Source organism: Esox lucius, chromosome 18 (assembly GCF_011004845.1).
Source record: "Esox lucius isolate fEsoLuc1 chromosome 18, fEsoLuc1.pri, whole genome shotgun sequence".
NCBI lineage: Eukaryota > Metazoa > Chordata > Actinopteri > Esociformes > Esocidae > Esox > Esox lucius.
The window spans coordinates 18,790,201-18,912,096 of record NC_047586.1 but is presented as its reverse complement, the minus strand read 5'-3'; the positions used below and the strand labels follow the sequence as shown (position 1 = coordinate 18,912,096).

Here is a 121,896-nt window from a genome sequence, read left to right as displayed (position 1 = left end):
CAGTCATTTAAGTCAATAAAACACTTCTAAATACAAAACATCCATTAATAAATACAATAGTGGAGCAAATTAACCTACTGTACACTCTTCATAAAATAATACACACGTGTGCTAACTTGCTCATCAGAAATAGGGCAAGAAATAATATCTCACTCAATAACATTAATAGATAGCACTGAGTTGTAGTCAAATCTAGAAATATAATAAACACCTGCTCACCTGTACAAATCATGTTTGAATAAAATACAATGACGCAATGTCCTGCATAAAAACATTAAGTGATCACTTGGAGTAGGGATGAAGTTGTTTAGTCCTAACCTTCTTGGAGAGTCCAACCCTGATGGGACGTGTGCATGTTCTTAGAGGCTCCAACCTCTTGTTCTGCTGCTCCTCAAGCTGTCCTGAAGGCAAGGAGACAAGAATACCAATCTAATACAGTATTGCAGACGTGTATGAACCTGCTGCATACAGAGTAGTGTGCAATATCTAGGGCCAACAGGAATTACTGGGCAGGATATGTTAGATAGCCTGCTTTGGGTAGCCTGATGAAGAGAAGCAACAGGATAGTTAGGTTAAACAAAAAATTCAATTACTGAAACTGTTGTTGTAACAAGTTTTCTATTTGAGTTTAACCAAAAGACTCAAATTATTATTAACTCCTGTGTGTTTGCAAAGGTATAACTATCTTAGTGGGGACTTAAAAACCAATGCTTAGGTAGTGAAACCAGAAAAATGTGATTTAGAAATTTTTTTATGGTACTATTGATATAAAGGCTTATCATTAGTTTAAGCGTTAGGTTTAGGGTAAACATTACAATTGGTGTTAAGTTTTATTTCAGGTTAAAGCTTTTCTTACGTTAGGTTTTTAGAGTTAATGTTAGGGTTAGGTTTAGATGTAGGATTAGGGAAAACCCATTTTGTATGTAAATGTTTGGGGTCCTCAAAAGGATAGTCAAACGTAAAATGTGTGACAAAGTTGATACTTACTGTGATTTAAATGATCCAAGCATGGGAGAAATGTGAAGGCAGGAGACCACATATTGGATCTGTCATCCGCTCCCTGCTCTCTGGAGTCTGTAGACACAAACACTGCGATCCAATAATAATGTTCAGGCAAGACAGTCTTGTTCATTATAAAAGGACTGTCCCAACAAAACATATGCCTGCTGTGTTGTAATACCGTACGAGTAAGTTGTTTTGGAAGATCTATCAAATGTCTGAAATTGACAACATAAAATGAAAAGTCTGATTGGTGCAATACAAATTAGAATAATCATTATTGTTTTGGTTTTTAAGGTCACATCAATAAACTTATTTTCTAAAATGTTTTTGGGAAAGACAGCTAAACAGTGATCAGACCAAGGCCTTTTGCTAAATGACAAACCCCACCAACCATTACGCTTAAACAAAGAGTACATAGACTCCTCTTCCTCTGTGTTGTGATGGTTGCATTCAAGAGGCACCTCCTGCTCACAGTCAAGGCCCTCAGTTTTACATGTTTCTGGCTCTGCTTGATATGTTTTCAGACTGTGGTCATCATCTGAAAGTGATAAGCCTCTGCAGGGTTCTTCCATTGCATTCCGGCTGCTTGGGTGGCCACTACTGCTTTGCCTAGAAAATGATAAATGAGATATTACTTTATTAATTGCCAGGGCAAAATCTGTCACACAGAAACCTAAATAAAAACAATAGACACACTCACGTCATTAAAGCAGAGTTGTCCTCCTTAGCTCCAGGATCCATAACGCAGCACAGTACAGATGTTGCTGATTCAAGTGAATGATTACCCGGGTCGCCACTGATCTCAAAATACAAGCTCAGCTCCTCCATGACCATGTCAAACCTCTCTTTCATTTCAAACTCTGGGAAGCTGTGGGTTTCAGAGACTGGATGGATGTTGTTCATTGCGCTGAGTGTGAGTTTTGCCTGAGGGGGAGGCTCAAACTGGGAAGTTCCATAGTGAAGGGAAGTCTGGGTAGGCTTTCTCGGGCTCGCTGATGGAATGGAGATTTGGCATGAGAAAGCGTCATGGGCAGCGACTTCATGGAAAAAGACAGTAGCTTCCTCTTGGCACTGGTCCCCTTCTTCCTCTGATATGTCCTTATTATCACTCTCTCCCGGGGGCACAGTGCCATCAGCACTGTGAAGTTGGAACTCAGTTTTAAACACTTGACTGGCCAAGCTGCAGTGGAGAGGGCTGAACTCCAAGCCATTGGTGTCAAGGGGAGAAAGCTGGAACTTTTCAAATGTGTCAAACCCAACGGGCACACAGTCAAAGAGAATGTGTGTTGCAGATTGCATGGCTGTGGCTGATCGGTCCTCCTCTTTGTCTAATACTGTGTCATTCTCTGGGCTTGAATCTGATCCTGGGACGACGGCATCATTGGGTACTAAGCTGAAAGGGCCTAAATGACTGGTTTCAATTTTGAGGAGTTTTGCGGTAATGTCTGTGGGGTCAGTGGTTGAACCCTCTTTGGCAGCCTGCAAGAGAAATGTTCCAGGTGTGGCTTCCAAAGGAAAGTGATATGTTGGGTTCTCATCGATTTTGCTGAGCTCCGCTTCGGGCAAGTTGTTGATCCACTCAGAAGTCATCGTTTCTATGACACCTCTCTTTAGCATGTCACTTTGAGATATCATTCCCAGTTCCCCCTTTCCTAAATCAACATGAAGGATACATTCTGTAACACTGTCACAGTTTTTGTCCATTATCCCATTCAGAATGGCACACTTAGAAAGGTAATTAACGGTGTCATGGTTCTTTAGATTATCTTCATTAGTAGGAAATTTGCCTGCTTTGTCCCATTTCTCACTAAGATGTTTTGCTGTCTTAGAAGAACATGCTTCACTTCTCTCTTCTGGACCATTGCTCTCTTCGGGGATAGAAGTGCTGCTGAGAACTGGCTCCCAATGATCTATCCTCTTGCTGCTCTTGATATGTTCCTCTGTTGTGCAACTACACTGCTCCAGTGGTACCTGACATGTGTCCTCCTTTTCAACTTTCAATTGGGGTTCATTTTGATCATCAGAATTACAGGACAGCATCAAAGTACCATTCCTGAAATATTCAGCTGGCCTCAGGGGTAAATCTTCAGGTTGTGGTGGGTGAAAAGGAGTCGTGTATTCCAGTGGTTGAGATAATCCAAATGCTGTAGTCCTATTACAGTTTTCTAGAACCACTACGTCAATGTCGCAGTAAAGTGCATGTTCAGTTTGACTTACTATACTGTTGCAATCAACATCTGCTGTGTCTGGACTCAGTCCTGTTGATGGTGGCACTGCCAGTTTCTTGTTTGTTTCGTAATCATCACCCAGTTCACACAAAGCTTTAGCAGTCACCGTGCCAACAGTGTCCCCCCAGGTTGCTTCATGGAGATCATTGTGCTTGATCTTAGCCTCGTCACTCAGTATAGACCTGTCTAATACTGCATAATAACTGACAACAGGGTCATTATCTACATTTTTACCTGCTGTCTTCACAGCAGCAGAGCTGTCAATGTGCATGAGATCTTCCTTGTTAACTAGGTCTGTAGCTTTTTTTTCACAGACATTAGAATTTTCTCTCCCATCATTCTGCAATATGGATACATTTACTTTGTTTTTTCCCATTACTGTTAAGTTCCCAAAGGGGTTTGTTTCAGCATGAGAGCCAGATGACCCACAGACATCACTGCAAACAACAAGTAATGGGCAATTCCTGGCCTCTTTCTCATTGCAGTCACTTTGATTAAATCCTTGTTCATCCTTGTTCTGAATCTGATGGTTGTTTTCTTCTTCAGCAGATCTCATGCTGAAGCCCATGTTGTAAATGGTTGAATTCAGAACAAGCCGTTCACGGGTGTAATCAAGTTCTTCCGTGCCATGACTCACACTTGAGCTGTGGTTGGTTACAGGGATCTGGCTGTCTACATTTTGTTCAGTTATTTTTGTTTTGTCTAACAAGGGACTAGAACTGGTGAGAGTGGATTTGAGTGATTTCCTAGGCTGATTGAAACCATGGCTTGAGGACGTATCACTTGTTGTGTCATCAGCAGTGTGAGACTGTGCTGACGCACACCCTGCTTCATCTCTAGGGTGAAAGCTGTAAAAAGATGTGCCTGTTTGACTTAGTAGATGTTGCTCATCTATCCCTTGATGTAGACCTTGTGGGTCTACCTCTGTACTATGACTGATGACACATGACCCTGTGCTTATCTGACTATTTCTGACAGCTGAACAATCATCTGTTTCCACTTCTTTAAAAGAAAATCCTGTCCCTGTGTATTTTGAATACTCATGGTCAGAATCAATTCTGTGCGTTTTATCCTCATGAAGAAAAGGTATATTCTTTAGTGGCATGAAACTGTCAATGTTCTGGTAACTCAACATTTCTTTTAACTCTAAAAGGGTTTCATCACAGTGTTTGTTTGTTAATGTGCAATCTGTCCGTGGTCGTTTAGAAGGCAATGGAACAGCATCTTTCCTATTAGGAAAACAGATATCCGTTGTGTGTTTATCCATGCTTTTCTTCATCCATTAAACCTAAAACCTAAAATGACAGATTTACCAAAACATGGGTTAAACTGAGAATACACTGTTTTCCCAATTTTAATTAGCTGTTGCAGGCTACTGCTGTATAATTGTGAAAGCCACTACCCCAAATTATTCTTGAAAAAGTATGAATATATACTGTGATATATACTGTGACTGGCCCATCCTATAAGCGTATTGTTGTAAGAGGAAATGGTTCAGGGCCCTGGAAGATGTCTGCCCAGGACAGAGCAGAAATGTTCCAGGAAGTGGGAGAGCTCCCACTAGGGGAGTGTAAGAACATTCCAGAACATTCTGGAGGCTGTTGTGAGGGCCAGCCCCACTGCTCCACACCAGACTCTCGTGAGGGATAATCAGGGTGCCCATAAAGAAGCGAGGAGCCACCTTGGGAAAAGCTTTTCACCAAGGAGACTACCAGCCTCTTTTTCTTGTCGCCCATACAGACTGCTACAGCAAACAAATAGGAGATACTGCTTAAGAAGCCTAAAGGCGAGACCCATGGGAGAAGATGTCTGAGTACCTTTTCTGAGATCCTGAGTTACTTTTTGTGTTTTTCTGTAAAACTTTGCCTTTGGGCATCTTAACCATTCCATGTCACTCTGTCCTTGCTCTGTTTTCTGAGCTATTATACATCCAATTTATATATTATATTTTGGGAAAATATTTTTTTACAATGGTAAAAATCAAAAAGGTTAGAGCTGGTCTCCCCAGGGGAGACACGCGTGAGAGTCTGTCAAGAACTAAACAAAATTTGCCAACACAAACGGGCCAAAATCATTCAGTGATCGCAGAGAAGCTAGATTTTCAATTATTATTTCTATTCTGTCATGACCGTCTGACCAGGAAATCAAATTGCTTTCAATATGATCTGCCAAATCCAAGATCACTCAGACTAGCCCTGCAGTTGCCATTGTACCCATACATCTATGATTGTAACCAACCTATTTCCGGTTGGCATGTTAAACAGTATCCTGCCTTCAGAGAATGGGCCGTAGAACATGAAAATGCATTCGCATTGCAATGTCATTTTCATTAATTTATGAAAACAGCGATAAAACATGGCAATTCAATTGCAAATGTTGGCACTGTTTCTCCCTTTTCACATTCGAATTAACATTTGAATTTTGTCAACCACAAAGCGGGGCATGACAGGCAAAAGTGGAAATGAATATGTGGGATTGCATTAACATTTGTATTAAGTTAACTATAAGCTTCCATACCTTTCAAAGAAACAACTTGCAAACTGAATAACTGAAGACCTACTAAAACTCTAAGCATAAACCTTTAAATAAATAAAAAACGTACGTATATAACAGATTTAATAATGTAACAGTGAGTCAACAGACGGTTCATATATACACGTTACTGACACTTTGTAAAGCATTTGGATTTTGTACAACCGATATAGTATGTAACGATGTACTTGTAGCGACTTGTAGCCTCAAAGAGTAAGTAAAGGCACACTACATTATTTTCTGTGTCTCACCATTTGAACAGCAGACGACTTTGGGGACTGTTTTTTTAGCAAGGTCACTTTTGACTTTCTGACAACTCAACAAAAGATAAATAAATACTTTGTTTATCTAGAATAGATAGCTACTGTAGATAGCTAGTGAAACATTAATACTAGCAAGTAATTTAGCTAGCATCAGTAAGGGACAGCTCGTTGTTAGCTAACTAACTGTATTTGTCAAATACTGTACAACTAGACTATTAGTTATTACAATTTGACACGTATTTGACGACTTACCAGATATTGTTCTAGATGGTAAATACGGCAAACGATGTAGTAAGTAACAAGCTAGACCAACAAATAAGACGTTTCGGACGCCATGTTATAGATGCAGTTGCCTCCAGCTATTTGGCGCCGAAGTTAATGTTGGTTCGCGCGCGAGGCGGGGTGGGTTAAGGAAGGCAACTGATAGGCCTTTATTCATACAGATAACTAATGGTATGTTTAAAATTAAAACATAACTACATAAACAATTGTTATAAATGCAGTTTAGTTTAAAATGACTGGATTTTTGCGAATTAAAATGTAACACTCCAGTAGATTGATTGAACATCATAACTTGGCCGTAAGCCAAACCTGTGCCATGCCTACGACTTTATATTCATAGCATAGCCTGGGTGTTGTCTGTTGACAGTGACCCTGGTAAGACTGCAAATTCAATCCACATGAAAATCACCGTACGTGTACATCTTCTACTTCACAGCTCTGCAAGAAGCTGCAGCAGGACGCTTATTCCTTTCCTCATTTTGCGCAAACTCAAAAAGCACCCTACCAAAACAGTGAAGTATCCTTGATCATGCATCAATCAATCTGAGGGAGAGTCGTGATGCACACGGTCTGACGCTGCGCTTTCCTCAGCGAGTTTGTATCTGTGTGGACGGTCCTACTTGCTTGCAGCATCCTCGGAACTGCACCAGTGAATTTCAACGAGGCTAATTTCAGCCCCAAAAAACCTCACCTCAGGGGTCGAAAGAATAGTAAACGCTTGACTATCATCTCTGTCCACACGTAACCTACTTCAGAAGAGCGCAAAGCCCCATAAACTTCGCACTCTTTGCAAGGTAAATATGATTTTTTGTGTGCATGATAATACAATTATAGGAATCCCTTACTCTTCAATACTTATTTGTATAGATAATACGGATAAGTAATTCATTCCTAGGAACATTACTGTATACTAATGCAGTTGTATGATATAAGTATACGATTAGTTGTCTTTTAAACAAAGTTTTCACTAAATTGAAATAAAGACGTTTGCAGCATGAAATATCCCATCTTCTGAGGATAATTTATGGATTATTAAAGACCGCCATATAGGTGACCGAAAATAATAACAAAAGCGATGATTCTTTTTGTCAAGCAAATAGCCTGATACTTTTAAGCTAACAATGTATGGAGAGGGAGTGGGTTAAGCCTACTCTTACTGGTGGATACAAAAAGTATCTGGAGTCCACCTAGAATAAGCCTGACACTAGTAAACAGTCCTGTTTAGTGTGTATGTGAGGTTGTTTTCTGTGGCTTTTTAATGACTTTTTAAAAGGCAGACATGTTATAGAATAATCCTCCGAGTTTTTGGTGTGATGTGATTAGGCGATGCTGCCTCGCGTCATGCACATCGGTATGCGCTCTCCCTATCTGGACTGCATGAATTGAGTGGACCGTTTGATGGATGATGCTAATTTCGAAACAAATGCGCTTTTTGGCTGGTTGAAAACGATGCAAACAATCCAAACAATGAAAACATTTTTTTTTTAAATTGGGATTTATTTCGTACAACGTTTTAACAGTATATTTTATTATAGTATGTTATTCAAATATGAACTGATATATTTTTAATACCTTCTTTAGGTGGTGCTAAGAAATCCTCTTTGAAGGACCTGCAGTGCATGAAACATGTCATGTCATCGACGATAGGGCTTTCTTTGTATATTACTTCTAATCACTTATTAATGTATAGGCAGAGGAATCAGTGTTGTACTTGGCTTGGTTTTGACTCTCAAGGTCATTCCCTATTGGAAAATAATAGGAAAGGGAAATGTTACATAATGCGCCTGGCCAATGTACAGAGAGGTCTGCTATTTCATGTAGGTGAATCAGCCAATGACTGCTGTCATAGAAACATGTAGGCTATTGTATCTATTATATGCAACTGAGTCTGCTTCTGTCCACTGTTCCAACAACAAAGGTTTTTTTTGTCAACATGTTTCTCTCTGCAATGCAATGAAGACAGACCTCCTTGGACTGAGAGACACCATCTGGGTCTCACTAACTCTCATTCTACAGTGATGGATTCATATGATCTGAGGGAATTGTGTGATAAGCCAGAACCAGTCATGGTCAAGAGAAAGCATGGGCTAATACACTTTGTTAGCAGGGCTGGGAATTGCCAGCCAGCTCATCATACTATATTATACCAATGCTTAGGTGCTGATACAATTTTTATTTTTATTCTAACAACTTTCACTAGTTTATATGTATTGCAATTTTATTCTGTGATTTTATTCTAAAATGCTCACCATATGTCTCCTGGAGCAGGACAAGGGAGCTATTAGAAAAATATTTTAGCTAAGTCATGGAAATAAAAGCGCTGAAAACTAACTGATTTACTCTTTAAACAGATTACATTTTGAAGAGAAACATTTTTTTTGGTGCTCGTAGAGCAAACTAGCGCAAAATAATACTGCCATATTGCCATGTTTTCCCCATGACTGCTTTTTTAGATGCCTTTCCGATTTTTGTTATTTTTCTTTCAAGCCATCTCTTCCTTTTTTTTTTTCATTTAGCTTTGCACGTCTTTACATTGTATTTCACATCAGTCGAAGTCTGCTGATGTTCTGAAATGGACTTGCAAGCTAGCAATATGTATTGTAACTATCAGTGTATAGCATAGTTCCCCGCCTACGGCTCTTGGTGACGGTGCCGTGTTTGAGAGCTTTGCAAAGCATGTATCCATTATCACGCGTGCTGCACTCTCAGGAGAGGAGCCGGGGGCATACAGGTGCCCCTTCTTCGAGCTGTGCACAGTATGCACTTTGCCCTCCTGCCATTGTGTGAATGGAGGAGCTTTTAAAGTGTCACACCTCTCTAAGTGGATGGGTAGCATGGATGATGCATATTCATCACAGCTCGCATGGGACAGATCTGTTTACTGCTGCTGTCTTGAGGCCTACTTCACTGGGTGTGACAGCACGTATTGTGACAAGGAAAATGTCAGCAACTTACACTGTAAGTGTCAGAACACAGGCTACTGCTGGCTTCGACAAAACATTGTCTGATACAGCTTTTTCTGTAGTAGCTTTGACTGGCAATATCAAAGTATTCCCTGGCTGCGGTATTAGAAGAATATTAATCTTTTGATGTTTTCATAAGCTGCTTGGCTTCTAGCTTTGTGGGTTCATAGCATGGTCCTGCTCTGTGTTGGGTCTTCTTTCCTTGAGAGAATAACAATTCTTCATGTGTCCTATTCCGTGGCCAGGTTTTTTAGCCCACTGAGCTAAAGTGTTCCATGGTTACTCATCATGTGAGTACAGTTTTCCAAAATCCATCCATGACTTTGTCTACTCAGATGCCTAGTGTAAAAAGCTGTCTCTTTTAATTATTTGCATTTCATGTGCAATGTAATTCTTTTTTTATACCATATCATGAAAATATTTAAAATAGTTGAATTAGTGTCCTCCAGTTTTTTTAAGAACCACAAGAGAAACACGATAGAGTTGCTTTGTGAGTAATATGGGTTTGTCAAAACTGCAAATCTTGCCTAGTCTAAAAAGGCAACAGTGGACTTCATCCAAGCCTTGTCCATTGAGAATAAATCACTTGGTTCATAATTAAATGTAATATATTAACGTAATTATTTCACATTATATAAGCAACTGTCTCATTCTGAGATATAAATAAGCAGCCAATAATCTTCTAAATGTCAAGATGATTGGCTGATGCAGCTACCTCAACCCCTTTGAAACGTATGGGAAGTAGGCTATTTTGCCATTGCTACAATATTCTCTGGAATTCCAGCAACAGGGCTACGTCTAGAATTAATGACAGATTCTTTTAGCATCTTCACAGAGAGGGAAAAAAGAGAGGGCCCATTTCAGAAAGGCAACTCTAACAAATTCTGAGCCAGACATGCTAGAACATTGTGAATGTTATGTTTTGGTGGAGCTAGTTAAAAAAATGTCAAGGTGACACAGCAGTCTAAGGTGCTCTTTTGTAGCACCAAGCTGCCCACTACAGTCTCGATTTTGAGCCCTGACTGTGCTGCCGGCTGACGTGTGGCTAGGAGTCGCATTGGGCAATGCACATTGGCCAAGCATTGCCTTGGGTGTGGAGTGGCCTCATCAGAAGGGATTTCCTTGCCTTGTCGCACTGCTAGCGACTCCCTCTGGCAGGTTTGAGTTCCTAAGAAAAGCTTTCTCAGGTTGTCGGTTGAGTGAGTGTGTCTGTGTGTGCAAAATGACTTCAGTGCTGGACGTGCTGTGTGGAAAAAAGAACACTTATATGAGGTGGACAGATGGTGTAGAAGGAGAATTGAACTGCAGGTCAAAATCACAGTTTTTCAGGGGAACGACCTCAGTACATAAATAATAGATATCTTATGAAGTCATAAAAGACTGAAATCACTGGAAATATACTGCTATGTCCGTTTAATTTAGCTAACTATTCTCACAAGTAAAAATAGGAAACGTAATTGTGTGTCAATGTCATCAAGATATTATGTTATTGCAATTTTCAAGTACAGTCAAGTTTTAGGCTTTGCTGTTGTCCATTTGCAGTGTACAATGCCTTTTTAAAATAATTTTAAATTATGCTGTGGCCACCTGACAATCTGCTTTGACCAAAGTTGTCGGGCAGCTGAATCTAGTGTCCTACCCCTGGTCTGGAGGGAAAAGCTATTTCACTCAGTAGATTTGAAGGGTCATGGGACTTGACGTCAGGGTTGTTTTTCACCAGCCTGCTGTCCAAGGCACAGCTGATAGTATACACTCTATATCCCAGGGGAATAGGCCAATCTAAGCTCTGGTGATCTCCAAGGACACACAGCATCTACCTATCTGCTGCGCTCCACAGACCAGTTCAGGTGTCTGGCAATCTGAGGCCTTAACTTGCTAGTACAGTGGTTCTCAAACCTCTCCTGGGGATCCCATTAATGCTGTGTTTCCCAATCCTGGTCCTCCTGCCCTAGCACTCACACACCTGATTGAATAGGCTCTGTGCACAAGTGTATGGACGAACTTCCGCTTTAGCCAGATGTCGGCATATAATTTTCCGGTTTACTTAAGGCGATCAGTTTTTAGTAGATGTCTCCAAGACCTGCCTAAAATAAGCATTAGTGATGTCCATCGAATTGTTGATGCCTGGTCCCCTGCTCCAACAAGCAAGCGGAACAAGGGATTCAAACTCTACGTATCGAGTTAGCTGCACAACTACGAGGGTAAGTAGTTTACTGTGGCGTGCCGGCCGACGCTAGCGCGTCCCCATAGCAAGTGAATTGAAACAAACCTTCGTTCAGCCTCTTCAACCTGAATGAAGCTTAAAATTCCATAGCCTCAAAAAAGCACCAAAACAGGTCTCCTCTTTTATTTTACTACTGTAACCTCATTTCACAACGAAACTGAAAAATAACAACAGGCATAGGAAGTAAACATCTGGTCCTATATGGTATTAATTGCGCTTAAACCTGCGTTACGTGGAAGTATATAAAAAAATTGCCTTTTCTGACTATTTCAGTCTAGCGTTTGAAGTAATTGAATGGCGCAAGCCATATTTTTTTTAAAAGAGGATGCTCCACTTGTACCTTGAAACTTAGATGAGTCACGTACATTATATTTCTTTTTTTTCCGTACAACAGCATCACTCATCTTGCTGTGAGTTTAGGTGTTTACTAATGCATATGAGTATTATAAGTAAACCGGAAACTGCAACACCGACTTCTAGACAAAAGCAGAAGTTCCTCACTACGCTGGTGCACAGAGTCTGTTGTTGCCCTACCACTAATACACTTGATTGACGTAATCAACCTATCATTAAGTCTTTCATTTGAATCTGGTGTGTGAGTGCTAGGGCAAAAACATACACCCCCTGGTGTCCACAGAACCACGATTGGGAAACGCTGCATTAATGTATTAGATGTATCCCTGATCCAGCACACCTGAATAAACTTGTAATCAGCTAATTATCAAGCCCTTTGCTGCTTGATTCAAGTGAGCTGATTCAGGGTGAGATGGCTGGAGGACCCCAGGAGAGGTTTGACAATCACTGCTCCAGTGCTTGGGATGTCATGCCATTGTTATTCAATTATGTTATGTGGCTTGCTTGCAATTTCATTGATTTTGGTCATAGCGTTAAGCTAGTGATTATAAGTCCCGCTTTTCATGCTTTAGGGTTTCAGCTCTAAGCCATGAAATTAAATGATATTTTTTTTTATTATTTATGTTGTTATTATTGGATCTGTGTTGGATGAATAATCAATTTTTTTGCTGTTTACCCCTTGGCATTTAATTTGCAATTAAATAATAATTCCCAATGTATTATCTTTTAAACAATGCTTTTTGATAGCTGTGTTAATTCAATCAGAAAAAAATAATGAATAGTTTGATGAGCTGCTTGTTTGTTTACTACAGGAGGCACGTAATTAATTGATATAGCCTTTCGGATGGTATCTTATAATTCTTGATTGTTTCTTACATGCACAACTTCAAGTGCTTTTTGGCTTTTACATGAATCTAACGAACAAACAATTACACAACCATTAGGTTATGCAACAATAACTCCAGAATTCAGATAGATGCTCTCCACTCAGGCCAATTTGTGATTCATTGAGCCTTGGTGACATGTGAGAGGAGACAGATTTTCTAAATGGTAAAAGTCACATTGTAACCTTATCTGTTGGCATTTTGCTAATTATGCTAATAACAGGGTTCCTAATGAAGTAATTGGGCTGAATTAGAAGCAGTGTGAAATGCTGTGTGTGTGTTCGTGTGTGAAGCATTGGGAGCTGTCAATACAAAGACTCGGATGCAAACAGCTGCAGGCAAAGGCTAAGCAACGTGGACCGATGGGGAAATTAGTCACAACAAAAGGATTCACAGTAACAATTATGGCATCACATTAAAATGTGCGACTAGGGTCACTCCGACTAACAATCTCAGGGGACTTCTTTTGGATACAGACTAATTTGCTAATTGACTCTCAAGTGGTCTGACCTGGTGCATGTGTGTTGTTGAGGGATTGTAGATACTTAAACAGAGCAGAAGTGATGGATTGTCTCTAATTCATCACTAGACAACCATGGTTTTATAGTTTTTTGTATGTACCAGGCTCTGAAAACTTGGTTGGCCACTCCGTATTGGGATTAGGTCTAACCTTTACCAATGTAGAACATGTGTTGAGTTAAAAATAAGACACACATCAAACCCACATCCAGGAATATTTTGGGGTCTACTGATCTTTTCTGGATCATGGATTAAGCTTGGTGCATAAAGATTTATATTGAGCTTGATTTCATTGTCCTGGACTACTCCTAATCTGTGCCTGCAAAACCAGCCCATAGTGTTGAGGAATCACTACGTTGCCACAAGTATTACATCATTCATTGGACTGGGTGATATTTTTACGGATGTTGTTAATAAATTACAGCAATATTTTTCCACAGCTGTATTGAGTAATTATATTGTTAGCCACTCTACAAAATTGTCCCATATTTAATATACAGTAGGCCTGATAAATGACAATGCCAAACAGACTGGCCAAGGTATTTAACTTGTTTTAATATATTAAATGGATATGCTATTCTTTTCTTGGAGACTCCTTTCCATTCAGGCATTGAAAAAGAACACAATCCGATTCCTTTTGTTCAAATGACATTCTAAAATAGTTCTTCTGAAAATAATTTCAGGACAATATGGGAGCGAAAAACAGCAAGCTGACCCCGGAGGTGATGGAGGATCTGGTGAAGAGCACAGAATTTAACGAGCATGAGCTGAAACAGTGGTACAAAGGCTTCCTGAAAGACTGCCCCAGCGGACGACTCAATCTGGACGAGTTCCAACAACTCTATGTGAAGGTAGCTATAGAACACTGCCGCTCTGCCAACATTTGATTGCACGCTATTCCTGATCAAGTGCACTACTTTTTAACCAGACACTATCTGGCCGTGTTCAACACAATCAAAAGTAGTGCACAATATAGGGAATAGGGTATCCTTTGGGATGTAACTTGTCACTGTCTCTTTGCCAAAATCTGTACTGACACTTTTATCAGCAATGCCCCCAAATAGTTGAGTGGACTAGAGAACAGTATATAAGAGAAGCCTTGCATACTCTTGATTGGTACCACAGGCCAATAGGTTCAGCAGTGGATTGAAATACATATACAAGAACAAACATAAACCCCCCAAAGCATGGGAGTTGGAGAAGGCATGTCATACCGCATTTCAAGGCCATTGGTTTAAAAACCCTACAGTTCAACATTATATCGACATTTTGAGAACTAGCTGAAATGCCCAGGTTTTTGTATCATACTCCTCTCCTGTTCTTTCCCTCCTTAATGTCTGCAGTGTTATTCATTCCCTCTTGTTATTAATTCCCTCTTCATTCCCGGGGTAGGGTATGAACTGACTATGGAGCAGATGTCATGATTCAAATCTCCTCAAATATTTATCTCATCATCTTTAGGGGACGTGGGGAAATTATCTAGTGGCCGTTGACCTTGAATGATGTACGTTTTTGTCCTAAATACATTAAATAGGTTAGATAAAACTTTAAGTAAATGTAATATAGATAAGTTCCAGCTTCATGACCTTGAATTTAAATCTTTATCCAGAGATTTGAAATAAGAGCATTACGGTCATTAGGCCTCTTTGGATGCTGCTATGCTGTGTGAATATTGACCACTAGTGCATTGCACTGCACAGCAGATTTATGCTTAGAGAATAAAAAGCCACATACATCATTACACTGGTCGGTCCACTGAGGAAATGCCTTAATGAAATCCCATTACATAAGTCATGGTAAAGAGTACAAAGGTCAAAAGGCACTGCTCAAAATGTAAATACCAGTTTCAGTGCTTCCTAAATGTCACTCAATTCCCTATATATAGTGCCCTAGTTATACACAGAGCATTATAAGTCCTGATCTGAAGTAGTGTACTATAAAGGGATTAGGGTGCCATATTGCTAGAGGCTTTAGGAAAACACTGCAATCCATATCACATGTACATATCTGTGCTGTAGGCCTAAATGTACATCCGCTTCGGGGTTCTGTGTGAAGGGCTGAGAAGGTTTTATGCACCTGCACTACGGACCGTCAGTCTAATACACCAGTGCACAGAGTCAATGAACTGTGGGTTAAAATAATGTTCGGTGCAGACGACAGAGCACAGTTCACCAGAGATCTTAGAAGAGTGGTTTCCAATCGGTGGGTCAGAAACTAACGCCAGCTAATATTCCACAAATCAATCAGATGTATTTTATAAAGGCCTTTTTACCTCAGCTGTTGTCCCAAAGTCCTTTTACTGACATCCATCCCCAAACTCCAAAGATCAAGCAACAAAAATAATCAAGGCACAGTATATTATAATAACAATAAGGCATCTTAAAGCTTTGCTGTAAATTGCCAGTATACCAATGGCAAAGCGCCTTCTCCCGGCAATGTGGTTTAGGGCCACAGTCCCCTAAACCACATTGCCTTGTGCCTTATTGTTTATTTATTATTTTTTTATCATATCTAAAACAATTCTGTTCCACTGTAATTATTGAGAGACTCATAACACTCAGTTTATTGGGTCTGTATGCATAATTGCTTGTTTAATGGTGGGAAAAAAAGTAGAGAACAATTAAAATATAATTGGGAGAATATCAAATACAATTTGGGGGTAAAAAATATTTTATAGTGCCTCTCTTCAAGTTGTCTTACCACTTCTAATAAAAGAAAATAAAGTGTAGTACTTCCTTTTGTACACTAATGATTTGAAGCAGGGTAGTAGGGTAGAGAGGAGTAACCTGAAAAAGAGTCTCTCAGAACAGATTTTCTGTTATGTAGCACTTATGCTCACCCGTGTCTTAGAGACTAATGGGTGGTGGCGAGTAAACCTTTCATTGTGGAATCCTTTTATGTTTCCAGGCAACAGGAAATCAGTAACAGGGTTTTATTTTGGGCTGCAATATCTAATTGAAACCAAACCTTGACTCAAATTCTTTAATATAACTATTGATGCAGAGACAAAAATATCCAGTATATCTATACACTTAAGCCTGCTTTAAGGCAATTTGCAGTAAAAACAAAGCATATATTTGGGTCTTTGATGGGATACGACAGTTGACGTATGCTCATGAGGCATTTATAAGTTACAGTATATTTTTCAAGGTTTAATGGGAATATATACAGTGCATTCGGAAAATTATTCAGACCACTTCAGGTGTATTATCATAAATTAACCCTTTAAATACAAAGGCTCAGATAGTTAGAAATTGGAGAACCTCGCCATGCTACAACAGACTGTGGTGAAAAGGGAGTGTGCACACTCACATCTGGGTCCCAATGGTGTATGTATGAGTGTGTGAAGATATGTTCAGTGACCGCAAGAGTGAGGGCGGGGGGTGCTTTGAAACCTCCATGTTCCATCCACCTGAGCCAACTCACTCTCCAGATGCCATCTCTTTCATTTGTCAAATCTCTGGAGCCCCAGTTTTCTCAAACAGGCAAGGTTGAAACAGGATTCAGTATCTTCTTTCAATCTCTGCTTTGTCATTTCACATGCATTTGAAGTGGAAATCCATTTGTGGATATCAAGAGAATAAACAATAATTTGGGTGAACACAACATCAGTTCATATTGAGGGCAACGTTTTGTCATTGAAATTTTTTCGCCTGGTGGTAGATTCTATTTGGATACTCTCTGCGTGCGTAGCTGCGAACCAATGATTTCTATTGATTGTTTTCCAGACGGACCACAGAAATCGATCAGCCATATGGATGGAGCTGCGTCATTGTGAGCACAATGAACTGCTAGCGTGTTTGTTTTCTACTTATGCAAATTACTGCTGAATTCAGGTAGTGGCTGGACTTTAATGGGATTGATAGAAGTGTACAATCTTCCATGCTTTAGTGGTTTAACAGTGGACAAATGGCAGTGATTAGTATAGGACTAAAAGGTGGATTATTATGTTTGGTGAATATTGGACTTTTCATGTATAACATACCTGAAAACACAGGGAAAATAGTTTAAACTGTGATTCATTTTAGTCATAAAGGAGCTGAATAGAATGTATTTCTTGCTTGGCTACACATCCACATTGCTCCAGCCAATCAACATTTATTTTCAACGATGAATGTATCTGGCGATCAATAGAGAATCAGAATTAAACTTAAGGTAAGTCATCAGGCAATACAATCCAGTGTGTATAAAATAAAATGCTACATTTACTCTGACAACTTACCTTAGTGTGACATATTTTTTCTTGTACAACTAGCTAAGAGCACACAGAGAATGCAGTAATCAGCAATGTTTTATATGGTTGTCATCTGTACATGATGGTGGCATGGACAATTTACACATGTTGTGGTAGACGGGATTTCAGAGGGGAGAAGTCGGGATGACATGAAAGGATGCGCCAGATGGACATCACCTTCCGGCGCAACGTTTTCTGCAGAGATGGAGGACGAGGACCAAGCTTGGTTTTTATGTACTAAGATTGTGCCTCTGTTCAAGTTATTTCTTGCCAATAGGTCAAATTTGTATATGGCAAAAAATAAAGAGCAATTAACAGGCTTTGATTGAGAATCAACGAAGGTTTGAGGCAGAACGTCTCTCCAAAACAATGTGATTGGTCTGTCAGTACCCTAAAGTCCCACCGTGAAAAATGTAGCGTGTGAGAAAACCCCCATTGCCCCCATATTTGGTTCATAATACGCTGAGACCGAAATAAATCAGTAAAATGGACTGCCTCGGTAGACGGGTTTCCCTTTGCTCACCTCTCCTATCTAAAAATAAAGACACCAAATAATTCATGGCAATGTCAAATTGGTGGCATTTTAGGCTCTGCGTAAAAGGGGCAAAACAGGCATACTGTGGCAGGCATGTACAGTGCTACCCGACAGGCATCACTCATGGACTTTTCAACACAAAAAAGTCCATAATGTCAAAGTGAAAAAATTTATTACACAAATTGTTCTAAATTAATTTCAATTACAAAACAGAACATAATTGACACATAAGGTTTGTTCACACTGTACATAATGAAGATTTTAGCCCAAGGTTAAGCAATTGCTTACAATTGCACATTTTGAAGTAGGCTAGCACCAACCTTAACCCAGGGCTAGCTGGCCTTGTTCTGGAGCAGGGCTAGCACCAACCTTGGCCCAGGGCTAGCTGGCCTTGTTCTGGAGCAGGGTTAGCACCAACTTTTAAGGGCTAGCCCCAGAAAAATGGTGACAAACTTTTGTTGTTTTTGTGTTATCTGTTGTCTAAAATGAATGTATTTTTTAAAACAAGAAATTAGATTAAATCATTTTTAGATTTAGATAATTGCTCATATTATACAGTATTTTTAACTGCTTGGTTAATGGGAGACACAAACACGCGCGCGCACACACACACACACATATATATATATATATATATATATATATATATATATATATATATATATATATATATATATACACACACATATATACATACACACGTACACATACACAAACACACGCATAAGCCCTCTGCATCAAACACCCTGGAGCTATGGAAGTGCAAAGAACTGAACCAAAATCTATCTCTCCATCCCATCAGTCCAGGTCAGCCTAATCCTCTGTGAGGTTCAGTGTGAGGGCTAGCTTTCCACTAGTGTGTGTGTGTGTGTGTGTGTGTGATATGCCCCCTATCCAAGACAGTTATATTTTTACAATCAGAAGTTGAGTTTAGAGGGGATGCCCGCATGCAGCTGCTTGTGAGCTTGTGGGTTAGGTTGGGTATGACTCTATATCTTCTAAACAAGACCAAACTCACACAAATACCTGGTTGTTTACCCGAAACAAATGTCCTCACCCCTGATCTAGGCTAGTGTAGAGTGTGTGTGAATAGGTGTGTGTGTTTTTATGTGTGTATAGGTGTGAGTGTTTATGTGTGTGTATAAGTGTGTGTGTTTATTTATGCATGCGTGCACACAGTGGCTCTCAAAAGTATTCACCCTCCCTTCCCACATATTACTGTGTTACAACATGAAATAATAATTTTAATTGAACCAATCGCCCACTGATTTCTCTCTTTCTCTCTGTCCCTCTCTTTCTCTCTTTTGTTCCCTCTTTCTCTCTTGGGTTGTTCCCTCATTTGTTCTTTTCCTCTCACTTTTTTCTCTTGTTCCCTCTCCAACACCCCCACTCTCTCTCTCATTAGCTCCCTGCTCAAGTATAGCTGTAGTGGCAGTAGTCTAAAAATAGTGTCTGTAATTTGGGGCCTCACACGGCACCCTCAGTCACTGTCACAACAGAGGGGAATTGAAAACACTTGATTCTGACTGACCTGAGTCATTGCTTCGTGTGTCTGTGGTTCAGTGGGACTATTTGTGTGAAAAGAGCCAACATTAGGCTATTGAATGCTCCAGTTGTTCAGTTATGATTAGATCAAATTGAAATCAATGATACTGGCTTGCTTGTGTGTGTACATATATATGTGTGGATTGATAAGTAACCTTCACTACAGGCGTTTGAAGTTTGAGATGAAATAGACCCAAAACCTCTGTAATGCATTGTTAATAAGGAAATTGATATAACTCAGAGTAGAAGTAGTTTTAAGTGAAAAATAAATAAAGAATATATGGTGTTTATTAATTTTCATTTGATTTTTATTGTGGTATGTATTCTTTCCCATATCTCAGAGGGCTTGGTATTGTACAAGTCTAAATATGAATTACATGGAAACCAACAAATTACCCAGCTTGTGCTAAGGAATGAATCTGGAATTGGTACATTCATGTTAAAATATTAATTTAATAATATATAGCAAATTATTTTGGAAGAAATTAACTACATCTATTCTACCATTTTAGCACAGAAAGAAACACCTCCTCTTTAGCAATTGCAATACAAATTAGACACATTTTGTCTTTCCAAACAAACTATTTTTGTTTCTTTTTTACCCATTCAATTAAAAACAAAACATGTGATTTGCAAAAAAAAATGTTGTATTGTACCTTCAATGACCAATGGTTAAAGCAAACTTCCTCACTGACTTCTGAGATGCTAGTGGAATAACTAACGATCCTTAGCTGTGCTTTTTAATTCTTTAAACCTATTTGCTGGACGAGGAACCCCCTCCTTGACTTCTGAGATGCTAGTGGAATAACTAACGATCCTTAGCTGAGCTTTTTAATTCTTTAAACCTATTGGCTGGACGAGGAACCTCCTCCTTGACCTCTGAGATGCTAGTGGAATAACTAACAACCCTTAGCTGAGCATCTTAATTCTTGAACCTATTGGTTGAACTAGGAACCTCCTCCTTGATCTTTGCGGTGCTAGTGGAATAACTTACAACCCTTAGCTGAGCTTCTTAATTCTTTAAACATATTGGCTGGACGAGGAACCTACTTCTTGATCTCTGCGATGCTAGTGGAATAAATAACAACCCTTAGCTGAGCGCCTTAATTGAGTTGAAGTATCTGTTGGTTACATGATAGTCAAAGTCACACAAGGTTGTCTTGTTTTTTCCTACATGACATAAATCACCCTTGCCTCCATAATCAATAGGAAACCCATTTTAATTCCCAGGCCCATAGTGCTTCAGAGCTAACTTTACATTAGATTACCGCTGTGTTTCAAATATCTAGTCCTTATATAGTGTCACTTTAGACTTCTCACATGTAGATAATGATTACTGGGACGGATTGCTGTTCAGGCTTCTCTCACAGTCCTTAACTACAGCCAGCTCCTTTTCAGGTGACAGTTGTGGTTAAGGCCGCATTACCAAAAGAAAATGCATCTGAAGAATGCACTCTGGATAGCTGATGTGTCATTAACAATGCTTATCAAAATGGTTGAATTTTTAAATGAAACTGTTGGACAATGGATACCTTCAACTTTTATGATATTTTTTATCCATTAGATATTTAATTTATCATAGTACTTAAAAAGTTTAAATTGCAACAAAAGAAAAGAATGAAGTTGGGTAGGTATTCAGCATTTAATGTTTCTTACAAATAAATTAAATTAAATGTGCCTAATTTCCATTTACACACTGAATATTTGGATATATTGTTAAATAATATTAATAGTTGGAACAGGGATGAAACCCCACAAATGTGTTCTGCTAGATCTACTGTACCTGGACTCCTTTACCTGGGTTCAGCAGTCTAGACTCTGCCTCGTGAATTATTCATTACAGTTTTTTTGTCACATTCTATTGCATAATTTAGCAAGTGTGTCAAAAGAAAGTTAATACTAAATTCTTGGCTCTAATTTACACTTATACATTCAACTGTATGCAAGATCAGACATGAAATCACAAATCCGAGTGTTGATTTTCAATTCAACTCTTCTAATCTGGTATTAAGATTTGCCCTTTTTATTTTACTTACCAAACAAAGGAAATGGCTAAAGAGGAGAGATACTCAGGTTGGATGGATGTTGATGGTGCCACAATCTTGTGTAAATATTGGTTGCTGCTGTGAACAGCATCCTCTCTGAATTACACTCAATAGATTGAGTTGAAGAGACAATAAGGTTGTCATAGCTAGCTCTGTAGGGATGCAACAATATGTTGGTCAGTGTTCAGTATCGGATGATTACTGGCAAAACATTTCATAACCGGCTATCAGCCGATTAGATTAAAATGGCCAGCGTTTGGTATCGGATGATTACTGGCAAAACATTTCATAACCGGCTATCAGCCGATTAGATTAAAATGGCTAGCGTTTGGTATCGGATGATTATAGGCAAACATTTCAAAATCGTCTATCAGCCAATTAGTTTAAAATTGCTGATGTTCCTGGCTGATTGTTTTCATCTGAATGAGCATTTAATATGCTCTGTCATGGTTCAATGACGTGTATAGACCTCACGTGACAATGAAGTGCCTTACTGCTTTGTTGTTGATGTGCTTTCCTGCATGGTCAATCGAAAGCGTTGAGTGGGTGGACGTATTTAAAAGTGTCAGGAAGGCAGGATAGCCATTTATAATGTATGTTCCACTCAAATATCAAGAGGAGGCAGTTTAGCCAAGCATTTTAACACATCAAACCTGACACAGCATCCGATAACATGACACACCAAAAAGGCATCCAGAGTTTCTCAAAACTACAGCGGCTGCTAAATACATACCGACGCGTCCTGTCTTGCGCTCACTCGGCTGCAGAAGTCTGATCCAGTCAATGTCAACCCAAGGTCTCCCACCACAAGTCAGTCCAGCCCACCCCAGTGTCAGGGGCCTGGGTTCTGCTGCAGCTGAGGATGGAGGATGGGGATTGGAGAGAGGGATGGGAGTTGGGAGGAGGAATGAACATGGATGATGGGAGTTGGGGCTAGGGATGAGATCTGCATCAAAACATCACGTGCTGGTAGGGATAGAACCCCCCCCAAACAGCGTTATGACTGCTTCACTGCATGGTTCTATTGGCTTTGTAATTCTCATGATAAGATTTGAGTTAGGAAAATACATTACTGTAATTATTTTTCAATTGTGTAAATTAATTTGTGGTTATGGTTATGTTGTTAATCACATAGTCATCCCCTACAGCGGGAATTATGTGATTATTAGACTGCATGGTGACTGGCGGCATTCATTCTAAAACACATCAAACATCCGTCCAGTTTGAAACAGTAACAATCCATTAACTACTTAAGCACACCGTTTATCCTTAATCACTGGCACTTGATTGGTCTGGGAGTGCAGCAGAGCAGTAGAACAGAGGGAGCTTGGGTAATATATATTGTTGTGTTCTGTTGAGTTGTATTGTCTTGGATTCTGTTGTCTTGTTGTAGGTCTGTTGTTTAGTTGAGTTGTGTTTTGTAGGGTAGTGTTGTTGTGTTCTTTTGTTATTTGGTGTTTTGTAGGGTTGTGTTGATTTCTTCTGTTGTTCTGTTGTGTTGTATTCTGTTGTCTTGTTGTGTTGTGTAGTGTTGTTCTGTTGTTGAGTTGTGATGTGTTGGGTAGTGTTGCGTTGTCGTGTTTGGTTATGGAGTTGTGTTGTGTAGGGTAGTGTTTTTATGTTCTGTTGTGTAGGTTAGTGTTTTGTATCTTTGTGTTCAGTTGTTGTGTTCTCTTCTGTTGTATTATGTAGGGTAGTGTTGTATTGTATTCTGTTTTTGAGTTGTGTTGTCTGAGGCAGTGTTGTGTTGTTGGGTTCTGATGTAGATTTTGTTGTCTTTGGTAGTGTTGTGCGGTTGTCTTCTGTAGTTGTGTTGTGTCAGGTAGTGTTGTTATGTTGTCCAGTGTTGTGTTGGGTAGTGTTACATTGTTGTGTTTGGTTATGGAGTTGTGTTGTGTAGGGTGGTGTTATGTTCTGTTGTGTTGTGTAGGGTTGTGTTTTGTGCTGTTTTGTTCTGTTTTTGTGTTGTGTAGTGTAGTGGTATGTTGTTGTGTTCCATTCTGTTGTATTGTGACGGGTCGTGTTGTGTTGTATTCTGTTTTTGAGTTGTGTAGGGTAGTGTTGTGTTGTTGTGTTCTGATGTTGATTTGTGTTGTCTAGGGTAGTGTTGTGCTGTTGTATTCTATTGTGTTATGTCGGTAGTGTTGTTATGTTGTTGAGTGTTATGGTGTTTTGTTTGTTTACAGAGTTGTGTTGTGTAGGGTAGTGTTATGTTCTGTTGTGTAGGGTAGTGTTTTGTATTGTGGTGTTCTGTTGTTTAGTTGTCTAGAGTAGTATTCTGTTGTTGTGTTGTGTAAGCTTGTGTTGTGTTGTTTTGTTCTGTTGTTGTGTTGTGCTGGCTAGTGTTATGTTGTTGTGTTTTATTCTGTTGTATTGTGTAGGGTGGTGTTGTGTTCTGTTGTTAAGTTGTGTTGTGTAGGGTAGTGTTGTGTTGTTGTGTTCTGTTGTGTTGTGTAGGGTAGTGTTGTTTTGTTTTGTTGTGAGAGAGATGTTACACTAAATACGAAGATGATGGTATGAACTAAACTTTTGTTTTAATTCACAAGGTAAATGCTCTCGTTAATTACTTCTCCCTGTCACCAAGTATGACTAGGGGGTTTTTGCCACGACAGGACAAAGTGTTATAACCTTGTGGCAATGAAGTCAACATATCCACTTGAAGCAGCATCTGTGAAAATCACTCCTCAACCTGAAGGCCTTTTTCAGTTCATTTGTTTGCACTTGACATTCATGTTATGTCGTGGAAACTGTTATCCCGAGGGACATGCAGTGCCTTGTTAGTGGGTGCATACATTTTCATGTTTTAAGTTTGTGTACACTATTTTTAGTGTGCATAGGAATTGAACCCACAGCCCCTGCACAAACCTCAATCTCAATGCCGGAATTTGAGCCCCGGAATGAGCAGGGTGATGTGCACACATGCCACTGATGTTGAGTTCCCTGTTGGCTCCATTCTGTAGGATACCGTAGAAGGGCTGGACTGTGTGGAGTGGTACAGTAAAGGCTGGGACACAGAAGATGGAGAATCCTTAGCAATCATCTCAGATTAGGAGTGCTGACCTTTAATCATGAACAGATCATGGAGACCAGGGAGGTTCCTGGGTCAACATGGCAGCCGCTGAACGCTGCGTCAGGGGGAGGGAGGTGTTTTAGCCGACCGTCTGCCTCTTGTTCTCTCATTGGCTCCCTCTGCTGGCTAATAAACAGACAGACGGTATGGTGCCAAGATCAAAGTCCCCAGTTGAAGTTCCCACCTATGCGTTTATACAGGCAGACCAATTTAGATTTGGCGATTGTTTTCTTTGGATTTTTAAAGATTACTTCCCCCCACTAATTGATCTTTTTAACAGTAAGATCAGTTGTGAAAATGACCAGAAGTAATGGGCTGTCTGTGTTAATTAATGCCCCCCTAGGTTCAGATCTAGGATCAGCATTCCCTGATGATGAACAAAAATGTTTTTAGTGTTTTTAGTCAAAAAAAGGAAAGTCTTTATTAAAAATATGAATAGTACAATTGCGTGATGAAATAATTTGTTAATGGAGCCAGCTGTCTGATCTTAAAATGAATGGATGTTTTGTGTTTCCCAGTTTGTTCTATCACACTATTGGCTGGTAGATATGATTGTCCTATCGGCCATGACATTGAAGGATAGCCAGGATGACACATTTTTTTCTGGCTTTGTAAAGACGACAGCTTGACAGGAGCCCTGTTGCCACCCTTGAAGATAGGCTTTTTGAAACAGGGGCTGTGCTAGTTTTTACAGATTCTCTGGAGCTCCCAGATTGCCAAGCAATGACTGCTCCTAATGATTCCTCATTACAAGAAGGGCTGGACCTGCAAAGAATTCTGAATACTGTGGTTTGCTTACTACCAGTGAAATGCAGAAACAGTCGAATTTGCATTTCATGAGAAACTTCACACTTTTGGTAGCACATTATGATATTTGAATACCATATTAATGGACATATATAGATTAATAGAACATCAGTGAAATTTCCCTTTAAATGACTTAAACATTATCTCAAAACACACCAGATTGAAGAAATGAGTGCGGCCCTCTGCTGTGTGGTTTGATATCCTGATTTTGCATCAGTGGAAATTGGCCACTCAAAGCTACCCCCTTCCCCAATCCTAACCAGAGCCATGGTCAAAAGTAGTCAACTTTACAGGGAGTAGTGTGCCATTTGGGCTGCCAGCTCTGTCAGCTAATCTGCTTGCGATTCCAACTTTTCCTCACCAATCCCCCCTGCTGTCTTAGAGGATTTAGAGGCACTCTAGTGCAGCTTACCGCTTTGTGTATAATCATTGTCAATTCATAATAAGCCTGGTATTTTTTTCTCATGTTTCCGTCTTGGTCGTTAATTGCGTACAGCCTTGTATCTTTCCATCTTCTCGTCTCTCTCTCTAAAATCAACAAAGCGGGGGTCATTAGGACTAGGGGCTTTCCTGAAAGACTACTGGCAATTTATACACAAGCTGCCAGTTGATGGACAACTGACCACTAGGATAAAACGTTGGGTTATTGACGCGCCTGGATTCTAGTGCTTGAGGGAGGTGCCTATTTTCTCCAAGTCCAAGGCTCATCCTTTCATACAGCGTCCAAGATTGCTAGGGCTGTTTGTGCTGTTAACCAGCCGGATCTCTGCCTTATGGGTGGGTTTCTCTAACCAGCTGTTTTTAACAAAGGTATTGCTTTAGTCTCTGGGGCTCGTAGTCCTTCTGAACTTAGATATTAGGAGTAGACAAGCTAGCTACCTGGAAGGATAGAAAATATTTCATTCAGGGTCAGGGGGTCTTTGGACATGGTGGGCAGGCTGGAGGGGATGCTAGGTGGATGACGAAGGCTGAGTATGGCTATTACAAACCGGTGGGAAACCTGAGGTTATTTATCAGTACGTGGGGTCTTTGGGGGTGTTGGCTCATTCGAAGAGGAGGGAATTGCGTTTCTTAATCCCATTCGCCGTGTTTTCTTTTGAGCGTGAAGCCTGGAGGGCTGAATAGTCAAGTGTTTACAGTAGATTGGGGTACTAACCCATTCAATTCAGTGAGTGAGAGAGAGACAAAAAAAAAGTAATCTATCCTTCCCTGTCTTTTATTCTCTCTCATACCTGTGTCTTGCAGAGAGAGCGCTAATGTGACATCACCGTGTGGTATAAACATGCTTTTAACCCTTTCCCAGGGTAATGAATAAATGATTCAAAATGCAATTCATGGAGCTGACCAGCCGGGGAGGGACATGTTACGACCGCTTCCTGTGTCTGTGTGTGTTTCATAACTGAGACCTCGGCCCCGGGAGGGTGCAGTGTTGCCTAAACTTGGCTCAGTCCTCTCTCTCTCTCCCTCCGTCTCGCTTATCACCAAGGTTTTACATAAGAGTTCAAAAAGCATCTTGCAGCCTAAGTCGGTCGGCCGGCACAAACTTGAAATCCTGCTGGATTATGCATCCACTCTGTGGCCCATCTCACTCTGCTGACTGATCAGGCGTCTCTCTGCGTGAATGATGCCCTGGCAGCACAAGGTTATGTGTCCGAAGTGACACCCTTTTGCTCATGTAGCGCAGAACTTCTCACCCAGGCCTGTAAGACTCCACTCAGATGTAGTGCAGTATGTGGAGAGTAGGCTCTTAGTGGTCATCTCTGCCGGTGTTTCTTCTGACCAAGCTCAGTTTCCGGTGCAGTTTGGGTTCTACAATAGGCTAACTACATCTGTTGTTATAGAACTTGCATTAAACATAAAGCCGTATTCATGCATAATTCATGTCCGGATTAAAACGGTGAGTTAATGTAATGGTCCTCATCATGGCGCAGTGAAAAGAGATGTTACTTGAGCTCACATCAATGCCTTGCTGTGCTGTCTTAGTTTGGCAGCGGGCTTATAGCAAAGGGTCAAGGCTTCCGGCGATGACTGATTACTTTCGCTGCAGGATAAGTTTAATGACAAGCCTGACTTGGTGACTTTTCCCCACAGTCTCAATGTCAGGCAGTTACGGATCAATACAGGATTAACACGCGGCGACCATAATAGCTTCTTCTCATTTAAGACGCAGGTCCTGACTACCATATACACTCACCTAAAGGATTATTAGGAACACCATACTAATACTGTGTTTGAACCCCTTTCGCCTTCAGAACTGCCTTAATTCTACGTGGCAATGATTCAACAAAGTGCTGAAAGCATTCTTTAGAAATGCTGGCCCATATTGATAGGATAGCATCTTGCAGTTGATGGAGATTTGTGGGATGCACATCCAGGCCACGAAGCTCCCGTTCCACCACATCCCAAAGACGCTATATCATGCTTCTTTAAAAGCATGTGGGTGTATATCGCTATATCATGCTTCTTTATAAGTATGTGGGTGTATATCGATATCATGCTTCTTTAAAAGTAAGTGGGGGTATATCGCTATATCACGCTTCTTTATAAGTATGTGGGTGTATATCGATATCATGCTTCTTTAAAAGTAAGTGGGGGTATATCGCTATATCACGCTTCTTTAAAAGTATGTGGGTGTATATCGCTATATCATGCTCCTTTAAAAGTAAGTGGGTGTATATCGCTATATCATGCTTCTTTAAAAGCATGTGGGTGTATATCGCTATATCATGCTTCTTTATAAGTATGTGGGTGTATATCGATATCATGCTTCTTTAAAAGCAAGTGGGTGTATATCGCTATATCATGCTTTTTTTTAAGTATGTGGGTGTATATCGCATTCATGCTTCTTTAAAAGTCCTGAGTAGAAACCAGCCATGCCTAATATGACACACTGTTCACGTAATATTTTGTGTCTAAATCGGGATTATGAAGTTTCCAGTGTGTTTATAACTCGGCACACCTACCCCATCTGTTTTGACCCACCAGGATTGGGCCAAAACAGAAGCCTGTAGAAAGTCTCAGAAGATAACGTCTGTTGTTAAGTCTGCTCCCCGTTAGCGTGTCACTTTAGCATGCATAATACGATGATATAATTCAAATAACGTTTGAGTTATATCATCGTATTATGCATGCTACAGTGAAAGCTTTTAATGTGAGGTTGTTCTCTTGTTGTGTCCTGTCGTCGTGGAGTATAATGGTCTGCCTCACACACGGTGGTTGTCATCGTTCTTGCTGTAAGTCTGATTACGGCCTGTTGTCGTGGGTGAAATGGCCTCCGCTAGGAGTGGCCATGCATAGTTAATGTCGCCAGAGAGCAAGTCCCAGCACCTCTTCCTCTCTCTCTGCTCTTTCCTTTATTCTCCGCAACTGTCACTCTGTTTTCGACGGAGAGAGGACTGAGCAGAGTGGAGGTGGCAGCTTGTGCTCTGATTATGAGGGCTTTTATGTACCACTTAGTGCTGGCTGATTTGGATTGTGTCTGGAGGGGTCTTGGCCGAGCTTGGCTTATCAGTCGCCACTGCTCTGTTCCTCTCTCTACCCAACAGACATTAGTATTTATTAAGCCAGCAGTGGCACCCTTAGACCACACACACACACACACATTATTACAACCTTGCTAGTACGAGGCTGCCTGACTGACTGGCTGACTGGCACACTGACTGATGGGGACGTTTCTGGATCTCTTAAACGGACATATTTAAATGCAAATTCAAGTTTCAGGGGAAAATAAAGAGGTTGGAGCGGCACGTCAGTTCTGGTTGTTTTCTAATTCTCTGACAGTTATCAGGGGAAATTATCTGCTAATTTAAGGGCACTGTGTGACTTGCATTTTATTTTTGTTCATAAGGGACATTTTCATATTCATGAACTGCTGTGATGAGTGTAGCCCGTGACCCAAACCCAACCGCCCAACGGCACCATTCAAATTAGTGAAACAGTACCACTGCTAAATCTCAATGTATGACTTTTAACCAATGCCTAGCCTCCACGCCAGATCAGGGCATGAACGGTCAAGCTTACAATGAGACCATTCACAGTCGGTTCTTCAGGCCATCCCATCGTCCTGGACCAATTCTCTCTCCTTTACATAATTGAATGTTTCGTAACTGGACAGATTCTTACAGTGGAACACGCTGAGGAACACTCGTAGCAGAGTCTCCTGTGGTCTGTCCCTCTGCATGTCTTTTTTCCCCTCTCCCTAGTCTCTCCTCCCTGAACAGGGCCAGCCAGACAGTGCCAGGCCATATGGACCAACTGGGCCGGCCCTGTGAGGGAGTCGATTTGGATTTGGGCTTGCGGCATCACGGTGTACCTTACATCCTGGCAGGGTCACAGGGCCTGGGCCCAAGGCTCTGGTAAACCCACAACACTCAGAGAACATCCAGGCTCTCTGTGAATAGAAGGAATAGAAATAGGGCTGACAACCTCTCTTTACCCCTCCATCTCCCTCGCTTACTTCCTCTTTCTCCCCTGGCGTATCTCTCTTTTTAACTTGAGCGTGATCCTTTTTCCACTGGGTATAGACAGACTGGACTACCCCCGCTCCTTTGTTATTGCTGCTATTAAAATTCATAGCCTTCCTCGGTACTCTGGGCTGCCTGGACTTCAAACAGGCCTTGGGTTCTGGAAGTGTTATTATGCAAAGATAGACACTGGGTCTTTTATTTTATGGGTAACTTTGTAACCACTTCATAACATATTCATAACCTATATATAAATAATGAATGAGCATAAGTACTGGTAGTTTGAGCATTTCATGAACTAATCATTTTACTAGGCTACTGGACAGGTTTAGCGTACAGCTAGATATTTAGTGGTTTCTTCATTAGTGGCACATCCCATTATGTTTTTTATGCCCCAACACCTTGTCCCTTGCTATCAGAGGGGGCAAGTGGAGGGGCAGCTGTAATGAATTAGCCTGGTCTTCTGGAGACCACAAGCAGACCACAGCCTCCACAGATGACAGCAATAGAAGCTTATATCTTCCATGGTGTTTATTTACAGCCTAATGGGCCTCTTCATGTGAATTGTCTGTGGAGGCACTGTCAGAACCATAGTCTAATGCAGATCCAGCACAGGAAAACTACTGCTGTAACTGCAGGATCATCATTATGTCAGTTAAAAGGCACACTTTCTGACCTTGACAATGACTGTACTTGCTATTCATTTTGCTATATTTCCTATTCAAACTCATTTCATGAATCTTTTCATGGAAAACAAGGACATTTCTAAGTGACCCCTAAGTGTACATTTAATGGGATAAAGGCTAAATGTTGTGGAACATTTCGGCAGAGTTCTCCCAAAAATATGGTTGACCCTTTGGCGTTTGTACTACACAGGCTGTCGTATTTCCTCAGACTTCCTTTGGTGCGGATGTAATGGTTTTTTGGGGTACCCTCATCTCCATTTCGTGCATTACTCCTGACCAGATCGTACACACGCGGTTACCGCCAGTGACTGGACATGTCTGCGGTTGGACAGCTTGAATGGAGGAATCTCTCCTCTCTCTCCCCCCTCATCTCCTCTCTTTCATTCCACTCTTCTTTCAATCCTGTCCTCTATTTTTTCTGTCCTCCTCTCTAACTACATAGCTTAGGCCCACATGCAGCCCAGTGTTGGATCTCAACTAAAGCCCCGGGGCGTATGTGACACACACTGACTGTCGGAGAGACACCGCAGGATGGAGATAAGGCTGGACACTGTAATATCAGAGGCCTATAACCAGCAGCCTGCGATATCGTCTTAAATGATTGAGCGTGTTCGTGAAGCCACGGGTTACCTTTCTATGCAACACCATTGGGATCTCTTCTCTTTCAGTTTTTCCCCTACGGAGATGCTTCAAAGTTTGCCCAGCATGCTTTCAGGACCTTTGATAAGAATGGGGACGGCACCATTGACTTCAGAGAGTTCATCTGTGCCCTGTCCATCACGTCTCGTGGCAGCTTCGAGCAGAAACTCAACTGGGCCTTCAACATGTACGACCTGGATGGGGATGGAAAGATCACGCGAGTGGAGATGCTGGAGATCATCGAGGTAGGGTTCAGAAATCACTTTGAGTCCCAAATTGCACACTATTCTACCTGTAGCGCACTACTCATAATCTGGTTTTCCATCTGTAAAGGCAATCTACAAGATGGTGGGGACCGTGATCATGATGAAGATGAACGAGGACGGCCTGACGCCCGAGCAACGTGTGGACAAGATCTTCAGCAAGATGGACAAGAACAACGACGACCAGATATCACTGGAAGAGTTCAAAGAGGCAGCAAAGAGCGACCCCTCCATTGTATTACTTCTGCAGTGTGACCTTCAGAAATAGAGGGGAGCCGGGGAATGGTCACGGACTGCACAGAAGATTCATGTTCCATTCAGTTTGCAGCTATTTCCACTGAAAAAAATATGCTTGGACTACCTTTCAATGGATCCGCTTCTTGTGTTTGAAACACTTGTGTGCATGAGAATGTTATTTGCTAGAAAATTATTCACACACACATGCACACACATACCCACACACACCCCATGATGAAACAAACACTACATGCATTACATAATTACACAGTGCACAAATATATACATATATATTATATTTAAATTATTTAAAATCAACTGCCAAAATGTGAAGTGTGCAAAGTATTTTCCACACAGTCTCATTCCACTGGAGCTTAAGCATCAGTGACGTGCTTTGTTGAATTATGCTACTATTTATCGTTCCCGAGTTTACTGACGCTAGCTACGTGTTTCATATACCGAGTAATGTCAACCAAACCAAAGTCCTATGGTAACGTAATTGTTTCTGACAAACCATGTATCCATTCTTATGAAAGATTAGATTTGGATAGACGAAGAGATGGATTAGTAGCCTATTCAGAAAATATTCCTTCCAAACGTGCTTGTACTGTTGGTGAATATAAATGTAGTTCATTTGCATGCCTTTAGGTTTTGCCTTTCGAAGAATCTCCTCATCCGCATCCCATAAGAATAACGAAGATAAAGTCTTATCAGTGACATGCAGTTAAACAGAAAATATTATGGTAATTGAATATGAAAATCCTATTACATTATAGGTCAATCTACAAATGTTGATGTGTGATGATATTTTGTGACTCGTCAAGACTTTCTTTTTGACTGCCGTATCTGTGGGAGCATGTTTCTTGTAGATAATAATGATAGTATATGTTGCTATATCCTTGTCGCTCCCCTATTTAAAATCAACCATCCCAAGCGCCCATTTTGAATGAGATATTGAATGTACCATATTCATCAATGAGAAAAATCAACACTGGAGAAATATAAGAAAAATATTAGGTTTAATTTGACTAAAAGAACATTTCTATAAAATGGAAATAAAACCAATTAATCAGTATTGTTTGTGGACATAGAGGCAAAACTAATAAGAGGCCATATGAAATGAGCCCAAATTATAATGGAGAGGTTTTAAGTAGTATTTATTCCCATCTATTTTTTCTCCACATAGTTTTAGTTCTATCATCACACCATTATTCAGTGAAGATACAGGTTGCATATCAATGAGCTGAATTCAATGAAGTTCCTTTCATGAGTTTACCAGTCATCAGTGTAAAGTGGCAAATGAACAAAGGCCAGTGCAACACTGTTAGATATTATCATCTCATATGATTTGTCTCTCTCATTTTAAAGATACATGTAAAAAGGACAGAAAAATATCACTGTGTTGGAAGAACTAGTAAATGCCATTCCTTATGAACAAAAACCCTGTGTTTTGGTAGGCTTTACAGTTTGCCTATTATACCAAATGGCGCTCCTCTTTATTGATCAACTTTTTGTACTTTTTTATTCCCCTCTCTCACATACAAACTGTATAGCAGCACCTCTTATGTTCAGGTGCCGTGTATCTTATCCTCCACTAAAGACAACAGCCTGGTAAGATCCTGATAACCCTGGCCTGGCCCAAGACCTGTGAGTGTAGTCTTTACTCCTCTGGATCACTGTTGAAGCAATAGCACAGGAGCTGACAAAACAGCACAAACAGATCTGGAGCCAAGCTATGAGACCCCTGACCAGATAATGTTAAGTAATCCACACATTTCTTAACCCTGCTTGTATAAATCCGTATTGCAACTGGGATATTTAACTACCAGTTTTGTTTCACACGCCCTCTGCACATTTGGAAGGAGTCGAGTCATAGTCATGCTCAAATTGCCTGAAACGCCAAGAATGAATCAATCACTATTCCCACGGGATTATATTGACGGTTTGTTATATGAGACTTTGCATTTACATCTTTGCCCAAAAATGTTTGTACTTAAAAGTAAAATATTATAAATATCAGATACCAAATGTAAGCAATGGCAACTGTGTAAACTAAAGGATTATTTTGTACATGTAGCATGTGTTGTGACCCTGATGACATGGCTGCACTCCTCGTATTGTTATTTATTTCAACTAATAAAATTACTCCGTGGGCTGTTTTCTCAAGCTGTGAATTGGAATCAGATCGCACTGACTGAGGATTCGGTTCATTTCAACCAGCATGCAGCAACTTGGTTTTTTCTCCTTTTCAGCGATCCAAGACAACAATGCAATTACAAATAGTAAACATTGCAATGGAGGTGGGAGGTTTTTTCTTTTTGCCCGTTATGGATATCACACTGATGCTTAGTTAGTACCTCTTTCTACCACACAAGTCTGCCTCACACAGGGCTCCAACCACTTGTCCTATGCATTGCAACACAAGTGCCCTCTTTGATAACATGCCTATAGGTGAAGCCAACCAAACAGTACCTCTTGGTTGGCCTTAACATGTTTATGTATATCTGTTTATTATTAAATTACAGCACTTTGTCATCACCCAATATAGGGAATAAAAAAGTATTCAGAGAAATGTAATAAAATATAGCTGAACAAATATAGTACACAAAGGAAGCTGTGAAGCTACAAATGTATTGTGTTTGCAGTATAAAAAAGAATGGTAATTATGTACTGCCCTATTGGTTTAAACTGTACTGAAAATACAATGTTTCTATACATTTAATGCCTGCCCCAGTCCACATTGGTGTGCAGAAACATTCGGCTTTAACTGCAACAGCGATAAAAATAATAAAACACACATCCAGGAGCTTGATGTAAGTCATTATGTGCAAGGTACATGGAACCAAATACACCCTTTTGACTACATTAATAGAAAAAGTGCATTCATGAAGAATATATATATATTTTTTTTTATAAAAGGACAGTTTATTTTACAGAAATAAATTTATTTCAAATAATGTGAAACTATTCTGGGATGCATTTACATTACAAAAACGTTTCCTAAAACACCACCACGAAAAAAAACAAGCCTGTCAAAAGGCATCCCTAATTTTCAAATAAACACTTACATCAACAAATTATAAAAGTATATGCGTGACAGCACAATATTGTTCCATAATTTGTTTTTAACACAAGCATTACAGGAGTCCAACAATCTGGCATCCACAAGCAACAAGTGAATTTGTACAGTTGTTAAAAGCCCATTCTGTGCTAAATAAAAACAACGGCCAAGAAAAAAAAAGAGGCGAGTCTATTTCGGGGGGTCTGTGTTGATTCCATATTTCTCCTTCAGAAGTTTCAGCTGCTCCTCTTTCTTCTTTGTGTCCATCTTCTGGAAAGCCTTTGTGAGACAGAAGTAATGGAAAACCATTAATGTACACATGAACAAGTGCAAAACTATAAAGTGTTTAACATGTAACAAATCAAGACAGGTTGACCTGTCACACACTTTTTTAGATATTTTGTTTAAATAACAAGAGGGTATATTAATGGACCATGTGATTAATATACTATATAACTCACAATGTAGAATGTCATCCATCACACACTACCTGAACCAATAATATCTTGCAGTATACCATCTCAAACACATAGTGATTCAACAAGAGCACAAACATGTGGCTACGGCAGGAAAAAGTGACTGATGAAGACAGGCATCAGTTTAGGCACCTAGTATAACTGGCATCACTTGTTATTACACAATTATGAAAAAAAAAATGAAAAAAAATAGAGAAATTGACAAATTTCAGGTGCACAGTGCAAATATACATTCCCAACTGTCATCGATAGAATTATCATAGAACTCTTTCCCAGGAGAACATTTTAAGTGTAATGCACAGGTTTAGAAATGACGAACTCAGTGTCGTCATTTAGCAAAATTATGAACATTATAATTCCCAGCAAGAAATCCCTCTTATCTACAATGGCAAGACTTTGTCAGACCTTGAAAGATCATACATACCCTGTTGGCATTGTAGTACAAAACAACAAGATATCTGTTGCAGACATTGAATCCAGACAGGTGATCACAAGCGTTCTTGGCATCAAAGATGTCCTCGTAGACCACGTAAGCGGTCCCTCTTGATTCAGGTGTGTTTCCACTGAAAAACAAGGAGACGTACATTTAAGCAAAAAAGAAAAGTGGATTAATACCTACCACAGGTATGACAATTACACACAATGGGATTATATGTACTTTATTATGTGTTTAAAATAAAAATAACTAGATCTGACATTGTCTGGGTGGGCATTCCTTCTATATCCACAATCTTCAACTTACGTTCGAATCTGCCGTATTGGTCCATATTTCCCAAAGATGTCGTACATTTCTTCAGCTGTGATCTTGTATGGTAGGTTTCTAATGTAGAGTATTCTGTTGACTTCTGGTGGTAATCGAATCTGCGAAAGAAACAATTCACAGCAAATAAGATCAATTTATATTATTAAATAACAATAAGTAAACAATTTATGTTTGCCAGCTAGACTAACTAACCTTTTATAACGAATTAGTTAGTCAATGCGCAATGAAACCACCAGTAAAACCTTGTGGTTAGCTAAACTAGCTAACCAAAGCGATAATTAAGGTTATCTAGCTAACATTTCCCAACAAGACGATGTTTTAGTTTAATCTGAATATGCAGTGATGTCTTCATTCAAATGCAAAAGACAAAACAACCTTTAACTAGCTAAATCGATAGCTAAAAGCCATCTGCTCCGTATGTAGCGTTACAGCTAAAGATATCGGTTTAATTGCTAACTAAGCTACATTACTTAGCGAGTTAGCTAAAGTTCGTTAGCAATCCAGATCGCTAACGTTACCACACTATCGATTCTAGATACTGTTTATATTAAATGATAATTAAACTAAACGATAATTGTGAACTTACATTAGCTCGTTTAGCTGCTTGCATAGCCATGATTGTATATTTAGTATAACAAATGTGCTATCAACAACCGCTAACTGTTTTGGAGTCGTCGTCAACACCGAAGATGGTATCAGCGTTTTGTGGGCAACATTAAAGAAACACTTCCGGGTCAGGAAAATTAGGTATTTTTCAAAATAAAAGAGACCAACGTATTACTTCAAAACTGAGATAAATTATATTTAAGAGTAATTTAGATTAAAAGTGGGTATTAAAACAAGTTCCACGGGCAAAATTCAGACAATGCCAATGACTGAATATGGTATACATATTGCCTCATAGCTCATAAACTATTGAATAGTCCACAGAGAAAACAATGTAGGAAATGTTCAGGAGAATGTGTAGAGTAAGACAAACCTGTCTAATCATGAGGAATGGTGTGCTACATCTAGCAACACAATATTTCCACACCCTGTTTTCCCACAATGTAACTCAATGGATATGAAATACATATCGACTCATACAGAAAAAAACTATTCTATATGCCGCAGTGAATGTATTGTAGGAAATGTCAAGGAAGGTGGATAGAGTGATTATATGCAAAGAAATCAAGGGGCACTGTGTATTTGTAATTGTTGTTAGCGTTTTACTCCGCCAATACCATTGGCAACAATGTAACTCAATGGATATGAAATATATATTGACTCATACAAAACAAACTAGGGTTAGGGTTAATCACCCTAATCACTCTATAGAGTCTCCTGAACATTTAAAACGCCAGCAACAATTGCAAATACACAGTGCTCCTGAAAATGTCCTACAATACATTCACTGCGGTGAATAGAATAGTTTTTTCTATATGAGTCAATATGTAATTCATATCCATTGAGTTACATTGTGGCCAATAGGATCTAGGATGGGTGGAGTAAAATGCCAGCAACAATTGCAAATACACAGTGCCCCTTGATTTCTTTGCATATAATTATTCTATCGACTCGCCTGAACATTTCCTACAATACATTTTTACAATATACACTAAGCAAAGTGTCAAAATCGATACATTTAATATTATTAAAATCGCGTTTAACCGCGGACTTCTATTTTGAAGGAAAAATCCGAAAACCGGAAGTCTTATTGTTGCTACGGAATCTCTAATGTTGCCAGCTTACAGTCTATGGTTGCCAGCATGAAGCTACTAAAGATGGTGGGGCAACATTGAAAAAGCATTTCCGGGTCACGAAAGTTAGGAACATTTCAAAGTAAATGTGACCAGTGCTAGTTCAAACCTGACCTAAATTGAAGGGTATCCCTCTGTAAGCATTAACAGTAAGGAATATTTATCAATATTTAAGAAACCTTTCGAATGGCTGAATATGGACAACATAGCTCAAAAAACCTTCCCTGCGCCACAGTAAATTTGCCGTTGGAAAGGCTCAGGTATAGTCAGAATATGGTGGCCCTCAGTTTCTGCTCCTTTCTGACAAAACACGGCCAACTAAACGTTTTCTGTTTCCACTAGTGACGTGATGTTTGGCAAATTATGTTCTTTTTGTACAACAGTTTTTACTGACTTTTAGAGTAACGACTCCTGTTTCAGTGACTAGGTCAACTGTATCGATCATAGTGATTTGCAGTTCGTAAACGATTTATTCTTTTTGAACGACTCCTTTTTTCGTGACTCGTTCCAGACAGGCAGATTTATAAAAATGTTCAGAACTGATAGTTTGACGCAGCTTGCAATAATGCAGTTAATTTACTGTGGTGATGAACACACCTACACTGAGGTTTTGTTTAAAAAAGACTTCGTCTCACGTGTACAGAAAAAAATGACCAATAGGGAGCAACTGAGAAGAAAACGACACGGTTGCACAATCCAATCTGCAGACCGCCAGTCGGTGGCGTTACTTAATATGGGGATTCCTGAATATTAAGTTACGCCCACTGATGTTCGCCATTGGTCAGTTTGGGGACATCCTGGTATGACACACGGTTCGACGCTAGGTGTCATTTATGGATAAGACGTCATTACGTTGAGTGTGCTAATGGTGGAAGAAGACTTAACTGACGTAAGGACTTTATCTCAGAGTCCATGTGATTTCATTCAATATATTTTGTCAAGATATAACACTAGGTTCAAGCGGTTCAAGCATTGATATAGAAAACAAAAGAGTATTTGCTTTGACAACATGTTGAAAAAGCACTCTAGTCTGATTATGCTTGTACCCATAATGTACAATTAATTGGTATTTTCTAATACCATTTAAATGTATTTTGTTTCAGGATTAAAATTGTTTGATAACATACAACTGAAATATCTTAATTTGAAGACTGACGTGCCTCTAAAAATAGTTTTAAATGTTTTGGTTACAGTCAAGAAAGACACTGGTGGTTTAGAAACCTGGTGAGTGCAGTTAGAATACAGACACATGTATACATACACATGCACAGTCATATTCACTATGCCTGCCATTGCTTGGTTATATGTGATACAGTAGAGGGCCATCATGAGGAGGTTGATGGTTGAGAATGCTGCTTATTGCACTTACAATATAGTTGATCAGAGCTCTACATGTTACAAAGTGAAACAGGACACCCTTCTGCACCATTTATGCATTTTCCATAGAATCAACATATTACACAAATGTGAACATTCTATTTAACAGCATTGTTCTAGAAAGTTGAAGTTGGTAACTGGAAGTGTTAAATTTTCTATAGCCTGTTGCAGAAAGGTGGCAAGTTTTAACATCTGTTTACAGACATATACATTTTTCCGGGGGTGCCCGGAACAAGCAATTTTTTTTATTCTAGAGTAATGATGTGGTTATGGACTTAAAACATTGTTGGGAGGAATAAAAGTGTTACATGTCTTGGATTGATTATCTGAGGTCTAAGTAGGTCTGCATATTCAAGTAGAACAAGTCCAAAAGAGTAAAAAAGACATTACTGAAAGTCAATTCATGTAGTTCAAAAGCATTTTAATGGCATAGCCTAAAAATACAAAATTAAATTATATGCCAATTAGACAATTAAACATTTAATCACCTGATCAAATATTCAAAACAACACATTCCAACACCAAAACTAAACTGTTTCTTTGTGTACTGTGTATTCAGCTTTGCCTAGATTCTGTAGGCTTTGGTTTCATCCTAACATGTTGTATGGCCAGGTGAACACTTCCAAAACACTGTCCAGTTTACTCTTGCTAAGCAACTGATGTTTCTTGTCTCTTTGTCTTGTCAAACTGTATTGGGTTTTCTGGATCTTGTAATTTTTGTTGTGGGGAAACCAGCATTAGCTGATGGTTTAAGGACAGCTAATAAGTATCCTCATCAACAAAAAATAATTAATAGAGAATCTCAAAATAATCACTAAGTCCTCTTTTGTCTATTTCATCCATGAATGTTTCAGTGTCTTCAAAATTATTCAACAAAAACATGAATGGGGAGACAAGGTCTTGTTCTTCTTCTAGAGTTGAGGCCTTTTTTGAGCATCTGCACAGCACCCTGTATTTCCTCATCATTCCGGGATGAGGACTCAGAAGAGGCCCGTGTTGGCATTTGCCCAGGCAAACAGCATCCCCCAGGTCAAGAACGCATCTTGGCAACTGAAATGAAAGATCACAACAATCACATAGAAACCTCCCCCAACTGGTGAACACAGACAAATACTTTTACTTTTTACACCACAGCATAGAAGATGGCCATAACAAATTATTATTTTGTTTACATTTCTAAATAATGACAACATAGTGTATATGAAGCTAAAAAATAAATGGATCTTGTCTGCTTGCATATAGTGACAGGTGTATCATGCATCTTTAGCTAGTTATAACGTAACCTAATCGGCTAGAGCTGGCCTACCTCATCACATAGCTAGCTATCTTTAAACGTAGCTATAAGGGTTGTCGTGTTTTCTGTGTTCTGTCACTGACAAGCTATTAGAATCTCAGATTCAAAGAATTTAGTAGAATTTAGTAGCAATCTTAGTGAACAAGTGAAATATCCCTAAATATATAGCTAATAGTGGTCAAATAAGGAGGGTATATTGGGGGCATAACTTAATAACAAGTCGGGGACATTACTTAATATTCCTTAATATTAAGTTACGCTCACTGACGGTTTCCATTGGTATGGTGTTTATGATTTAGTGCATGGGTTTATGAAGATAGAATTACAGGGTCAATGACGAAGATTTCGGTAAGTGCTTCCATTTGACAACCTCTAGTTATATATTTAGGGATAGTTCAGAGTGCTCTTTCAACATGATGTCAAAGCAAATACACTTTTGTTTTCTATATCAATGCTTGAACCGCTTTGACCTAGTGTTATATCTTGACAAAAGATATTGAGTGAAATCACATGGACTCTGAGATAAAGTCGTAACGTTAGTTAACTCTCCTTCCTCTATTAGCACACTCAACGTAATGACGTCATATCCATACATGACACCTAGCGTTGAACCGTGTCTCATGCCAGGATGTCCCCAAACTGACCAATGGCAAACATCAGTGGGCATAACTTAATATTCAGTGGGCGTAACTTAATATTCAGGAACCCCCATATTAAGTAACGCCCCCGACTTGCGGTCTGCAGATATACCTTATTGTGTCAAATGGAAGCACTTACCGAAATCTTGGTAATTGACCCTGTAATTTTATCTTCATAAACGCATGCACTAAATCAAAAACACCATACCAATGGAAACCGTCAATGGGCGTAACTTCATATTAAGGAACCCCCATATTAAGTTATGCCCCCGACTTGCGGTCTGCAGATATACCCTCCTCCACGGTTGGGACTCGTGATGGACATACGGGGCTTCATTATCATTCTTCTAGCAGCGGGATATTATGCTAGCAGCGCTAACTGAGAATTTATTTTTCGAAATAAATGCGATCATTGAAATATATAAAGGCAATAGTTAGCAAACTAGTCTGTACATTTTATGTTTAAAGTCCGTTCCAAGATTGTTTGTGGCTGTTCTTTTTTCAGACTATATTGTTTACTATAATGACTTATACATTTCATTGATGGCTTTTATTGTGATAAAGAAAATCTGAATGCTGCCAGCATAACATCCTGCTAGTAAAATAACGCTAATGAAGCCTCGTTTTGGCCATCACATGTTGGGACTGATAATTAGATTTTGGACGCGGTAACCAATCCCATGTATTAATTATTGAAATACATGACAGACACAGCTTTATACAACCTATAGCTGAGTCCCAGTTTAAGTTAAACACACTCGCAGACATCCCAACCTGCAGAAACAAATTTTCTGACGATATAGTATGTCTCATTCAGTCTCCAATACTGGCATACTAGCCTACTATACACTGAAGTAGAGTTGAGATGTCTGTACTTGTGAAAGACTGAGGGCCGGTTTCGCAGACAGAGATTAAGTTTAGTAGTCTAGGACTAAAAAAACAAGCTCAGTTGAGTTTTCTTTTGAACTTTTTAGTCCTAGACTAGGCCTAGTACTTGTTTACAAAACCGGCCCTGAATCGTAAAATTGTATTGTTTATTTAAATGATGTGAAATTTATTGTTTGCGGTAGGGGGGTCTGGCATGCTCTGGGAGTTACTAAAACTAATTAACAAAATCATTCTAAAGATTCGTTCTTTATACTGTATGCATTGGCATAACTATCGGGGGTACAGGAGGTGCGGTTGCACCCGGTTGTTTGGCCTTTCTCATAAAATTATTTTGTATATTTATTTTTTATCCTATCCCTATGATACACCAGTGACTGAACGACTTGAAGAGATCAGAGTCATTACTTCCCATCGCTAACCGTTCATTTGAACATCCCTACACAGGTTGTTGGGCATGAACTGGAGATTCGTCCTCTGCAAATATACCAGTTTCACCCCATACTAGTCCCTACTCAGCAGGCAGCTTCCTCAGTTCTGAGAGTGAGCCCGAAGAGTCTAGTCCCTGAACATTGTTGTGACGATTTGGGCTGCTGGGACTCCCTCTACAAGTTCCCATTGTTGTGACGATGTATGAGTGGCAGGCCTTTGACATTTGGTGTTGGGGTGTTTGTTTAACACCATTGCTATTGTCTGGCAACCAATCTCACCTTGCCTTCTTGGAATTTTAGCAATGTCTGGTCATGCTCAATGTACTGTGCATCTGTTGGAGCCTTTCATGTTCAGATAAAGCCTGATGGTTATATATTGTAGACTGTTTTTGACTCTTGCTTTGGCTTAGAGTGCCGATATTCCACACACTTTTGGTCCATCCCTCCTGCACTTTGTTTGCTTGACACCAAGGTTGCACTGCGCTCTATACAGCTCTTGGGCCTATAGTGCCATGGACCTATTGGGTCTGAAGTTCGTCCTCCACTTCCGCATCTATATATCCATCCATCTATCCATCAATCTATTTATGTTGTAGCCTAATCTAATATTAATGGCATAACACCGTAACTCAGTAACTTAACTTCAGTGATGCACAGTGAAACTAAGGCAGAGTACCTTATTAACTCAATTTAAGCATTCTGGAGAACTGCAAAACAAAGACAAAGACCCGTGAGAGATGTTATGGGATTCTGCCTTGGCTTCTCTAGGGCTTTTGGAAGTTACGGCAAAGACAACACACTATTTTCTCAACAAAAAAAATCTTTGTCCACATGATAAAGCAGATCTTTAATGTTCCAAAAATTACATTAACTCATTTTAGATCCAAAACTGAAGTTATGGCCTTTTGCCTTTGCATGGCAGTGTAGTCCCTATATTAGCACCTACTGAAAGAGAACCTTTGAATCCTGAGGTAGGGAATGAGGCGCCACTCTTCTTGGGCCTGTCATGACAAACAGTGTGTCCCCCTGCATCACAACGGGATGTGAGTATGTCTGGCGTCAGTTGTCTTATCAGGCATGATTGTATGCTTGAACACCTGTTACCAGTGGTGCCCCCCAAGTTTCCCATTTGGAGATCACTGACCTAATGATTTCACCTGATTATTTTCAGTTCCCAGTTTTCATGAATGCACCATGGTTAATGACAATTTAATCATATATCATTATAATCACATGGTTATCAATTATAATCACGTCCCTTAAAAAATGTATCATTATACATTTTTTCATTATATGATGGAGTTATTGATATTGATGGTATTGATGTTACTGATGTATATTTCTCAATTTGCAGGCAGGTGAAGTAGCTAAAAATACCTGGCCAAGTTTTTAAATTTTCTATGAAGGTTTTCTGAAGTGCTGTGTCCAAGGAATCTGCAAGTCATCTGTACCCTTAAACGGGCATTTGCAACCCAGCACTGCATTGTTTAAATAATTTAAATAAATTGTGTCTGATCTATAATGAGTCCTTGTTAAGAATGCAAGCTGATTAGAAGTCAGTCTGCAATCTCCTATATTCTTTTGACCCAGTCTAGTCTACACAACAGAACACGTGTTTTCACGACGTCGCTACTCCCCCTTGTGGGGCATGGTGGTCACGTGAAATACGCGGATTCTTTTTTTCCCCCTTGTTGCGGTGTCTCAATTGACACACCACTTTCTGCTAGGTGCACTGAAGGTTGTTGCGCGCCACCGCGTCATATATATGGCACACGATTGACTCCCCTGCTTTTACCACACATTTCGTTTCAAATGTGTACTGATAAATCAATTTTATTCACACAATACTTACACAACGTTGATAAGGTGAGTATTCCTTCCAAGAACGTAGTCTCCCGCCAGGTCACGACTGCTAGTTAGTCAACTGTACTAGCTACAATAATAGTAGTGCGTTTTTCTGCCCTTTTTTAAGGGTTGTCGTGGATCAGCGCTGGATGGCTAACTAACTTCTTGAGTACAGCAGGTAATGGTAGTTACTAGTAATTATTTTGACATGGAGAATAAAACATCCTACGTCAAAGTACTTTCAACTAACAGTTAACGCCAGCTAGTTCTTTGGCTGGCTCGATTTTTTGGCTAGCAAAACCTCGCATTTTTGGACGTTGTTTAGCAGACTGTTCCAATCATTAACTGTACTCTAGCTGGTAAATTTACATAGGGCGGGTTTTGCAGACAGATTAAGCCTAGTCTAGTAGTTGGACTAAATAAAATAAAATAAAAAAAAACAAGCTCAGTGGAGTTTTCTTATAGTCCTAGTCATTTTAATAGTCCTAGAGTAGACTAGGCTTAATCCGTGTCCGCGAAACCGGCCCATGGCGTAGCTTGCCTAGTTAATGTTACTCTATCTGGGTATATACGGGTTTGGCAACTAACGCATGGAGGTAACAATGAGATTATCTAACTCGTTAGCAGATGATTACTGAATTTGATTAATTCAGGATTATTGAGATTTCTGTCAAAGTATCCCACCTACTGTGGTTGACAGCCTTGTTGCATTACATAGCCATCTTCTACATTATTGTGCTACTGGTTGTACAAGTTAATTACACTTAAATTGATGGTGAAAAACTGCTTCTCTAGGCCTAAATATTGTTTTGACCTCTGGCCAGTTTAAAAAAAATATTGTGTGTCTGATGAGAGTTGGGACAAAACATTGTGAATTTTAAATACTTGTTTGTATTTAGAGTGATGTCTCAGCTATCAAGCCATGTAAAATATATTTTTTATTTTGTTTCAAAACCGAAACATTAATTTGATTCATGTCAACTCTGTTAGCAATAGTAAAAATATTATTTTATTTATGTCCTAAATTATATGCTATTCTAAAAAAGTTTCATAATAATTTGTAGTTTTTTTCATATTAAACCACAAGTGTAATTCTTCAGCAAAGATATACTTAGTTGTAGATAATCTGATGCTTAATAGATAAATGATATCAGTTTAATAAGCAGTGAGCCATTTTCTTTGATAATTTACCAAAATCCCATTTTATGGTGTTGACAAGGTGACAACAGATTAGGAAAGAGGCAAACATTAAAAAACTCAATGTTATTCCACTATTTGGGACACATGGAAGATTTTTAACATTTCATAACAAAAATCATTCAGAATTTAAATACATTTTAACAGATTTAACAAATGCTATTTCCCTCCTAATTGGCTGATGGCTTCTGTGTCTGTTTTTTGATGACTACTCATTTTTGTTCACAGGTCTCTTCTTTCCTGGTCATTGTAACGTGGCGGGTAAAAAGAGCGCACAAGGTAATGACAGTACAATAAATATTTAGTTATATAGTTGTTTATGCTTCATTGAAATGTACCGGACCCCTTTGTAAAATCCTGATGTGCATTTTATATTTACATTTAATGGGAATAAGAGAATAATCTCCACGCAATCAGGATCAATGCAGATTTCATTGGTTTTATTTCGCTTTTGGGTAACCGACTGTCATCAGAAGGTTGGTTAACTGAAAGCTCAATAAATTGATCCTGAGTGTGCAGAGATCCATCTCTAACTTTTCTGTTTGCTCTTTAATGGCTTCTGCTCCTTTTCTATAGACAGTTGCGTGACAGATCCTTTAGTCTATATTTACATCTAATGAAAGTATCATTAAGTCTAATGTCAAATAAATGTTTAGTACTTTTCACAGCTTTGAATATTGGCCCATTGTGGGCTTATTAGTCAAACTCCACTAGTCAGTCAATTACACTGTTTCTCTAATTAATTTTTTTATTTACTAGTTAATAGCATACTCAACCTTGCTTTAGGAATTTCTAATGCAATTACACATGCTCAGGGTCGTCTAAACAACTAAACTGTTATCAGTGGCAAACATAGTATTTCATTATATTTACAGTTGTAATTATGTTTACAATTATGTATTTCAATTTTATTTTCTTAGACCCGTTGGACCTTGACATGTAGGATTGTCAAGGTTCTGTTGGATGGACAAAATGTGTTCGATACCTGGGCTCCCAACACCAGGTTCAAACATTTCAGTTTTCATAACAAGGGTGAACTTGGATCCCCAATGTGAACTTGTGGAGCTATGGGGCAGATTTGCTCAAGATAGGAAAGTTGAGTATCAACACCTCCGAAAAGAAATTCAGTTTCCCAGAGAAACATTTCGTGAGTTAGAGGGAGATCCTGGAGACATGTGCTTGGTTCAGGTATATGAAACTTGGTATAGGGCACGCATTGTCTCAAAACGTGGCTCAAGTTACACTGTGTTCCTCATTGATGAAGGAAGAATGCTTGGTGCCACCTCTAGTGTACTGGCTTGGGGTCAGAAAGAGTTTTTCCACTTACCCCCTGAGCTGGAATTCTGTGTTCTCTCCAATGTGTTGCCACTATCAACTGAGAACAGGTGGTCTCCAATGGCCTTGGAATTTCTGAAATCCCTTTGTGGAAAGACAGTTGACGCTTTTGTTCAGGATGTCTTGGTGCCCCATAGAACATTCCTCCTGGATATTCCATTCATAACTAGACAGATGCACGAAATGGGGTTTGCCAAGAAATTAAATACAGAAAAGTTCAAGTTCCATGTTTTACACACATTGCAGAGGGGGGCATCCAACTCAACAGAATCTCTGCAGACAACCTCCATTAGAAATGTGCATGAGCAAATCGAGAAGCAGCAGCACTACTTGTATCCGGAGCTGCAAACGGAAACCGTTGAAACAGTCATTGTCACAGAGGTAACCAACCCACTGCGTATTTTTTGTCAGTTGAAGGTGTTTTCTCAAGAGTTAAAGAAACTAACAGAACAAATTACGCAACACTACGAAGGTCGACTTGCAGCATGCATCGCCAGGCCCCAAACTTTGGGTTCCCCATGTGCCTCAAGAGGAAGTGATGGAAGGTGGTATCGATCCGTTTTACAGCAGGTCTTTCCAGCCAAGAATGTGGTTGAAGTGCTGCATGTCGATTATGGAAAGAAACAATTTGTTCAAGTGGAAAACATCCGACCGCTAGCCACAGACTTCTTCAGGATGCCTGTCGTCACTTATGTCTGTTCTCTACATGGCATCCTCGATAAAGGAGTTGGATGGACTGCTGCCCAGATTGAATATCTGAAATCCCTCCTGCTGAACAGGACTGTGATCGCTAAGTTTGAATACCAGAGTCTGTCAGAGGGAGTCCACTATGTAACACTCTACGGGGATGAAAATACCAACATCAACAACCTGTTTGGCAAGAAGGAAAAATGTTTGTTGGACTCTGCAAGTGCTTCAAATCCAGATGGAAAAGTAAATCAGAAGACTGCACCACCTTGCTCTGGTGATCCCAAAAAAGTTCAGACAAAGTATCCGGCCGAAGATCTCCTTGTCAATTCTTCACATGTGGCAGTTGTACAGCATGTAGAAAATCCTTCAGAATTTTGGATTCAGACAAATACGTATGCAGACGAGTTTGATGAAATGATGAATGATCTTGCTGATTTGTACAGTAACTCAGTCGGCGCAGGAGTTGTTGAATGCCCACAAGTTGGCCTTTATTGTGCAGGCAGATCACAGGACAACTCTTTTTACCGGGCAACTGTGTCCGAAATCAATGGGAACAAGGTCAAAGTATTTTTTGTTGACTATGGGAACACTGAAATAATTGACAGGTTCAACCTTAGAGTACTTCCTGACGAGTTTAAAGTGTTACCAGGACTTGCGTGTAAGTGTAGACTGGCTGGTATAGAACCAAAAGATGGTACATGGAGTCGAAATGCTACAGACTTCTTCATAAAAACAATTGCAGACAAGATCCTGGACTTGCATGTAACTGCCAGGTCTCACGGTAGTTATATTGTTCAACTGACAGACTTGTCTGCACAAGGAGAGAGAGATGCCGGTAAGCTGCTTTGCAGTGCTGGCTTTGCAGAGAAGTTTGATTCAAGTATCCCACCTCGCAAGGCTTTTACAGGGCCTGTCATTGCACCCACAACACAGAACCCACATGCCATTTCTTATGTGTTCAGGTCAAGTGGCAGCCCTCAAGATTTGTCTACCAGTAATTGTACTGTGAAAGAATCCAGAACTCCCTTCAAGGAATACTTGTTTCCCATAGGAAGTTCATTTGAAGTCACTGTGTCTTACATTGAGAGTCCAAATGACTTTTGGTGCCAACTAGCACAAAATTCTAATCATCTTAAATGGCTCATGCAAGACATACAAAAGCACTATGCTGTCACCCAGTTTGGGCAACCTTTGGAAGCAGCTTGTGTTGCTCGCCACCCAGACAATGGAATGTGGTACAGAGCCCTAGTCATTCAGAAGCATGCAACAATGCATGTTGATGTGCTGTTCATAGACTATGGTCAGACAAAGAGAGTCTCCGTGCGTGACTTGCGCGCCATAGATCCAAAGTTCCTCCAACTAAAAGGTCAAGCTTTTCGTTGCAGTTTGTACAACCTTATCCACCCTGCTTCCCACACAACTGAGTGGACTGAAGAGGCAGTTGCACAATTCCAGAACTTTGTGGACAACGCCACAACCGAACATGGGATGTTAAAGTGCACAATATATGCCGTTATGTACGATGCACAGAAAGTAGTATTCAACGTGGTGGATCTGCAGACACCCTTCCAGAGTGTCTGCGGCTTGATGGTTCATAAAGGCTTTGCAAACCGTGCACCTGCAAAGAACGCCCCTTCCTCCCTTTTCCGATTGGAAACCTACTACTACTCCACTCACAACATCAAAACCGGAAGTGAAGAAGAGGTAATTGTGACAAGTGTAAATAGTGTCAATCACTTTTACTGCCAATTGAAAAGGAATTCAGATACAATTAAAGGACTTTCAGAGAGTGTGAATACATTGTGTCACCAGCTGGAGATGACCAACTGCCCCCAAACTTTTGGAACAGTGTGCTTTGCAAAATACATGGACGGAGAGTGGTACAGAGCACAGATCAAGTGTACAAATCCAACAATCCTGGTTCACTTTGTGGATTATGGCGACACATTGGAAGTCCAAAAATCTGATCTGCTTCCCATTCCTATTGAGGCCAGTGAGATCATGTCTGTGCCTGTGCAAGCTGTCCAGTGTGGGCTTTCTGACATCCCAGGAGAGGTTCCAAGTGTGGTGAACAGCTGGTTTGAGACCAGTATGACTGATCGGAACTTCAGGGCTCTTGTGGTGGCAAAAGAGCCTGGGGGCAAGTTGCTGGTGGAGCTATACGATGACAAAATGCAAGTGAATGCCAAGATAAAGGAAAAATTCAACCTTGAGATGCACAGTAAAGAGCAGGTGATAATCCAGAGCTGCAGACCACAAGCTCTCGAGCCCAAACCTCGATTTACACCCAAAAAAGTGCTACGAACAGATGAAGATTCCCTTAAGTGTGAGAAACTCCCGCGAGTACACAACAGGATACCATATGAAACTCAGGCAGCTTTGAGGAGACCCAATGAAAAAGTTAATTTAAAATCCGTAGAGACCACAAATCAAGGGGAACTGAATGTTCAAACAGAAACAAAATACTCACATGATGCAAATTCATCTCCCAGTGAAAATCGAAAGAAGATTGTTGTTCCCAAAGCAAATGCAAATTGTCTTCCAAAACTCATTGACCTGCCTTCAAAATCTGTAAAACCAGGATTGGTAGCAGATGTATTCATTTCTCATTGTAATAGCCCACAAAGTTTCTTTGTACAGTTGATCGAAGAGGAAGCTGAAATATTTTCCCTTGTGGAAAAACTTAATGATGGGCAGTCAACTGCTGCATCCATTCAAACCAAGGACTTGTGTCAAGGTGACTTGGTCAATGCAGTATTTCCTGAGGATTACTCATGGTACCGTGCAGTAGTTAGAGAAATACTGGAAAACCAAATGGCTCTTGTTGAGTTTGTAGACTTTGGAAATACAGCAACAGTCTCTGTCTCTGAGATGTGTAGACTCGACAAAAACTTCCTTGAAATCCCCAGGTTCAGCATTCATTGTTGTTTATGTGGAGTGCTAACTGTTGAAAGTAAATTAAAACTAGATCCAAAAGTTGTGTCAAACTTCAAAGAGAGTGTTGGTATAATTGGCAGCAAACGGTTAGGATGCATGTTTGTAAAACAGTCTGGATCTGTTTGGGAGGTTAGCCTTGTGGATGGTGACAAAGCAATCACATGCAATTTTTCTCCCAGCGTCCCAACAGACACCCTAGACCTGTTGCCAGAAAACACAGACCAAGAGGCAGAAGAGTGCAATCAAAAATCCACTTTAACAAATTTGCCGCCCAAGTGCAACCTTTTGGTCAATGTCATGACTGCCTGTTACAGTGAGCCGGAAATTTCCGAAGGACAGTCCTTAGAAGTATATGCCTCTACTATAAATGGGCCTGAGTCATTTTGGTGTCAATCTGCTGACTCAGACAAACTTGATAAGATCACTGAAGTTGTTGTAGAAGCTGAGAAAGCTGTGGCATCTACGTTTATTGACACCGAAACGTTGTGCACTGGAAGTCCATGCATTGCTCAATTTGAGGACGATGAACAGTGGTACCGTGCTAAAGTCCTCAGGAAAGATGGAGATACCTTATACATTCTTTTTGTGGACTATGGAAATGAGTCTGCAGTTAATATGAAAGACGTGAGGCCAGTACCAGCTCTGCTCATTGACATTCCTCCACAGGCTTTCTGGTGTCAGCTAGAAGGATTTGATTTGTCACAGGGCTCCTGGGATGACACTGCTTCTGACCAGTTATCACAACTCATAATGGACAAGCTACTGCACTTGACTGTTCTAAGAGTTTCCAGTCAAGAGGAAGTTGGGATTACATGTTTTGTCAAAGTAAAATGTGAGGAAGAAGTGATAAATTACACTATGAAACAGTACTGGAAGAGCTCTATTGGCAACCGAGACAAAACGTCAGAAGACAAATTAAATCCCACAGAAGAGGCATTGTCATATGACATGTCCTCATTGGCAGATGAATTGCAGTTAGTCGAGAAAAAGGCAGCAGTGCTTGACTCGCCTCTCAAAAAGCAAAATGAAAACTTCAAAGACCATGACACAGATGATCCTCAAGCCTGTAATGAAACTCATGAGGAGGTTGTTGACGGGGACAGTTTCTATGAGCAACAGGTCTCCGTAATCACCCAAGTAACAGATAATGTTGAGGAGGATGTGGATCTGATAAATTTCCAAGAGAAATACTGTTTGGATTATGGTAACACCGCATCAGTTGTTAATGAATTAGTGGAAGAAAAACAGTCCAAGACAACTGAGATCCATGAACAGAAGACTGTCACACGGAGTACAAATTCAGCTGTAAAGGCACCCAAAGAAGGCATAGAGACCATGTCCACCATTATCTGTGAAGGACCCAGTGATGCAGGACTTGAATGTGTGTCAGATAGTGGAGATTCAAGTGAGATTCGAGTGGCAACCTCCCAAATGTACACTGATAGAAGTGGGAGTGCATCAGTTGTGAAAAAGTCAATCAGTCTAGATGACTTTGAATCACAACTGTACATTGATGAGGACTTTGAGATTTCACTTTCAAACATTGATGAAAGTCAAGACGACATCTATGAGGAAGTCTTCAAAATATGTGCTGAACCTGTAGTAGAGAGTGAAAAGTCAAAAAAGGCTGTTCTGGAGGAGATAGAGACCAAAGATAAAGAACTGTTCACCTTGATTGAAGATTTTGAGAATATAAAAGAGGAATCTGGAATCCAAGATGAAGCTGAAGGCCACTGCGCTATTTTACCAGAACCTGGTGGGTTTTCAAACTTTGTACACAGACTCATTATTTTACACTGTATTTAAATTTCTAATATTTACATTTTCTTCAATTGTTTTGGTCAGTTTTAGAGTTCAGTAAACTCTACAGTGTTGAGCAGACTTTTCCACTTGGTTCATCCTGTTTTGTTTGGTCTTCTGCTAAGAAGAGTTGGTGTAATGCTAAAATTGTGAAGATATTTGAGGACTCAATTAAGGTAAGCAAGCACCCACTGTTTTAAACACAACAACTGATTTGTGAGACTTAAAGGCCTAATTAGCATGGGTTTGTATCTGAGATAAACCTATTCTGAAAGCATCTTTTGGTTTAACACATCAAACACCAGGTTCTTCTTTTGGACGATGATACTGAAATGGTAGTGGACCCACACAGTATATTTCAGCTGCCTACAGAACCAGAACAGGTTTGTAGCATAGATTCCGCCCCCCCCCCCGTCTCCATCTCCATATGACAATGATTTTGTAAAGATAATGGACTTTATATAGTTTAATGTTGATGTTTGTTACTCTAAATCTTGTGAACAGATTGGAGATGTCGATGTATCATCATGGAATCCTGGGTCAGAGCGTGATAAGCATGTTTCAGGTGACACAAAGAAAATATTTTGTGATTAAATGAAATGTTGATCTTTTGAATAATCTTTACACTGGTATTTAGTTTAACCTCAGTGGTTTGGTAACATTTACATGAAATTGTGTGTAGATCCCATAGAAACAGATGGCTGTGAAGATGCTATTACTGGAGATCACCACAGTAATGCATTCTCAGAGGTATGTGTGATTATCATGTTTTGGATTGTTATATAAAAAATTCTGAGGATTTGTAACAATCAATCAATCAAATGTATTATTAACACATTTTCTTTAATAGGGTCTTCTGGTGGAAGTGGATCATGAGATCATAGATTCATGCAAAACCTTTGTTGCGATGTCCACAAAACCAGAGAAGGTTTGTGTCACAATGTTGATACATTGGTTTTCCCCTTTATCTGCATTTTACGTTTACAATCCAGCATGCTCTGTTCTTTGCAGATACATCAGCTGGAAAACAGTCATCCTGTATGTGCACCATTGGAAGAATTTAGTGGTGAGTGGTATATTATTCTAAACGTGATGTTAAAATGTTATGGAGTAAGCAAAAAGTGTGATGTTTGAAAGGTGTAATTCCCCTGCGACAAACATAGAACACCTATCATTAGTTTTCACATTTCACCATGATTCACACAAGCTACAAAGAGAAATACATGAATCCATATCTTTGCAAGTCAACTTAACAGGTTTAGCCAAATGCAAACTACAAAACATTTACTGTGTTCAAGTAAAATGTAAATGCTGTTGCAGATGTGCCTAAAAAGCAGCTAATTGACATTGGTCAAGCGAATGATGCAGTGTTAAGTGTGTCCACACAGGAAAAGGTAAGAGTTTGGTATTAAAGAATGACATTTACATTGTCTTCATGTAAGTGAACTATCACTGCTCATACATTTTGTTGAATTTTAGGATGATGTTATGCTTGAGGAAGATATGTCATGTCATGGGGATTTGACTTCAGATCTCATTAAAGATTGCACAGGTATCTGATTTGATTGTAAGGCAAATCACCACAGGGATGAGTGCATTTTTCAAATTGAAATTATCATTGTAAACATCCTTCAAAGTTGTATCTACAGATCACAGAGCTGAGAGTGAGAAAAACATATTTGCAGAGGTGGTATCAAGTGCTCCCCCACAGGAAAAGGTGAGAATATTTAGTTGTACAGTAGGTTGCATAGTTTTCTTAATGTACTTTCATTCGGACGCTTATGATATTCTCTTAATTTTTAGGAGGATCCAGGGGAATCAACATGTCCTAATAAAGACTGTTTAGGTATGCAATAACACCTTGTGGATTGATAGAATAGCTGCATGTGTTTATATTGTTTATTTTAGTAATTTAGCCAGTGTTTTTTAGTGGCAAAGGAGAGGATATGATGGGGAAAATTAGGTGATTGTGATCATAGGGCCATTGGAAATGTCAGAATACTGGTGTTAGCACCCGTACTCTTACAATGAATGCCAAGGGATTCTTAGTGATTCAGCAACTCATGGCGTGTGTATAGTATGCAGAATAAAATTTAGAACTGTGTGCAATACATGCTAAAATCACATTTTGCGTGCCCACAGTATGCAGTGTGTACTTATCATGAACAGGACTATCAAATTTGTTTTTGTGGAATCGACAAAAATTCTGATATATGCACATAGAAGCTCTTATTACAAACAGTAGTTATGGATTGCTAATACACCAGTGTGGTCAGAGGTAAGGTTAAACAACAAAAACGGTTAGGGTTTGGAAACACTCCAGTGTGTTTAAGGATAAAAAGCACGGAATCGAACTCTCAAGCATTGGGGACCGAGTTTGTGGCGAAAACACTATTCCCGGCCCTACTCCCTAGCAGAACTTGATTTAAAGCTAAACGTGCTTACTACTGTACCTATCTGCACTTAAACATGCCATGATGGGATATGGTAACAAAAGGAATTATACCGCCTACACACACTGGAATGATATGGTAATGGAAATGCATATCACAGACATGCAGATTGTGATGTTAGTCTGTTTTGCAGTCTCTAGGCCATTGGGACATGGATCTTTAGACAAGAGGAAAGGGCGCCTTCAAATGACTCTCTAACACCCCTTCAGTGCTCAAAAGTTTGCATTTTCTTAGAGAATTAGTAATATATGTACCATGTGTAAAGAAAACATGAGTGAACAGGCAAAACGTCTTTATTTCTTATGGGATTCACATTCAACTGTAGGTCAACAGAATGGCACAATCATAAAACAGAAAATGGTAAAAGAAAAAAAAAAGAATTGAACCTGTTCAAATGTCTGCATACCCTTAGTTATTAATACTGTATATTGCACCCTTGAGCATCAATGACAGCGTGCATGTGGTGTACCTGCTTGCATGTGGTGTACCTGCCCATTCGTCTTGGAAAAATGCCTCTAGGTCATGCAAAGTCTTTGGTCGTCTTGCATGAACCGCACGTTTGAAATCTCCCCAGAGTGGCTCGATGATGTTATGGCCAGGAGACTATGATGGCCGCTACAGAACCTTCACCTTTTTCTGCTGTAACCACTGGAGGGTCAACTTGGCCTTGTGCTTTGGGTCATTGTCGTGCTGGGAAGTCCAGGAGTGTCCCATGCGCAACTTTCGTGCAGAATGCAAATTGTCTGCCGGTATTTTCCGATAACATGCTGCATTCATCTTGCCATCCATTTTCACCAGATTTCCTGTGCCTTTAGCGTTCACAAAAAACGTCAGTGAGTCACCACCATGCTTCACAGTGGGGATGGTATTCTGTTACTCAATAGACCTTGTTGACCCCTCTCCAAACATAGCGCTTATGATTGTGACCATAGAAACTCTATTTTTGTCTCATTGTTCCAGATTCCAGTGTGCCAGAAGCTGTGAGGCGTGTTAAGGTGTTGTCGGGCATATTGTACTTTTTTTATGTGTGTGGCATTGGCACAGTAAAGGCTTCTTTCTGGCAACTTGACCATGCAGCTCATTTTTGTTCAAGTATCGTTGTATTGTGCTCCTTGAAACAACCACACCGTCATTTTCCAGAGCAGCCTGTATTTCTCCTGAGGTTACCTGTGGGTTATTCTTCGTATCCCGAACAATTCTGGCAGTTTTACTGAAATCTTTCTTGGTCTGCCTGACCGTGGCTTGGTATCAAGAAATCCCAGAATTTTCCACTTCTTAATAAGTGATTGAACTGTACTGACTGGCATTTGCCAGTTTAAAAAATATATATTTTTATATCCTTTTCCATCTTTATAACATTCCATAACCTTGTTACACTGGTCCTTTGATAGTTATTTTCTGCTCCCCATGGCTCAGTATCTAGGGTGCTCAGTGCATCCACGTGAGAGCTAACCAACTCATTGGCTATTTATACACTGACACTATTTGCAATTTAAAAAGCCTTAGGTGTGGGAAATTCACCTTTAATTGCCATTTTCACTTGTGTGTGTCACCTTGTGTGTCTGTAAAAAGGCCAAACATTCAAGGGTACAGTGGGGAGAACAAGTATGTAATTTTTATCATAGGTACTCTTCAACTGTGAGTGACGGAATCTAAAACAAAAATCCAGAAAATCACATTGTATGATTTTTAAGTACTTTATTTGCATTTTATTGCATGACATAAGTATTTGATACATCAGAAAAGCCAACCTTAATATTTGGTACAGAAACCTTTGTTTGCAATTACAGAGATCATATGTTTCCTATAGTTCTTGACCAGGTTTGCAAACACTGCAGCAGGGATTTTGGCCCACTCCTCCATACAGACCTTCTCCAGATCCTTCAGGTTTCGGGGCTGTCGCTGGGGAATGCAGACTTTCTGCTCCCTTCAAAGATTTTCTATTGGGTTCAGGTCTGGAGACTGGCTAGGCCACTCCAGGACCTTGAGATGCTAATTACGGAGCCACTCCTTAATTGCCCTGGCTGTGTGTTTCGAGTCGTTGTCATGCTGGAAGACCCATCTTAAATGCTCTTACGGAGGGAAGGAGGTTGTTGGCCAAGATCCCGCGATACATGGCCCCATCCATCCTCCCCTCAATACGGTGCAGTCGTCCTGTCCCCTTTGCAGAAAAGCATCCCCTAAGAATGATGTTTCCACCTCCATGCTTCACGGTTGGGATTGTGTTCTTGGGGTTGTACTCATTCTTCTTCTTCCTCCAAACACGGCGAGTGGTGTTTAGACCAAAAAGCTCTATTTTTGTCTCATCAGACCACATGACCTTCTCCCATTCCTCCTCTGGATCATCCAGATGGTCATTGGCAAACTTCAGACGGGCCTGGACCTGCACTGGCTTGAGCAGGGGGATCTTGTGTGCGCTGCAGGATTTTAATCCATGACGGCGTAGTATGTTACTAATGGTTTTCTTTGAGACTGTGGTCCCAGCTCTCTTCAGGTCATTGACCAGGTCCTGCTGTGTAGTTCTGGGCTGAACCCTCACCTTCCTCATGATCATTGATGCCCCACGAGGTGAGATCTTGCATGGAGCCCCAGACCAAGGGAGATTGACCATCATCTTGAACTTCTTCCATTTTCTAATAATTGCGCCAACAGTTGTTGCCTTCTCACCAAGCTGCTTGCCTATTGTCCTGTAGCTTACACAGCTCTCTGGTCTTGGCCATTGTGGAGAGGTTGGAGTCTGTTTGATTGTGTGGACTGGTGTCTTTTATACAGGTAATGAGTGGAGAACAGAAGAGCTTCTTAAAGAAAAACTATCAGGTCTGTGAGAGATGGAATTCTTACTGGTTGGTAGGTGATCAAATACTTATGTCATGCAATAAAATGCAAATTAATTATTTAAAAATCATACAATGTGATTTTCTTGATTTTAGTTTTAGATTCCGTCTCTCACAGTTGAAGTGTACCTATGATAAAAATTACAGACCTCTACATGTTTTGTAAATAGGAAAACCTGCATAATCGGCAGTGTATCAAGTACTTATTCTCCCCACTGTATGTGAACTTCTTTATCAGGGCCATTTGGGTGATTTTTGTTATCATTATGATTTAAAAAGGAGCCAACCAACTATGTGATAATGAATGGCTTCATATGATCACTATCCTTCAAGAAAAGACAGTTTTTTTGCATGATTAGTCATATTTTCAAAATCAGTGCCAGAATTTCACAATTTCTGCCAGGGTATGCAAACTTATGAGCACCACTGTAGTTGTTTATCTTGATGGCTGTAATATTTATTTGTACTAATTTATGGCACTAGTCAATATAAATGTTGTAGAGTTCACAGAGCATGGTGCCCTGACTCTGGAGGACATCAAGTTGGAGTTTACACCCAGTGCTCCCACACAGGATATGGTAACAGAACTGAGTTGCATAAATTTTTTTTTAAGAAATCAAACTTTGAATAATGCAAATAATCAATTACATTATAGAACAATCTACTCGGTCCTGAAGAAGTCTGTTTAGGTATGCGATGATAACACTACGTAAGACTTCCAACACAGCCATTTGCAGATATTGCATTAGACCTGTATGTTACTGTATTGTTTATTTACTTGAATAATTGGAATTGTCTGTGGTAGAGTCCGAACATCCGTTTGAGATTGAAGAGGTGACCGATATGATTGTGTCTATTGATCCTAAACCAGACATGGTACCCAATCTGTTGTGTTACAAACCTCATCTTTAATGATCTGAATCAGGCTTTGAATTACCATGACAATATTCTCTTCAGTTGAAGGATGATGTGCTGCTTGAGGATGAGACGTATTCTCCTATCAAAAACAGCGCAGGTGTGTAATCGTATACCAATGTCATTCAGTGTTTTTTTTGCAGGGACCCCATTGTTCTCCAGATCTTTGGGCGACACAATGTGGTGGATTGACAAAATCCCAGCTGCCAGAAGTATTTGGACAGGGAAACATTCAGTTTTCTGTTCTCAACCTCAGGGTGGTGGGATATTTTCATCTTCAGTTCCTATTTGTTTCGTGGGCTCTTGTGTCTTCAATCTTGTGTTCAGCATTTGAGAGGCATGCTTACTTTGATTCAGATCAGACTCAGAGCTTGGCACTCATTTTCCCTTGGTAGCCAAGACCGTTTCCTTCACTGAGCACCATCCAAATAATGTTAGTGTGCGTGCGTGTGCACTTCAGAAGTCATCCTTCTGCTTTTGTCAGCAGTCACATCAATGAAAACAAGTGAGCCAGTTAGTTACAACACTACCTCCACCATGTTACTCGGAGGTGGTGTTATTTTTTTTGATCAGGAAAACCTGCATTTCTGATGTGCTTCCCTGTTCAGCAGTCACATCAATGAAAACAAGTGAGCCAGTCAGTTACAACACTACCTCCACCATGTTACTCGAGGTGTTTTTTTTACTTTTTTCCATCACCTTTTTACAGGTTAATATGTCTAATCGGTCCAGAAGACTTTGTTCTTAACCTTGACCGGCTCATTTAGATACTTTTTAGCTAACTGAAACTGTTCTTCAGGCTTGCTTGTAGTTTGCATCTTGTTGTGTACCCTTTGAAGTTCAGCTTGTGTACTCTTCCTGTAAATTTTGACGTCTAGTCCTGTTCTGTTGTACTGTTTTTTTCTTCCTTGGTCTACCAAGATGCTTGCTATTATCAAGAATAGCAATCTAGTGAATACAGTAAGTGCAAGCAAACATGCCTGTGTAATAACAAATAGCTGTGAAACAAATTGTCCAAAAACCTTGGATAGTGTAGAATGGGTGGGACTATGTACATAAAACAAGCTGTAATTTGTAACGTTTATCAGACAAGGTGGAACATGCGCTGAAAATCAATCTTACACAGGGTTGGATAAGAGAACTGCACTTTAAGACTGTTATCATTGTGTAATTTAAATCCAAAGTGCTGAAATGTACAGCTGAAGGTGAGTTCATTGTATATAAAGTAGTGCTGTCTGATGGCAAAGGCCATTGAAGTGGTGATATAATTATTGTTGATCAGGAAAACCAGCATTTCTGATTCCCTGTTCATACATCCTCCCTGCCCTTGCATTTTTCCCCACAGAAGTAGTGATGTCACATGTGATGCATCTCACCCTGAGAGTGGAGGAGAAATCCGACGATGACATCATCTTTGTGTCAGAGACTCTGTCCACCCAGGAACTTCAGTAACCAAAGATGTCACTAGTGTGTTTGTGCAGGCATGAATTCTAAGTTTGATTTCATATTTTTATCTGGAACATTTATCAATTCATGTGTTCAGTGACAATTTGTTGCCAGTTCAGTGGCATTTTTTTTCTCCATTTGTATCGTGTCCTGCATTTTTCAGTTTTGCCATTTGCTTAGCCTTTCTTCTGTTAGCTTAAATGTCGTAAACCTCATCTTCACCAAATTTGGCTCAGAGTAGCCATTCACCTGCAGAGTATTAATGCCTCTTGGCTTGTTCATTTTCAAACAATTTGGTCATGTGGTCAATCTGTAAACTAACATGACCTCACCTTGGGGATGGTTGTAGAGTTATTTGTTTCCTCTGTGGTTCCAAACAGAACTCCTACATCCAGTGTTTGTACCAGCATAGTGCATTTATGGAACACTGTGGATGGATCTATGTTAAATGTTTTTTTGTAATGTATTTTGCCAATGTTTCAAAAACAAAGCACTATATTGTTGTTCTGTAAAATTTGGAAATACACAGTGCAACCTGAAAAGGATTCTGTTTACACAATATGATAATCTTGCACTTCAGTTTTCTGTCTTTGCATATTTTTTCCAGTGCTCTAGTGTTAGACATCTTCAGGCCTGTGTATACATTGTTCAAAAATGCATTCTTTGTCCTGATCTTGTTCTGATGGTCTTAAATGTGAGCACAAAGATCATGCTGGAATGATTATTAGAGCACGGTATAAACATGGGATTTGAATATTACTAGTAATTTTGAGAATCTTGACATATTTCACACCACAATTGTCTTTAAGGACACACAAAAACAAATGGATACAGAAAATCATTTATAATTGTACATAATCAAATGCATTGAATTACAGTAGTGTAGACATTTCAGACTGAATAATAGATTCAAAAACAAAGTATAGAAAATGTGTTACATGAATGATTAATTGTTGCACTCCTTAGGGCACAAGCTCATTTCAGCTTTCTGTTGATAATATTTTGCAATTCTCTTTGGACAGGTTCAATGGGTTTTCACACTTGGTCCCTTTAGAATATATATTTTTTTATAACCTAGTGCTAAGTGGCCAGACACTTACCCAGAGCGATGTGCATTTTGTCCATTCTTATAACAGCTAGGTGGGATCGTACAACCAGTTGAAAACAGTACACTACTAAATTAACTAGCTATCAGCAAAGTGAGTGCTAGGAAAATATTTTTTGCAAGCAATACTTAAAAGACAACACCTGGACTGAGTGGGAGATGCCCTATTTAGAGGTTGGCCGGTGAAGAGACCAGTGGTGGCAGGAGCAAGGTGCTCAAATATTGAGTTTGATCATTGCATGAAACCCTTCGAATGTTGCTTTTCCTCTTACTACTCTAGAACACAATGGTCTTTTAGTTCAACACACAGCTCACCAGGTTAGCTCATCAATATTCCAACACTAGGTTACTAGTGTCTTAGTCCCCCTCACTAGCAAGGTTGTGGTTGAGGGTCACATTGGAATTTTGAAATTCAAAGGGGCAACACTGATTCTGATTTGTCGGCCAGAAAAGATCAGCAACATGTAGAAATGTATAGTTTATGATCATCTACATATTTTCAATTTAGTTTTAGATTTAGAGTGGCTTGGTGCAAGTTGATGGTACAACTGCTGTGCAAAATATTCTGTGTATTTGACTGGTACTACATGTGCTATTAGCACAGCATGTGCTAACTAGAGGCAAACCATTAGCTTCCAAAATGTAAATAGTTTCATCCCTAGCTCATGGCTTGCCTTGCATTGCATTTTCCCATAGTGGAATGAGTGAATGTAGGAAAATAATACTGGTTATTTCTCAATGACAGCAACATAAAGGAAAAGAGGGCTGACTACAACAGTTTCAAAACAAAATGGCAAAAAAGCATTGTCCTCATTCAAGGGCAAGAGCAGTGTGAATACAATGACTCTTTTTTCTATGTTTACTTCAAATGAGTAATGAGATCTAATATAGAGAACTCGATGAGAAAACGCCTTCAGTGAATTAATCACTCAGTACCTTACATAATCCACTCAGAAGAATGGACAAAACAGCTAGGCTACTGTAGGTTGCAATAGCATATTAATAAATCGGGTTGAAAGGAATCAAGAAACTAAAGGATCTTTCCTTTACTTGGGTGTTAGTGTTATTAATTTCATTATTTATGCAATTTTGCAAAATAATGTTACAAAATTATGTAAATTTGTATTATGTGAAATCAACCTAAACTGAATAACAATCAGTAATCAAGTTAACAATGACATTGGAAGATATTTCCAAAGATTGGTAATCAAAATGTAAAACCTGTAATTTCCTCAGGTAAAATCATTATTTAGCTTTTCTATATCCATACAAATACCTGTTAATCCTGAATAACTTCAAATATAAACATCTACACAATCCTATCTTTGTACTGCTGGTTAGGACTGAAAAATTCCAAGAACTTTCAATATATTTCCTGGTAATTCAGAAATTGTAAGACTTGTAGAAGTCCATGATTAAACAACATTTAAGGCTCTGTGCCAGATACATGGGCACCCTGAGTTGACCTAGTGAAATTTACTAGAAATCCTACAACCTTCTGAGTAAGGTCCATATTTCGTACAAAACTCAACTAAGATATTTCTTTAACATTAGTGCCTGGAATGAGGTTGACATCCTTGCCCTCTATTAGATGGTCCCATTGATTGAAGTCTTTTTCAATGCCTGAAAAAAAGAAGCAAACTAATTTCATACATTCCCCAAGCGAGGACATTTTACTGCCACTGTTAGCAAATAAAGACTATTGAAAAGCTAGCTAGCTGTTGACACCCTAGTTCACAAATCAAATGAACATACAGATCCTTACCAAGATGCCGCTGCAAGAATGCAAGCGATGCTTTATTGCAGAGATCAATGCCAACCTGAGGATCAATCTCCCCTTTCAGTTTCAGGATTTTCCCAATCCAGCTGCCAGTCAGGAAGGTGAAATCAGGGAAGCTCTGGTGAACAGTTCCCCTGTGTGGGGAGGGAACAATTAAATAATACTTGAGAGTCTGTTATTGTTGTGTCTACAAAAATGTTTCAAGGTAAGCCACACAACAAAATAAGTCAAGAATTGTCATGATGTACTTGACACAGAGCAGCTTTGTGTGCTGGTTGTGAACTGTAAATGTACTGGTAAAAGCACTCCTATAACCAACTCTCACATTTAGCACTCTTCAAATCAGGAAGTGGTTTTAAGTACCAGACAGTGCACCACAGTTGATTGAGAGATTTTTGTCATTTATGCAGAAACAAACTAAAACATGGGTGAAGAAAAAAGAGAACACACTATACCTACTCTATGGCCTTTCACGTTATGTAATCTTAGTATCATTAAATGTATACCCGTTCCGTACATGATGGTGATCATTTTCCTATGCATTGAGGTGGAAGAGGATTCCAGTTTCCTCATGCGCATGATGTTCCCAGCCCACTGGAACTTCTCAGAGTTAATGAAGAAGACGGGCTGCTTTACCCGGACATAGATCTCATCATCCAGTGGGAACATCCATGCGTCCAGGGCAATGCCACACCTGAGGAGAACAGTATATGCTAATAACATTTTGCTAATTCATGGGGCTAGCCAAAAAAAGACAAAACATTGTAAACAGAATTAAAGGTTGCTTTAACAGCATAATTGTGGTCATTTTGCTACAGAGCTAGCCATATGATTTCTAGCTGTTCCATGAATTAGATGTATTCCAGTTGAGATTGCTGGGGGTCCTCTGGAATAGCTGATTAAATGGCTTCAAAGGAATTGGTTACATAACAATAATATTTTTCCTCTCTTTTATATGCAACCTCGAGTCCAGTGGTTCTCAATGTAGGTGGTTAGGAGTATTAAACTGAATGAGAAAGAAAACGTAATGTTTGTTTGAAAAATCTATACATAGCTACCATTGTAGCTTTATACAAGTAAATGTATATCTTGTTTGATCTGGTTTCTACAATATGCTTATGATATTGCAAAAAAATTTTCAGCCACATCTTGTACTTAAAAAGATGTGTGTCTTGATTAATCAGTGATCAGCATTAGCATGTAAACGTGGCCACACAATCTAACCAGGAAGATGACGAGAAAGCAGTTGCAGGCCTATGTTAAAACTTTCCATGTAAGACAGTTTAGCAATCCTCACCTGTTGACAGTGTAGGATTTCAACTCCTAGACCCAATGATGCAACAACTTAGATGTGCCAATTGGGGGCCCGACTTTATATGCCATCTTATTACATTTGTCTAGAAAGGAAAATGTCTACAGTAGATCTTAAGACGTAAATACATTTTAAAACGTGTTACGACTGAATTGAGATAGGTAGCTCTTACTTGAATTTCACCTCTTTGCAGAGTGCTTCGATCACAGTTGCTCCACCAAAAGAATGGCCCATCACTGCTATCCGGCACAAGTCCATAGAGTTCTGGCAAAAAGGGGGCGGTATAGGGTAATGACACTCATTATCAACAACACCAGGATATGATTGAAAAGCCAGGATCACAGCAAAAAAGTGATCGTAGTACAAGTTGGAAGACTAGTAGACTTAATTAGAATTTACTCTTAATCCATCATGTACATCTAGGTCCTGTATGTTATGCAGTGTGCAGAAATAACTTTAAACAGTTATTGAAAGTTTGTCACGGTAAGGTTTAAATATGTGTGTTGTGAAGAGGTTTTAAGCATTGCCAGGTTCAATAGTGGCTGGTCAATGTTTATTTACAGATATAAAAAAGTCACCTCCAAAGTAGTCCAGTCAAACTTTGTCTGAAGCACATTCTCCATTTTTTTTCCTGAGTTAATTTCAATGAGTCTTTCCAATGCCGCTATGCATTCATCCGCCCGCTTTTTCACCTAAAAACAGATAATTCAAAAGAACATTTTGCTTTTGAACAAATGTGAAGTATTGCCAAATATTATGCTAGTTGTTTTACAATCGTAAGTTAAATGTATTATTCAAAAGAAGGGTCTTGAGGAATGTATCAGACAAGCTGAAGAAGATAAACAAATATTTCTATGTGATTTGCACCTGTGAATTCCTAAGAGGGAATTCAGCCTCGCCTGGTTTTAGAGCTCTATAGTACATCCATTTTTCTGCCAAGTGGTCTGGAGCTGTAGGATTGGGTTTAGGTGTCGATGTAGATGCTTTCTTTTTCTCGCCCATCTCTTCAGTCTTTTCATAGAAGAATGTTGCAGAAGCCGATTCATCCCTACAGTAAAAGAACAATCAAGAAATACAGCTGCCATCCAAAATACAGTGCTCAAAAAAATTAAGGGGACATGTAATCATCACAGTTTAATACCAAGTCAATTAAAGGTCAGGGATATCAATCTGTATTTTGGTGGCCTATTCTGGTGGCACAGGAAGTCCAGGTCCTCCTGGACGGCACATCCATACATACTGTCGCTAGAAGGTTTGCTGTGTCTCCCGGTAGTCTCAAGAGCATGGAGGAGAAACCAGGAGATGGGCCGTTGCACGAGGACAGTTTGACAGGGATGTAAAAGGGGGCGTTAACCCAGCAGCAGGACCAGTATCTGCTCCTTTGTGCGAGGAGGAACAGGAGGAGCACTACAAGAGCCCTAAAAAATGACCTAACTGCCAGAAACAGACTCCATGAGGGTGGCCCGACATCCTCTAGTGGGACCTGTACTCACAGCTCAGCACTGTGCAGTTCGATTGGCATTCACCAGAGAAGACCAAAATTAGCAGGTCCGCCATTGGTGCCCCGTTCTCTTCACAATCGAGAGCAGGTTCACACTGAGCACGTGACAAAGAGTCTGGAGACGCCGTGGTGAACGTTATGCTGCCTGGAACATCATCCAGCATGACCGGTTTGGAGGTGGGTCAGTGATGGTATATCCTTGGAGGGTCGCATAGAGCTCCACATGCTAGCCAATGGTACCCTGACTGCTGTTAGGTACCGGGATGAAATCCTCAGCCCCATCACCAGACCTTACGCTGGTGCAGTGGATCCTAGATTCCTCCTGGTGCTGGACAATGCCTGGCTTCATGTGGCCAGAGTGTGTAGGCAGTTCCTGGATGACAAAGGCATTGATGCCATCGACTTGCCCTCACATTCCCCAGACCTAAAACCAATTGAGAATCTCTGGGACATTAGGTATTGGTGCATCCGACACCGCCAAGTAGTACCACAGACTGTCCAGGAGCTCACTGATGCCCTGATCCAGGTCTGGGAGGGGATCCCCCAGAACACCATCTGCCATCTCATCAGGAGCTTGCCCTGACATTGTTGGGCGTGCATACTGGCACGTGGGGGCCCATATATACTACTTGAGTCACATTATGAGCTGCCGTAATGAAATTCACACAAGTTGGAACAGCCTGTGATTTCAATTGTTTAGTTATTTTCGGTGTGAGTTTGACTACAGCCCTCAATCGGTTGGTGATTTTGGTTTCCATTGAACATTGTTATGTCATTTTGTTCTCAACAAATTACACAATGTACAGTAACGATCCTGAACATCAATATATTTTGTGTTCCCTTAATGTTTTTGAGCAGTGTAAAAACTGTGCCTAGCCAGAGATCCTTCAAATGTCTGAAACTTGATTCAGTTAAGACAATCCCATTCTCACATGAGAAAATATATATTTTGTTTGCAAGCCCATTAAACCATTTAGTTACCACTCCCTGTGGAAGGTGGCATGATCACCCTGGAAGAGACCATTCCAATGTGGATATAAATGTGAAAGGTGAGGCGCTCTCAGTATGGCTATGTACAGCTTGCCCTTTAAGGGGCTGAGTGGGCCAAAACCATACAAGGAAAATGCACCTGACACTCCAACAGCCATCAGATCCCTTCACTTTTCAGTGTTGCCTTTACACTGGCAATTTTTAGTAGCTTTTTTTCTGAGATGCCAAAAAATTTGTTTTAACAATACAAATGTGTGCTTTTGTGAGTAGTATAGTGAAATGTACAGTAATACAACTCAGAAATTGTCAGTCTAGGCCAATATATCATTTATAATAGGTGAATCGGTCAACTGATTAATAATTAACATTCACTGACACATCGAGAATACCAAACAAAGATCAAGTGAGCCGATCACGCATGTTGAACTTTGTAGCAGAACTCAGAAGCCAGTCCTTATGGGGCTTGACCCTACAGTGCAACTGAATTACATCGATGTCCAAAGCAGCCAGCTAAACGTGTGCAGAGCTTTAGGCCATAAGCCCAAAACAGACAGCGATTGGGCAGACCAGCCATTCTGTTCCCTCCATATAGTCCCATTACTCCATACTGATAGAAATGTGATGAGCTAGTTTGTACCATTGTCTGCACACTCTTCCCACTCCCACCCTGAGGTAAACAGGCAGGGCGCTCATGCCAGCAGTGTATATCAGGATGACTGTCTGTGTATTTATGGAGAGTCCTTTGTCATTGTTAGCTTAAACACATTATATGTGGACTGGAATCTCATCCCTTCCTGTGTCCATTAGATTAGGGAGTGCTCATCAAAGTCCTTTTACATGAATGAAGTGGATGGAGGGTGCGAGAACAGCGTGTGTAAAGAGAATGTGGAGTACCTGTGTTCCACTGCTGCAACTATGAAGCCCTGTGAGGCCAGTTCTACACCAATGGCTGAATATAGAGTTCTGGGGGGAAAGATACAAGTCATAAAATTATATCCATGCAAAGAATAAGATGTCTATTTCATGGAAAATGTATATGTGAACAATCAATAATTTCTGTATGTACCTGAAAGCTCCAAGTCCGTGAGAGAAGATAATTACTGGACACTTCCCATTCTGTTTATAAGGGGCATTCATGGCAGCAGGTATCTTAAAAGAACCTTACAAAAGAAAACAACAATTTCTGATTAAATATAATCTAAGGTACACTGCATCAACATGTTGACATTTAGCCCAACTAGTTTAACCTGTTCCAGTATACACTAAAACAAATAGAAATGGTAAACAGGGTCTACAGAATAAGTATTTACCAAACAGGTAATTAAAAATCTTTTCACTCAGGTTTCTGTTGAATTTCATGAAGTCTGCAAGCCCATAGAGATACTCTTTGCGTGGGATCCATTCTGGTCTTTCAGCATCCTCGTCTGCTACACATGGATAATACAACCGAAAGAAGGTGCCCTAGTGAGAGAGTTTCAATTACATTTTTGAATGTTTAAAGACCGTGAGATCCTTAACGTTAACAAAATACCTAGCCAAATACTATAATGTCTTCCAATCCCAGTATATTTTAACATTGATCACAAAACTACGACTAACAGGTCCCGATCGTCATAAAAAAAAAAAGCAACAATTCCGTATCGTTGACTAAAGGGGTGGGGGGGAAACGTTGAGCTGGAGCAGCAACACAGGTAGCATTGCAGCAGTGAACGTACTGTATTGAGTGTTGAGGACAGCATGGAACACGATTGATAGCAAAACATGTCGACTACGCTGGCCGGGTAATTTTGCTTGTTATTAAATACTCTCTTTTGTTTACAAAAAACTGTACGTTCGTCACATTTAGTTTCAACTGTTGTTACTATGGTGTTGAATTTATTGCTTGACGGAGGAAAATATCAACAAAAACATTGTTTACCCCTAAAGTATGATCCATCATGAAATCTGAACATCCCACTGCGTTGGGCCCTTTTGGCAGGGGGATCCCCAGATTCCTACAGTTTGAGTTTCCCATTGCTGCGATGAGACTCAGCTACACCTAAGTCAAAAGAAGGAAGCACAATGTGTTAACTCAACATGACTAAGCACATATCAACGGTTCCCAATGTGATTAATTACAGAACCGAACATTGTCTTTTAGACCCTCACTTAGTTTCTTATCTATACAACTTGCGTCAATATCTTGCTACTCACTAAAATGAATGTACTACTAACATGTAATTACCAACTACACTTAATTACGATTAAATTCAGTAAGTTTTCCATACCTGATGCTGTTCTTGGCCAATGATAAATCGTCTTAGATAATAAATTTAGCGGAGTTCACCAACAACTGCAAACATCAACCTTTCTTGCCTCGCTAGCTTATAAAGTTAACTTTTTAAAAAGACATCGTTAAATATGCAGCAGTGCTGCGTGTGGTGCTAGCAAGTTAGCTTAGTCAACATAATCATTTCAAAGCTGTGCTTACTAAATAAGAAATGTAATGTAGGAGTGCCTTTCAAAGCTAGGTTTACTACATAAGAAATGTAATTCGGGAGTGGCTTCCTGGGTGCATTTACAGCAAGAGTCGGGATTGACGTAGGCGTAGCAGGTTAGCAGATACAAGACTTTACAGCTAACAGGTCTCGTCCGTTAGTACAGCTTCTGTGTCGCTTTTGATCGTAAATTCTGTGTAAAGATCCAGATACTGTGCTTATTTGCCGTGTAGCACTGTAACGATACCTACAATACTTAAAATACCAGGCAAAGTATCACTAAAGTGCTTAGCGTTCTGACGCCCCGCCCCACATTTTCCCTACGTCCATCTGCTACACAAAAACCTGCAACTGATATTTCTCCAATCGTACAATCGTAACACATGGAATTTTACTGCACCCCTATTTGTATTACATAATATTTTTCTGGAAATAATTATTGATTTGTGTATCCAAACTCCTACCTGTGATTTCGCAGGAGTAAAATCATTATGAGCTGCATGTCCTTGTGGTAATAAATGGAATGAGAAAACGTCATGCCTATACTCCTTTTTCCTCACATGTCCTCGCACTATAAACATCCTCTCTCAAACATACAAGTTTACATGCATACACACAAACAAACAACTGTGCTAGTCCCTATACCCTAACCCTAACGTTAACCTAAATAATACAAATTGTTCTTGTTTTCAAAAAACTGCTATTACACTCTGAAGTTAATATATTCACCTGCAATGGGTGGTGAAAACCGCCTAGCATATCACTGGTGCCCAGTTTCCAGCCATCGCAGACCTCCAGCGCAAGGGGTGTCTGCATAGGGCGCAGGGTATCATCAGAGACTCTTGACATTCATGCCACAAACTGTTTGCCTTCCTACTATCAGGAAGGTTGTACAAGTCTCTTCGTTCCCAAATCAGCAGGCTCAGGAACAGGTTATTTCCTATCTACTGTAACCCTGCGGAACTCTATAACACTACTCCTTTGTACTACTGGACTCTGACACTGCCTTGCAAAGTCTGATAAGTTTTTATTGCTGCTATCTCTGCATTTCAGTTGCACATAGTCACATCCAGTTTGCTCAGTTGCACAGTCAGAACTGCCATTTGTACTTGCATTTGCTTCATCGCACAACTATTCACTTCACACTTGTACATACATTATACCAAATACCTACCCTATTTGCCTTCATTGCTCATTTAGAAATGCCATTTGCACTGTGTGCCTTCATTACACGTTACACTTGTAACATACACTATACTTAATACCTGTACATTTCCTGCCCTCTTCTATTTGCGCTTCTGGTTAGATGCTAACTGCATTTCGTTGTACTGTACTCCTACTGGTCAGTGACAATAAAGTTGAATCTAAATCTAAAACTATGCCATCACACTTTTTATGTTCTCTTACTTTTATATGGAGGCATTGCATTGTATATTATTATTATTTTCTTCAGACTTACACATCTCACCAACTATAGTGTATATGTTGGCAATAAGGCACAAAGCAGTATGGTAAATGGGTGAAATACCACAGCTCAAAGCTGCTTAGGTACAAAGCGTCCTGAATGCTGATTGGCTGATTGGCATGGTACATGAGACCATGTATCACAGGTATGACATCACATCACTTTTTTACCGCTCTAATTGCCTTGGTAAAAGTATTTTAAGTGCAATGGGGCATGTCGAGTGGACTGTGCTAATATATATTGCTAATATCCCACGGCTAAGTGCTGTGTCCAGGCAAACCGTGTGGTGCCTAAGAACAGCTCTTAGCCGTGGTATGTTGGCCATATACCACATCCCATCGTGCCTTACTGTTTAATATACCATGCCAATCAGCCAATGAATTGGCTATTGTAGCTCGCTAACACGAACGCTTGTTTTCAAGGACAATTGATATGCCAATACTGTAGGGGGCGGTAGGTAAATTAAACGACTATGTTTTAAACAAGGCAGTATTCCAAAAGTAAGACAGACAAGTTGAACAATAATGTACAACCCCCAAAGTGTCATTTTCAAGGCGGTTGAGTGATCTCGAGTGGGTAAAAGCTAGGATAAGGAGATCTACATAGTCTGAACCAAGCACAATCTATTGATATCTTATTGTGCAATATTTTGCATTTGTTTCTGTAACGGAATGCCTTGTCTGTAAAGTGTGCATATGCAAAGATTCAATTCGCTCTGCACTCATTCTAAACAAGGCACTCATTCTAAAAAGTATGCAAAGGTTTAATTTCAGTTTTTTGGAGTGGAACCTAGTTCGCCTCTAGACTTCAACTGCCCGGCTACTAGGCTCAATGATGTTAAGGTTTCCTCTACCAGTGGTAGGAGAAATGACGACGGATGCTTCATATTCATATATCCGGCGGTGGCTTATCTGGCTCCGTGTACTACACTATCTGTGATGTGCCCACTAGGCTGACATCGTGATTATTAAGTTTATCATTGTCGATTAAGATGAAATTGGTGAGTTGACATATGGAGATGTCACCATGTTAATACCCCATTATTTGGTATGCTAGCTAATGTAGTAATTCTTTACTAGACCAGCTTGTTAAAATAACGTTAGCATGTACAATATTGTTGTTATGGTTAGCATGCTAGTTTTGCGTTGATGAGTTTCACACATTTGCTAGTTTTTGAGTTATCAGACAATTTCGCTACCAATACCAATTGTTATATTAGCGTTTTCATTTCAAGGTGAACCAGTGTTGCGTCTCTTCTTTTCAGTACTGTTTGTCAGGGCACCCAACCCTCCCTTGCAATGTCCTCAAATTCAAATCCACTACCATTATGTTGGACTGTGGGCTGGACACTACTTCTGTCCTTCAGTTTCTACCACTGCCTCTGGTGCACAGGTGAGAACAAGTAATGTTTACACAATAGTACTGCAATTCATTGGCCACAAAGCATTGACTTATGCACTGGGGCTATACCTCCAAATTTCCCCACTTACTGGTTGAAATAAAGACATTTACTTGGCATGTGACATTCCATGATTATAAGAATACTCTCTTTTCCAGCCCAAGGCTTTCCAAGCTCCCTGGATGGGTGTCAAAAGATGGCACAATAAACCTTGAAAAGGTACAAGATCCCACTTTGTTGAATGTATTTTTCATGTATATTTAGTAATTTAATGAGTTGACCAACATCTATTCAAATGTATGCCATCAGGAGCTGAAAGAATGTGCTGGTCGCGTCTTTGTGGATTCTCAGCCAGAGTTCTGTCTCCCAGAGGTAAAACATTATTTAATAAAAAACTTCATCCTGTACTTGCTTCAAGTTCAGATAATGGTTAAAATATTTATTGATTAATAATTAGCTAAATAAAGCTTTCTTCCTGAATTGGAATCTTGCGTATGTACCCTACATGGCCAAAAGTATGTGGACACACCTACAGGTGCATCAAAAGTGTTTAGAGTATTGTGGAAAAGTTTTTTTTTCTTCCTATAATTCAAATCAAATAGTAACACCTTCCTATATTTACAGATTAATTACACATGAAGTGAAACATTTCAAGCCTTTTTTCTTTCAATCTTGATGATTACAGCTTACAGCTCATGGAAATAAAAAATCCAGTATCTCAAAATATTAGAATAAAAAAAAAAAGTATTATACAGATGTTCACCTGAAAAGAGCTCTAATCAGTTAATTAACTCAAAACACCTGCAAAGTTTTCCTCAGTATATTAATTTATGCACTCAATATTTGGTCAATACAGATTACTGCATCAATGTGGCGTGGCACGGAGGGATTCAGCGCTGCTGAGTTGCTATGGAAGCCCAAGTTGCTTTGATAGCGGCCTTCTGCTCGTCTGTGTTGTTGGGTCTGGTGTATCTCATTTTTCTCTTGACAATACCCGATAGATTCTCAATGGGGTTCTAGTCAGGTGAGTTGGCTGGCCAATCAAGCACAGTAATGCCATGGGCAGCAAACCAGTTACCAGTTGTTTTGGCACTGTGGGCAGGTGCCAAGTCCTGCTGGAATAGGAAATCAGCATCTCTATAAAGCTTGTCAGCAGATGGAAGCATGAAGTGCTCTAAAATCTCCTGGTAGACAGCTGCATTGACTCTGGACTTGATAAAACATTGTGGACCAACACCAACAGATGACATGGCACCCCAAATCATCACTGACTGTGGAAATGTCACACTGGACTTCTGTGCCTCCCCACTCTTTCTCCAGACTATGGGAACTTGATTTCCTAATGAAATGGAAAATGCACTTTCATCTGAAGAGAGGACTTTGAACCATTGAGCAATGGTCCAGGTCTTTCTCTCCTTTGCCGAGTTAAGATGCTTCTTATACTGTCTCTGGTTCAGGAGTGGTTTGACACTAGGAATGCGACCATATTTAGCCCATTTCCTGAACACGTTTGTATGTGGTGGCTCTTGATGCACTGACTCCAGCCTCAGTCCACTCCTTGTGAAGCTCCCCCACGTTCTTGAATCGGCTTTGCTTGACAACTCTCTCAAGGCTGCGGTCATCCCTACCACATTTTCCTACCACACTTTTCTTTTCCAATCAACTTTCCATGAATATGCTTTGATACAGCACTCTGCGCTGACATTCTGTGGCTTACCCTCCTCGCGGAGGGTGTCAATGAGTGTCTGGACAACTGTTAAGTCAGAAGTATTCCCCTTTATTGTGGTTGTGTGTACTGAAGGCTCAGGGAATGAATTAGCTGATTAGAGCTCTTTAAAATGTTTTTGTATCCTGTAGCATTAAGAGGACCCTTCACTGGAACTATGGGGACTAGCCCAAACCCTGAAACACAGCCCCAGATCATTATCCCTCCTCCACCAAACTTTACAATAGGCACTGAGCAGCAGGTAGCATTCTCCTGGTGTCCGCCACATCCAGATTCGTCCACCTGACTCCCAGATAGTGATGCAGGGTTCATCACTCCAGGTAACATGTTTCCATTGCTCCAGAGTCCAGTATCGACATGCTTCTCACTACTCCAGCTGACGCTTGGCATTACATGTTGATGTGAGGCTTGCGTACAGCTGTAAATCCATTTAGTGAAGCTTTTCTTTTAGAAAAGACTTTGGACAGGACTCAGATAAATTGAAACAAGAAATTCGTCAGCTGGGTGTTACCCATTCAGGTGAATGCAAAACACACCATGCACAGAGGAAAGGAGATCTCAGAGAACATCAGAAAGAGGGGAGAAAAATAATAAATAAGGTAAATGCCAATACAAACATGACAGTTCAAGACTTGCAGACCTCCCTTGCTGCATCTCAGGTTACTTCGCATGTTTCAATAATAACAACAACATTGATACAAAATGTAATTTATGGGAGGGTTGCTAGGAAGAAACCTCTTCTGTTAAATAAGAACCAAACTGCCCATCTGAACTTTGCCAGAGACTACCAGGAAACCCAACACTGCCTACCACCAAAAGAACCGTATCCCAACAGTCAAGTATGGCGGTGGGAAGGTCAAGATCTGGGGCTGGGCAGTTGCACGTAGTTAAGAGAACCATGAATTCTGAGGTATACCAGGATGTTCTTGAACAGAATATCAGGCTGTCAGTCAAGGAGCTTAAGCTGAGCTGGAAATGGGTCTTCCAAAACGACAACAACCTAAACCATTCAGGGCAAATCTGCCTAAGAATTGCTCTGGAGAAAGAAGATTTGTGTTTTAGATTGGCCAAGTCAAAGTCCTGACCTTATTCCAATAAAGATATTGTGGCAGGACCTGAAGTGGGCGGTATATGCCAAAGGCCACTCAAACCTCACTCAGTTGGCTGTTCTCTATGGAGGAGTGTACAAGAACCCCTCAAAAAACGTCAGAGATTGATGTAGCTATAGGAGATGTTTACTCTGAGATATTACTGCTTATGGAGGCGCCACACGCTATTGCATGAATGGGTTCACATTTTTGCATTCATGGGTTTTTAAATAAATTAAATAATGAAAATATGTTTTTGTTTCCTTTTATTTGGAATGTCTTTATTAAGAATTGGGGTTTTGAAAATTTTTGAGCATCCCTGTGAAGTTCACATACTGTCAAGCAACTCTGTTTATCTACTGTTGTTAGTGTCCTGTTTTTTATAGATCATAATAGTTTTATCTCAGCAATCTGAGAACCTATACTGTTCAGGAAATCCAAATTGCACAATAATTAATGTTTCTAGTGACATGTTTGCTGAGATCAAACTATGATTATCTATAAAAAACAGGATGCTGAACAGTCAAAGCAACTTGAGGAGAGATGAAGATTAGAGTTCACAGATGTTAGACCTATCAGTTAGTGTAGTAGTCACAAACCATTGTACAACCCTGTTTCCAAAAAAGTTGAGATTAAAAACAGAATGCAATGACATGCAAATCATTTATCTCTATATTTAATTGTATATAGTACGAAAACAACATATCCAATGTTGAAACTGAGAAATTACATGCCCATTTTGATCCCAACAACTTTCAAAAAAGTTTACCACTGTTTTGCCTCACCTCTTCTTTTAACAATATTCTGTATGTGTTTGGGAACTGAGGAGACCAATTGCTGTAGTTTTGAAAGTGAAATGTATTCCCATTCTTGCTTGATATAGGATTGCAGCTGCTCAACTCTTTAGAATCTCCTTTGTTTTCTTTTTATGATGTGCCAAATGTTTTTAATTGGGGACAGGTCTGGACTGAAGGCAAGCAAGTTTAGCACCTGGACTCTTACTACGGAGCCATGCTGTTGTGATACGTGCAGACATATGGGAGGCCTTCCCTGAAAAATAAGTCTGGATGGTAGCATAATTTGCTTCAAAACCTGTATATATTGTTCAGCATTAATGGTGCCTTCACAGATGTGCAAGTCACCCATGCCATGTGCACTAATGCACCCCCATACCATCATGGATACTGGCTTTTGAACTGTGCGCTGATAACAAACTGGATGGTCCCTCCTCTTTAGTCTGGAGGATGTGGCATCCATGATTCCCAAAAATAATTAAAAATTTTGGTTCATCAGATCACAGGACAGTTTTCCACTTTGCCTCAGTCCATCTTAAATGAGCTCAGGTCTAGAGAAGGCGGGGGCGGTTCTGGATCTTGTTTATATATGGTTTCTTCTTTGCATGGTAGAGTTTTAACTTGCATTTGTGGATGTAGTGACATACTGTGTTCACAGACAATGGTTTTTGAAAGTGTTCCTGAGCCCATGCAGTGATTTCCACTATATCACCCAAAGATCACGGCCGTCCAATATTGGTTTTCGGTCTTGTCCCTTGCATACAAAGATTTCTCCGGATTCTCTGAATCTTTTAATGATATTATGTACCGTAGATGATGAGATCCCCAAACTCTTTGCAATTTTACATTGAGAAATGTTAAATCGTTGCACTATTTGCCCACACTTTCACAAAGTGATGAGCCTGTGTGATGTCTTTGTACTATTTTCAGTTAAATATTGGGATAAATTATTTGCACATCACTGCAATCCGTTTTTATTAGCATTTTACGCAGCGTCACAACTGTTTAGGAAATGGGGTTGTAGTAGTACTGTATAATTTAATATACTCTACTGGACTAGATGGTACTGGAGAGGTTTTCAACCTGTGTGCCTTGAACTAAGTTTTGAACACTCACTGTTTATACTCACTGTTAAAACATGAGAAGTGCAATACTCACTGTATAAACATGAGATGTGCAGTGCAAATGGTATTTTGATTTCAGAGCACCAGTGCTGCTTGATAATGTATTTGAATTGCATTTGGTTACATCTAAATGAACAATCCTCTCTAATACCTGACATCTTGCAAAACCTGGATAGGTATTTTATGTTGGGCAACCACATGATCTGTTATAGCAGTCCATGTGTGGATGACACAGCATACAACCATCAGTGATCAGAGAAACTCTGTAGACATTTTGGCAGTCCGGAAGTCAATGATAATGAATATCTTACAAGTTGATAAAGAGGGGAGAGTTGAATCATGGAATGTAGTGTTTATAAATGTTGCTGAAACACTGTAAATAGGTTTGGGACATCAATGGTAATTCACCTACAAAATTAACCAAGTCACTTTGTATAACATGTTAAAGTGGTTGTGATGATATCAAACTTTGATATCATATCCTTTTCTATCACTTAGAGAGAGCTGCTGGACCTTTCCACCATAGACGTCATCCTGATCTCCAACTACCACTGTATGATGGCCCTGCCTTACATCACTGAGCACACCGGCTTCACAGGGAGTGTGTACGCCACAGAACCCACGCTGCAAATTGGCAGACTTCTGATGGAGGAGCTTGTAAACTTCATGGAGAGAGTTCCCAAGGCCCAGTCTGCTACCTGCTGGAAGAATAAGGAAATACAAAGGTATGACTTAGTGACCAACATACAATTTGAGGGGATGTAAGGAGACTACGGTTAGACATTAAAGAGATATGAATATATTCCCAGGGTGCTCCCTGGGCCACTGAAGGATGCTGTAGAAGTGTTGACTTGGAAGACCTGCTATAGCATCCAAGATGTTAACTCAGCTCTCAGTAAGGTGCAACTCGTGGGCTACTCACAGAAAGTGGTAAGACCTCTGTCCAGTGAACGGTAATTACACATGCATACCAGTTCTGCTAATAACTGAAGTGAACTTACTACCTTCTATAATTTCTCTAGGAGCTGTTTGGCGCAGTGCAGGTCACACCCCTGAGCTCTGGCTATTCATTGGGTAGCTCTAACTGGATCATCCAATCACATTATGAGAAGGTTTCCTATGTGTCTGGCTCCTCCCTCCTCACCACACATCCACAGCCCATGGATCAAAGCTCCCTGAAGAACAGTGATGTTCTGATTCTGACGGGCCTCACACAGATGCCGACTGCCAACCCAGATGGCATGCTGGGGGACTTTTGCAGTAACCTTGGTACGTTGTGTTGTTCCTACATGTTTGACATGTGACCGTCACAGAAAGCAAACCACAGGTTGATGTACCATGTTGTTTCTGACCAAACTGTCTGTTGTGTTTATAGCCATGACGATACGTGCAGGGGGCAATGTGCTGGTACCATGCTATTCCTCAGGGGTGATCTATGATCTTCTGGAGTGCCTGTACCAGTTCATAGAGAATGCCAACTTGGGCTCCACCCCCTTCTACTTTCTCTCGCCAGTCGCCAACAGCTCTCTGGAGTTCTCACAGATATTTGCAGAGTGGTGAGTTCCAGAGCTAGAAAATTATAATTCTAGGATTATATTTATATGACCAGTGTTTTTTGAGATCTCAAATGTGTATATCTTGTTAACCTGGGTTAAAATAAAACAAACCTTTTTTCATAAACAACCTCTTGGCAGCAAACCCGCATGCCCTTGCCTCATAGTTTCTGAAGCTGAGAATTGTCCTTGAATCTGTCCCTTCTTTTTTTGCCAGGCTCTGTCACAACAAGCAGTCCAAGGTGTACCTTCCAGAACCTCCTTTCCCTCACGCTGAGGTAAAACTGTGTCTGTTTTAAATGGTCGTCTAGATTTCACTTGTCTAGTCGACTTAATTTACTGCAATGTTGGTTATGACAGTTTTCTATTTGTAGAAATAGCTGTATGATGCCCTGTCTCTGACAGTGTATTTATCTTTTAGCTGATCCAGACCAACAAGTTGAAGCACTACCCCAGTATCCATGGCGACTTCAGCACTGACTTCCGGCAGCCCTGTGTGGTGTTCACCGGACACCCGTCACTTCGCTTCGGAGACGTGGTGCACTTCATGGAACTGTGGGGCAAATCCAGCCTCAACACCATCATCTTCACTGGTGAGCACAACAATACCTGATCAAGGCGAGTTGCCAATCATGGTGACCTGTCCATAATTTTGGATCTTGCACTAGCTGGTTAGGCTGTTGCAACAGACTTCTCCTGTCCCTAAAACTTTCATATATTTAAAAAAAATAATAATAACATAAAAAACATTAGACGACTGTATCAAACAGAATGCTAGATCCCATGGTGTCTTTCATTAAAGTGACCATAATTCAGTTTAATTAACTAATGAAATGTGAATGTCAGTGAAATGGTTCTGTCTTAATCCCACAGAACCAGACTTTTCCTACTTGGATGCATTAGCCCCGTACCAACCCCTGTCCATGAAGTGTGTCTACTGCCCTATTGACACACGCCTCAACTTCCACCAGGTCTCCAAACTGCTCAAGGAGGTCCAGGTACTAATTTCACTATAGTACTATTTAGTGGTCACTATATTCTATATTTAACTATCTAATGGTTCTGTGTTGACTAGAAAGCCAAGAGATACTGAGTTTGTTCTATTGGAATTAAATATTTTAAAATGCACTGCTCTCTCCATATATCCCCATGTCTTTTTGCCATGATCTTTCCTTCCTTTTTTCGTATTGGACACTTTGTGACGGCCTTGACTGTGATCTCCGCTTCCAGCCCCTCCATGTGGTGTGTCCGGAGCAGTACACCCAGCCCCCGCCATCCCAGTCCCACCGCTCAGACCTGATGCTGGAGCTACAGCCCCCTCCCATGCCCTACCGCCGCTGCTCTGTGCTTGGCCTGCCCTTCAGGCGCCGCTATGAACGCATCCATCTACTGCCAGAGGTTAGGGACTGTGGCGACCCACCACACTGGCATTAACATGCCCTTTTAGTCTCATTCATCCCTCTGTTGGGAGGTTGGTTCATAGGGGTTTGGGGTAGGACTAGTACTGTATACCAAGGTTTATAGGGGTTTGCAGTAGGACTAGTACTGTATACCAAGGTTCCTAGGGGTTTGCGGTAGGACTAGTACTGTATACCAAGGTTCATAGGGGTTTGCAGTAGGACTAGTACTGTATACCAAGGTTCATAGGGGTTTGCGGTAGGACTAGTACTGTATACCAAGGTTCATAGGGGTTTGCAGTAGGACTAGTACTGTATACCAAGGTTCATAGGGGTTTGCGGTAGGACTAGTACTGTATACCAAGGTTCATAGGGGTTTGCAGTAGGACTAGTACTGTATACCAAGGTTCATAGGGGTTTGCGGTAGGACTAGTACTGTATACCAAGGTTCATATGGGTTTGCGGTAGGACTAGTACTGTATACCAAGGCTTAAGGCTCTATACAGACGCTGCACCTTGTGCCTTATTGCTTAATTCGAGTGTCGTTTCGGATGTTCCTAATGGTCTCCAAACCCGTCCCTCTGTAGCTGGCCAAGTCCCTCGTGCCCTCTGAGATCAAACCTGGCGTCTCCTTAGCAACCGTGTCCGCAGTTCTGCAGTCCAAGGATAACAAGCATACGCTGCAGGTGAGTGTGCGCGTTCAATAAGTCTCCTAGAAAGGACTTTGCTAGTATCAAGAGCCACTCGGCGACGTACACCTCTAATGACCTTGTCTGTGTGCTGCCAGCCAGTTCCCAAGCCCCTTCCACTGCCTCCCAGTAAGAAGAGGAAGCGCGTAGTGGAGGAACCCCCCGAGGTGCTGGCCCCTAAACCCCTGCTCAGTGGATCTGTCCCCCTGGAAGCTTTCCTGGCTGTGCTACACAAGGTGAGAGTATCCTTGAAAACACTGAACACCTATTTGGCATGCTAGGGACGTCCATACGAGTCCTTCCACTAACAGTTGTCGCATTAGTACATTCATTCTCCGGGGGGATTTTCTGACTTAGCGTCAACGTTTTGCCGTTATCGATGCGTTTCCTTGTTTCCAGCACGGCATCACAGAGGTCAAGGTAGAGGAGACGGCGGATGGCCACATCTTGCACCTGCAGGCCGAGGACACTCTGATCCAACTGGAGGAGGACGGGACGCACATTGTGTGCGACAACAACGAGCCCCTCCGTACCACTCTCAGGGACCTGGTGCTGCGCTTCCTCATGAAACTCTGACCTTGACGCCGGAGGAGGCATTTCATTCGCCAATCGCTGACAGACTGACTTTCTACAAATAATCTGCCATTCTAAATGACTACTTGTTGGTCATACAGTCTGTCTGCAGTCATCGACTCATATGTGGTCAAGCTCAAACTGTGTACTAATAGATTGATGTGTCTCTGGGCCTCATCCATTTTTTTTCCTTTCTTGTATTTAGTTAGTAGTGCTTTCAAAATGTTAATGTTGAAACTGATGTGTAAAGTTTGTATTTTGTAATAAACTACATTTATTTTGGAAACTGATTTTAATTGAGTCCTCCCACAAGGAAGAAATGTATATTCTGAATATTTAAATTCCCCCATGTAATTGATTTACTAGGCGTTGGTAAGAGTTCATGAGCGTTTCAGGGAAAATGAGAACTGTAGTGCAATTGTTTCTTGTCCTCTGTTCACTAAGGAGGAAGAGAAAATCCTTCTGAATTACACAGTAGGGGGTGATGTCATTCTGCAGGTGTAATTTGAGACTTTCTTATAATTACAGTTCTGCAATTCGAGACCATGAGAACCAGACTGGTCATGATGACAGTTAAGTACAGCCCTAGAAAACAGGCTCAATTTAGTCAATGTCGCTGCAGGACAGAACACCTGTATCCTTTCTTGTTTCATTACTTTACTAGTATACATTGCTCAATTTCAGAAATGTCATATCTTCAGTAAAGGGACTGGTAGTCACATGTTGGCTTAGACTGGAGAAAGGCCAAATGGAACAGAAGTTCAAAGTTTTAGTTGTCAGGTTACAAAGAAACCAAAAGGACAGACTGTATAAAACTCAATGTGGAAACAAATAGAATTTTCAGATAAAACTAAAGAGTCATTTAAAAGATTTTACTCAGTTACAGTTTACGTTCGGAAATTGGTCAATTGAAATAAATGATTCAGACCTAATCTATGTTGTTGACATTCCCAAAAAAGGGGCATGTAGGAAAACCATGTGGTGTAACCACCATTTGACTAATGCAGTGTGGCAAGTCTTGGCATTGAGTTGATCAGGCTGTTCCTTGTTGCCTGCGAAATGTTGTTTAACTCCACTTCAATGTCTGTGATTTGCGGGAACTGGTAATGATGTCATACACTTCACTCAGGATCTCATGGTATCTGCATTAAAATCCCCATAGATAAAATGCAATTCTGCTTTTTGTATTGTACACCTACCCATACCATAACCCCACCAATCACCCAGATCTGCCAAGTCCCACGTGCAGTTGAAACTGTGTGTGGCCTTTTACTGTCCCCGGCATAAGGTGCACCTGTTTAATGATCATGCTGTTTAATCAGCTTCAATAAAAGAGTGGCCTTTTATTGTGGCCAGCCTAAGGCACACCTGTGCAATAATCATGCTGTCTTATCAGCAAGTTGAAATTTACACCAGTGAGGTGGATGGATTATCTTGGCAAAGGAGAATTGCTCACTCACACAGATTTAGACAGCATGATTATTTGAGAGAAATAGGCCTTTTATGTACAAAGAGAAAGTCTTAGATCTTTGAGTTCAGTTCATGATGAATGGGGGTAAAAACAAAAGTGTTGTTTATAATTTTGTTCAGTGTATTTCAAAAAACATGGGAGAAACACTTTACCTGTTTTGTTTATATCTATGTTCAGTGTACAACTAACTGCATGTCATCCATTACCTAAAACTCCCACCAACTGAACGGTTTACTTCCTCTGCTGTTTCCTTAATCACCCAGACATCTGTCCAATAAACAATAACAAGACCACATCACAGCACCACCAAACTTCACTAAATAGCACTATATTGCACTCAAAACTGCTCATTTCCCTGTATCTAGGTATGCAATACTGAAACTGTAGGTGTCCATCAACTGTTGGCTAAATCCATGTACACACAGCGTGCACAATTATTAGGCACATCCTATTTCTCAATAATTTTATTATTGAACAATCCCAATGATTTATGTCAATCCAAAATATAATTGAACGTCAAACCTTAATGTTAAACCAAAGAAAATTGCGTTTTGATCTTTCTCTGGAATATAAGAGTGCAAAATTACTAGGTAACAGTTGGTGTGCAGAATTATTCCGCAACTAAATCACAAAAATAATTTATCCCAATTCACTTGTTTATTCTAAAAGTGTAACAAATAAGTAACACAAAATGACAATTAATTAAAATGTATGTCAGTGACCAATATAGACTCCCTTCTTTTGAATAACTGCCATGAGCCTTCCATCCATGGAGTCTGTCAGTTTCTTGATCTGTTCACAAACAACTTTAGCTGAAGCAGCAACCACAGCCTCCCAAATGCTGTTCAAAGAAGTGCACTGTCTTCCCTGACTGCAAATCTCATGTTTGAGAAGAACTACCTCATCCTTAATGATAGCAGCCCATACCAGTACCTCTCCTCCACCTTGCTGGTGCCTGACTCAAAGTGGTGCCGGGTCCATTTGTGATCCAGCCACAGGAACATCCATTCGGTCCATCAAGTCACTCTCATGTCCATAAAACCTTTGAAAAATCTGTCTTGAGGTATTTCTTTGCCCAATCCATACACTCCAATTTGTGAATCTTATTCAGTGGTGGTCTCCTTTCAGCCATCATGACCATGGCCATGTCTCTGAGCACTTGACACCTTGTAGTTCTGGACACTCCAGGTAGGTTGCTGTTCTGGAATATGGTGGCACTGGAGGATAATGGGTTCCTGGTAGCTTCAACGCTTAATTCTTCTCAAGTCTTTTGCAGTTAATTTGTGTATTTTTTTCTCCATGCATTTTTGTGCCCACGTGTACTATACGCAACACAGCATTTAATTGTGTTTTGGCCATGCATCAATAGTTGATCTATTTCAAGTGTTGCATCCATCTGAAAGGCATTTTACAATTTTTTACTTTTCAGTGTTAGTGTCTCTTTTGGCCCATTTAACCAGAGGTCATGAAGCTGCCTAATGCTAATGCACACCTTGATATAAGGTGAAATTCACTATCACCACACCCTTCCTCATTAAAAAAATACATATCACCTGAAAGTGATTCAATCCAATTCAAGTTTATATAGTCGGGAGTTGGAAAATGTGCATAGAAATAATGATACAATCAGAATACTCACTTGCCTAGTAATTTTGCACGCAGTGTATAACACTCACAGTTCATATACCCTTATCTGACAATTAAATATGACTGTTCATAAGGATGTATGTCAACTTCGTATATTCTGTCCATGTATATCATCTACCATTAGCAGCACTATTACAAGAAATTTCTGAGTAATTGTACAATTCACAATTAAAGTGATTCTGCTGCACTGCACAAGTCAACCACAAAATACTTTCACCATAGCCTGAAAAGTTTATGAGAGCATAATATACCCAAAATCTGGTGTGATCAAGTGTGTTGTAAAATATTTACTCAAGGTTTACATCCACAGAAAATACATTTAATATCCTTTCAATGTACAAAATATTACATCTACAATGTACTACATGAGCATTAGATAACATGAATGCAGCAGATATTGTCAGGAAGCCCAAGGCCCTGTGCAAATACTGTAATTGTAACCCTGATCCCCTCTGCTTTCCACGACATGACTACTGACTTGACAAATAGGACAGACAAAAGAAAGGTTCTCATCACATTAATTTTCCCTCTCTAAATATACTGGATAATGGATCATCTTCATTAAGTGAAAATGATCCAGTGAGGACTGGTGGAAATTAGCTTGTCTACAAAACGTTTTAGTGAGATTATGTGTGCTGCATGTGAATAGGAAACATACAAGTAGTGAGTTTTTATGGTAGCCTTTGGGTGGTGGATTGATCTATTCACCTGAGGGCAGTTTGGTCTTCAGCAGGTTCTATTGTGTAACATACCTTATAAGAGTTGTAGAAGGTACACTGACTTTTAGGCAGCACTTAATATGCCCAGTCTCAAATACACACTTAGCCCCTATCCCCCTTAGGCACATTCATTTATCTGAAATTATTTGATATGTACACAAAAAACATTCTAGTAGTGCCGCCTTGCTTATGTTTTCTGAGTGAACTTTAGGGAACTTATAAGAAGTGTCTTATAAGGTAGTGTTTGCACTATATGGCTTACACTTATACTGATCTAACCAATATCCTCAGATCAACACAAGGGCCTAGGGGGCAACAGGGGCTAAGTCTATTCTCCGCTCTCTGTGGACTGGACACCCACTCATTTGTCTATTTGGATTCTTTCTCAGCATCCAGAAGTGCAGAGCGGATTCCCAGCTTCTGGAGTTCCTCTACCAGATCTCCATTCTGATGCATCTGTAGGAGGATGTCACAGCCTCCCACAAACTCTCCGTTTAAGAATATCTGTGGGATTGTGGGCCAATTGGAGTAGTCCTTCACTCCTGGAACAGAGTTAAAATTGAACTTTTACAGATTTTTTCCCTCCAACATTTCTGTTGTAGCATACTTTCTATTCTATTGACGCATTGTCATGCAAGTAGACATGCTTTGTTCACAGGCTGTTTGTTACACAATGCCGTCATCCAGACTCATAGTTAAGCAACAGATATAGTAAATTCCAGGGGCCTAGACCCGTGGTCATATAAATTGCTCCAGCAAACTTAAATGTTCTTGACAGAAGTAGTCGAACGTTTGACATGAACCACACCCGTTCAGCCCTGCTGCAGAATACTGATAAAAACTTCGCAAATCTAGCTTGCTCCTAGTTAGCTACATGTTACAGAGAACGATGGACAGGATGGGAGCAGTACTACTTTTGCTTTGGACGTAGTGATCTAACATACATACATACATACAGCCGTATATTAATATAATTAAACTGTTGCTACAACGAGGTTCAAATATCCAAAAAATAAGGAAAGATAGTCGAGTCGGAGGTAGGCGTAATAAGTGCTGTAGCTAACTATATTTGTAGCTACATTCTACTGACCTTGTCTGAGATCCTGGTCATCCAATACGTTATATGCAGCATATTCATTCACACCATGCATCCTCAAGATCTGAACTACGGCATTACTGAAGCCACACATAGGCTGGGCAGGGGTCCCCTTCATAAACACTACCACTTTGTCCTTCTTCACTAGATCACCAAGGTCTTTCGCCGCCGAACACATAAGCCGCGCCGAGAACGCCAACGACGCAAGTTGTACATCGACTTCCCTCAATGCATACACTGACCATCTCTGTCGAAGACAGCGGACAGTTGACTGCATTAGATAGTTCATTGTCTTCGTTAAATTGCAGCAAAATATAGAAAGTTTTAGGAAAACACTCAGCTATAGCTCCACACACTTAAGATACAAACGTCACTTACGCCACGCGAGCAACATTAAAAAGCTCTTCCGGGTCACGGAATTTTGTCATTTACAAAATAAAAGTAGCCAATGTCTTAATTAAAAGGTTGCATAAAACACAATCTTTCATGATTAAAATGTTTTCTAAACATTAACAATGATTAATATTTGATTGTATTTCAGTGACAATTACATAATTGGGGTTTAAAACACGTTCCAAGGTCAAATACATGCAACTAATACAAATGACGGCATATAACATACTGTAAAGCGAAAAATATAGTCTACCGAATAATGATTATTTTAGGAATAATGATTTTCATTGGGCCATATTGATGGATTTGCAAAAAAATATTCTACACGCAGCAGTGAATGTATTGCCCCAGCACACACACACTCCCAGAACCGGCACGGGCTCCTCCCACACGCACACGCGCATGTGCAGACATTTTTCCTATCCAGCTGAGTTTTGTTATGAAGCCGGGAATTGTGAGTTTAGGTGCAGTTGATATCTGCAACAGCAAGTGTCAAAACTACACACTTAAGAAGAAAAAGGGTTACTATTTTGAGTTATAACCATAGACTGTATATAAAATGGACAACGCCCTTTCGCTCTTTTCCATTGGTGAAAAATGAAGCCACCAGTGTCCCGATACGGCGCGGACATCTTGGACTTGCGTCTGCGCAGATAGCGATCTTGGGACCAGTTCTGCGCAGTAGTTATGCGCAGTAGCGAGCAGGAAGTAAAGCCGTAAAGCCGCGAAATCAACGGCCCCTCCCCTGTGCCCCGCCCTCACTCTCCCTCGCAGAATGCGCATACCGTAATCAATCGCAAGTCCAAGTACAGTACAACCTTTGCTTGTTAAACCTAGACGATATGTTATAGCCTAACTTACATCATGTTTAACCTTAATTTAGAATAGGCCTAATACAAAAAGAATTGGTAACTTCTAGCTAACAATCCCCTGCTAGCTATTAACATGGCTATTAACGAGGCTTGTTGTCTTTTAGCTAACGTTAGCTAGCCCATTACATTTATTTACTAATTAAATAGCTTATAAATTTAACTTACCGAAAAAAATTCAAAGATCGATTGGAAATGCCAGATCGGTTAGCACAATGTACTGCAGAACAACCCATTATGTCCGTGTGAAATTATATAAATTATAGAAATTTAGTCCTCCGAAGGAGGATGGCGCTTCAGTGGCTCCTTGGCTCAGATAGCTGTCAATCAAAGCTGTGAATCACGACGTCACACCACCGTTTTTAGAGCATTAAATAACTAACTAAAAACCAACTTAGTTTAAAAACAAACTCTTGAATTTACATTAGCGTGATACAAACTACAGTAAATGACAGAAACCAGCTTTGGAAAAAAGATAATTGAAGGGTAATTTAATTGTTTAGTTGGTCTCGCGTCCCATTGAATAACATGGGGAGGGCGGGGTTTATGACCTATACTGGGACCACTCACCAGGGGGCGATCGAGACATTTTGGCTTCACTTTTCAGGGTTTGTGCGGCACGCTTGGTTATAACTAAGAAAGATAGAAAGGAAAAAATAAGACGATAGGACTATTAGTGACTCTTTCCCAGGACAGCAGAGAGCGACAGTAGCAAACACCGGTCTTCTCTGAGGTAAGTGTTGGAATCACGTGATCTGAGGACATTTAGGTTATGGGCAATTCTTAGACTACGGGCACTTTCATGTCCTTTGATCATATTTTATGAAAAACATTTAATTTTGAAAAATTCACTCTTTCATAGTTAACTATACAATGAAAGTACTTTAGGAACTTTATACCGGTAGTCTACGATGATTTTTTTACCTTTTTAAACATAATTTTAGATGTAAATATTACTGTTTTGTGCTTGTCCCACACCCAGACTTCTGATCTTCAATAATGAAAAAGAAGTCTACTCCATGTCTGACATGGAGGAGATTTTGAATTTCTTCACCACCTTGGAGAATAAAACTCAAGGTAAATATTGCTTGAAATGAAAATATCTTTACTGTATGTCATTTCCAAACATAGCGTAACATCAATTGAGTTTGTAAATAAATAGATTTTTTCACATAAATAGATGTATTTTGCATGCATGCAATGCTAGCTACCAATTCATAGCTAATCTGTAATACTAGCTTGGATTTTTTTACAAAATAATGTAGGATTGTCATTTCCACCACCGTCATTTCCAACACATTACCTTCTTGGGTGGAAATGATAAAGGTGTGGTGGAAATGACATTTATGCTTACAAGGTGCAATTCATAGATTATGTGGCTACATATGTATATTTTATTTATTGAAATGTACAATGCTAATGTATTTATTCAAATGTATATTTGTTGAAATGCCTTTTCATCTATTTTTAAGATGCTGCGGAAGTCAACTGCAGAAAGGTCTCAGTCCTATAGGGACAGACTAAAAGAGGACCCTGTCAAATATGAAGAGCGACTGAAGAGAGACAGGGAGAGATACATGAGGAAAAAAGAAAGAGGGGTTGTAAAGCCAATTGCAGATTTGTCAAAGCGAGAACAACGCAAAAGAAGGAGACAATGGAGAACCAATCAAAGAAATTATCGGGAGAAGATGAACAAAGATCTTAAGGTACAGGCCTACCTTTCTACCACTACACCACCAAACTCTCCAGATTCTGTGCAGCCAGAACATGATGTTGATCCACCTCCCACACCAACCTCACCATCACCCTCTGCCCAATGTTTAAGTCAAAAACAAAGGGGAAGGAAGAAGGTTCTAAGAAACCGTTCAAAAGTTTATGCAGCATTGTATGAAAGCAATGTTAAGCTTGGGAAGGCTCTGCAGAAGGCCGAGAGGTACCGCAAACGGTATGACTGATTAATGAAGAAAGTGAAGCAGGCTGACTCCCCAAGTCAAAAAATCAGATTGCAACACCACCACACACTCTAAGAAGAACTTTGGTTTTCCATAATGCTCTTCTTGCTGAGCTGAGAGACAGATATGAAAATCTGTCCTCCGAGAGAGAAAAACAACTTATTTCAAAGATAATGGCAGGAAAGATCCTTAAGAAGTATCGCCTACTGAAAATGGCTAGAACAGAATTTGGCTTCTCAGCCAAAAGAGCCAAAAGAGGTCAGCAGCACTTAAAAACACAAGGAAGAAGCAAAAAACAGCATCAGCACAGACACAGAAAAGAAAATCAAGCAATTATTGAAAAGAGATGAGAACAGCAGAGCAACAACTGGTAAAAAGGAGACTCTGACACAGAAGAAAATGAAAAAAATTCCTTAATGAACCTATGGAAATACTTCATGACAAATTTAAGAAGGAGTATCCTGACATACAGATTTCTTACAGTGAGTTCTGCAAGAAACATCCTTTTTGGATTATAAAGCCCACAATTAAGGACAGACACATGCATATGCAAGACGCATGCCAATATGCAGTTAATGGCAGACAAACTGCTGCAGCACAAAGTGATCAACAGCAGTAAAATTGAAGATTTGGTGGTCTCTCTGTGCTGTTCACCATACACCAAGGAGTGTATGTACAGAGAATGACCCAATTGTCTGCTTCAGAAGGTTTCAAATAAATGTCTTCTGTTTTTCTACATGGATGTCCATTCATTGTCATTTCCACAACACCCAGTCATTTCCACCACTTCATAACTTTTTTAAAAATATTTACAAAATTCTAATCACTAATTGAAAACTTCTGCATAGTTTAAGGGATAATGTTCCACTTAATGTACTAACACAAGTAGTTATTTTTCTGAAACTTATCTAACCAATCCAATATTATATTTCAGGTTGCGGTGGATGTAAACTTTGTGTTTGGGCCTCATGACAATTAATCTACTTAATCAACAAATCTATGGTAATTGCAATATAGGTATAAACTGGTAAAACTATGTGTTAAAGTGATCTTACACTTTTAAGAAATGATGTACATCATAATATTTTTAAATAATAATCAAATATTTACATGTGATGGAAATGACATTTGTTCAGTGCACATCAGAAAATATGTCAAAAAACACCAATTTGTCTTATAATGTAAGTGTGTTCTTTTATGGATCATCAAACTAGACTAGTTATATTAAACTTGTTAGACTGTGACCGTTTTGATTTGAACACTTTTTTCCCCCTCAAGTTCACAAGGCCAGGAAGTGCCTGTAGTTGAAGAAACACCCTTATATATTGTTCTAGCTACTTGCTAAAAAACTTTAACCATGATATTTTTGAAAGTGTTGTGAGGGAAACTCCTTTTGTGTCGGTTTTCAAAAATGAAAGTGAAAGGTTTTCTCCCTTACAGAGCCTTTCCTGTTAAGGTCATTGATTTCCTGTAAATGGTCATTCATTCCCTTTGGAGTGAGCACTCTGTGCTTGCACACAAACCTTACCCTGTCTTTCAACAAAGCCCAAGTTTGGCCAATACATCTGTAAGTGTCTCCCTCCCGTTCTGTTCCTTTGACCCATGGTCGAGGGAAGAGGAGGTTTCCCCCTGACCATCCGGTGTGTTTGCCTGTTTCAATGTTTTGTCAGGTTCCGATGACCCCTGTGTGTCGTCCTCCCTTGTGTGGTTCTGTCTCTTCCACCAGGAGGCAAATGTACTGGTATCCTATGTAGATCTCCGACAAGATACTGCAATCTGCCATTACCAAGCATTTTTTCTTGCAAATGTTCAATCCCTGGACAATAGAATGGACGAACTACATGCACGGATTAACTTTCAGTGAGACGTTGCGAACTGTTGTGTGCTAGCGTTTGTAGAGACCTGGCTGGATCCTATGGTGCCTGACTGCCATCACCCCCAGCTGGTTTATCCACCTACCGGCAAGACAGAACTTCGGAGTCAGGTAAACATGGAGGTGGAGGGGTCTGCATTATGGTTAACTCTTGCTGGGCCTTGGATGTTTCTGTACTTTCGACACACTGTTCACCAGACCTGGAGCTACTAACCGTAAAAGTATGACCCTTCTACCTTCCACGGGAATTTAGCTCCGCTATAATCACTACAGTCTACATACTCCTGCAGCCGCATAAAACGCGCGCTGGAGGACATATATCAATCAATCAATCAAATGTATTTATAAAGCCCTTTTTACAACAGCAGTTGTCACAAAGTGCTTTACAGAGACACCCGGCCTTAAACCCCAAGGAGCAAAAAACAGTAGTGTTGAATTTCAGTGGCTAGAAAAAACTCCCTAAGAAGGTCGAATTTTAGGAAGAAACCTAGAGAGGAACCAGGCTCAGAGGGGTGACCAGTCCTCTTCTGGCTGTGCCGGGTGAGATATTAAGAGTCCAATTGGAATAATAAATAAATTTCTCTGGGCTAAATCCAGAGTCTTTTTGATTTTAGACTAGGTCAGAAGTATGACCAGGTGGACAAGGGCAGGGACAGCAACGGGCCCCCCAAACCAGGTAATCCGCAGGTGTGGACCAGGACCTCATCTCCTCCTAAAATTTAAAACTGGGGGAGACTGAGAAAAGTTAGTAGTACATCCCTCATATCCCCCAGCACAATAATATAGCAGCGTAACACCTTGGAGCTGAGGCGGGGGGTCCGGTGACACTGGCCCTACCCGGGGGAGGCCCCGGAAAGGGCCCAACAGGCAGGAAATCAATCCAACCACATTGCCAGGCATCAACCAAAGGGACACTCACCAATCGCAACCCCCCTGAAAGAGGGCCGAGTATTGCCAGCAGCGTACAGCCCAACTGCACAAGTGCGCAACAGAGAGTCAACAACAAGCCAGTGACTCTTCCCCCGAAGGGCATTGGAGGGAGGGCATCCCAGTGGCGACGAAAGCCCACCTGGCAAGACAGCAAAGGTGGACATTATCAAGCCTATTGGTCACCTTCACGCCCCCGGGCCAGGCTACACCTAATTATAAACCGTGCTGTAGAGATTAGTTTTTAGAAAGACACTTGAAAGTTTGCACTGAGTTTGCATTTCTAAGCTTAATTGGCAGATCATTCCACAGGAGTGGAGCTCTATGAGAAAAGGCCCTGCCGCCAGCTGTTTGTTTAGAAATTCTAGGTACAATTAAAAGGCCTGCATCTTGCGATCTAAGGTTACGTGTAGGTATGTATGGCTGGATCATTTCAGCAAGGTAAGTAGGAGCAAGTCCATGTATTGATTTATAGGTTAAGAGTAAAACCTTAAAATCAGCCCTAACCCTAACAGGCAGCCAATGTAAGGACGCCAGGACAGGAGTAATGTGTTCAAATGTTTTTGTTCTAGTTAGGATTCTAGCAGCCGTGTGCAGCACTAATTGAAGTTTATTTATTAATTTGTCTGGATAACCAGAGAGAAGAGCATTGCAGTAATCTAGTCTAGAAGTAACGAAAGCATGGATTAATTTTTCTGCATCAGTTTTTGATAGAAAGTTTGTAGTTTTTGCAATGTTTCGAAGATGAAAATAAGCAACTCTTGAGACATATTTTATATGTTCTTCAAAGGAGAGGTCAGGGTCAAGGGTAACGCCAAGGTTTTTTACAGTTTTTTGGGATACGACCATACAGCCGTCGAGGTTCACAGTGAGATCTGCTAACAACGCTCTTTGTTTTTTGGGTCCTAAAAGGAGCATTTCTGTTTTATTTGAGTTTAAGAGAAAGAAATTCTCTGTCATCCACTTCCTAATATCTGAAACGCATGCTTCCAAAATAGCTCATTTAGGGGCTTCTCCATGCATTATTGAAATATATAACTGTGTGTCATCAGCATAACAGTGAAAGTTAATATTGTGATTTCGGATGACATCGCCCAGAGGGATCATATATAATGAGAACAATAATGGGCCCAGAACCGAGCCTTGAGGAACTCCAAAGCATACCTTTGACTTGTCAGAGGGTATGCCATCCACACTAACGAACTGATATCTTTCAGATAAATAAGATTTAAACCAGGCTAGAACATGTCCACGTAGCCCAATATGGGTTTCCAGTCTCTCTAAGAGAAGGGAGTGATCAATAGTGTCAAAAGCAGCACTAAGATCAAGAAGCAACAGGACGGATGCGGAACCTTTGTCTGAGGCCATTAGAAGGTCATTTGTTACCTTCACAAGTGCAGTCTCAGCACTGTGATGGGATCTAAAACCGGACTGGAGTATTTCATAAATGTTTTTTGTCTTTAGGAAGGCATTCAGTTGTTGGGAAACACATTGTTCTAAAATTTTTGAGAGGAACGGGAGGTTCGATATTGGCCTATAATTGTTTAATATGTCGGGATCCAGATTAGATTTTTTTAGAAGAGGCTTAATTTCCGCAGTTTTTTGTGAGATTGTGTTGTGGAAATTTCTTTAATAATGTATTCTAACTGATTAAACGACTGAGCAACTGTTTAGATGAGAAAAGGAATGTTGGTTGTGCTGTAGGAAAGGAAGTATGAGGTGTTGAGGTAAACATGAAGCTCCAGCAGGATGGGGGTAGATGCAGATCAATGGGTTTTAGGACAAGATAGGTAGAGGAATTTTGGGGATCTTGTATTTGCCGAGGGGGTATCATTGACTGGTATCAGCTGATGAAATGGTTACTCTTTTTCTCCTTATCTGTATAACTCAACAGGGCATCTATTGTCTGTTCGGGTTCGGTTGGAACTCTTAGAATTTAAGAAGTTACTTATGGCAGGAAGGATAATGTGGGGGAAGATAGCATTTGACTTGTGTGATAGAACAAAGGGAATGTGTTTAATTGACATGAGACACATGGCAGCATCTTACCACACCCCTTTTTCCTTTGTGATATATACGGTTGAATGAGCTATATTGAGTTAGAGACTCCTCAGACGATTATGTGTGTGTAAGCGGTTGACGGTCTCTTACATGTGCATAATAGTTAATAAAACGGTTATAATGTACAAAGAGAATTTTGTCGCAGTGTCCCTTACTCCGAGTGTCACAGTTTGGTACACATCCGGAGGAAAGGGAGCATTATACTCTGTATAATAAATGTTGTATGCCATGTCACAAGAATTTCATTGTTCAGAATGATGCTTTATGTTTTGGTGTATTTGATAAATAAATTTTGAACTTGAGATTTAGCTTTACAAGGATTTCTTGTTTTCTTCAGGACATGGCTGGGACCAAAAAAAGGCTTTGAACCAAATCAGCCCACCCACCAGCCGATGCACATTCCCACCAGCAACAGCCCCTCATCACTACCTAGCTTCCATCACGATTACATGTCATAATTCCGATGTAATTGGTGGAATACGAACTGAGACAAAGAAACCCTGTCTGGCTGCTTAAAAATAACTTGATGGCTTAACTCTGTAAAAGCAGATTACAGGGCTAACTGCTTGTTGAACAAGCCACACAGTAAAGAAGGTGAAAGTATTAAACTAGAAAAAAAACAGCACAGTGAAGCAGATCAAAGATAAAACAGTGTGTCCTGGCTAACTTATTTCAGGAGCAGTTTCCACAGCAGGCCACATTCAGTGTCTCTGTCTGGAGCTGTGAAGGCAAAATAAAATCTGCAGAATGTTCTAAATAAATTATAAATTTAAAATAGAAAATTATTGATTGCATACACATTCACCCCTTTTAGTCAATATTATGGTAGTGGTACCTTTGGCAGCAATGACTGTGGCCAGCTTTTTTTATGTCAGGACACAACCATTTTTGTCCATTCTTCACAAAAATTATTCAAGCACCTTCAAGTTGTATGGTGAACTTTAGTGAACAGCAATTTTTAAATCTTTCCACATATCCTCAATTGGATTGCTATAAATGCTTTGAAAAGGCCACTCCAGGACATTGATCTTTTTGTTTATAAACCACTCCAGTGTGGCTGTGTGTTTGGGGTCATTATCCGGGTGGAAGATCACTCAATCAAATTTACTGTCAGTGGTGTGACAGGGTGTTGTCTTGATCTGCAACACAACCAGGTCTTTGGACAGGGACAGCAACGAGTCTTCTGAGCCTGGTACTCCAGAGGTGTGGGCCAAGACCTCATGTCCTTGTAAGTTTAAACGGAGCAGGAGACAAGGAAAATGTAAAGACCACATTCCTTAGATTTACAAGGATTTACAGTGGAGAAGGAGAACTGACCCTACACCCTTGGCAAAATAATATAGAAGCGTAAAACCTTGGGGCTGAGACAGGGGGGTCCAGTGACACTGTGGCCCTATCTGGGGGAAAATAGATAAATCTTCTTCCAAGTCCCAGGTCTGTTGCAGACATTACCAGGTTTTTCAGGATATCTCTTTACTTTGCTGCATTAATTTTGCCCTATACCTTCATGCTTTCCAGCAAACTATAGCTAGGTTTTTTCAATAATGGCTGTCTTTTTGCCAATCAACCATGATGGGAGATGAGCAGAATGCCACTTTCCTGTGAACCATTGTTGCTGTATGCACAGTGTCTCCCACCTCAGCCATTAACGTGACTTACAAAGTCAAAGTTGGACCACAGGTCATTCAGTTGTTACACAGCAATAGTGGACATTTTTAAGCACTTGTAATTCATTTTAAGAAATTGCGAAATACTCAGACCGGCCCGTCTGGCACCAACAACCATGCCACGCTCAAAATTGCTTAAATCACCTTTCTTTCCCATTCTGACATTCAGTTTGGAGTTCAGGAGATTGTCTTGACCAGGACCACACCCCTTAATGCATTGAAGCAACTGCCATGTGATTGGTTGATTAGATAATTGCAACAGGTGAGAAATTGAAGAGGTGTTCCTAATAATCCTTTAGGTGAGTGTATATCCTTTCTATCAGTATTTCTATGATGTATCCTCTGCTTGTTGTATATACACTGCTCAAACAAATTAAGGGAACACTTAAATCACACAACACGTCTAGATGAATTAAATATATTAAAGATCAAAATCTTTACTGTACATTGTGTAATTCGTTGAGAACAAAATGACATAACAATGGTCAATGGAAACCAAAATCACCAATCGATTTAGGGCTGGATTCAAACTCACACCAGAAATCTAAGTAAACAATTGAAATCAAAGGCTGTTCCAACTTGTGTGATATTCATCACGGCAACTCATAATGTGACTCAGTAGTGTGTATGTCCCCCACGTGCCTAGGTACTTCCGACAAAGTCTGGGCATGCTCCAGATGAGATGGCGGATGGTGTCCGGGAGGATCTCCTTCCAGACCTGGATCAGGGCATCAGTGAGCTCCTGGACAGTCTGTGGTGCTACTTGGCAGCGTTGGATGCACTGATCCATAACGTCCCAGAGGTTCTCAATTGGTTTCAGGTCTGGGGAACGTGAGGGCCAGTCAATGGCATCAATGCATTCGTCATCCAGGAACTGCCTACACATTTTGGCCACATGAGGCCAGGTATTGTCCTGCACCAGGAGGAAGCAAGGGCCCACTGCACTAGAGTAATGTCTGACGATGGGTCTGAGAATTTGATACCAGTATATAACAGCAGTCAGGGTACCGTTGGCTAGCACATGGAGATCAGTATGACCCTCCAAGGATATGCATTATGCTCCTGCTGTTCCTCCTCGCACATAGGAGCAGATACCGGTTCTGCTGCTGAGTTGATGGCCTTCTACGGCCCTGTCCAGCTCTCCAGGTATTGCCTCCATGCTCTTGAAACTGTACTGGGAGAGACAGCAAATCTTCCTGCAATGGCACGTATGGATGTGCCATCCTGGAGGAGCTGGAATATCTGCGCAACCTGGATGGGCTGCAGTACTGCCTCATGCTACCAGTTGTGACAAGGACAGTAACAAAATGCAAAACTACAGAAGAATCAGTCAGGAAGGATAAGGAGAGAGCAATTGTCTGTGGCCACCACCTTCAAAACCATTCCCTTTTTGGTGCACCAGTTGTCACTTTCATTTGCACCAAAACAAGTGACTTTGATTCAGAGTCGCTTATGCTTACTAAATGGACAGATTGATGTTCCTAAAGTTTTATTGATTTGGGGTTATACCGCGATGGTTACGTGTTCCCTTCTTTCTTTCTTTTGCAGTGTATTTAGACTCATGTTCAATCCTTTATTGCAATTATATAATTATGTTGTCATCATTATTGATTGTGTTATGTGATTGGCTAGGTCAAGTTTGTACACCCTGTGGTCACTTGTGCTGTGCCAATACAACGATTTAAATAATAAGATATTCTGATCTCTAGAATCGATGTATATTTATTATGCTATCGACAGCCGTCTTTAAAATTACTGTAGCTGAACGGGCGCGATTCTTTAACAATAATAGTTGTGTATATATCACAAAATCTACCTGATAAAAGCCTGTTTGTATTCCCATGCAAAAGACAGCCCAGTCCTGGAACAGTATTCTTTGGACAGACAAACTATGATCAACCTGTAACAAATGATGGGAAGTAAAATTTATGGAGAAGGCTTGGAATGGCTCATGATCCAAAGTATACCACAACATCTGTAAAACATGGTGAAGGCAGTGTGATGGCATGGCCCTGCATAGGGTCACTAGTGTTTATTGATGATGTGACAGAAGACAGAAGCAGCCAGATTAATTCTCAAGTGTATAGGGATATATTGTCTGCTCACAAATTTAGCCAAATTTAGCTGATTGGACAGTGCTTCACTTTACAGATGGATAATGACCCCAAAATATACTGCGAAAGCAACCCAGGAGTTTTTTAAGGCAAAGAAGTGGAATATTCTGCAATGGCTGAGTCAATCACCTAATCTCAACCTGACCGAGCCTGCATTTCACTTGCTGAAGACAGAACTAAAGGCAGAAAGAACCATGAACAAAAAAACACTGGAGACAGCTGCAGTAAAGACCTGGCAAAGCATCACAATGGAGGAAACCCAGTGTTTGGTGATATCCATGCGTTCCAGACTTCAAGCAGTCATTGCCTGCAAAGAATTCTCGACAAAGTATTAAAAATGAACATTTTATTTATGATTGTGTTCATTTGTCCAATTACAAATATGTGAAAATGGTTGTAATTCCTAAACGTTGTGTATAATATTTTTGTTCAACCCCTTGAGTTAAAGCTGAAAGTCTGTACAATTGCATCCGGGTTGTTTCATTTCAAATCCATTGTGGTGGGGTACAGTGCCAAAAATATGAAAATGTTCCAAATATTTCCGGACTTAGCTGTACATCCTGTGTTTACTATATTCATGCCTGAGTTTACTATCTTCATCCTGTGTTTACTATCTTCATGCCTCATTTAATTATAACACTTGCAAGCATCAACAGTGTGTGAGAGTATTTCTATTCTTCATAACCATGTTTCAGATAAAATAAAGAAGTCAGAAATGGATTGGGGAAAAAAACTCAATATTCAATTAGTAGAAATCTAAACCCCTTACAGTTTTTAAAAGCAATTGGATTGTCAACATCTACCGGAATATAATGGGTTACCATTATATAGTTATAGTGTGTTTAAAATGAATGGGGACCCGATTATTACTATAAATAATTAAACATGGTTTAGGAGCACATGTTATAATACATTTTTAAATTAGGTTAGATTCAACTTTCTTGTAATTGAACAGTACGAAGTGCAGTTAGCATCTATCAAGTGCAAATAGAAGAGGGCAGAAATGTTCATGTATTTACATTATACTTAATACTTGTACAGTATGTTACCAGTGGGATGTATAGATGTGCAATGAAGGCAAATGCAAGTACAAAAGGCAACTCAAAATGTGCAAGAAGAAAAACTGAACAACATCATCAAATTAGCTGACGACACCATGGGAGTAGGCCTGCTGAGTGACAATGACGAGTCTGTCTATGGGGAGGAGGTCAAGTGCCTGGCGGCATGGTGCGCTGACAACAATCTGGCCCTCAGTGCAAAGAAAACCAAGGAGCTCATTATGGATTACAGGAAGTCTAAAGGCTGTAGTTCTCATCCATGACACTGAGGTGGAGCGTGTGCCCAGCTTCAAATTCCACATCTCCGAGGACCTTTTCTGGACGCTCAACACCTTAACACTGGTCAAAAAGGTGCTGAAGAAGGCCCATCTGGCTTAAAAGATCTTTGTGAACTTTTGCTGCTGCACAATCCACAATCGAGAGCATCCTGACTAAATGTGACACAGTGTTGTTTGGCGGATGCTCCGTGGCCGACCGGAAGGCCCTGCAATGGGTGGTAAAAACCACTTAGCCAATCTTTGGTACCCTGCTCCCAGCCATCGTAGACCTCCAGCGGATGTGGTGTCCGCATAGGACGCGTGGCATCAGGGACCCTTCACATCCATGCCACATACTGTTTGTCCTCCTACCATTAGGGAAGGCGGTAAAGGTCTCTTTGTTCCAACACCAGCAGGCTCAGGAACAGTTTCTAACCTACTACTGTAACCCTGCTGTACTCTGTACCCAACACTAACCATACCCACCCACCCACCTCTTAGCACTGCCTCTCAGTACTACTGGACTCTGACACAGCTTTACAAAGTCTGAGAAGGACATTTTCATTTTCTCCATGCATGTGTCTACCTCAGGAACCTCATTGCTGCTAACCCTGCATTTCTGTTGCACATGCAACTTCAATATGCCTTCATTGTAGGTTTAGAATTGTAATTTATACTTGCATTAACTTTCATTGCACATTCATAAATTCCACTTATAACAACCATTATACTTAGTACTTATAGATGTTCTTTGACTCTGACACTACTTTTCAGATTCTGATAAGGATTTTTCATGTACACCTACCTCGGGAACCTCATTGCTGCTATTCCTGCATTTCAGTTGCACATGGAAAACACCTGATAAAATCTGATTCGATTGCATGTTGAAACGTGTATAATGTATACATTAATTCGACACAGACGGATATATTTCAAGTGTTTACTTTTTTTAATTGTGATGATTATAACTGACAACTAATGAAAACCCCAAATTCAATATCTCAGTAAATTAGAATATTGTGAAAAGGTTCAATATTGAAGACACCTGGTGCCACACTCTAATCAGCTAATTAACTCAAAACACCTGCAAAGGCCTTTAAATGGTCTCTCAGTCTAGTTCTGTAGGCAACACAATCATGGGGAAGACTGCTGACTTGAAAGCTGTCCAAAAGACGACCATTAACACCTTGCACAACAGTCTGCCACATAGAAAACCAGGGATTAAAACCTGCTAGCCGCAACAATATTCATCCTTCCTAATCGCCTCTCCTTCGATTGGACATCCTGATTACTAGCGGCATTGGGCATTTTTAAATAGCAAAACATTTCTCTAGTGAGAGCATGCAGTGAGATGCTTCCTATGCCCTGCTTGGCCCCCTGAAATGCTGCTCGCGGCTTTAATTTTGTATTGATCTTAAGTAATAAATGTTTTTCAGAGATACTGAATTTGGCATTTTCATTAGTTGTCATTTATAATCATCACAATTAAGATGAATAAACTTTTGAAATATATCGGTCTGTGTGTAATGAATGAATATAATATACAAGTTTCACTTTTTGAATGGAATTACTGATAAATCAACTTTTTGATGATATTCTAATTATATGACGAGCACCTGTATATGTTAATAAATATGTTTTTTGTCTTCCAGGTTTCCGATCATCCCTTCAGTCACAGAGGACCCAAGCCAGTATGGGAGCTGTACTGTGCAGAGAATGTGGGAGAATAATAGAGATGGACTTTCTGGCTTTTCTTATCAAACTTGTTTTTGGTTTGGAATTTCATTGGAACCTGGTAGCTAGGCTTAAAGGTATGGAATTAGACTTATGCAGGCAGTGTTACAGGAGAAAGCAGGATGCAAAAGCAGAGCAAATGAGAGAGGAGGAGGAAAGGAAAAGGAGACAAGAGAGGAGACGGAGAGAGGAGGAGGAGAGAAGACTGAGGGAGGAGGAGGAGGAAAGGAAAATGAGACAAGAGAGGAAACAGAGAGAGGAGGACGAGAGGAAGAGGAAACAAGAGGAGGAAAGAAGACTGAGGGAGGAGGAGGAAAGGAAAAGGAGACAAGAGAGGAGACAGAGAGAGGAGGACGAGAGGAAGAGGAAACAAGAGGAGGAGAGAAGACTGAGGGAGGAGCAGAGCAGGAGACAAGAGGAGGAGAGCAGGAGACAGGAAGAGGAGTGAAGGCAGTGGGAGGTGTGGAACAGGAGACAAGAGGAGGAGAGGAGGAGAATTGCAGAGGAGAGAAGGCAGTTGGAGGAGTGGAACAGGAAACAAAAGGAGGAGAGGAGGAGACTGGAGGAGGAGAGAAGACTGAGGGAAGAAAATAGGAAAAGAAAAGAAGAGGAGAGGAGGAGACAGGAGAAAGCGAGAAGACAGTGGGAGAATTGGAACAGGAAGCAAGAGGAGAGAAGGAGAAAGAAGGAGGAGGAGAGAAGACTGAGGGAAGAGGAGATGAAAAGGAAAGAAGAGGAGGTTAAGTTATTTCCATTGTCATTATTATTCCATGTCTGTTAGAATATTTTTCAACCTATCAAGCTAAGAGACCAAACTTTTTTCTGTGTTCCTCTCCTTTTTTGCAATTAAATTCAAGTCAGAACAATTGTACTAACAATTGTACTAAGCACAACTTATTTCAAAATTGCAAAAGCAAGCTCCAGTAATATTAGTAGAATTATTAATACAGTAGTATAATTGCTATTAGTGTTGATTTTACTATTACTATTTTTACTGTTACTATTATTTTTGTCCAGTAATTAAATACAACAAACTTAATCAGCATAACACAAGTAACAACAACACTTACATACACAAGAAGTCACACACACACACACACACACACACACACTCACACAGTAACACACACAGTGATAACACATCTTTCAACTTTTCTCTCTTTATGTTTCAGACGAATAAATCTACTTCAAATTGCCAGAACCAGGTAAGAATGATGGCTACTCAATGATTTCAAATAATTTTCACCTTTGCCATTTACCCTGTCTTCTCTTGTTACAACTTCCAACAGAAACCAACATTGAAGTAAAGGAAGAGATTCATGCAATCCATCATTATGTGGACTTCTATATGGACTCTTTTCTGTTCCAAAAAGTCTTTGCACTGTGCCCAACACCCGTTTCCTAGTCCTACTTATCTTTAATCCTCTGAAAAATATTGCCACCTCCAGGCCAGTGTTGAGAACTACAGTCATAAATGTCTTATTCGTAAAATGCTTTTGATGAAAAGGAACTGGAAAAATAACTATCCACACTCAATCTGTGTTTGAATCCTGAATGGCTACATCTCCAGCTTCGGCCATTCCCCTTTTCGCTTCTAATGTTATTTGCTTTTCAGATATACAGTGCCACTTCAGTAACGTTTCAATAGCGCCAACTAAGATCAGATTAGATTAAACTTGGACAATGAACAGTACAAGTACAGTACAACGAAATGCAGTTTGCATCTAACCAGAAGTGCAATTAGAAGAGGGCAGAAAATATAAAGTATTAAGTATAATGTATATTACAAGTGGAATGTATAAATGTGCAATGAAGGCAAATGCAATTACAAATGGCAATTCTAAATGTGCAATGAAGGCAATTGAAGGTGCATGTGCAACTGAAATGCAGGAATAGCAGCAATGAGGTTCCAGAGGTAGATTTGTACATGTATCAACTGAATAATTCGTCATTATACTTTGCAAAGCTGTGTCAGTCAGAGAGAAAATGACAAGTATTATTTATAATGTATGTTGCAAGTGGGATATACCCCTGGTGCTCCCTGGTTTTCTTTGGTTAATGGCCAGATTGTTGTCAGCGCATCATGCCGCCAGGCATTTGACCTCCTCCCTGTGACCTCATCCCTTTTGAACCCATAGCGGCTGTCTATTGCAACGACGCAAATGGCCTGGTGTCTTCAACAATAGTTTTTGTGCAAATATCAAAGTTTATTTCAATATTTAAAGTTTTATAAATTTTTGTCTAGCGCTAAAGCCCCCACAACCTTTCACTTTTTGTTGTTTTTTAGTGATAAAGAATTAGAAACATCATTGCTTTGTTAAAGTGCTAATGATGTCAGGGTGACTAACATAAATAGTCACAGCGAGTAAATGTTTGGGGATGTTTGATGCAGTGACATTTTTGTAATGTCTTTACGATGACAACTCTGTTGTGTTTACGTGATGGGCAAGCACATCAACTGTGGAGCTCAAATGATTGCTTGTAATGGGAAGAGTTGCAGTGTTTAGGTTTTTTTATTTGGCTAGCAAGTTTTCATGTGTTTCTTCTGATTTAAATGTTTCTATTATTTTATATATAGAAACTGCCCCAGCCGCTTGTCCTAGCTAACTACTCAGCCAACTGTCAGACCATCTAGAAAAACTGTGGCCGCAAATGTTTGCTTAGCCTGCAAAGCAACGAGCTGTCACTTTCACTAGCTAGCTATGCGTTGTGGTGGTAATGTTGTTCTTTGCTGAGAACTCTTGATCGTGATGATATCCTGAATCTGCATAAAGATGAGATTTCACTTATCTATACAAAGTAATGTCTTGAGGTTTGTGTGCCTGTCACATCCTGGCTATGCCCCTAGCCATCTCTGCGCTGGGCAACGTGATCGGTTGCTGCCTTGCTTTTGGTTTTCTCATTAAACCATGGATTACCACGACTACGTGTCTGTGCCTGTGTCCTGCCTTCACAACCGTGACAGTGCATTATGGTTACTTTCTGATCACATGAGCTTTTTGAGCTTGAATCATTGCTGGCTCAATCATAAAGAGAGTTGTTGTGTTTAGTTTTATGTAGTCAGCAAAGTATTTCTTGTGACTACCCATGTCATTCAATTAGAAACTACCCCAGCTGCTTGCTGTAGCTAGATAGCTATCTAGGTTAGCAAAATTAGTTGTGTGGTGGAAAATTTTATGATTGTGTCTATAATGGGAAAAGATTTATATAATTCCAAGTTACAAGAATGCGATATCAAATTAAATACAAGTATGTGCCCTATAAAACAAAATAAACTTATATTGGCAATTTGTTCTTGTTTCTTATGCTGTCTGTTAGAAACTATGATTTTCTTTAATTCCAATTAATCTCCAAAAGCATTCAAGATTTCTGTTGGGATCTAAAGGGTTAAAAAGGTTGCATTGGGTTAAAAAGGCTTTACTCTTTCTGTTTATAGAACAGTCCACAATAACCCAGCAACTAGTCAGCCTGTCTGATAGAGACTCTGGGAAGACCAAGAGTGCCTTCCAGAAACAGGTCAGGATACAAGTGCTCACATACGTCCATGATAACATCAGCAGAGCAATGGAGGGGTAGTATTCTATTGAGTTGACTGGATCCTGGTTTTATGGACACACAATCAATAGCCTTTCCTTTACAGGGCAGTTTGTGCATTTAACAATAAAAAAACATTATTCATTATGCAAGCTTCAAAACCAATTTTATTTACATACACATAGGGCTCATTTTACATTTCCTCTGGCAGAAACATTTTGACAACACTGCTGGTCAATGCTACAAATATTTAATTGTTTTGATACATATCTGTGGTGAACAATTAATAAAAAAAATATAAATCACTATGTTTATTTTTTCTAAAACTATTTAGAGAAAAGCTTTCTCGATAATAAGTTTTCAAAATTGATTGTATATCTTTTTAATGATTAATTCATGAAGGATTTTGGAGGCTTTCAGCTTTTGGAGGTACTACAATCAGTTCTCTTGTCTTCCATACACTTTATGATGTAAAGTATATGGAAACTCCTACTAATTATTGAGTTCAGGTGTTTCAGCCACACCCATTGCTCACAGGTGCATGAAATCCAGCACACAGCCATGAAATCTCCACAGACAAACATTGGCAGTACAATGGGACGTACTGAAGAGCTCAGTGACTTTAAATGTGGCACTGTCATAGGACGCCACCTTTGCCACAAATGTGTGAAGTTTCTGTCCTACTAGATCTGCACTGGTCAACTGCAAGTGTTATAATTGTGAAGTGGACGCATTGAGGAGCAACAACAGCCCAGCCACGAAGTGATAGATCACACAAACTCACAGAGCGGGCCGCCGAGTGATGAAGCACATAGCGCGTAAAAATGGACTATCATCTGTTGCATGACTCATCACAGAGTTGACTTCCAAACTGGCCCTGGAAGCAACATAAGCACAAGAACTGTACGTTGGGCGCTTCATGAAATGTGTTTCTGTGGCCGAGCAGCTGAACGCAATCATCACATCAACATGTTCAATGCCAAGTGCCGGCTGTAGTGATGTAATGCACGGCGCTACTGGACTCCGGAGCAGTTGAAACATGTGACCTGCAGTAATGGATCATGCTGGCAGTCTGATGGACAAATCTAGGTGTGGCAGACACCAGGAGAACGCTACCTAGTGCATGGTGCCTATTGTAAAGTTTGGTGGAGGGATAATGGTATGGGGCTGTGTTTCAGGGTTTGGGCTAGGCCCCTTAGTTCCAGGGAAGGGTTATCTTAATGTTACACGATGCAAAGACATTGTAGACAATTGGGTGCTTCCAACTTTGTGGCAGTTTGGAGAAGGCCCTTTCCTGTTCCATCATGACTGTGCCCTTGTGCAGAAAACGGGGTCCATAAAGACATGGTTCGACACGAGACATGGAACTCAAGGCCTGCACAGAGCAGTCGCTTGAAATAATCACAGGTTGTGGGTCGTGTTTTTTTGGGCTTCTTTTAAAAAGGTTTGGTCGCTTGTTAGAAAAATATGACAAGCAACTTTGTTTTTGTACATTTATGGTTGCTACTTTCCTTAAATGCATTGATTGACACTGTCTGCTCACAGCCTCACAATAATATAAGTGCTGTAGTGTAATTCGCTCTATTACAAATCCCCACATGGATCTTTCCTGCCCCCACCTCCTTCCCATTGGCAAAAAAATCGAGTTAGAATTCCAAGTGATGTTACAAGCTTCAATTTCGTTTATTTTTTAAATGCACAGAGCAAAACAGCATCATCCTGAACAATTAAAGTCTTGTGACATGGCACCCGACAACTACGTAGTGAGAGTTAAGAGGAATATATAAGCAAAAATATAGCCAGAAAATAATAAAGCAACACTATACATAACAGTGCACACAAGCAGCAGTTTAAAAGAGCGTACTGTAACTAGCATCAATCTGGGTATTATCCTATTATTGAACATTATAAATATGGCAAGTAAGGCAGTAATAAACAATGTAAACTAGCAGCAATTTGGTAGAATTATTGAATATTATAGATACATATGAGTGTAATAAGCTAATGATTGGTGACATAGCACACTACAACGACGTAGTGAGAATAAGGAAGAAAAATATATAGCAAGAAGAGAAAGCAATAATATACATAACACTGTACACAAGCAGCAGTTTACTGTAACCTAGCAGCAATATTGGTGGTGGAATTAAAATTACAGTTAGGCCTATGGCAAGTTTGGCAATAATATACATAACAATGTAAACTAGCAGAAATGTTTTAAAGAGTAGGATGGGAGTATGAATAGTATGGTAGAAGTATTGAATATTAGACATTTAGTACCGTAGGGATGAGTCATCATTCATTACATTAGATGACATAGCACTAGATACATTTCCACAAACGATGCCGCCAACAAAGTGGTCCAAGTATGGCAAAATGTACAACAAAGACTGTGTACATCAATACTGAATTTGGGATTTTCATTAGTTGTCGGTTATAATCATCAAAATTAAAAGAAATAAACACTTGAAATAAATCAGTCAGTATGGAATGAATGTATACATTATACAAGGTTCACTTTTTGAATGGAATTACTGAAATAAATCAACTTTTTGATGATATTCTAATTTTTTGACCAGCGTATATATATATATATATATATATATATATATATATATATATATATTCAACTGAAGCCACTCAGAGTTTGAAACGCAAAACATGTATTTTAACATTAACGAACAAATAATTATTTACAAAAATCATCAAACGTCAACAACGAATGGAAGGCAGGCAACATCCACTCAACTCTGATCACCTGTGAGCCGAATATAAGAGGAGAGATAGAAAATATATATATATATATATATATATATAGCCTACTAATAGTAGTTACACATGGTACTAATGTATTTTACGCTGCCCCTTAGTGCTCCTGTTCCCTCGTTTTCTATCTCTCCTCTTATATTCGGCTCACAGGTGATCAGAGTTGAGTGGATGTTGCCTGCCTTCCATTCGTTGTTGACGTTTGATGATTTTTGTAAATAATTATTTGTTCGTTAATGTTAAAATACATGTTTTGCGTTTCAAACTCTGAGTGGCTTCAGTTGAATATCTTGCAGGCTGCGCAGGCTCATTCATTGACCGTAACACGCCATTACAGTATTGGGATTCTTTTGGAACTTTTGAAGCTGCGGTTGCTTGTTTGACTTGCGAGAGTTGGCTACACTGCTCGTCACTAATCTCATTCGTTCTGGTTGAATAGATAATTGAAGATGGCGAGTGCAGTCTCTGTGACTGGTTTTGGTTGAAAACAGCAGGAGTATTTGAGGCAGATGAACAAGGAGAGGCAAATGATACAAGCAAGCCCATGTGCAAGCGATGCTACTTAGCAGTGCTGACGAAAGGTGCTAACTAACACAACCAATTTAGCAAAGCACCTGAAGGACCGAAACGCCGACCTCTGTAAATAACTTTGAGAGGTTGGTGGCGTCTTCCCTTTTAACATCGCTGAAGTAACACACATTACTATTAACTTTACTTAATTTATAAGATAAGTTGATTAGAAGGCAACGCTCTCGATATACCGGTCAATTTTCGTTCCTACCCTCACCTATGGTCATGAAGGCTGGGTCATGACTGAAAGAACTAGATCGCGAGTGGAACGGCTGAAATGGGTTTTCACAGAAGGGTAGCTGGCTTCTCCCTTAGGGATAGGGTGAGAAGCTCAGTCATCCGTGAGGAACTCGGAGTAGAGCCTCTGCTCCTTTGCATCGAAAGGAGCCATTTGAGGTGGTTCGGGCATCTGGAAAGGATGCCCCCAGGACGTCTCCCTATGGAGGTGTTCCAGGCACGTCCAGCTGGGAGGAGACTGCGGGGTAGGCCCAGGACTAGGTGGAGAGATTATGTTTCTACACTGGCCTGGGAATGCCTCGGGATCCCCCAGTCAGAGCTGGCAAATGTGGCTCGGGAAAGGGAAGTTTGGGGTCCCCTTCTGGAGCTGCTGTCCCCGCGACCCGATACCGGATAACCGGATGAAGATGAGATGAGAAGTAGATTAGATCATCTATATTTTTTAAAGGCCTGATCTAAAGAATATTTTTTAAAATTATTATTATGATTTTGAAAATAATTTATTTAATTTTCTTAAGGAAGCAAATATCCCTATTATTATTACAGTATTAGTACAGTTATTCAGCTGTTCTCTGCTGGTAGCCTGGATAAGAAAAGTCATACCTCGTCATATTATAGCTTTGTTTAACTTTAAATTAAAATCTATAAGGTTATGCCCTCAATGTGTAAATCTTCCACCGATATAGATATTTGTCAAGGTATTGTATCAAAGTTAGAAATTCCAGTATCATGACAACACTACTCCAGAATATTTTCAACTCCACATTTATTGTGGCACAAAGTATTGTTTTTGCACTGGGAGGCAATATGTATTCCATATTCAGTGATTTGCATTGGGAGAATTTTTTACCAAGTTTTAAAAGCAACATTTTATGAAAGTATCACATAAATATGAACACATTTTATTCATTTGTAATGTTTAAAGAATTCATTAATTCAATGTGTCTCTTTTGAACTAATATGCTGGGCTTTCTATTTAGAAATTCTCAAAACTTTCGTTTCCCAGAAGTACCTTTTTTAATGTTATTATATGTATTTCATATCCACTCAGTTACATTGTGGACAATGGTATGGGCAGAGTATAATGCCAGTAACAATTGCAAATACATAGTCCCCCTTGATGTTTTAACATATAATCACTATATATCGTCTCCTGAAACTTTCCTACAATACATTCACTGTGGTGTATAGAATAGTTATTTCTGTACAGGGCAATATGTACATTTAGTCTGTTACAGTGTTTTGCATTGGGGGCAAAAGAGGGTGTGGAAAATATTTTGTTGCTAGATGTAGCACACCATTCCTCAGGATTAGACAGGTTTGTCTCATTCTGCACACTGTCCTGAACATTTCCTACATTGCTTTCTCTATGGCACTTTCAATAGTTTTTAAGCTATGAGGCAATATGTATTCCATATTCAGTCAATTGTGATAGGAAATGGGCATGAGAAACTTAACACAACACAGATGTGCTGACTAACTCTGAAAGAAGGAGCAACAGGACGTGTTGCCTGTTACTGATGGGCCCCACACATCCTGTCTATACATTCTGTCCATACCTCCTGCTAGGAGTTGCCCATGTGACTGACATAGGCTATATGGATAGGTCCGTTGACCATAGGTTGGAACATACCATACAAGGGTCTGTTGTAGGATAAACCTTTGTTATTGGAGGGTATTGGAATGTGTAATGGTTGGTAATGACCACTGGCCACCTATGTATTCTGGCATAAAGACAGTGTTGCCTCTGTAATTATGGAAGAGATAGAAATGAGAAATGGAAGGACAACATCATAGACTCATGCTGAATAAAGATGTCTCTCCCCTGACTTCTGGTTGCATTTATTTTGTTCATGGATCAAACTTGGACAGAATCTAACAATTGCATTGTCTGAATTCTGACCTTGGAATGTTTTTTTTAATACCCTCTTTTTATTGACATTACACAAAAATATGATCAATTATTAATTGTTCTCCAAGTTTTAAGAGATACAGTTGTTTAAACAATTCATATTATGTCAGTTTTGAAGTAATACGTTGGCCTCTTTTATTTGGAGAATTTCCAAATTTTCTTGACCTGGAAGTGTTTCTTTAATGTTGTTCACAAGAAGCTGATACGCAATCACAAGAAGCTGAAATAGGGGACGTACGAAAGGGTGTGGGAAAAGGCTGGACAAGTAGGTTGGAGGGAGAGGGGAACAAGAGACGAAAATTTGACAGTATGGGTAATGGTAATGGCGATAGGGGAGGAGAGAGTAGTGGGGAAGAAGAGCTGGGAGTAGATGAGAGGTATGGGGAACAAGATATGGCTGATGTGGAGGCTGGGGGTGTAGGGGGGATGAGTCCAATGAAACTGACGGCTGCAATCCACAAAGAGGTGGGGGAAGTGGTGGGGGCTAAAGTGGTGAAAGGTGGGGATTTGGTCAGAGTGTAAGGATAAGGAGCAGAGAAATAGGGCTTTGGGGGTGAAGCAGGTAGGAGGTCGTAAGGTAGGGTCGAGCCGGGCGGAGACTCAGACAGGTAAGCAATGGGTCAAAAGGGTGATAACGGGTGGCTTTGAGTGTTGATAGTAGAGAAATTGAGGGTAATTTGAGGGGAAGCCGGCTTATGAAAGTACAAAGAATGCAAACAGCAAGGGATGGTGTTAGGGTGGACAGTACGTCTATACTGTTGTGTTTTGAGGAAAGTGTGCTGCCTAGTAAGGTTACCATTGGATATATGAGTTATTTTGTGAGGCCGTATGTGGCCAAGCCTTTGAGGTGTTACTGCCAGAGATTTGGGTATGTGGTTGCTTGGTGTAAGGAGGGGAAGCGGTGTGCCAGGTGTGGGGTAGAGAATGATTATGGGAAGTGTGGGGTTGGTAACTGTAACTGTGGGGGTGCACATAGCGTAGCGTATGGTGGGTGTGTGGTAATGAATCAGGCTGTGGAGGTACAAGTGAGGGAAGAGAGTAAAGTGTCCTATGCGGAGGCTTTGAGGCGGGTTCAGGGGCGGAGGGTTGAGAAGCCCAGGGAGGTTAGGAATGAAGAGAGTCTGAGGGAGCAAGGGCAAGATAAAAAGAATAAGGTGGTGGGAAAAGGGGGGGACTTGGTGGTGGTGAGTAAGAGACAACTGGTTATGTTTATTGTGGGTGCAAAAAATTGTACAGCTAAGATTGAATATAAGACGGAGAGGATTAGGCTCATAGTTATAGCAGCAGAGAGGCACCTAGATATGGTAGGGCTGACATGGGAAGAGGTACAGAAGGACCTCATTCAGCCAAGGCAGGAGCCATGTATCAGTGGTACATACACTCACCTAAAGGATTATTAGGAACACCTGTTAAATTTCTCATTAATGCAATTATCTTATCAACCAATCACATGGCAGTTGCTTCAATGCATTTAGGGGTGTGGTCCTGGTCAAGACAATCTCCTGAACTCCATTCTGAATGTCAGAATGGGAAAGAAAGGTGATTTAAGCAATTTTGAGCGTGGCATGGTTGTTGGTGCCAGACGGGCCGGTCTGAGTATTTCAAAATCTGCTCAGTTACTGGGATTTTCACGCACAACCATTTCTAGGGTTTACAAAGAATGGTGTGAAAAGGGAAAAACATCCAGTATGCCGCAGTCCTGTGGGTGAAAATGCTTTGTTGATGCTAGAGGTAAGAGGAGAATGGGCCGACTGATTCAAGCTGATAGAAGAGCAACTTTGACTGAAATAACCACTCGTTACAACCGAGGTATGCAGCAAAGCATTTGTGAAGCCACAACACGCACAACCTTGAGGCGGATGGGCTACAACAGCAGAAGACCCCACCGGGTACCACTCATCTCAAATAGGAAAAGAGGCTACAATTTGCACGAGCTCACCAAAATTGGACAGTTGAAGACTGGAAGAATGTTGCCTGGTCTGATGAGTCTCGATTTCTGTTGAGACATTCAGATGGTAGAGTCAGAATTTGGCGTAAACAGAATGAGAACATGGATCCATCATGCCTTGTTAGCACTGTGCAGGCTGGTGGTGTTGGTGTAATGGTGTGGGGGATGTTTTCTTGGCACACTTTAGGCCCCTTAGAGCCAATTGGGCACCGTTTAAATGCCACGGCCTACCTGAGCATTGTTTCTGACCATCCCTTTATGACCACCATGTACCCATCCTCTGATGGCTACTTCCAGCAGGATAATGCACCATGTCACAAAGCTCGAATCATTTCAAATTGGTTTCTTGAACATGACAATAAGTTCACTGTACTGAAATGGCTCCCACAGTCACCAGATCTCAAACCAATAGAGCATCTTTGGGATGTGGTGGAACGGGAGCTTCGTGCCCTGGATGTGCATTCCACAAATCTCCATCAACTGCAAGATGCTATCCTATAAATATGGGCCAACATTTCTAAAGAATGCTTTCAGCACCTTGTAGAATCAATGCCACGTAGAATTAAGGCAGTTCTGAAGGCAAAAGTGGGTCAAACACAGTATTAGTATGGTGTTCCTAATAATCCTTTAGGTGAGTGTAGTTATGGTGGTCATCCTGCAGGGGAATGCTCGAAGCTTGTTGGCTAATGGACAGGAGTCCAAAGCAATTTCTAGTGGATGGTCCAGTGGCTCCTGATTTGTTATGTATACAGGAAACATGGCTCAGGCCAAGGTTGGAATTTGGTATACAGGGATATGTGGGGATTCGGAGAGACATGGCAGTGGGGGGAGGTGGGGGTTGTGCCACGTTTGTCAGAGAGGGAATACCGTTTAGGGAGGTAGGTAAGGGTGTGGAGCTGGAGTATATTGTGGTTGAGCTGTGGGTAGGAGGGGGGGTGATAGTGGGTGTGAACCTTTACAATCCCTGTTTGAGATTGACACAGGGGGACCTGGAAACAGTGGAGGGGCAAGCCAGGCAAAAGGTGGTGTGGTGTGGGGATTTTAATGCTCAAAGTACATTGTAGGGTGGGCTGCGAACGGATGGCAACGGGCAAGTTGTGGAAGGGCTCATGGACGTTGCCAACCTGGTGTGCCTTAACGATGGTAGTGGGACTAGGATTGATGTCAGGACAGGGAAAGAGTCAGTGTTGGATCTGACGTTGGCTTCCAGTAGGGTGGCAGGAGGTTGTGTGTGGGAGGTTTTGGGGGCCTCGACAATAGGGAGTGATCACTGCCCCATAAGGTGTACAGTAGGCCGGAGACTGGAAAAGGAGGAGTTGGAGAGTGGAGTGGGGAGGAGGATGTTTGGTAGAGCAGATTGGAAATGGTTCCCGGGAGGTGAGTGAGGAGGGCTGAGGTGGGAAGGATCCGACAAGACCGTCTAACTATTGGCCGATAGCACTGACGTCACATCTATATAAAGTTATGGAACGGATGATTGTGGGGAGATTGGTGTTTTTCATGGAGAGCAGGGGGTTGGTGGCTCCGTATAATAGTGGATTTTGGAAAGGAAGGGGTACTATGGACCCTGTTCTGTGTTGAGAGGCGGAGGCCAGGAAGGCACAGATGAATGTGGAGACAGTGGTGGCTGTCTTTTTTGATGTGGAGAAAGCGTATGACATGTTGTGGAAGGAGGGGCTGCTGATTGAGCTAGGAATCATGGGGGTGGGAGGCAGGACGTACAATTGGATTAGAGACTTCCTGTTTGGTAGGTCAATTCAGGTGAGGGTGGGGACGGTGATGTCCAGGAAATTTGCTGTGAAGAATGGACTCTGTTGTGGAAATTCTTGAACTGATGTATTCTTGGTCGTCCTATACATGTATGAATGAGTTACTAGTTAAAGATGCCGAGAGGGATCTGGTGTTTGACTAGGAGACATCCTTGACCGGCACCGGTGGATTAGAGGGGTACTCGTAAATCTGTATAACCCTTTAGTGTCTCTGTTGATTATCCAGACATTGTGTCTCCTCAGGAGTTGAGAAGGATAAGGTGGGGGGGGAGCCCGCCCTTTTGGGTAAATGTTAAACAAGACAGATGGGCAACAACCTACCACACCCCTTCTAACATTCAAAATAAATACGGATTGTTCATGTATGGAGTCTCTCCTCAGACGATTATGTTTGACGCATCTCTCTTATTTGCATAATAGTTAATAAAACTGTTAGAATGTGCCATGATAACTTTGTCTCTGTACTTCCTTCTTAAAGAGTTCTGATGGATAGAATTACCATAACAATTTGGGAAATGAAGCAGCCGATAAAATGGCGAAACAGGCCCTGGTGAGGAGGGTGGTGGACGTGGTGGTGCCCTTGAGCAGGGCAGAGACTGTGGTGGTGTGGAATGAGGTGAGGAAGATGTGGCAGGACCAGTGGAATGTGGACACAAATGGACGGCACTTGTTCCAGATACAGGGTGAGTTTGGGGATGGAAGGAGGGCAGTTAGGAGTAGGAAGGAGGAAAGGATTTTGACTAGACTGAGGGTGGGGCACTGTGGATTGCACGGCACGCTACACATGATAGGGAAGCATCTGACTGGGTTGTGTGACTGTGGGGAAGTGGAGACGGTGGATCACGTCCTGAGGCAGTGCAGACTCTATGGGAGGGAAAGGGAGAGGTTGCAACAGGGTTTAAGGACAGAGGGGGTGAACATGTTGAGTATAGGATCTATGTTGGGGAGGGGGTGTTTGGGTGCTATGGTTAGGTGTCTGTTTGTGTTCCTGAGAGAAACTGGGTTGGCAGGGAGAATTTAGGTCCTCCCTGGAGCGGACCCACACTCCTTTACAGTAGGTGTTGGTAATGCACCAATAACGTTGGATGCCAACTGCTGTTAAACCCCACAGAAGAAGAAGAAGTAGAAGAAGAAGAAATGTTCTTGACAGAAGTAGTAGACATGAACCACACCCTTTCGGTCCTGCTGCAGAATACTGATAAAAACTTGGCAAACCTAGCTTGCTTCTAGTCAGCTACATGTTAAAGAACGATAGACAGGATGGGATTGCTTTGGACGTAGTGCTCTACCATACATACAGCTGTATATTAATATAATTAAACTGTTGCTACAACGAGGTTCAAATATACAGAAATAAGGAAAGATAGTCGAGTCGGAGGTAAGCGTAATAACATTCGACTGACCTTGTCTGAGATCCTGGTCATCCAATACGTTATATGCAGCATATTCATTCACACCATGCATCCTCAAGATCTGAACTACGGCATTACTGAAGCCACACATAGGCTGGGCAGGGGTCCCCTTCATAAACACTACCACTTTGTCCTTCTTCACTAGATCACCAAGGTCTTTTGCCGCCGAACACATGAGCTGAGTTGCATTGTGGCCAATGGTATGAGCGCAATAAAATGCCAGCAACAATTGCAAATACACAGTGCTCCTTGATGTTTTTGCATATAATCATTCTATAGAGTCTCCTGAACATTTCCTACAATACATTCACTGCGGCGTATAGAACAGTTTTTTTTTATAGGTCAATATGTATTTCATATCCATTCATTTGCGTGGTGGCCAATGGGGTGGGCAGAGTAAAACACCAGCAACAATTGCAAATACACAGTGCCCCTTGATTTCTTTGCATATAATCACTCTATCCACCTTCCTTGACATTTCATACAATACATTCACTGCGGCGTATAGAATTATTATTTTTTTATATAGGGCAATATGTATTTCATATCCATTCATTTGCATTGTGGCCAATAGAATGGGTGGAGTAAAACACCAGCAACAATTGCAAATACACAGTGCCCCTTGACTTCTTTGAATATAATCATTCTTTAGACTTTCCTGAACATTTCCTACCATACATTCACTGCGGCATATATAATAGTTTTTTCTGTACAGGGCAATATGTATTTCATATCCTTTGAGTTACATTGTGGCCAATAAGATCTAGGATGACCTGCTTGAAGTTGGCCCCCCACCCAACGCAAAACGTCGTCAAACTATGTTCAATCGTTTGTGCTCCGTTTGTGTTGGTTTGTGCTGTAAAATGTTTTGTTTGTGCTGTTTCGTTTTTTTTTTATATTAACATAATATATTTAGGTCATTCTGAGGTCACTCAGCCCCCATACATGCTCCAAATTGACCCAAAATAGTCTTGTTCGTTTGTTTCGTATGTGCTGGTTTGTACCGGGAAAAGTTTGGTTTGTGCTGCGTTGGGTTTTAAAATATTAGAAATTGAATTATAGACGATGACGTCACCAGCCCCCCCACATGAGGAGGGTATATCTGCAGACCAGTCAGGGGCATAACTTAATATGGGGGTTCCTTAATATTAAGTTACGCCCATTGAAGGTTTCCATTGGTGTGGTGTTTTCGATTAAGTGCATGCATTTATGAAGGAAGTATTACAGGGTCAATGACGAAGATTTTGGTAAGTGCTTCCAATTGACAACCGCTAGCTATATATTTAGGGATAGTTAACGTGTTCGCTAAGATCGCTTATCTACTAAAATCTTTGAATCTGAGATTCAAATAGCTTTCCAGAGACAGACTACACGACAACCCTTATAGTTACGTTTAAAGATAGCTAGCTATGCGACGAGGTAGGCCACTTTTTATTATTTCTGCCATGATGTGGCACATGGATTGTGATTATTACCTAAAACCTACCGGTAACGTACCGCAGCGTTCCAGCTTGCAGTGCAGCTGCAACTTTGCTTCAATCGAATCCTGGTTGAGGCGTATTGACAGTGCATGAGGCTCCAACAGAGGGTGGTGCAAAATGTACACGGCCCGGGATTAGACAGGTGGATGTCAAACACGGTTGCCTTGTCTCGCGTTATAACTAGCTAAAGATGTGTGATGCACCTGTCACTCTACTCAGGCAAGATCCATTTATTTTGTAGCTTAATATACACTATGTTGTCATTATTTAGAAATGTAAACAAAATAATAATTTGTCATGGCCATCTTCTATGCAGTGGTGTAAAAAATAGTATTTGGCTGTTTTCACCGGTTTTGTGAAGTTGCTAAGGATGAGCTAAATTACCTAAACAGAGTTCATAACTAACCAGTGATCTTAATTGATTATTTACACTCTTCCTTTTAATTTTATTGATCACTGGTTAGTTTTGAACTCTCAATATTGTGTACAATTATGAGATTAGTGTGTTTGGCAAAAAAATTAAAAATAAAGTATTAGTAAAGAGCTGGATTCTCAGGCCCTTAAAACCAGAGATCAAGTGCGTAATCTTGGTGTTCTGATAAAACTCAGACATCACATTTAACAGTCATATTCAAATGGTCACCAAAACAGCATTCTATCATCTAAAAAAGATTGCAAGATTTGCAGGCTTGGTGCCCCAAAAAGACCCAGAGAAGCTCATCGATGCTTTTATCTCTAGTAGGGTTGACTACTGTAATGGCCTCTTAACTGGACTCCCCAAAAATACTTTAAAACAGCTGCAGCTCATTCAGAATGCTAACCAGGACAAAGAGAAAAGAGCACATCACTCTGGTTCTTAAATCTTTGCATTGGCTTCCAGTCAGTTACAGAATAGATTTCAAAGTGGTATATAAATATAAATATAGATTTAAATATAAATCTCTGAATGGTTACATTTCTGATATGTTTGAAGAATATAAACTGAGCAGGGCTCGATGTATGAATTGTGCTATATAAATAAATTTGCTTCCCTGTTAATTATGTTTGTTGATGAGGATACCTATTAGCTGTCTTTAAACCATCAGCTAATGCTGGGTTCCACACAACAAAAATTACAAGATCCAGAAAACACAATATAGTTTGACGAGACAAAGAGACAAGGAACATCATTTATTTAGCAAGAGTAAACTGGACAGTGTTTTGGAAGTGTTCACCTGGCAATACAACATGTGTGACAACTGCGACCTCTGCTGGTTCACCTCCCCCTGCTGCGGGCGGGCTCCAGTGGTCGACGTCACCGGCCTTCTGACACCACCGTCTCATCATACATTTCACCTGTGTCTCGTTTAGTGCACCTGTTCCTCATCATCGCTATCACCCCCGGTATATATGTTCCCTCTGCTCCCCCTGTCTTTGTGTGTGATTGTCTCCAGTCTGTAAGGAGCTGTACGACGCTTCGTCACATATATATATATTTCTATATTGTATATTTCGTAAGGACGCCATTAAAAGATCCTTCCACCACGCCTTCTCCTGCTCCTCCTTGTTCACCAAAACCCCGAAGCCGTGACAGAATCACACACCAAGACTACAACAAGGATATGGAGCAACGAGGAGCCACAGGCGAGGCCGGTGTTGCGGAGGCGGTAAAAGTACACTCAACCTTGCTGGCCAGCCTAGGCGCCGCGATGGACACTGTGTTGAATGCGGTGCAGCGCCTAGAGCTGAGCCAGTGGAACCCCGCAGCACCGGCCGTCTCTCCACCTCCCCAAGCCCGTTCCACCCTGCCAACCAGACGCCGCCGTCCCCATGGACCTGGGGGCGGCTGCGCTGTCGGGCAGGTGTAGGGGAGGAGAGGTGCGGAGTGCCTCCAAGAGGAAATGAGGCCGTACAACCGCGCCGCACCGCACCTCCCTCCCCGAGTCGAGAGGTGACAGGCAGGGCACTTCCGCATCACCCCAGGTAGCACATGCACATTCGCCACTAACCTCTTCCCTCTCTATGTGCACTGTCCCTGTTAGGTTCCCCGGCTTTCCGCTGCTTTCCCGGTGTAAGGCGCTGGTAGACTCAGGCGCAGCCGGGAATTTCATGGATAGATCCTTTGCCCTGCGGTCACGCATACCCCTCCAGGCCCTCGACACCCCCCTGCCCGTGAGAGCTCTAGACAGCCGGCCACTAGGGTCAGGTCTGGTCACAAGTTGCACTGTTCCCCTCCTCCTGGTTACCGACAACCGACACAGTGAAACCATTTCATTTCACGTGATCGACTCACCCACGTTCCCAGTCGTTTTAGGTTTCCCCTGGTTGTCCCTACATGACCCCGTCATCTCTTGGTCTCGTCGACGTCTGTCGGGGTGGTCGCGGAAGTGCCAGGGTAGGTGTTTGGGTGTTTCCGTTGGCTCGACCTCGGTGGAGAGTCCAGACAGTGCGCCCGCCGTGCCCATTCCCCCCGAATACAGGGACTTGGCTACGGTTTTCTCCAAGGCCAAGGCTGCTGTGTTGCCACCACACCGGCTGGGGGATTGTGCGATAGACCTCATTGACGGAGCCGCACTCCCAAAGGGTCACGTGTATCCACTGTCCCGCACCGAAACGGAGACTATGAACGCCTACGTTACGGAAGCGCTGGAACAGGGCTACATTAGGCCCTCCAAGTCACAGGTCTCCTCGAGTTTCTTTTTTGTGAAAAAGAAGGACGGTGGTTTGCGCCCGTGCATCGATTACCGGGCGCTGAACAAGATCACCATTCCGTTCCGCTACCCTCTCCCTTTGATCTCTGCGGAGGTGGAGAGGATGCACGGGGCCCGCTTTTTCACTAAATTAGACCTCAGGAGTGCCTATAACCTGGTGCGTATCCGGGAAGGAGACGAGTGGAAAACTGCTTTTAGTACCACGTCCGGCCATTACGAGTATTTAGTGATGCCGTACGGGTTGATGAATGCTCCTTCAGTCTTTCAGTCCTTCGTCAACGACGTATTCCGGGACTTGTTGTGCGAAGGCGTGGTAGTGTATATTGATGACATCTTGATATTCACTGCCACCCGCGCCAAACATGTCTCGTTAGTGCGCAGGGTGCTGGCTCGACTGCTGGAGCATGACCTGTACGTGAAAGCCGAGAAGTGTCTGTTTTTTCAGTCGTCTGTGTCCTTCCTGGGATATCGCTTTTCCAGCACAGGCGTGGCTATGGAGGAGCCTCACATTGACGCTGTGCGTAATTGGCCGACCCCAACCACGGTTAAGGACGTGCAACGTTTCTTAGGCTTCTCTAATTACTACAGGAGGTTTATCCGGGGCTTTAGCCAGGTCGCGGCTCCGATCACCTCCCTTCTGAAGGGGGGGGCGACCCGGTTGCGGTGGACCGTGGAGGCGGAGCGGGCGTTTGTGGAACTGAAACACCGTTTCACCACCGCTCCGGTCCTGGCCCATCCCGACCCGTCGCTCCAGTTCATTGTGGAGGTGGACGCGTCCGATTGTGGGCTCGGTGCCATCCTCTCCCAACGGACGGGGTGTCGTAACAAGCTCCGTCCCTGTGCCTTCTTCTCCCAGAAGCTCAGTGCGGCGGAGCGGAACTACGACATAGGTGATCGTGAGCTGCTGGCCGTGGTTCGAGCTCTGTCGGCGTGGAGGCACTGGTTAGAGGGGGCTAAACACCCTTTCCTCGTCTGGACTGACCACCGGAACCTGGAGTACATGCGGGCAGCGAGGAGGCTGAACCCTCGCCAGGCAAGGTGGGCTATGTTTTTCACCCGGTTTGTGTTTACTCTTACCTACAGGCCGGGGAGTAAGAACGTCGGGGCTGACGCGCTGTCCCGCCAGCATGACACGGAGGAGAGGGCAGTGGATGATGCTCCCGTGCTCCCGGAGTCATGCATCGTGGCACCGGTGGTATGGGAGCTGGACGCGGACATCGCTAGAGCGCAGCGCGACGAGCCCTCTCCGCCCGCATGCCCTGAGGGCCGTACGTATGTGCCGCCGTCTGTCTGCGACCGCCTCATCTACTGGGCGCATACATCTCCCTCCTCCCTCATCCTGGCATCGGGCCAACAGTGCGCGCCCTGGCCGGTAAGTACTGGTGGCCCACTTTAGCTAAGGACGTGAGGGTATATGTCTCTTCCTGCTCGGTGTGCGCCCAGAGTAAGGCACCCCGGCACCTACCCGTGGGCAAGTTGCACCCCTTGCCCATTCCACAACGGCCATGGTCCCACCTATCTGTTGATTTTTTGACTGATCTCCCCCCTTCCCAGGGCCATACCACCATCCTGGTCGTTGTGGATCGGTTCTCGAAGTCCTGCCGCCTCTTGCCCCTGCCCGGCCTTCCTACTGCCCTACAGACCGCGGAGGCCCTGTTTACACACGTCTTCCGGCACTATGGGGTGCCCGAGGACATCGTGTCTGACCGGGGTCCCCAATTCACATCCAGGGTGTGGAAGGCCTACATGCAGCACCTGGGGATCTCGGTCAGCCTGACCTCGGGCTACCATCCCCAGTCCAACGGGCAGGTGGAGCGGGTAAACCAAGAAGTGGGTAGGTTCCTCCGGTCCTACTGCCAGGACCGGCCGGGGGAGTGGGCAGAGTTTCTGCCGTGGGCGGAATATGCCCTGAATTCTCTGCACCACTCCTCCACGGGCGTGTTGCCGTTCCAGTGCGTTCTGGGTTACCAGCCGGTCCTGGCGCCCTGGACGCCGAGCCAGACCGGTACCCCTGCGGTGGACGACTGGTTCCGGCGGGCAGCGGGCACATGGGAGGCAGTACAAGCCCGCCTCCGGCTCGCTGTCCGCCGTCAAAAAATCTCTGCAGACCGCCACCGCGGGGAAGCCCCGGTGTATAGGCCGGGCGACCGGGTCTGGCTCTCGTCCAGGGACCTGCCCCTCCGCCTGCCCTGCCGGAAGCTGGCCCCGCGGTTTGTGGGGCCCTTTAAAGTCCTGAGGAGAGTCAACGAGGTAATATATTGGTTACGCCTTCCCCCCCGACTACCGTATTAACCCCTCGTTCCATGTGTCTCTGTGACAACTGCGACCTCTGCTGGTTCACCTCCCCCTGCTGCGGGCGGGCTCCAGCGGTCGACGTCACCGGCCTTCTGACACCACCGTCTCATCATTCATTTCACCTGTGTCCCGTTTAGTGCACCTGTTCCTCATCATCGCTATCACCCCCGGTATATATGTTCCCTCTGCTCCCCCTGTCTTTGTGTGTGATTGTCTCCAGTCTGTAAGGAGCTGTACGACGCTTCGTCACATATATATATATATTTCTATATTGTATATTTCGTAAGGACGCCATTAAAAGATCCTTCCACCACGCCTTCTCCTGCTCCTCCTTGTTCACCAAAACCCTGAAGCCGTGACAACATGATAGGATGAATCCAAAGCCTACAGAATCTGGGCAAAGCTGAATACACAGTACATAAAGAAACAGTTTAGTTTTGACAGTGTTGGAATGTAATGTTTAGAATATTTAATGGGGTAATTAAATGTTTAATTGTCTAACTGGCATTTCATTTAATTTTGATTTCTTAGGTTATGCCATTAACTTTAAGATTCTGGGCTATATTAATTTACTTTCAAT

The 121,896-nt window shown here is 40.9% G+C and overlaps 7 protein-coding genes and 1 long non-coding RNA gene across 18 annotated transcripts; 4 read left to right on the top strand and 4 right to left on the bottom strand.

Moving 5' to 3' along the window:
- Nucleotides 1–264: 264 nt before the first annotated feature.
- LOC105028094 lies at nucleotides 265–6,804 on the bottom strand. Of its 4 annotated transcripts, none has more exons than XM_010900575.4 (5): nucleotides 6,278–6,593; nucleotides 1,703–4,525; nucleotides 1,394–1,611; nucleotides 988–1,089; nucleotides 265–401 (listed from the first exon to the last, which is right to left on the bottom strand). In XM_010900575.4, exons 2-5 carry the CDS (start codon nucleotides 4,507–4,509, stop codon nucleotides 283–285), a joined length of 3,246 nt encoding a protein of 1,081 aa, XP_010898877.3. In that variant the 5' UTR covers nucleotides 4,510–4,525; nucleotides 6,278–6,593; the 3' UTR covers nucleotides 265–282. The 4 variants fall into 4 exon arrangements, 2 of the variants coding, with proteins under 2 accessions (XP_010898877.3, XP_010898878.3); XM_010900576.4 differs by having other exon boundaries at nucleotides 988–1,074; nucleotides 6,278–6,592; XR_002198174.2 differs by lacking the exon at nucleotides 6,278–6,593 and adding an exon at nucleotides 6,722–6,804 and having other exon boundaries at nucleotides 313–401; nucleotides 988–1,611.
- On the top strand, nucleotides 6,671–33,962 carry vsnl1a (visinin-like 1a). The gene is made up of 4 exons (XM_010900574.5): nucleotides 6,671–7,101; nucleotides 13,935–14,102; nucleotides 31,305–31,520; nucleotides 31,609–33,962. Exons 2-4 carry the CDS (start codon nucleotides 13,941–13,943, stop codon nucleotides 31,804–31,806), a joined length of 576 nt encoding a protein of 191 aa, XP_010898876.1. The 5' UTR covers nucleotides 6,671–7,101; nucleotides 13,935–13,940; the 3' UTR covers nucleotides 31,807–33,962.
- A 296-nt stretch (nucleotides 33,963–34,258) lies between these two features.
- On the bottom strand, nucleotides 34,259–36,769 carry sf3b6 (splicing factor 3b, subunit 6). Its single transcript, NM_001304240.1, is given in 4 exon segments — nucleotides 34,259–35,115; nucleotides 35,737–35,875; nucleotides 36,055–36,173; nucleotides 36,662–36,769. Coding segments are annotated over 4 exon segments (378 nt in total). The 5' UTR covers nucleotides 36,692–36,769; the 3' UTR covers nucleotides 34,259–35,025.
- Nucleotides 36,770–44,106: 7,337 nt separating this feature from the next.
- tdrd6 (tudor domain containing 6) lies at nucleotides 44,107–60,470 on the top strand. Of its 5 annotated transcripts, none has more exons than XM_010900569.4 (17): nucleotides 44,107–44,305; nucleotides 44,412–44,462; nucleotides 45,710–45,760; nucleotides 46,402–52,199; nucleotides 52,289–52,419; nucleotides 52,549–52,626; nucleotides 52,748–52,808; nucleotides 52,926–52,993; nucleotides 53,094–53,171; nucleotides 53,255–53,309; nucleotides 53,564–53,637; nucleotides 53,723–53,795; nucleotides 53,893–53,960; nucleotides 54,047–54,089; nucleotides 58,014–58,108; nucleotides 58,488–58,545; nucleotides 59,791–60,470. In XM_010900569.4, exons 4-17 carry the CDS (start codon nucleotides 46,445–46,447, stop codon nucleotides 59,895–59,897), a joined length of 6,744 nt encoding a protein of 2,247 aa, XP_010898871.2. In that variant the 5' UTR covers nucleotides 44,107–44,305; nucleotides 44,412–44,462; nucleotides 45,710–45,760; nucleotides 46,402–46,444; the 3' UTR covers nucleotides 59,898–60,470. The 5 variants fall into 5 exon arrangements, with proteins under 5 accessions (XP_010898871.2, XP_010898869.2, XP_019911853.2 ...); XM_010900567.4 differs by having other exon boundaries at nucleotides 53,881–53,960; XM_010900570.4 differs by having other exon boundaries at nucleotides 44,108–44,305; nucleotides 53,881–53,960; nucleotides 58,032–58,108.
- Nucleotides 60,471–60,720: 250 nt separating this feature from the next.
- On the bottom strand, nucleotides 60,721–69,972 carry pla2g7 (phospholipase A2, group VII (platelet-activating factor acetylhydrolase, plasma)). Of its 4 annotated transcripts, XM_010900563.5 has the most exons (12): nucleotides 69,141–69,376; nucleotides 68,847–68,852; nucleotides 68,498–68,617; nucleotides 67,890–68,040; nucleotides 67,646–67,739; nucleotides 67,474–67,542; nucleotides 64,956–65,136; nucleotides 64,667–64,780; nucleotides 64,261–64,352; nucleotides 63,294–63,470; nucleotides 62,762–62,910; nucleotides 60,721–62,619 (listed from the first exon to the last, which is right to left on the bottom strand). In XM_010900563.5, exons 3-12 carry the CDS (start codon nucleotides 68,591–68,593, stop codon nucleotides 62,528–62,530), a joined length of 1,215 nt encoding a protein of 404 aa, XP_010898865.2. In that variant the 5' UTR covers nucleotides 68,594–68,617; nucleotides 68,847–68,852; nucleotides 69,141–69,376; the 3' UTR covers nucleotides 60,721–62,527. The 4 variants fall into 4 exon arrangements, with proteins under 4 accessions (XP_010898865.2, XP_010898863.2, XP_010898864.2 ...); XM_010900561.4 differs by lacking the exons at nucleotides 68,847–68,852; nucleotides 69,141–69,376 and adding an exon at nucleotides 69,786–69,972; XM_010900562.4 differs by lacking the exons at nucleotides 68,847–68,852; nucleotides 69,141–69,376 and adding an exon at nucleotides 69,521–69,606.
- Nucleotides 69,973–71,114: 1,142 nt separating this feature from the next.
- Nucleotides 71,115–81,154, top strand: ints9 (integrator complex subunit 9). The gene is made up of 15 exons (XM_010900558.5): nucleotides 71,115–71,521; nucleotides 71,786–71,913; nucleotides 72,079–72,139; nucleotides 72,230–72,292; nucleotides 77,151–77,377; nucleotides 77,462–77,582; nucleotides 77,675–77,921; nucleotides 78,028–78,208; nucleotides 78,423–78,483; nucleotides 78,627–78,798; nucleotides 79,079–79,203; nucleotides 79,436–79,603; nucleotides 80,190–80,288; nucleotides 80,390–80,527; nucleotides 80,691–81,154. Exons 1-15 carry the CDS (start codon nucleotides 71,513–71,515, stop codon nucleotides 80,865–80,867), a joined length of 1,977 nt encoding a protein of 658 aa, XP_010898860.1. The 5' UTR covers nucleotides 71,115–71,512; the 3' UTR covers nucleotides 80,868–81,154.
- Nucleotides 81,155–84,286: 3,132 nt separating this feature from the next.
- On the bottom strand, nucleotides 84,287–86,162 carry glrx5 (glutaredoxin 5 homolog (S. cerevisiae)). Its single transcript, NM_001311053.1, is given in 2 exon segments — nucleotides 84,287–85,243; nucleotides 85,792–86,162. Coding segments are annotated over 2 exon segments (468 nt in total). The 5' UTR covers nucleotides 86,087–86,162; the 3' UTR covers nucleotides 84,287–85,070.
- Nucleotides 86,163–87,682: 1,520 nt separating this feature from the next.
- Nucleotides 87,683–89,803, top strand: LOC105028086. Its single transcript, XR_829351.4, has 3 exons — nucleotides 87,683–87,792; nucleotides 88,042–88,136; nucleotides 88,532–89,803. It is a non-coding gene; the product is annotated as an uncharacterized LOC105028086 (long non-coding RNA).
- Nucleotides 89,804–121,896: the final 32,093 nt, after the last annotated feature.

Excerpts from the sequence above, each read along its gene's own strand:
- LOC105028094 (XM_010900575.4), bottom strand. The coding sequence starts at position 4,509 with ATGAAGAAAAGCATGGATAAACACACAACGGATATCTGTTTTCCTAAT. Across the intron at positions 1,612-1,702 it reads GACAACTCTGCTTTAATGAC|GCAAAGCAGTAGTGGCCACC; the intron begins GTGAGTGTGTCT and ends ATCATTTTCTAG. Across the intron at positions 1,090-1,393 it reads CTCTTTGTTTAAGCGTAATG|TGTTTGTGTCTACAGACTCC; the intron begins GTTGGTGGGGTT and ends ATTGGATCGCAG.
- vsnl1a (XM_010900574.5), top strand. The coding sequence starts at position 13,941 with ATGGGAGCGAAAAACAGCAAGCTGACCCCGGAGGTGATGGAGGATCTG. Across the intron at positions 14,103-31,304 it reads TCCAACAACTCTATGTGAAG|TTTTTCCCCTACGGAGATGC; the intron begins GTAGCTATAGAA and ends CTTCTCTTTCAG. Across the intron at positions 31,521-31,608 it reads AGATGCTGGAGATCATCGAG|GCAATCTACAAGATGGTGGG; the intron begins GTAGGGTTCAGA and ends CCATCTGTAAAG.
- tdrd6 (XM_010900567.4), top strand. The coding sequence starts at position 46,445 with ATGGACAAAATGTGTTCGATACCTGGGCTCCCAACACCAGGTTCAAAC. Across the intron at positions 53,172-53,254 it reads TGTCCACAAAACCAGAGAAG|ATACATCAGCTGGAAAACAG; the intron begins GTTTGTGTCACA and ends TGTTCTTTGCAG. Across the intron at positions 53,961-54,046 it reads GTGCTCCCCCACAGGAAAAG|GAGGATCCAGGGGAATCAAC; the intron begins GTGAGAATATTT and ends CTTAATTTTTAG.
- pla2g7 (XM_010900561.4), bottom strand. The coding sequence starts at position 68,593 with ATGGGAAACTCAAACTGTAGGAATCTGGGGATCCCCCTGCCAAAAGGG. Across the intron at positions 64,781-64,955 it reads TCCCTCTTAGGAATTCACAG|GTGAAAAAGCGGGCGGATGA; the intron begins GTGCAAATCACA and ends ATCTGTTTTTAG. Across the intron at positions 64,353-64,666 it reads TTGACTGGACTACTTTGGAG|AACTCTATGGACTTGTGCCG; the intron begins GTGACTTTTTTA and ends CCTTTTTGCCAG.
- ints9 (XM_010900558.5), top strand. Across the intron at positions 77,378-77,461 it reads AAGAATAAGGAAATACAAAG|GGTGCTCCCTGGGCCACTGA; the intron begins GTATGACTTAGT and ends ATATATTCCCAG. Across the intron at positions 77,583-77,674 it reads TGGGCTACTCACAGAAAGTG|GAGCTGTTTGGCGCAGTGCA; the intron begins GTAAGACCTCTG and ends TAATTTCTCTAG.